Source organism: Aquila chrysaetos, chromosome 2 (assembly GCF_900496995.4).
Source record: "Aquila chrysaetos chrysaetos chromosome 2, bAquChr1.4, whole genome shotgun sequence".
NCBI classification, from domain to species: Eukaryota; Metazoa; Chordata; class Aves; order Accipitriformes; family Accipitridae; genus Aquila; species Aquila chrysaetos.
The window spans coordinates 51,901,960-52,046,138 of record NC_044005.1 but is presented as its reverse complement, the minus strand read 5'-3'; the positions used below and the strand labels follow the sequence as shown (position 1 = coordinate 52,046,138).

General features: G+C 43.8%; 1 protein-coding gene across 1 annotated transcript; it reads left to right on the top strand.

Annotated features, from left to right (window-relative positions):
- Positions 1-79,998: 79,998 nt before the first annotated feature.
- Positions 79,999-143,157, top strand: RSPO3 (R-spondin 3). The gene is made up of 6 exons (XM_030005131.2): positions 79,999-80,194; positions 80,430-80,575; positions 115,797-115,988; positions 117,479-117,625; positions 120,044-120,241; positions 142,109-143,157. The coding sequence occupies exons 1-6, from the start codon at positions 80,118-80,120 to the stop codon at positions 142,300-142,302; spliced, it is 954 nt and encodes a 317-aa protein (XP_029860991.1). The 5' UTR covers positions 79,999-80,117; the 3' UTR covers positions 142,303-143,157.
- The last annotated feature ends 1,022 nt before the right edge of the window (positions 143,158-144,179 follow it).

The following is a 144,179-nucleotide window of genomic DNA, read 5'->3' as shown; positions in this document are numbered from 1 at the left end:
TATATCACTCTGTGTTAGGGTACAGCAGTACAAAGCCACGTTTTTACAGGTTGTTATTCTGTCCCCTGGCTCTCTTTATTTGGGCAACTTTTACCGTGTATGAAGAGACTAAGTCTGCAAATAGGGTATACCCAACAAAAAAAACCCACAAGACAATTATGTATTGGGTAGCGCACGCAACAGATAGCTAGGATGTAAGGAGCTAAGCATTAGCATTAGGTACTAGGCTAAGCATGCTCACCACCCCCAAGAAGACACCCAGGAGGACATTGCTGGCTACGCAGGCATCTGTCAGGTGGAAAGCATCAGCCTTTGCTGCTGCTCCCAGGAGCAGGCTGGTCCTCAGCGTCACTGAGTTGCCATCTTCTGGCTCACTGTCTTCTCCTGTAATATTTTATAACTTTTCTTGTCAGTGATTTTCTCCTTGAATCCTTCGGTTGTCCCAATGATCTTACCTCTGCCTCCAATTTTACCTTTTACTTTGGCTGATTCTAGGCTACGTACTTTCTCACAGCTCTTTCTCATAACTTAACATTTTCTCTAAAGTTTGAGCTAAGGTTGCACAGCTGGGCTGTATCAAAACTAAGCCTGGGATCACAGGCAGCTGAACTCCTAGAAGGAGAATCACGAACTGGGGGAGGAGGGAGGAAAAGTCCTGTTTTGATGGGATTGTACCATTCAACTTTCCAAGGTTTTGAGGGGAACTGTGGTTCTAAGCTGGAGATGACAGTGCTTGCTAAGCTTTGCCAAGCCAAATACCTAGGAGATGGATCTCTGAACTCAAATCAGATAAAATTTTCCAGACACCTACAGTCAGCTATTTATCTTTCTGAAAGTAGAATGAATAGATGTTTGCAAACTGTTACTGTGCCACCAAACCACAAACCCAGAAATCCACGAAGACAATGCTAAAGAATTTTAAATTGTAATAAATATGCAAGTTCTCTTCTGCTTCAGCTGAGGAAGAAGCCAGAACAAGTCAGTAGTTAGATAACTCTGCAGGACCTGAGGAGCTCCGTATTCAGCTCCTGTCTCTTCCCCAGACCTTCCTGTGTAATTTCCAAGCTTGGACACTAAAATGCCTTGAAGATGGTAAATGATCTCAGTAATACCAGTTTATACATATAAGACTCCAAACTAGTTCATAAAAGGTTGTAAAGTCTGGGGGGAGATCCAGAAAGTTTAAATGCTGCTTAAAGTCAAGTCCAGGCACCTGCACTTCTCCAAAGCCTTGCTGTCCACATCAGTGCTGGATGCCTCTGTCTTTCCCTGAAAGCGAGTCACCACTACCAATCTTCCTTTTAAAAAGAAACGGGCAAGGACACCTTTTGCTTATGAGTCTACTGGTTGGAGTACTCACCCATAAAGGGGAAACCTGGAGTCTAGTCTCTCCAGAGCTTTCTACAATTGAACCCATGGAGTTTATATCCCATTTTTAAGGCAGTACTGCCCTATTGCTACAGCTGAGCCACTGTGACGAGTAAGAGTGTAGGAGTCATGGTCCAGAGAGACAAGTCTGGCTGTGTTGCATAGTGGAAAAACCATGCAGCCTGAGCGGCAAACTTGATCCTGGTCACTGTGGTCTGGACTTCTGATGCACTTTTCAGTGGATGATCATTTTCTAAAATACCAGAATAGTCCAGAGAGCAGGGATTTTTATGCAGACTAATGCATAACATGAAACATGAGTGCCACCACCACTAGCCATAATTTAAACAAAAAGAGTGAGACAACCACTTACTACTAAATGAGGTGATTTTGATACCTCAGTTTAAAAGGAAGACTTGGGCTACTAAATTCAGACCCACATGGGCTGAAGATGAGTGCCTAGCCTGCTGAATAGGGGAGATGTCAGTATTTCCAAACGAATGGTGTAGGCATGTCCCCACCCAGTTAGTGGCTGGTTGTGAATCCCAGCTGAAGGTCTAACTCTCCCATTCGCCATGTGAGGAAGTGTCCATCTCCTTTCCAGATATAACCCAAAACATTTGTTAACTATTATTTTTTGAGGATGATATAACTTCAAGAGTTAGCTGTGACTTTATTGTCATAGCATATTGTCTGACTTGCACTCCTTCTCTGCAAGTTACAGCAGGCTCACCAATGGCACTTAAAAGCATGCATTAGAAAGCTATTTAGGAGCCTAACTCTCATTAATTTAAATGGGAGCTGTGCTCCTCAGTGGCCATTAGGTGAGTAGCCACTTCAAGGATCTGGACGAAGAAAGCAAGTTAGGTGTGGTGATGTCATGCCTAAATCCCCTTGTAGAGCTAGCCTTAAATTTATAAAGAGAGCAAGTGGAAAGAATTTAGGTCAGGCTATAGACCAAAGCAGACTTAACAATACAGACACTGATAACATGTGAAGTGATTTCACCTCAGCACTATATTTTTAACATTAGTTAATATGTCAGAATTTTGCGAACCTAATTTTTTTTTATTTTCCTGAACAATAGAGGAATCTTACTGTAGTCCTACATGCCATAGAAGGGCAATAAAGTACATGTAAGGTATGGGTTTTATTCTACCTGCTTGAGTCTCTGCTGAGAATATCCATATTTAAAATATTGCACTACTCTTTATGACTGTTGTTCTACACTTTATGACTGTTACTCTAAATCACAGGCAATTAAAGCAGCCACAAATATTAGTCCAAATATTTCCTTCAGAGCCAGCCTGGGGGTTTCTGCACAGCCCTGTACTCCATAGATGGGGCTGAAGAGCAAGCAATTGTCACTGAAGTAGTCCAAAAAGGCACCTTGCTGTCTTTGCCTCCCTCCAAAAAAAAGAAAATACTAGTCTTTGTGTGAGAATGTTTGTATTTAAATGTTTCCTCCTCTTGTGCACTCTATATTAATCACAAGAGAGGAGAAAGGGAGACAGGCAGATGTAAAAAAAAGCCTGTGAAACTCAGTGGAACAAGTGGGATAATTTCCAATTTCTTTACTAGGTGTTAGATAAGGCCCAAAGGAATCACCAGCTGAGATCCAGTCTGCCTGCAACGAAACTTGAGGTTTCAGGCAGCTACTCAAGCACCACTGCCTGCCCAGTGGAGAGAAAACCTCTCTGAGGGTCTCCAGGGGCAGACCCTGCCTGCCTGCCCCGACACCCAAACTGAGTACCTGGTCTTCTTTTGGGGGAGCTCCAAGATACTGCCTGCTCCCTCATTAGCAGAGTTAGGCAATTCCTTTTCTGCCATCACGTCACTACACACCAAATTAGATGCCAAAGCAAGGTGAGTTGGCTCTCCCCGTGAGTAACTTGCATTAAAATTGCTCTTACCATTATTACAGGGGCTATGTGTCACCACTGTCAGATTGGATTCCCGTGCACAGACCGTGCAGGGACTGACATCAAAATCTTGTGGAGTTATAGATGTGAACTTCTAGCCACCATCATACCAGTGCTGGGTCCAAACTGGCACTTACAGTTTTAATGTAAAAATCTGTAAACAAAACAGCATTAAAGATCTCGTGAGGATAGAAAGGTGAAGGACTAGTGGACATAACTCTCTCAAACAGCTCACCAGATGATGCTGTGACACTTTCCACGCCAATTGCTACATGTCACTTAAACAAAAAGGTGCTCCGGGCTTTCTTACATTTGTACAAGTTCTTACGTTACTCTTACAGACACTGCTTATTTCCTGGCATTTAGTGGGAGAACACCTCCAAAGGAGCAGACGAAGTACATGTTACGGGTAGGATGCTGGCCCTCTCATGAGAAAAAAGGTAGGCTACATCTATACTGGTAAATTAAGTAAGGCCAGTAAGTGTTCACAAGCACTGTAACTGGATTGTCCGTACGCTTAGAAGTGTTAGACTAGGCGCTGGCCCTGTTTTACTGGGACAGCCTAGCACTCCTGCAGACAACACCCATACGTGGTTCAAGGGTTGGCACAAGCTGTCGCAGGGGAAAACCACTGAGTTCACAGAGTTTAAGTCAAATCAGCATTGCGGTGGCTTGTTGTTTATGATAGTAATTAACCACCAATCAGTAAACTACACATTCCTCATCAATATCAGTAATACAACAGATAAATCACAGTGCCAGACATTTCAAAAATGTTGCTAATCACCTACAAACCTCTCAACACCCTTCCAAGCCCAATCCCAAGAAGCTTTAAACTCACGAGAAGGCACAAACACGCACGGGCTCGCCCGTGGGGCATCTCCGGCTCTCCCCCTACCCCTGCTGCTCCCGGCCACCCGCCGATGCCCCCGCAGGTGGGGGGCACGCACCCGGGGTGGGATCCCACCCTGCCTGCCCCGCTCGGAGCCGGCTCTGCCCGAGGCCAGGGTGCTGCCGGCTGTCACGCCGGGGCTTGACTACTGCCGTCTTCACGTCAAGATCTCCGCCCCCCGTTACAAACGGAGACCCCTCTTTCGTATTTCCTTTCAGGTTGATTCCTTCTTTGTTTCAGAAGTTTCTTTGTGATTCCTTGGTTACTGTTTACTCCAGTTTATGGTCATCTTCCTCTTCAACACGATGAGTTTTGGGGCGGTTTTGTGTATTCGATCCACACATGCTGTTTACAGCCACATGCTTATCTTAGCAGGTGGGGTGATCCAGGCCCTTTTCCAAGGGTGGCCTGTGCAAGCACCCCCACAGTGGGCCAAGGATTATTTCAAAGGGACAGTTTGGGATGCAGCCATCCTCCTCTGGAGGGCAAGAGCAGTTAACGGTGTGGACACAGACTCTCACATGTGGGTTGGGCTCAGTGCCAGAGAACTATCCCAAACACCTTTAATTTACCAATACAGACAGAGCCAAGGATGACTCTCATGGGAAATGAGCAAGCAAACTTTTGAGCTACACGCAAGATGCAGAGTCAAGGTCTTGATCCGGGAGATAACTCTCCTCCAACGCTCAGTGGTTTATAGCTGGGATTTTTGTTATCTCCAGCATACCAATAAAAAACGGCCATAAATTTCAGAGCTTAATTCTGAGTTTAGATTCTGATTCTTTGTATGCTCAAATGGGGCACAGAGCCAATGTTTTGGTTCAACACCATCTCTAAAACATTGCATTAGCTTTATGTCACATGAAATAAAAGGTAAACGTCTTTTGATCTTGGTCTGCAGCCAGGTCATTAGAGGTTCCCTCCCCAGCCTCTTGGGCCCGCACAGGGTCTCACTGACTGTGGAGCTGATTGCAAGATCCGGTTGCTTGTTCCAACCTATTAAGTCTCTTTCTAAAGCCTTTCTTAAAGTGATAAGACACAGACATTGAAACTGGGAGGAGCATTTTTTCTCCCTTGATCCGTGTCTATTCCAGTCACTTCTCTGAAATATGACAGAGGACAACTGATCTCAGGGTGGGCAGGGGGGAGCAAGTACTGTCAAATTTCTATAGAACCCTCAGGTTTTTTACTGCCTGTTTCTCAGCATTGAAGACATCACAACAGCAAAGTACGAAACCAGGTCTGAGATGCTGTTATTGTCACTGGCCCTGGCCCCATCAGTTTTTCCTTCCAGGTGCCTCAGGGATTTGTCTCCTTTGCTTACACTTTGCTGTATCATGTGAGTAAGACCTTCTTGAGCTGAGCTGGCACAAGGTGGAGCACAGACTCCTAAAGACTTTATTGTAATCTCTGAATAATCCCAGCAGATTACAGGTTGACCTGGGTAAACAAACACGGGGAATGCCAGCATCTAAGGTGGAAAACACTTCCCTTCCTAAACAAGCTGTGAGGACCAACCTGAAGAAGAATTTGTGGTGCTCAGGGACTACCTTACAATAAATTACAGAGAAAAAAAAAATGAACATATCCAGTCTTTCATTCCTCATTCCTTCACATTCCTTGGTATGAATAAAAGCCACTCAGAGTAGAAGTCAGACTGTTTTCAAGTCCACATTAAAATTAGAAAGCAATTCCCAACATAGCAACTTTGGTGTCAAGTTCTGGAGTGAAGGGAAAGCTGATAAGGCACACTGAGGGGCAAGACAGGACTGGGGGAGCCAAGGACAGGAGGAAGTACCCAGACTAGAGGGGGCAGGCCAGGGAAACTGAAGTTGGGTAGGAGAATGAGTTATGAGATACAGACTTCAAATTTTATTTCTTCCCTGAGGCTTAATCAGAGAAACTTGGGGTATTGGTAGTATATACATGAAAAGATGGTATTCTAGCAGCTGAGATTTTGAGTGGAGATCACATTGGTGGCTGCCTAGCACCTTTCACAAACAGTATCTTTTAGGAAAAAAAAAAAAAGAAGAAGAAAAATCCTATTGTGTGGAGATTAAAGGTCCAATGAGGAGTTAAATGTGGTAGCATCCGTTTGCTGTTTGTGTATGCAACTTGCCAGTAGTTGCAACACGACGTTCTCTGAAAAGTGAAAAAAAAAAAAGAAAAATCCCTGCTATATTTTTTCTCATAATGTGCAGAGCATGATGTCAGCCTGGCAGAGGAATTTAAAAATAAACAATAACACACATTTTCACCAAACAGAAAAAATATCACTTGCAAAGGCAATAAAATAGAGGGTATAATATGTTCTGTCTCTTACTTTCTTCATGACTGAAAAGGAGGTAGGTAAGTGGTAGCAAAGCAGACACTTTCTGCAGGACTGTGTGGTACCTTTATTTCGACCACTCTTTGCACTGGCCGGATCTCTTTTCCCAGCCCTGGAGCCAGGCAGCCCTCATGCAGGTGTTTCCATGAGGATGGGTAAAATGCTACAGAGAGAAGAGCACAGCTGCTTTCCCCCCACTGCCTCAACAGGTTGTACTTCCCCCCAGTGATAGAATACACTACTTTATGTTGTATTTCAACAAACAGCAATTTTTGTTTGTGGGACGGGAAGGACACAGCTGAATTTTTTCAACACATAGAATTACATCTTTTCAAAGCAATCTAGTTGGAAAAAGTTCACGAAGCTGAAGCTTTGAAGAAATCTTGCTCTTTCATTGGTGCCTTGTTTGGAGTAGTATTGGCTTTAATAAATGTTCATGGAAGATAATTTTTTCTTGTAGAGATTTGAAGGAGAAGCTTTGGATCTTAAATACCTAACTTAAATTTAGATGTTCACTTAGCAGATGTCTCCATCTGAATTAGTTATTTACATGCTTTCACAGACTGAGGAAGACACAATGAAATTAAAGTAGTGAACTTCTCTCTACCTGGTGGGGAATGAGGTCTTATCTGGGGAAAATTTCAGAATCTAGTCCTTTTTGTGCATGAACTAGTTTAAGAAAGGACTTGAAATAAATCCAGGTTTCAGATATGTAACCATATATTGAAAATTAACACAGGCATCTCAGTGCCAGCTCACTTTTGAAGAGTGCATATGGATCCTAAGGCAAACATCCTAACATAGAGACCTAATTATGGCAAGTGAATTGCATCCCAGAAACACCTATATTACTCTCTGCCGAAAACCACTTCTGATTATAAAGGGAGCCACTAGTTCACATGAAGACATCTACCTTGTAGGTGTCTAAAGTAGATTAAGTAAATCCCACTCTCTCTCTCTCTCTCTCTCTCCCTCACTAATTGTTTTTCAGTGTTTTAGATACCAGACATCGTTTCGTGCCTGGGCTGAGATGGATTTCATCTGAAAAATTTACTCTGAATCGGGCACTGGAAAGTCTTGAGTGTGATTTTGCACATCAAAGACAAATAGATAAATAAGCCTTTTTGCCCTGAAAGCAGATGTTTTGATACAGCTCACTTTCCAGAAGGTTTGGGTTTCATTCCAATATGAGGAAAATGTCTTCAGAAACCTCCAAAGGAGCGGCCTTCATACTCTGGCAACCCCTTTTGTTCACTGCTTTTCACAAAGCTGGATGCTATTTAATTCTTCTAATCTTTTTTCTTAATGAATTTCATTAATTCCTTAATTCTTGCTGTAAGGATATTTAAGAAGATTTTTACTTCTTTAAATTGAAATCATATATGATTTTCTTATCTTAGACCTTCTAAAGTGGAGAACTACAAGGATCAGAAGATTCCTTCCACAAATCAAGTTTTTTCTTCTTTCTTTGTTTTTTTTTTTCCTCCAGCGTTTCTGCATAAGGCTCCTGAGACATCTGTCTGAGCTGTGGTATGGATCTGAGAAGATGAATGTCAGGCCAAAGCACTGTCTGAAACTAAGTGCCACAGACAGACCATATATAATGTAAGAAAACACTGCGTCATGGAAAGAGGCTGATTCATTTCCCTCCTTCAAGGCAGCTGATCACCAGGCAAGCCATGAATTCCAGATTGTCAACTTCATAACAAAGGAACAGAAGTAAATTGTTAACTCAGAGGAGATCTCGGATGGTTCCAAATTTCACTGCTGCCTTGGCTGGCCGCTCATCACTGCCAAAAGCTAAGTACTCTGAATGCCAGCCATCACCATCAGTAAAAATGTCAGTGTGGTTCATTGTTTCCACCGACGCACAGCTCCTTGGGCTTACAGACCATCCTTTATGGATCACCATTTAATCTCAATGGCTTTTTGCCATGCCAACTGTGCTGAAATACTCCTAGATCTCTGGATAGTTTTGTCTCTCTGTATTTGGACAAGTAATGTTAGAAGAGCTCTGAACAGTGGATGACATGATGGTATAAAAGAAAATAAAACAATATCCCCACATGACTTTCAGGACTGGTGAAAAACAAAACTTTTTATCACTTGCATATTTTCTGTTACATCTGCTTCCTGCAGAGAAAAGCATCAATGCCAATAACAAGTATGTTAATTACTATTTAGGCCATGGCTTCAAGTCTTTAAGTAATGTTGAATAATTCTTTGGTTCAGTCAGGAAATTTGCTAAGGCACATTTCTCCAAACTGCTGCCAAAGGCAATGTCTGTTTTTAATACGTGAAAAATAAACCAGATTTGCACTTTTAAGTGACCACATTTTTACAGCTCCTTTTGGGCTCCTATGCAGCATCTGACTTTATCCCACCTCATGCTTTCTCCTTCCAGCCATCATGCTCAACTTATCTACACTCCAGGGCAACACTGAAGATCACAGTCCTGGGAGCAAATTGGTATACTGGTTTATGCGCTGTGATTTAACGTAGCAGGAGGTAGGAGCAGAGGTGTGGTGGTGGTGGTGGAGCCATTCGCGTTCAATGGCTCTGAGCAAAATCTGAGAAAAGGCTAAAGCATGAAAGGCAAAAACAGAAGGTGGGGAAAAATTTCTCTAACATACAGAAGAAAATACAGAGAACTTCATACTTCCTACTGCAGCTACATGTGTGATTACAATGAGACACCGTCACTTTGGGATTGAACAGACTCATTTCAGTCTGAAGTGAGTTTCACAGCAGAATGATGACATCTAATAAAATTACTTTTCTTTACAATCCTCTACAGTTGTAACCAGTCAGTTAAAATCAATAGATTACACTGATCTCTGCACGTTCTTTGCTCTTCTCTCAATTTTGGTGGCAGTCTTTGGTGCAGTCCGAAGCTATTCGTATCTGCTGCCAGTGCTAGAAAAATGGAGACAAATTTCCCTTTATTTTAAAGTTCAGAATGTCAGAAGAAAAGATAGGTTGCATTGAAATACCCACTTAACATGTAAAATACTGCCTGAGTTTTGCTCAAGCAAGAAAGACCAGAGTGACATGTTTCCTCAGGAGAGAAGAGCTATACTTATCAAAGGCCACAAGCCACTTTTGGTCTGCCTGGACTGTTTTGGTGCTTGCTTTCCTGACAGCTTTTCTGCCTTGAACAGTCATACATGCTGAAATTTGAGAAAAAAAAATCAATTTTTAAGGAACACCTTAACAGCATATACATTCAATTTATAAACAGTCAGGAAATCCCACTTACGTATCCCTTTTAAACTGGTATTTCAGAATTTTTCCCAAATGTGGCCAGTCCTTTCAAGTCTAAACTAGGTACAGGGTGGCTTTGTATTAACAGCTTTTTCAAAATTGTTCTGTTACTCCTGCCAAGGACTCTCTGGAGGTACTAATGGTGAATGCAGGGACAAAAGAACCTAAGAACAGCCATACTGAGTCAACGCCAAAGGTTCATCCAAACCAGCGTCCTGTCACCAAGAGTGATGGTAGAACACAGTGCACCAAGGCTCTAGAAATACTTCCCCAGGGTATTCTCATGGCCTTCTGTAAGTTGTGGCTTAGGGACTTCCTGAGCCAGAAGTGACGTTTTTGCTTTTCATGACACTGAGTCATTGTGGAACTTCTCTTCCATAGCTTTGTCCCTGGCCCCAGGTAAACTGTAACCATCCATAATAGCCTGCATCAAGGAATGCTCACCTGTGCCTCCTGGGAAGGAGCACGCCTTATTATTTTTTTCAAATCTGCCAGTTGGGACCACTGGCACAGAAATGTCATAAACAAGAAGCATAAAACAAAAGAGTGTAATGGCTTAAAATGCCATTGGCAGTTACTGGCCTGTCATAAGTTGTTTCTCCAGGGTAGTTGGGAGTTAGTTTCTTTAGGTCACTTGCTATAGTTGCATCTTCCTGCACATTCAGCCTCTGGAGACTCTAGCAAGACAGCAGTGTACAGATGGTAAATATAAATTCCTCCTGTGAAGCACAATTATCTTGAGAACAACATTTTATCATAAATAGCATTTTATTTCCAAATCTTCAGAGCTCAGAAAATAAAGAAAAGTCAATACTACTATCTTGTTTCTTGTTCTTAACAGACTTTTGATGGTCTCAAGTGAATCCAGAAGGCAGAAAACCCATTTTAACAAGAGCCTTGGCCACCTCAGATCTGAATGTTGCTCGCTGGACATAGTTAATACATTCAGGTTTTACATATTTCCTGATTTGAAAAGTCAAATCTCAATGAAATATAATATTAGTGAAAAAAAATAGTAAAATGCCAGGGAACAGAATTCCCTCAACACAGCTTGACATTCCCACTCGCTCTGATACTTGTGAATTACAAGGGCAGTGTCTATACCTATGGGCTGCCCAATAAAGCAAAAGCACTTGACTGTCATCTCAAAGAAGTAGCTTGAAAGATTATAGGACATCGCCCAGTGCTGAAAGCTGAGGGCACTATGTACAGCTAAGAAAGGACTTGTTTCCTTCAATGCCAAGGCTTATCTCTTGTTGACATCATGACAATATCTTCTGTGGTATGGCCTTCAAGTGTCTTCCTATTCTACTGTGGCCTTCTTACAGTTGCCATTTGCCCACTTCTCCATTTTTATCTCTGCCCTCTGTAGATATAACTTACTAGTGAGAATCTGGTTCAACCAAATATTTTTAAATAACAAAGCTGCATTACTTGTAAATTTGCCAGGTTGGTCCTATTTTGACATAGGATTGTGCTTTCTGCTTCTATACTTTTTACATTAGCATATTTCAAGGCCAAAAAAATTGTAACATGGAAGAGAAAAGAGGGAAGTCTGTCTTGTAAAGACATTTAATACAGAAGGGCTTATTTCACATGAAAAAACACCAATATGCATATGGAAATCTCTCTCCAATCAAGGGTTGTTGCATAGACATACCTGAAGATAAAAGAAAACCCCTTCTATTTATTTGAGATGTTGCCAAGAAGAGCTGCAGGACTGAGGGTTGAGATCAACTGATAAGTTTATGTCCTGGTTTCGGCTGGGATAGAGTCAATTTTCTTTCTAGCAGCTGGTATAGTGGTGTGTTTTGGATTTGGTATGAGAACAATGTTGATAACACACTGACATTTTTAGTTGTTGCTAAGTAGTGCTTATCCTAAGTTAAGGATTTTTCAGTTTCCCATGCTCTGCCAGCGAGGAGGTGCACAAGGAGTTGGGAGGGGACACGGCCGGGACAGCTGACCCCGACTGACCCAAGGGGTATCCCAGACCATAGGACGTCATGATCAGTGTATAAAGCTGGGAGAAGAAGGAGGAAGGAGAGACGTTTGGAGCGATGGCGTTTGTCTTCCCAAACCACCATTACGCGTGCTGGAGCCCTGCTTTCCTGGAGATGGCTGAACACCTGCCTGCCCATGGGAAGTGCTGAACAAATTCCTGGTTTTGCTTTTCTTGCTTGTGCAGCTTTTGCTTTACCTATTAAAGTGTTTTTATCTCAGTCCACGAGTTTTCTCACTTTTACTCTTCTGATTCTCTGCCCCATCTGAGCAGGGGGGAGTAAGCGAGCGGCTGCGTGGGGCTTAGTTGCTGGCTGGGGTTAAACCATGACAGTTTACCACTTCTAAAATGACAGAACAGTGAATTGAGAAAGCAGTACTTTTCAAAATGTTTATTTTAAAAACATTTATTGTTAAAAGTACTATTCACTGGATTCATTTTCAAATGTGATTGCCTGGAGATATGCAGAGCTTGAAAGCCCGCTCAGATGCCTTAATGCTTGATAATGGCAATTAGGCTTTCAATCCTTTACAAATTATATTAATTCAAAATATGCACATACATGATTTAAAGAAAATTAAAACAGACAGGAGCTTTCCCTGAAATAGTGCAACTGAGTTCTACCATAAGAGTTACTATATAGACAAGATCTCATTGTTCATTGTCACATAGACTTGATAATAGGTCTTTTTTATTACTATTATTTGAGACTGACTTTGAAGATTAAATGAATTGATTGATGTTGTCTGCTATTCGTTAGCGTGCACTTATGTTTTGGCCTTCAGCATCTGATTGAAAAAGAACAGATACTTGTATATGTTTCCTATTGTATGTATATAGTACTGAATACTCCAGGTCCAGCAATTTAGTAGCTATTAACATCTATGGGTTCACTCTTTCCATAAAACTGTGAACCCTAGAGACAATAAGGTGTGGCTTTTTCAGGTCCTGAAAGTTTGCATTGTGGAGGAAAAGCTGAGGTGAGGTCCTGTCCTTGAAGAGTAGGTGATCAGATGAAAAAGATGAAAAAAAGATGAAAAAAAGATGAAAGCACTGTCCCAAATGATGTCTCTGCTAGAGAACCCTTGTCTATGTTCATTCACGTTCAATTTTCTTAAACAATTTGTCTTGGGTAACCAAGTCAGCCTTCCTGAAGACTCATATACAATTACATTTCATACTTCTCAAGTATTTGCACTACTTTCCCACACACACAGCTGGGACACCCTAACCTTGCCTTCTTGTACCCCATTCAGTATTTACTTATGCCAATTAACCCTTACTTAGGTCACAAGCAGTTGGTGGACTGGAGCACCCATGCCCCAGGTCTAAAACATTTCGGTGCACTCTGGATTTTTCAGGGCTGGATCTGGAGCGTTTGGAAAATAACCTTTGACAGCTCTAGTGCTTCCAACACAAGGGGTTGAAGTAGCAAGGGCACCCATTGCCTGTGGAGAGGTTATTGTGCTGGAAGGGTGTTTGGGCCTCCAGCTACCTGTTCCACGTGACTGCTGCATGTGGGAGGGGGGATAGGGAAAGTGAGTGAGACCCTGGAGAAAACGCTCTGCCCTTTGGCCAAAAACATCTCCAGCCCCCGCCTGCCCCAATGTGCCAGAGCAAAGGCTGCCGGGTGGTCTCACTCCAGTCTCCCCCAAAAGTAGTTGTTCATATGATATAACCAAAAAAATGCAAGTGTAATGTAACTCAACGTGCCGTCTCTGCCTGGGCATGGAGACTGAATTACCCCCCAGCTCTGCCGAGGGAAAGCCCTCCCATCACTGGCAGACAGCGGGAGAGAGCTTTGCAGGCAGCTGCCCGTGCCTTGTCTAGTCCAGGGACAGCGAGGAGATGCCAAATTCCACTGCTGCCCCGTCCTAGTCTATACATAACAAAAAGTCTTGTTACAATTCCTTGCAGATAAAATAAAAGTTGTTCAAAAGAACTGCGGTCCTGAGCCCAACGTACTCGTTACTGAAGCCATGCACCTTGCAGCACCAGGAACGCACGCAGCCTCTGAGCAGCTCCCCGGCCCATGGTGGTTGCAGCACCCACAAAGTGAGTGGGGAGTTTGCGAGTACTTTCCCTCTGTAATTTAAACACATTTTATTTAAATATGAATGAATTTAAATAGGAGTCTAGCTAAAGTTAGGAACCCACACATACATATATATGGATAGTCTAAACTATGTACTTTCTACTGTTCTTTTTTTTCCTCACTTTTTTCCCCCAGTTGTTCCTACCTGGAAATGGACCAAATTGTGCTCACATCTATATAAGGAGATCAATATATTTAAGTAAGATAAATTCCAAAATGAGATTGACTTTCCCTGCTTAGACTCAAAGGCAGTTTAGAAATCTGGCATGTTGCACGTTGTTATGCCCTAGCCCTGCTTAGCATCAAGCCCAGGGAAAGCCATATTGACTTCATCTAGGGTTATTCCTCTGCTTAAAGCTAAGCAGGGCCTGTGAAGCAAGCTCTGAATCTTTGTGGTTTACTTTCTTTTATAAGGTGGAATCACCATGTAATTATATCATAATTACATGGCAGTAAGCAGAAATTGGGGAAAAAGGTATTGCTGAATAACTGGATGCAATTATGCAACTTCACACAGTTAGTAGAATTTGCTAAGATCGTGTGTCAGTCTAGGCAATTGCTCCTCCCTGGTAACCGTGTAATTTCACTAAACTGAACTCCCAGCTTGGAGGACAGACTGATCATGTATTTATGTTGTAATGATACAGTAATAATTACCACATCCAGCCACTGTATGGAAGGTACTGTGCAATCAGTTCTGAAGATTTACCAGACATGATAATTTGGAGATTGCTCACATCATACTGCTGTTCTGTAACTTAAACCTAGATTCTCTGAGTTTCTCACAGCTTCTAACATCTACTGCGTGTTTGGAAAGAAGGAGGAACTGCTTCCTTCTACATAAGAACATACCCTTTCTTTGCGTTCTGAACCAGAAAAAGGCTATATCCTCCACATGCCATTACAAAATTTCACTGCTTCAGTTGTGTTTTAGTCCAAGATAGCTGAAAGGATGGATACAATGGACAAGATTCCCAAGGTTCATAAAGACATGCAAAAAAATATTACTTTGCCCAGCATGACCAGGCTGATATTCTGGATGGCAGTAGCAGCAGAGATGATGCCAGAAGGCTGGTCCCACTGGAGCTCCCCTTCACAGACCAGCCTGATGGATGCCGCTTTCACCCAGCTTTTCCTGTGGATCTACTTAGATGCCCCCATACCACAAAACCCTCTGGGCAACAGGAGCATTTTGGCACCTTCCAAAGCATTTAGCTTCATTGTGTTTGGCACCTTGCCACACAGGCGAGAACCACGGCCAGAATGCTTTTGCGTTTCTTCTATGACTCCTGTGCCTTAATTTGGCATAAAATCCCATTCAGCCTCCACACTTTTACATAGCCAGCCTGAAATGATGAAGCCTACCTCTGTGACTTATGAGAAGATAAGGAATATAACTTCTCAATTTGGGCAACACTTCCACCAAACTGGGGTCATTGCTGACTTCCAATCAGAGAGGAAAAACTTCCAACCATTTTCAAGGCCTGAGCCATTTTCTCTCTGTGCGCGTAGGAATTGTACCTGTTCAAAACCTTACATTCAAGGCTATCATACAGGTTTTAAAATCGTGTTGTCATTCCCTTTCCTTTTCCTCTGTATTACACAATTGCTGTTGGAATTATTACCACCAATAGAGGAAACCCTCCCAGAAATCCCTGCATTTGCAGGGAAGAGCACTTCCACAGAAGCTTTACATATTTAACACATAAAAGCTAAATTACAGCTTTAGATAATTGTGAATTGTCTCACATTGGGAAAAACTAATATTTTTCCTCCATAAACTATTACTTCCCCCAGAGCTTGTTGGGACCGTGAAAGGTCTGTGAATTGCAAAACCAGGTCAGGTTATTTCGAGGAAAGAGAAGACATCCTATAGTAAGAGCACGAAATGTTAAAGCACTAAGGAGAGAGGTAATCTGGAGAACAGGACGAAAGACACATCAGTCTTAGAGAGGAGGTTTTGCAAGGTGAAATTATGTGTGGGAAAGAGGTAAGAGATTGTGTGGGGAAAAGGATCTAAAAGATTTTAGGCACAGATTTTCGTGGCACACAAGTTTCCAAATTGTTCAATTTCTTTCTTGTCCTCTGGACCTGCCAAATCCAAAGCAAGACAACCATAACCCTGTCCTTTCCTACCATTTTGGCACTGTGGTAGAGGCAGTCCTAGCTACAGGTTGTGAACTGGAAAATCTGGGCTTTCAATGGCCTGGGAGGAAAACTAACCTGAATATCCAAACCAAAATATGGGTGCATAGGAAATCAGGTTTGTGACTGCTTGGTCGTTCGGGCTCAGGGCCACAGCACTCTCACATTCTTCATTTGGGTTCCAGAATTAGAGCTCTCAGCACAGAACTGGAAACCTCCAAGTTTCACTCCCAGCTATGATAATTTTTTTAATTTATTTATTTCATGCCATTAATTTTACTTCTATTTCTCCATACATGAAACCTTGCTTAGATTAATTCCCTACCTCCCAATTATATTTCACTGACATTTTTCACATCAACATCTCCTGTCAGAAATCTTTTTCTTTAACTACATGAGAGGGTTTTTTTGTAAATAGCTGACCTCACACTAATTTTCTATTCAATTTTTCTTTAACACATGACAACATATATTACCCAAAATTTAGGCCTGCATTGTTTTAAGTAGTTACCAAAATATATTTTGTTACTGAGTTTTCAATAAGTAAAAGAAAATTTCTAATGGAACATTTTACCAAAAAAAAAAAAAACCCATTTCAACTCTTATAACAAGAGACCTCCAACATTTCTAGCACATTTTGAAATGTTTCTTCTGCAAACACTATTAATAAGGGTGCAGAGAGATTATATATCTCTAAACATTTTAAAGGTGAAAAAGAATTTTTAGAAGTTGAAACGTAGCAGCTACCCATGACTTTTATGATAAATGTATACCTTTACTTCATGTATAATCATATAAAATAACTTGCAATTGTGTTAACTTGCTGGCATTCCTTTCTTTTAGCAGGACAAATTAGTATGCATTTATTTAACCTGTCATTACATCATACTGTACATCAGTCACTATGCAATTACAAAGGTAATGGTTACCATGTAATACTGACAAAGCCACTGTTTGGCTCTTGTAATTGGTAGTCAGTAAAATGCATTTTCCACATGATGAATGAAGTAGCCAGCAAAGCAGTCAATGCTGCATGAGATTTGCCAGAACAAAGATTAGTTTTAGAGTCCTGTATGAGTTTGAACGTACAATAGCGTATCTGTTTCTTGTTTTTTCAGTTCTGTTACAGAACTCTATAGAGTGAGTTCAGCATGGGAGAGCAGTGAAGGGAAAAGGAGCATTTGGGGCGGGGGGGTAGAAATTCAAAGGATAAAATTTGCCATGTGTAGAGGTCAGTCCAAGACCCACGTCAGTCTTAAATCAAGTTATTTTAATTTAAACCCCTTCCCTTTCTGCAGCAGCTTTGCTATTGGCTGTGGTTCCTTGACAGAGCCAGAGATGCTAGGACCAAAGTGAGCCATTTAGTAGCTGGAGCTGATGCAACATGCAGCCAGGATATCTTCCCGCAGGTACATTTATCCCTGTCCCAGGCAGATGAGGACAGGCTACCCTTAACTACCAGTTAAACTTGGCTGTCTTCCTTCCATCACCGCTTATGAATTTGCCCCTGCAAACAGATAAACCCTCTTGGAATCAGTTCCTTTAAGCATTTGTGAGGGCCATATTCATACCTTTAGCACATACAAGTGGATTCATTGCGGAAATATTGTCATGCTGTAAAATCTATTGAAGAACCAGCTGCAGGGAGGGATTTGGTCTTTTGTCTTGAATTATGTTAACTTAATGAGTAGGAGTTACTGACACTGCAGTGACTTCCATGTTTTGAACAGTAATCTGTGTCAAGTTTTAGAAGTATTTAGGAATCTGATTCCTAATACAAAGTATGCATTGCAAGCCTACATATCTGGCTAAGTCTGCTTTTTTGATTTTCACTTACAATCCGTGGGAGTGAGGCACTTTCTGAAATACCTCTTGCTGCTCTGTGACCTGTATCACTTGGTGTGCCATTCCCAGAGAGGTGCTTGGAGACCTGCTGTGGGGTTCCCCTCAGCTGCCCAACAGAGCAGCTTCACCAGGGGATCAGGATGTTGACGGCTATAAAATAGGTGCACACTGGACTCATGGAAGCTGGCAAGCTAACAAAAGTGCTTTCTGCTCCCGTGCTGCAGTGCTGTAAAAGGCTTCACTCTCACCCCAAAGAGAAAAACGCTGGGAAATGTATTATACAGAGTTGCCCAACAGCGTCAGTCACTTCACACAGAGACACAGCGTAAGCCATGGAGGCTACTTTTCTAATCCTCAGACTTTCCATAGTATAAAACAGATGACCAGTTCTGGTCCTACAAGCACCAAACAGGCGGATCTCAACTTTCCCCTTGCAGCAGGTTAAGCCTCCAGGGGCTCTGTCAAACTGCAACCTGAGCTCTGTCTTTCGGGGCCCTGGCCACCCATAGCATTAGCCCAATTAGGACAAAACTAAGCAGCTAGGAAAAGAGAAACACCTCTCATATCTCCCCCCTCACAGGGCCTGTGGAAGTGCATTTCTTCCAGACAACTTGTGGGTCCCCCTGGAATCTCAAGAGCCAGCTGAGATTAATACACAATAACCACAAATTTGCTCACGAGGGCCTGACTTCGGAGTGACTAGGATTTTACCTGGTGCGTTATTCTTAGACATATAAACTAGATTTTGTATTTGAGCTAAGAGCTATTCTGTCATGTATTCCTCTCAGAATCCTCTTGTCCGGCTTTTCTCTGTGTTCCTAAATCCATCAATGTACAACTGATTTAATTATTGCATAAAACCCAGCAACACTTCTAGCCTCACCTAGTTGAATATTGCGTCTGTGACAGACATCAAAGCTCACGGGTGAAAGACAACTTCTAAGAAACAACTGCTTATAGAAAAAATCTTTTCTCTCAGCTTTTCTGATGATCAATGACTTGGGGAAACGCAGCTATTTGCAGTCACCTCCTGCTTTTACATCTAAAGCTTAATGTACAGAGTTCTGGATTTCTAGGAAAAACTAAATCTCAGGGAAATGACTTGTCTATGCAGCCACTATAAGTTGTGCTTTTAGCTTTTCAAAATATCTGAAGGCAACCGTGGTAAAAAGCAGTATAAAGAAAGTGCAAAAAAGGGATTTTCTAATAAACTGTGTGAGAGCTTCCAAGGTAAAAGGCATATATTTAATTTCATTGGACATCTTAGAAGAAGAGCAGTAAAATAACAGAAAATGTACTATGGAGTAATGTCGCATTAGCAAGGGGATGGCCTGCATATGCTATTTCGGCTCTTATGACTCTAATTTATCTGACTCTAAGAATTCTTTTTAATTGGCCTTTGCTTTCATCTCACACACTTTGCAGAAAAGCAAAGGGTATGAACAGCTCTGGGGAAAGAGGGAGCTTGGCAGATTAAAACTCAATATTTGGATTTTGTCTAGAAATAGTCCATAAGAATAGGGTTTTTGAATACATATTCAGTGGTATTTCAGCATTATGCATTAAGAATCCATACTTAAATATGCACACTGTTTTCTGTGTCTTTTAACACCACCAAACATAAACTGTAAGCTATTGGCAGTACCTCTTCTGAGCTATTTGCCTGAATTATTTCTGCAGTAAATCTCTAGAAATGTCCACTTAAACAGTAAGGGTCATAAATATCTCATGGAAGCCATAAAATACAACAGAATTTTGGAAGTCATAATTTTAATGGATAAAACTGTGCTATAAAAGAAGGGCCTCTGGGACTGAGGCTAAAGTAAAATTTATCTAAGCGAGCTGCGATGCTAATCCATCTGCAAGCGATAAATTATCTTATATCCCAGGTGTGACATATTATCCAAAGGGTGCCTGGTGATTAAGGACACAAAGGTATAGATGTGGCCGAGGTCCAAGAAAGCCCCAAGCAATTAGTGGTGACTGGAAATTGTCAACAATTGCTCTGAATGTTTGATAGTTTCCTCCGCACTCAGGTTTGCCAAGGCACACACTCCCGAGTGTCTGTGGTTGGTTTCCAAAGCGTGCACGGGGTGCAGTGGCAGGGCCCGGCTGGGGACCCATGCAGCTCTGGGCAGGATGCTTACAGTCTTTTCAACAAGGTACTAACACACACCTCCCCGGCTCCCGCTGAAGTCAGAGGGTCAGGCCAACAATTTGGAAAAAACAAAAAGAAAAAAAAAAAAACAACTGGGAATGCTTTTTTTTTTTAAAGTACATAAATAGAAATATTTCTGTTTGGTCAGAAACAGAAAAAAAAAAATTAAAAAAAGTCCTTTCTATTCTAAAGAAAACAAAAGTAATTCTTGGAAATGCTGAATTGCATTGTGGTATCATTATAAACTGCTGCGATTCTGAAAGGTCTTTCAAAGAGGCCAGCACAGTCCCCATAAATTAACGACAATAAAACGTTCAGCCAGCAGGCAGGGTGTGTTGGACTGGATACCCAGATCGGTCCATATCGTTATACAAACCGATTATGTTTCAAACAGTAAAAATGGCGAGCTGTTAACGGCAGCAAGCGTTCTTACATAACTTGGTGTCACTGGAGAAATCGGAGACAAAATCCTGGGATTCCCTCATTCGCAGGGAAGATGAACAGGATCCAGAACAAGGGCTCCCCCAGCGAAACCCTGAGCCCATGCACTGGAGGAGCCGAAGCAGGCTGCCGCTCCGCCAGACGGCCTGGGTGAAAGCTTCCCCTGGTTGATAAAGCACTCATTTCTGGAAGAGGCTGACTGGATTATCAGTGTTATTCGGGGGCTGCGGTAGGATAAGGAGAGCAGAGACCTTTGGGGTTGCACTTGCCGGCCGAGAGCACCCGGCACGACGGAGGATGACGCACTCAGTGGATTAGATGAAGCCTTTCGGGTTTGAAACCTGCCCTCCGCTTCACACCCAAACCCAGGCTGCCGCGTACAGCCAGGTCGCACGACTGCCCTTTGAACCCTCCTTGCGCACCGAGATCAGCACCAGCCCGCTCGTCCCCTCGGTTGAGCTCTGCACGTGTGCATTGGTCCTCACGGAGAGTATTGCAGAGGGGACTGTCTGAAACTGGTCCTCACCACTGGTATTCCCAAATCTCCATCTAACCAGGATCTGTAAGATCTACCATCTGTTTCTGGAACCCATGAGAAGGGGAAAACTTCAAGAGCAGCTCACAGGCAAGACATAAAATATGATATTTTGACCATACAGAGAGATAACACTGCTTCACTATATGACTAGGTTGGGTTAGAAGGAGAGCTGGCTCCCAAACAGAACGGAGAGTGCCAGTTTCAGCCCCGTGACAAGGTATTTTCCACCCTTGCTGGAGGACTCAGGATACCCAGCAGACCCAGGATAACAAAGTCACACTGAAAGCCACACTTAACATTTGGGAGCTCCCCTCGAACTGCCCATGAGCCTGTCGTAGCTCACAGTCTGGCCTCTCCTTGTCTAAATCGTTAGGTGTCTTCAGACCCTGCCTTAGCCACGTACAAGTGTGCTGACAGCCCAGACAATGCCTTAACTACCAACAATTTGGCTGCTGTAATTCATCATACGCTTCTCTACCTTCTCACTTTTTATCTGAAATAAGTTGGACCCTATGTACACAGCAGTATGCTATATCTCCGATTGGAAGGGTTTGGGGCCCTTTATCTGCCTTACTGTAGCTTCCCAAACCCCTGCTAACACCAAGGTTCTCATTTCCATACAATCACATATGAGAGCTGTGCTCCTTCCCCAAGGAAAATGCTACCTATCGCATTGTTCTGCTCTTATATAAACAAAATCACCGTCCATCTAAAGACCTTCTGGTAATTCTCACAAGATGGACTTAACTGGCTGTGCTCTGTCCTCCTGGGCTTTGACATCCTTGCTGCTACCGACTTCCAGTAACTTAATGTGGATTAGTTCATCCCTAGAAAAATTACCAGCATTTGAAAAGATGCCCTCATTAAACACTAATCAATACGAGGCTGTTTCTGCAGTCATTTTCCATTGAACTCTCTCTTTTCCCCCAATTAGTCTCATTCGCTCCTTGCCACAAACTCAGGGGTTTGATTAAAGGCTTCATTATCTTCTGACCTGTCATGGAGACAAAACCACACCGGAAAACTCTTCCCTATCCACTGAGAGTAATCTAGCAGAGGTTGAGCTCCCTCCTGGGTGCCAGGGAGCCTGCTGTATGCCCCGAGGGGCTTAGTCGCATGGAGAATGCCAGATATCCTGCAGCAACACCGAGAGGCTTCGGGGGGGAGAGCAGGGTCCATGGCTACAGCCCTTCTCTGCATTGCAGCGCAATTCGCTCAGTTTCAGTCAGACTTTGCTTTTGCCACTTTGCTGGGTATGAGTGCCTTCTCTCACCTTTAGGCATCGGGGTAAAGAGGACTCTGCTTGGATTACTTTTGATGCATATTTTAAATGATGGCTTTTTTATAAGCCATTAGAAAATCAGCTTCAATGAAAATTAAAAGACCCAGTAATTTCACCTTCCAGCCACCTTACTAGAACTATTTTTAGAAGTGAGATAGGCTGTGGTGGGGAGGAGAAGGGTGGGGGCAGAAGAGGAGGGGGGACTCTGTCCTGTCGGAGACACTGGATTGCCACTTACATCCTGCTGCGGTTCAGTTTATGAAACGCAAAGGGACCCTCTCAGAGGGCTCCATCTGAACCCCATTTATCAGTACCCTTCCAATGCAAATTGTTGTGACCCGACGAAAACAGGTGGGGGTCGGACTGCTGCAGAGGGCTAAGCAATCCTCTGGTGCTGCGAACGATCTGCCCACCACGCAGCGGTGTCCACCGAGCAGGGCACAGGTGAGGCAAGCTGCTGAAGCCCCCATGTGAGAGCTACACGCAGCCGTCATTGCTAATCAGTGCCTTTGACCAGACAGAGAGACCTTTCTCACCTTGCCTCCATTTAGTGTAGCTGTGGATGTTGTTTGTTCACCCTCTGATATGGAGCTACAGGGTTGTTAAAAGAAAACTTCTCAGGCTGGGTATCAGATCCTCGCTGACGGGAGCAAGGAAGATAGGCTATAAGATTGTTAGGGAGGTTTCTTTGGGGTACCTGCATAGCAACCGAGTTGTACTGGATATTTTGGCTTGCATATACCAGGACTTGTACAAAGCATTTGACGCTGTCCTGCATGACATCCTTGTCTCTAAATTAGAGAGATGTGGATTTGATGGATGGACCGTGCAGTGGATAAGGAATTGGCTGGATGGTCATACACAAAGAGCTGCAGTCAAGGGCTCGATGTCCAAGTGGAGACCAGTGACAAGTGGTGTTCCTCAGGGGTCGGTATTGGGACTGGCACTGTTTAACATCTTTGTCGGTGACATGGGCAGTGGGATTGAGTGCACTGTCAGCAAGTTTGCCAACGACACCGAGCTGTGTCAGGCAGTCAACACGCTGGAGGGAAGGGATGCCATCCAGAGGGACCTGGACAGGTGTCCTGGTTTCAGCTGGGATAGAGTTAATTGTCTTCCTAGTAGCTGGTACGGTGCTATGTTTTGAGTTCAGTATGAGAAGAATGTTGATAACACAGATGTTTTCAGTTGTTGCTAAGTCGTGTTTAGACTAAAGTCAAGGATTTTTCAGCTTCTCATGCCCAGCCAGCGAGAAGGCTGGAGGGGCACAAGAAGTTGGCACAGGACACAGCCAGGGCAGCTGACCCAAACTGGCCAACGGAGTATTCCATACCATGGGACATCCCATCTCGTGTATAAACTGGGGGAAGTGGGGGCAGGGGGATTGCCTCTCGGGGACTAACTGGGCATCTATAGGTGGGTGGTGAGCAATTGCACTGTGCGTCATTTGTATATTCCAATCCCTTTATTATTACTGCTGTCATTTTATTAGTGTTATCATTATCATTATTAGTTTCTTCTTTTCTGTTCTATTAAACCGTTCTTATCTCAACCCACAAGTTTTAGTTCTTTTCCCAATTTTCTTCCCCATCCCACTGGGTGGGGGGGAAGTGAGTTAGCGGCTGTGTGGTGCTTAGTTACTGGCTGGGGTTAAACCACGACAACAGGCTTGAGAGGTGGGCCCATGCAAACACCATGAAGTTCAACAAGGCCAAGTGCAAGGTCCTGCACATGGGTCGGGGCAATCCCAAGCACAAATACAGACTGAATGATAAGTGGATTGAGAGCAGCCCCGAGGAGAAGGACTTGGGGGTGTTGGTTGACGAGAAGATCAACATGACCCGGCAATGTGCACTCGCAGCCCAGAAAGCCAACCGTATCCTGGGCTGCATCAAAAGGAGCATGACCAGCAGGTTGAGCGAGGTGATTCTCCCCCTCTGTTCTGCCCTTATAAGACCCCACCTGCAGTACTGCGTTCAGCTCTGGGGCCCCCAACATAAGGAGGACATGGACCTGTTGGAGCGAGTCCAGAGGAGGACCACGAAGATGATCAGAGGGCTGAAGCACGTCTCCTATGAAGACAGGCTGAGAGAGTTGGGGTTGTTCAGCCTGGAGAAGAGAAGACTCCAGGGAGCCCTTATAGCAGCCTGCCAGTACCTAAAGGGGAGCTACAAGAAAGCCAGAGAGGGACTTTTTATCAGGGCATGTAGTGGTAAGACAAAGGGTAACGGTTATGTACTGAAGGAGGGTAGATTTAAATTAGACATAAGGAAGAAGTTCTTCACTGTGAGGGTGGTGAGGCACTGGAACAGGTTGCCCAGAGAAGTTGTGGATGTCCCATCCCTGGAAGTGTTCAAGGCCAGGCTGGATGGGGCTTTGAGCAACCTGGTCTAGTGGAAGGAGATGATCTTTGATGTCCCTTCCAACCCAAACCATTCTATGATTCTATGATTCTATGACTCTGTACCACACAGTTAAAAAAGTTAAACATAATGTTTTATTTCATTTATTTCTCTCCAGAAACTGGAAGGCTATGTGTAGACATGAGTGAATGCATTTTGGCAAATATAATCTATAAATTTAAAATATATCTGCTTTGTAATGCAGCTATGAACTGAAAGACTTGCTTCAGTCAAAATGATGAAGGGAAGATGTAGGCATTTCTAAAGTGTAAATGTTTTGTTTCAGTGACCTTAAGACAAGAGAGTTTAATTTGTCATTTCAGAATACCAATTTTATTTTGATGTTGGGCTACAATTTCAAGTAAGAGATAAGAGTTCAATTGCCTGAAAGCAAAGTGTTTTATTTTGGGTTCCCACAAAATAATTTCTCTAAGTTATTTAGGGGCTGGTTGGCTTTGGCCAGTGATAATAAACCCTTGCTGTCACTCAAGATCTGGGGAACTGGAATTGCCTTCCACAGATCCTGGATCTCCCAGTGACCTGCACAGGGACTTTTCCTGTGTCTCTCCTCCACTTTCTGCTTGCCTGGCTGGGCTGAGAGCTCCCTGGGGACAGGCGCTGTTGTCAGACACCTACTCGTGCAGCTCCTGGCATGCTGGGCTTTCTGTTTACATAGGTGCTGCTGCAGCGGGAGCGCTTTAAAAAATGTCTCCCCTCTCATATAAACGTTATTATAACTGCTGAGTATCGTAGAAAGTCCTACACCTGTCGTCTCCCAAGACTTTGAGAAAGAGAAGGGAACACAAACCAGCTGCAACTGGAAACCACAAAAGGTTTGATCAGAGTTCATCTCTGAGGTAGCAATACCAACCGTGCTATTATAACCAACATTTGAACCTACATTCGTAAACAGAGCTGACATTTGTTCCCAGGAGAGGCTGCTGATATGTCATGCACACGAGCCGTATGGGTGTTTCTTCTGATTCTCACACACTGGTTACAAAAGGCAAGTAGCAAATCCAGACTGATACCACCTCCCTGCTTCTGTCATGTCGATGTAGCAGGTGGCTGGCGCGGTTGGGTACGTAACGTTTGGATGTCTTCAGTCCTCCAGAATTAGCCATGAGGCTTCACTAAAAGACTCCCTGAACCGTAATATAAAAATAAAATGTCAAACATATGCTATACAAATAAGGAAACAAAAGAAAGGCTGTAGTTATAAATGTAATATGAGCTTACTGAGGTCCGGGCTGCCACGGATGTCACTGCTGTACGTTTTAATGTGCTTTGAAATAGAAACCATTAGCATCTCATGTATAACAATGCTAAATATATAGTCATTTACGATCTTACCCCAGAGTCCATTGCATAAATCATTAATGTATTTTTCTACTTTTTGGAGGCAGTGGAAGAAGGAATGGGATGCTCCTGCTCTCTGCCACAATCCCCATCACTACCACAAGCCCCATGAACAGCATGTGATAGAAAGGGACATAAACGGGGCAAAGGAATCCAGTCCAAGCAGCTTTCACTCTTTCACATTTTTTATTTTCACAGCCTGTGACCCTTCTGCTCCACCCAGAGCACAAGCACTGGCAATGGGGTCACTAAGCAGGGTGCAAGCAGTTGAGGGGCCCCTTTCTTCTTGAGACCTCTGCAACTGCCTTTAATATTTCAGCAAGCTGGAAAGCGTGCGATCGCAGGGCTGTGTTTCAGTGTAGACACAGGAGGTTTGATCACTGCGGTCCTCTCTGCTGGTTTTGACAAAAGAGAGGAACGGAACAATCTGTCAAGCAGATCCAAAAATGTCCCAGGTCTGGTCCAAACCCAGAAACTCCCAAATAAGGGTCAGACTTTAAATCTGGTCCAGAACTGTGGACTGTGAAAAATGTGGTGTGGTGGTTGGGAGGAATGTCTGTGCAACCCCTGGTAGGACTCTCCTGAAACCACAAATCCCACTCAAATCCCACCTAGATGATAAGGTCTCCAGACCATGGAGCATGTCTTTTATTTGACTGCAAGAGCCCAGGCAAACTTATTAAAAAGCATGGAAAAAAATAATCAGCTGTAGGCTCTGCCATACCTATTCATTGAAGCTTGAAACTGGACCTTTGTCAGAAAGCTGAGCTAGTGTGTAATATTACATATCCTACATGCTGAAAAACAGTGAAATGTGGAAAATCCAGTGGCTTAGCAAGGGACAGCTGTCACAAGAAAGAGGAAAGATACTGTTCTTCCATGTTTTTCCTGTGCCAGACCTAAGCAACCTTCCTCACAGGGTGGCACAACACGATGAGATCCTTCTGCAAAAACGCACTGAGTTTTCAGATTCAGCTTTTTCCAGAAACTTTTCTCCTTTACTACTTGTGAGGTACTCAACCCTCAGTTCACCACTGCCCTCACCCTTCCCCATGGCTCGTCACCATGCTACCACCAGGCTGTTCTCCACCAAATCTCCTTCCCGCTTCCCAGCAGAATTGCAGACCTCATTTCACGGGCTCCTTTGTCACCTCCTCCAAACACAGCTGCCAATTCCTTTCTCTTCTGCCCTGTCCACCCCTCACACTTGCCCTTCTGGTGCTTTGCCTCTTCTGCTCTGCTCTGAATTTGGATTCCTCCCTTCAGCTGCTGTCTGCAATTCCTGCATCCTCTCCAAAAAGATTTCAGAGAACCCGGATTACTTTATGCTGCCCTCTCCCTAGATCATGTCCCTTGGATACCCGTATCCCGCTATCTGCCTGTCTGTATCCCCTTCCCCACCTCTCATCAGGACAGCCATACCGGGCATGTCGTCTCCTATGTGGGATGTGTCACGGTGCTTTATCCTCCGTGCAGCACTGCCTTGGGCTCCTCCCTGGCTGCAGCTTCCTTCCACCTGCCCTTCTTCCAGGTACCCACTCCCCTCGACCTTCTGGCTCCTGGTTCTCTTCCATCCTCTCCAGCCATCCCATTAAAGACCCAAACAGGTTCCTGGAGGGTCATTTCCTTCTTTGTTTACCTATAGTCCTCTGGCCCTGCTTTAAGTTCCTCACTCACAGAGAATAGCTGGCCCACAAATTCTGCTATGTCTTATCAACCGGGACACAAACTTGGGTGCCTTCTGAGTTGATGATTTCAAAGAGAAATCGCTGTTCAGCTGTAAAATTCTGTGCTGTTTGGTTTGGTATGTGATAGCTAAAGGCTATTTGGTACTAGTCCATTACAACTGACTTTTATTTTGTTTTATGATGATGCAATCAGTGTAGTCATGTAGCCACACAGAGAGAAACGGTACGGCACACAGTGAATTTAACATTCACGCAGGTAAGCAGCGGGCCAGACTGCAATACGTTGCATTAACTGTGCTTGTCTAACAACTCTGATTGAGGCGTAAGTCAAAAATATACTCTGACTCTTCCGAGATAAATTATTTCTGTAATTCATTAAACTGCATGTGCATGTAAGTCTGGAGAAGCAAGAATTTCTGAATTTAAGGACTTAAAGAGAAGACTGCAGGGCAAAAAAGTAAAGTTGTCATGTGTAATGAAGATAAAGTACCTTTGCAATAAATTTAATTATGCAATAAAGTGCCAGGATGGTGTGCAAAGAATATTGCTCAAGGTTCCCAAGGTAGGCTTTCATTCATTTTATCTTGCATTCTTGACCACTAGCAGTCAGACTTCTGAGAGAATAGATTGAAGTATGTATATTACCACCCTTCATTATTCATCTTTTTAAAATGTACCAGAGAAAACGCATGCAAGTCAGTTAATGCAAACTCTTCAGTTTAAGAATGTAGAAGCCAAGAAGAATTCATGTAAAGCTAATTATTTATTTATTTGGTTTCTGCACAACATATTCAAATATAACATCTCAGTTTCTTTAAATAAAAGTATTGGTGGTTTATGTCACTGTTTACGCACTTTTCCACAAACACATTGCCCCACATCTTTGGCACTCTGGTTCAGTAATACAGATGTAGATCTCACAGATACTTTATCTGCATGGCAAATACGGTTGTAAACTCAGCGATAATTCTTCTGTTTCTTGTGTATTCAGTCAGCTGCTATGAATAGAGGACTTGGGGAACGGCCATGCAGCTTTTCAGAAACAAGATCATAACTGAAAGGGATATGATTTTTCCTTATTCGTGTAATTTTTAACCACAAGACAACGATAGGCTTGTATATATTTTTGGGTACAATGACCCACATTTTATGCTGATATATCCTGGCAGAGCCTCACTGACTTCAGCAGAGCTCAAATTAATTTGAACTCCCAGGAAATTCAGCCCACTTTTCCTTAGGAGCATTTGTAAATATTCCCCTGAGAAGGCAAAAGTAGTCTCAGCATTTTCCTTGAACACAGTCCCATGTGCTGCAGCCCCTCCTGTTGCCTGTCATGTTGGTCATTCCAGAAGGTAATCAGGTGGTCTATGGGCATCCCACATTTTGTTCTGCGTTTGGCCTGCAAACTGGTGGTGTTCTGCTGTACAATCTTGTGGCTTGCTATATACGGATTTGGGCTTGGCTTGTACTCACTGTGGTCTAAAGTCATGTAGGAAGGATTAGAACCAAAGTCGCAAGTAAGAAGGTGGTTTAGAGCCCTATGGAGGTTTTTTCATGGAAGGGGGAAAAAAAACCCTCCCACGCAGTCATCTCTAAAGAAGGGATTACCTGTTTTCATTTACCACTGAAACATATCCAAGTATCTCTGAGATGTTTTTGTGGTTAATGCATAGCTGGTATTGTGAGAATTACCGTAAGTTACGGCTGAATCCTCTTCTCAGCAATGCCCATGTAAGGCTGAAATGACTACTTTTTGCTGAAGGAATAGTCCAGTTTTACACCGTCATAACTGAGGGCAGAATCTACCCCAATGGTTGAATGTCCCAATGAAGAGACTAAACATAGTCAAATCAAAGCAGCAAATGAGTACTCCTCAGAGGTGCACTGATTTATATCAGTTAAAACTGTCCTCCACATTAGGGCATTGCTCTGGAAAGCATTTGGGCATGTCCTTATCCTACACCGGCTGAAGGCAGTAAAACAGGTAAAACGCATGCTGAATTTCAAGCTGATGCCCCTGAGATTGTAATGCTGGGAGTGACGACTTTTGATGAGCTTCTACCTGGGCTGTAGAGCAACAGAAATTAGGTAAATGTGTTAGGTCACTGCCTGCCTTTCACCCCTGCAAAGCAAACTCTGGACTGAGCACCGGCGGCCGAAGGGACTGCATGCCAGTGGGAGCCAGCCAAGTCTGCAAGCACGGCAGGATCAGTGGAAGACCCTGAAGGCTGTGGGCAGGGCGGTGGCATGTACCAGTTCTGCCTCACATCTGGAACTGGGAGTGATTTGGTTGGGTTCATAGTACATTCAGCATGGCATGATTCTGCCCCCTTAGAAAGTCTCTGTATGCTCTGTAGACTGCTCCCAAGACCTCATTTTCTGGGCACCTGGGAAAGTGGTTGCTGCAAAAATGTGGCAAAAGCCATGTCCTTTTTGTTTTCGTGTAACACATGGTATTTGGCTGTGTAATATGGAAAACTCTGTGTCACACGGGATATTTGGCAGCTCTTGCACTGGTGTGTGGGAGTTGGGAGCTGTATTAAACTGAACATCCAGGCTCCATGGGCCCATGTTTTGATGCACAGCTGGGACAGGGTTCTCCTGAGCCCATGTAAAAAGGAGTTATTCCTCTGCGCTTTTAGTTTGGTTGTATGCAGTAAATACCCTTCCATTGAGGTATCCTGCTGAGTGGGTTCAGAAAGGAGCTGCATCTAGAACTAACGTCATAGTAGGATTTTGGCAATGTTATGTTCCCTGCAGAGCATGAGGATCATTCAGCTTTCGGTATCCAGCCTCTGAAACTCATTGACAAAGATCTGTGAACCATGGATGTCTGTATAGTTTGGGAGATGTGGCTCTTTACAGAGTCATCAACTGAACTCTTGGATGACTGTGTATCAACAGCTGAAAAAGAATTTGCAGTCAATAATATCATGATTCCTGTCTTCCCCCATCACTAAAAACTGTTAGAGGAAGATATAACCTAGGAGTTATGTCTTCCATAGTGGAAGATAACCCAGGTACTATGGAGGCTGGAGATTGGAGTGAGTGGGTTATACAACTTTCAAAAGTCCATAAAAATAAATAAAGGCTTACCTATACTTTATGTCTGAAAAATAAAATATAATAAATGTCTCCATTCATCTGTGTTAAGCTTTTCCTGTTCCAGATCTCATATACCTCTTTCTCTTCAGCTGACAACGTGCAGAGATTTTTAGACAAATTCAATGGTCTTTTTGCATCCCTGCCTCTTTCCCAAAGGTGGACTTGACCCTTATGTAGATAAGGAGCACAGCACTATACTGCTGTGCAGACATGCTTGCTGTGTAGGCAACATATTTACTTGAGAACGTGCATGCTTTAAATTTCATAATGGGACTGCTAAGGTCAGAGATAAAGCTTGCACACCATGCTGTTTGCAAAACATCTCAGGGTGACTAGAAATGTGCTGGAACAGCCATATTATACCCTACGGAGCCACAAAGTTTTGCTTCTAGAAGTTAGTACTGCTTGGAACAAGAACTTGCACTGACCATTGTGTAGTAAATGACATTTTTTCCAGCACCAACCTCATACTTCGTTTTTCCCTTGACACCTCTGATATTTTCACAGGCCGCGAACTGTTTGTGTATCTCATGTAGAGGACTAGGTTTGTTACAGATGTTAAAATGGCATCATACCGATTAGGAAGTTTTGACACGTGCTCTGAAATCTGCCTTTGAAACATATCACCATACCTTTTTTTTATAATGTGCGCCGTTGCAGCGTACGGCCCTACGTACCAGTTGACGCTCCTGGGACAGCACGGCAGGACGCACAGCGACCGGCCCCAGACGGTCCCTAGTTGGGTACGGTGGCTGTGCTGAAATCCTACCACTTTGCTAGAGCATCCTTTCAAAAACCTTCATGGCCTGACCCAAAGCCTGCTGGGAAGCTTTTCAGGGTTTTGCATCAGGATACCCTGGTCTGATTGTGAATTAAATGTGTTTAGGTGAATGGGCAGTATGGGACCTTTGAGAAAAGGTGAGGTATCACAGAAGAACACCCGTATCTATTAGGCAGTAGGCAGGATCAGTGAACTAACTGAACTTCAAGGACTTACAGTAAAGAGTGATTATTTTCACGTGCATGTTTCAAGGCAAGAAACTGGCTCTGTGTTTCCATACTAGGTTCAAAGAGGAAAAAATATCATATATGAATCCAAACACTGATAAATTAAAGACACCTCTTTTCAAAATTCCCTGTCAGAAAATTGGTAAAATGCTGCCTGTATGTATTTTTGTACATAACAAAGTGCAGTAAGATAAAATGTTGTCTTAGGAACAAAGAGACAGATTCCATGAAATCTCTCTGCAGAATTATATGTATTTTCTTAGAAATCCATGGAATATATCACTTTGGAGTTTTTGTCTTTTTGTCCTTCTTGGCTTTAGCACATACTCACAGGCACTCGGAGATTGTTACCATATTGCTTTTGCACTAGGTTGCATCATGAAAAAAAGGGAAGGTAGAGTTGATGAATCCAGAACATATTTTGTGCAGAAAATTCCTCTCTTCCCCTTCTTGGTGAGGGAGCATGTTGAATTTTTGAGGTTGTTCAAAAGGCTCTAATGGACCTAGTGTGAAGGCAGAAGTAGAGTTTATATATAGCAGCTTAGAGCAGGGAGGGAAAGCAGCGCGTGTGCACTGGAGGGACAAGGACAGAGCTGCCCAGAAACATCGTAAATTAACACAGTGTGATGACATATGAAAAAAGGGGACCTTGTTAACGAACCAAATTGTTATTGCAATGAATGTTTATTTTTAGAGTTACAGGAGGTATGTTTTAGAGGCTATTAGTCAAAAAAAAAAGGGGGGGGGGGGGGGCGGATTTCGTTCAACATCTGACCACATGCTTCTGCCCTGCAATGCAGGGAAACAAGGAGAGCATTGGATTTCACAGATAGCACCACAGACAGCTATTAAGGCCTAATCCAGTGTCACATTTCTGCCCAGTGCTGGCTAACTACCAGCCCAATTTGCTGGCTTCTCTCTCCCTGTGTTTCTTCATTGTTTCAAGCCATGCAGAGACTTATCCTAATAATGGGTCAACCCTCAGCCAAATGTGTTCAATTGAAGGCCACCATGGGAGAATGGCAGGATATTGTCTTTCCAACAGCAAGTGAATTTCAGGCAGCTTAAGGCGGTATCCATTTCACTATAATGCTGGTTTATGTTACAGCCCTTTTCAAACTTCTAATTGCCCTGTACTGCTGACATTTATAGACATCCCCGACTTTAAATGAAAACACAACACTGAGGTCAGGAGGAGGTTCTGGGACAGCAGAGATCCCAGGTGAGGCCAAGGGAGGAAATTACTTCAAAACTTCCAAATGCCAAACATGTTGGGGTGGGGGGAGGAGAAGAGAGAGAAGAATAAAACCCAGAGGTGAGGGAGACCTTACTCACAGCCCCAAAGGTAGGGTTGCTTATAGCGATTTTACTTATCCGCACATTGAAAGCCTGGAGCATAGCTAGTCCTCCCTCTCCTCAGTTTCTCCCCTCTAGGCATAAAAATTTTAAAATATTTATTCACCTGGATGTGTGATTCTATTTTGGCCCGGCTCTTCAGCTGTGTTACATTGGTGGAGCTCCAGCAAAGTCAGTGACTTTATGCCAGCTGGGAACCTGGTCTCACTGGAGTGAGAAAGTGCTCTGCCTATTACAGAGGAGAAAACTCCCAGATTTTCTTTCTTCTGTGCAGGCATCCTCATCTGAGGGAAACCGATTTAGCAGCAGCTGATGGTAGGAGATATCGTTACATAGGCTGGCCATTGCTTTCCAACACACCGCACAACCTGTCAGCCACAACATGAGATGAAATCTGAGTTAACGGGCCAAAGTGAAGAAACAAGACATGTCTTTCATTCACACACAGATCTGTTAGAGTGGTGGACTTTGTCTGCTCACTTCACATTGCCCCTGTGGTGTAAATGGCTCCATTATTCCAGGGGAAAAAATATCTTGCAAGGACAAATGTGAAGGGATGCTACAGTGTTTCTGTGGAGTGTTATTTGTTCCCTTGCATCTACAACTGTTCTCACACATTTCCAGGGGGGATGAAGCCTGGCCTGTGCTCCCCAGCTGCTTGGCACCCCTGGGGCTGAGCTGGGCAGGTCAGGCTGACAGAAGGCAGGGGCTGTACCCAGGAATGCACTTTCTTCATTCAGCCTATTCAAAAGATGCCTATACCTTCAAGGCATCATCCCATCCTACGCAAGGGAAACTTGCATCAATGAGAAATGGTGGGGAAGAAACTCTGCAGAACCATCGCCTCAGGACTCGGTGAGAAAGGCTGCAGCTCCTCCATAGGGCACAGAAGCAGTGCATGATACCAGGAAAGCCCACAGATCTGTGGAGCACACGCAAGGGGAGAAGACATGGCAGCTGGAGGGACGCCTTGGCTCTCTGTCATGAGCGCTACGGCTCCTCATGCAGTCTTAACAGGTCATAATTTTGTTCCTGCTGAAAAATTTCCTACTGCATCAACAGGGGATGATCTCTTCCTGCTACTGAATGGAGAGAAATTCAAGGGGAAAAGGGATAGGGAAGGGACTGGAGAGATGATGACCTTGCTAACATCACTAAGTGATGGTACCCTGGGAATTTATTCTTTCTCTGTCTTTGACTTAACAAACACAGGCAGGCAAGGCGTAAGACTGCAATCCACAGTTAGACTGGGAGGAAAGATTATGCCAGGTTGGATGAGGCTTTGAGCAGCTTGATCTAGTGGAAGATGTCCCTGCCCACGGCAAGGGGGTTGGAACTAGATGATCTTTAAGGTCCCTTCCAACCCAAACCATTCTGTAATTCTATGATGCTATGATTGGAATGTGAAGAATTCCTATGCTGCTTGATCTGCTGTTTGGTGCTGTGCTTTATTTTTTCCTTTGTGTCATTATCACCTTTTGAAAGACAGGATTATAAACTATGAGACTGATGGAGGATACATGATATTGGACTAGAACTTGGATAATAAATCCAGATTACTATTCTAGAACTGGACAAAATCAAGATAATTGTATATCGATTATGTGAAAAAGTTGCTAAATGGCAATGTAGACAGGTGAAAAATGGACAAAATATGGCTTGTGTTTCAAATACATTGTTAAAAATATGTTTAAAACTTTCAAGTACATAATATTTCTTACTTGAAATACAGTCAAGTTTATATATAATTCTATATTTCTGTGATTACAGGTTGATATTACTAATGAATATTTATAATGCTTTTATATAGCAATAAAAAAACCTTCTAAAAATAGTCAACCGTGTGCTGATTTTAAAGTCCTGTGTTTTATCCTGCCCATAGATACACTTTACACCTTTCCTGGCATCTTGCAAATTATCTAGTAGACATGCACCAGCTATTGTGCAAGATACTCAATAGCTGCACGGTGACAGGCTAGAGTACTTCAGGCCAGTTATTTAGGTTGCTAATGATGATAATGATCCAAATGTACCTTGAGTGACTTTCAGTGGAAGACAAGTGACAAAAAGTTTTTGAAAATCTTGTGACAAATGTCTTAATGGGTTTGATTCAGTTGCTCATACAGAGATACTTAGTGTCACTCCAGAGACCTTACAATATCTGAGAGAGTGTGTCTGCCATACAGGACTGGCAGGTATAAAGATATAAATAGGACCTCCAAGAGAATCATACATTTCTGGATCAACAGCTTGAATATCTTTATGATAAGGGCAGGGGTGGGGGGGATACTCTCCTATGTTTAGGAGAACTGGGCCCTGGGTGTCTGACAGTGCTTATAGATCTGACCTCTCCTCATTATAGCAAGTTTAAATTTGAAATTATCAACCCAAAGGACATTTCTGATAAAGAAATGAGGTTTTCATTGTGTGGGAAGAGGTTCACTTACTTTTCTTCCTCATGGAGAAGCATGGGTGCCATATAGCCAGCCAGGGAAATCCAGAGGTGATCCACCTACTTTAGTGGGGAGATGTTAATCTGCCACACTTAAGGAAAGGGCCTGGCAAGATTCCTTTTCCTGGGATTTTTGCAGTTATATAGAATCATAGAATGGAAAATCACTCGACCTGTTGCAGGGATAGACACTCAAATTCCTTTGTCTTGGTGTTTCCCTAGATTTTGAAAATACAGTTCAAGTTTTAAAAAACTTCCTATTAATACAGTGAAGTTTAAGACCTCAGTAAAGTTTAGGACCTTATAAAGCAAACCTGGACCTACAGTAGCTGTTTCTCCCTCTGTTAGTATCTGTCCCTATCTCCAGGCGTCAACAGAAGATACTGAAGTTCCTCTTCATAGAGAGAACAGTGAAGTCCCATGGGACTGGTGTGGTACTTTGCAAGCTGGGACATAGGTGTGGAAGCGAATACTGAGCAGAATGCACAGGACAGTCCTCCTCCTCCTTCACTCCTGCAACTGCTCGCCGTGCTTCTGCTCCTCACTTACAGAATCGAGACTTAAAAACCTCGTCTGTCTTTCAGCATCCCGCTCTTGTGCCAGGGTGAGTCAAGTAACATTCGCGCTGTGTTAAGCTTTCAGTGGCTTTTCTGCTAATATCTCAGAAGGGCCACAGCAATCTTGCCCAGCTTCACTTTCTGCCTGATCCATCCTTGTCCCACACTGCGCAGGAAATTCCAGAGCTGGAGAGAGGAAAGGAGAGGGAAATCTCTTGCAAGTGCATTCATGCAATATCCAGTCTTTGACTTTCTTTTCCAGAGTGGTTACAACCTGAGTCTGTGTTATTAATAGATCCAGTGACTGCAAACAAACTCACCCGTTATTTTATTTCTGTGAGAGCTGATATTTCCGTTAAAAATTCTCCAACTCAAATTTATTGCTGGAGTATAAATTACATTTTCTATTTCCTCTCTCTCTTCTTAATTTCTGCCAAGTGACAATACTGTCTCAGGAGGAAAATTGTCATTCTCCTAATGAGATGTGTCAGTTCCCTTAAGCCCTGGTAAGTTTCTATTTGATGTTTTTTTCCTTTCTGATTCTAGCTGTTCATGAAAAAAAAAGGTCTCTTCAAAACAATGCTTATCATAAAGATATTTATGAATGGGAAACCTATTTCTAATACAGCTTCTTGTTCTTACACTATCATTTCTGAGCAGAAACTCTGACCTATGTTTCCACTGTTTTCAGATTTCAGCTTGTTAAAGGGAGTATTTGGTATGCAGCACAATGTTCAGCCAACATTTCATTACATTTTGGGATCCAATTACTCATGCAGAGGCTTTTTTTTTTTTTTTTTTTAACTTGGTGTAAGTTTCCTTTTTCTGGGGAGGTTTTATTTTAATTCTCTTCAGTCTGCAATCTCCTACAAGTATTTAGTGATATTTTTTAAATCGTGGCAGAGCTACAGAATAAATGTCTTTTTTTTCCTTCCTTTTTTTTTTTTTTTAAACAAATCTGGAAAAGAACCAAATCCAGATGAAATGCATCTCCAAGATTTTTGAGTGAAATCAACATTAAAGGATATCTAATTAGACCTACAGTAATAACATCACCATCCTTGTTATGGGACATATATATATCTAAAGGCTTGTGATCTGCTGAGTTAGGAAGTTAGCAAGCTGGAGGGTCTACCACAATTTCTGAGCACCCAATCAGCTACACCACATATTACACACACCATGGAAATTATAACCTACTCTATAGCTTTTGTGTAATCAATTCGGAATGACCAGATTTGCTCTCAAAACAAGACTTCCAGGATGCAAAAACCACAGATCTGAACAAAACCACAACTCCCTATATGCAAACTATCACATTTTTATACAGTACAGTGAATCTAAAGAATTTAAAACAAGATGGAGAAAATCTGAAATGCCAGCAAACTAGTTGTGCTGTTTGCCTATGACCACAGAAAATGTCTCTGGAAGTCCTATACAGCCTGTAACTTTTTAAAGAACATTTAATGAGTACATAGGAATTGCCATCTATGAATCCAGGCATATAGCCTCCCCAAATCCTAATATAGCATCTCTTCTGCTTGCTGTTGCTTGGCTCCTGAATTCCAACACCATCTTTAAATGATAAACTTTCTTACTCTCTGAAATGTTGATCTGTGCTTGTGAATTTTAAGTAACATCTGTTCTTAAGAATTTCAATTACTTTCCTCGGCATTGATTTAAATTGTTGGGTTGTTTTTTTGTTTTTGTTTTTGTTTTTCATTTTCCCCTTCTACTGCATCCATTTGTCATTTTATGCAACAGTGAGTTTTGATGCTTTTATTAATCTTGGCAAAAGCCAGGAAATTGAATATCATAAATAAGTAAGTCTGGTCAATTTGGAATAGCCCATGACTGCCATGCACTGAAGGAGGCATTATGGACCAGTTCTGTTCAAACAAAGGTACGAGGCAGCATCTTACCTTGTAAAAGTCCCATCTACTTTGCCGTATTTCTGTTGTTTTGTCCTATATGTTGTGAATATGGTGAAGTTAGTGAAGTGAAAAAGAACACTAGAGGATAAATTTATCCCAGCATTGCAGAGTCTGCATTCAACCTATATTCCAGACTAAATCTTTTTCTGTTTAATACTCTTTCCTTGCTCAGGTTATAATAGGGAACATGACTTGTTTTCACATCCAACAAAGCATTTTTACTCATTAATTTCTCCATAAATCAACTTCTTTCCTTTCCTTTATTTTTGCTTGAGGGGTCTAGATTCAAAGTCACCAACCTAAAGCTCAACAGACCTGGATCTAACTCCCAGACTCTCAAATAGCCCACTTGTATAGCCTGGGGAAAATCCCTCTGTCTTTATGGACATGGGCAGAAACAGGGGGAGAATGGAGAGTGTTGCCCTTCTCTCTTGCACCACACTGTCTTCCTCCTGCCATTATGTGAGCTGAAGCCCTCTGGCCTCTTTATTTTAAAGATGCAGCCACTGCTGCTGCCTCAGAGGACAGATGGACGTGCCTTTGCAGCACTTGTGTGGTTTGAAAACTGCAAATAAGGTCTAAGTTAGCAGCGCTGAGCAGGCTTTGAGACAAACTAAGAGAGCTCATACGGACGGTCATGTCATCCCAGCAAGGGATGTGGCAATAAGCTCTGGTGGGCTTGTGGTAACAAATGGACAGGACGGTGAACTGATGAGCTACTCTGGCTAGTTAAGTAAAAGTACATCTGCCCATATCCTTGGTTCTTCAAGCATAAATAGGAATTATGACGTTTTCCCCTCTAACACACATTAAGGATAAAAACAATGATGCCTGTGGTGGTTCTATACTACAGGAATAGGGACCATACTCACTTCTGAGCAACTGGCCCCTACATTTTTGAGGCCAAATTGTCAGTATTCTAAATTCAACCAATTCACATCACACTAATAGTACCCTCATTTTCAGGCTGTTTTATGCTGTCATAAATATTAGAACTTCCTTAAGGTCATGAAACCCTATTCATTTGACTATAAATGTCTACAGAGTACATATCAGTCCCTGAGCTGCCCATTCTTGCTTCCCTTTACAGCCATTTGGGAGAAAAAAAAAAAATGTTTACAATGGAATTTTTTTTATGACATACTTTAAAATTGCCCAAATCCCTTCTGCAAGGAGGGGTAAGAGAGTGTAGAGAAGCTAGCTGGCAGTTGTCATTATTTTATTATTCAGATTTACAGAGGCAGCTGGGGTGAGGTTCTTGGAGGGGCAATGCTTTTAAGACAGAAGTAACTGAAGCGCTGATCTGAACAGAGGGGTTGCACAGCCGTGTGGCCACAACTGCCCCATGTAATGCAGGAGCACATATTGCTCTGGCTGATGGCTCAGGGAACTAAAGCTCTCTCCTCTCACCTCTGTGTTAAATCCATGCTTGCAAGTTACGGCTGCTTTAGATCAGAGAAGCAAAAGATAGGGAGCAATAAGTGTCTGATCAGAGAAATAGTCAAGTAACCGAATCAACTTGCAACACAGAGGTGTCTATTTTGACACATAATAGCACAGTATTTATAGATCTTTTCTGGTCTCCAGGAAAATGTTCTGTTTTCTGTTGTGCTCAGTGAAATAGATCTGGATGCTCTGCACCCCTCCTGTTACGACTAAAGTATTTAAACACCTAAACCCTTATCTCCATCATGCTGTGGATCAAAATGACTGAGTGAATGTTCTGAAACTTTAAGCCATTGGTCTGGAGTTATTCCAAAATTATATTTGCAGATAGAGACAATAATGAAATAGATTTACCACTTTTTAGGAAAATTCCATGGGGGAAAGGGGGCAAGATTTCCTTTAGTGTTTGGTCCATACTGGCCAAATAATGGTTAAACCCAAATTATCCCTTCCTCTATCCTGCAGCTATTTAGAGAAATCAACACTTTTCCTGAGTCCTAACAGGAGGTTCTGATGGTTCACTGTTCTCAGACAAAACCGATTGCCCAAGGCTAGGGACCCAATGGTCCTGTCCTTGGAAAAGAGCTGTCAAGAATGAAGAGAATTTGCAGAACACTTTTTTGTTTTACTGAAAGTGTCTCAAATTCATTACATTTTCAAGAAAATAAATGCACACATTACACAGAGAGCATTCTGCCATCAGGAAAATGTTGACCGGATGCATTCACAGTAAAGAACAATGACATAAAGATAAACAAGTCCCTGACAAAGAAAAGTATTTAAACATTTTGAAGTATGTGTTCAGAGCAAAACACATCCATAATCACTTTCTTGAAGTGTATCCAAAATACAAAACTAACCTCCTTATTTTTCTAGAACTGAAGTTGGACAATGTGGTCCTGGTTTTCTTGCCCGTCCTGTTGTATCAACCACATAGCTCAACACAGTACAAAACCCCTGTCAGATGAGAACGGTTGCATTTAATATGCAGTTTCAACCTACAGAAATTACCCAGCCCAGCAAACAGTTTTTGCATGCACATATATGTACAAACTCATCTACTCATATACAGTCTAAATGTATTTGCATTACTTCCTAAGCTGTTGCAAGGCATAAGAAGACAACACAGTCAAGTAGCCCACCATAGCACAACCCCCTATCAAACAGAATGTGACATAATGAAAAACTGCCGTGTAGTTTCACACAGCTTAAGCAATGCATTATTTAGTGGTGAATTTCCTGGGAGGGTTGGGGGGGACCTAAGGGGGTCCTAAAATTCCTCTTGCACCAGCACCCTGAGTGGTATTTCCCAGGGTAGCACTCACGCCGCTGATCAGCTTACTTGCTCCCAGCGTATCTGCACCCAGCACTGTCACGTCTACCCTATGTCCAGACAATTCCTTTTACCATGATATAATGTATGAAGAACACTCTAGTATGATTTTCAGTCTACAAAGGCAAGTACTTTGAGGAGGTGGTCCTCATGTAACCCATAAACTCTGAAGTTTTCCTACAATGGGTAGCATCTACTCGTTGTGGGCAGCGGGGAGCCTGCAGCAGCCACAGCTCAGTTACACCGCATGTAAAGTACCCTTCTATAGGAACATACATGGAAAGGTGTGAAGGCAATACGTGTCACCTTCCCTACCCCTGGAAACAGTTGCACTCTCACTCATCCTCCCTAACTTTAGACATCTGCCTCTCACAGTGATGCTCGCTCTCTCCACTGACAGAAAAAGAAGTTTAGCGAGTCTCTGCCCATAACTTAAGCACCATTGCCAAGGACCTGAAATTAGGTGGGATGATTCCAGGTTTCTGTGATGACCTGCCATGGTCCTTCTCCACTTAAATTTCTAGACGCAGCTTCAGTAATGAGACATTTTAATCATCGAAACTGTCCTTGCCCTGTCCAAGACTACACACTGCGACATACCTATTTGTTCATGACAGTTGCTGCTGCAAATGAGCCTAGCAGGTAGACTTGCATGGCACTTCACAATCATGTACCTCAGCTACATAACCTAAGACTTTTTCCTAGCTTTCACATTGACACAGTAGCTAATTATAAAAGCAAACTGTAAGCCTATCTGTTTGCCCTTGCCTATTGCAAAGTAATGTTTGGTTTGACATGTGACAATAGTATCAAGATGCTTGAACCAAGTTTGATATATAATAAGAGAATGATGTTGAGAGGAAACAATTGCAATAAGTAACCTTCCTTATAAGGAAAAGAATCAGAAAACTATACACTGTCTTAACATTTTAAATGCTCTTTCGCTTTAGCAATAGCTTGTATGTTAGAGGATAAATTTCACTTCGTGTATTAAAATTACAATTATCATTTCACTTTCTTTGATATTTATAGCAAATAAAGAAATATGTAGCTCTCTTTATAGACTTAAAAAACCCCAATAATTTCTTGAGGGCTAAACGTTCAGCCCTGAAAGACCAGGTGAACCTTTTTTTGTATAAAAGAGAAGGAAAAGAAGAAGATAATATACTTATAAACTATGCAAGTAAGGTTTTGGATCCATGATTCCAGAGTTGCCTGGTTACTTCATCTGTGACTTTGATCCAGCCAATGTCTAGGGCTATGCACAATTTTATATATACTCACCTTCATGCAGCCAATGACAAAGAAGATGTAGCTAATGCATAACCAATTGCAGATTCACATCCTAATCAGTATCACAGCACAGCAGAGATCATCCTTTTCACCTTCATACAGCTTTTCAAGTTGTGATAACCTGACTAAAGGTAACATACTTTCTAAGGCACCAGAAAGCAAACAAAAATTAAGCCTTGCTCAGAAAAATGTATTATTTTTTTGTCTGCAGGATTTCTGGAGAAAAGCTGAATCCACCAATTGCAAAATTTTTGAAACCTTTTCCTAGTTTAGCCATTTATTTTTGTATGTGTTATGTTCATTTTTATATCCTAAACCCACAAGTTTTTAAACCGAGCCACTTAGAAGCATGTAGGAGAGTTGAGCTGGCATTCCTATTAACGCTACTCCAATACTGACAAGTTCCTAACATGCAATCTTTTGCTTTTTAAATTCTACTTGGTTGTCAAACCCAGGCATAGATTTGAATAGCATGTCCATATGTAAACTTCCTAAATTCCCATTCAGTTGATGACTTCATATTCTTTTGAAAGTCCTAAGAATTGTGAATAATTATTATTTTACTTGCTCAGCAGTCAAAGGAAATCCCTGTGGTTTCTACTCAGGTCACTGAAACATACAGGAGAAAAAGAAGGGCCACCGTTCAATATTTATGTACCTTTAATATTAGGCGATAGAGGTGGATCTGGTTTGATGAAAAAGTGGTACCAATATCAAGGTGCTGAGTGCCTACTAATTTCTAACAAAGATGCACCATGGCTTAAAAAAAAAATGCAGGAAAGCAGATCTTTTCTTCATTCTCTCCAATTCATAACTGTTCCAGCTATTTATGGCTTGCTCTTTTCACCCAATCTTCTGGAGGCATTTTTGTTCCTCATGACCCTTTAGCACTTTCTCTGGATGCCTCTGCCTGTAAAGAAAGGTCAGATTGGCTTTTGATTTATCAGCTAACTCCCTGATGAGAATGAAAATACTTTCCTTTTGTGGGTGGAGAAGGAGTGCTTGCAATGGCTTCACCTGCCCTGACAGCTCTCTGTGTTTAGTAACTTGTCTGAAACATTTGTATTGGGACGTCAGCCATTTATCTCAATCAGTGTTGAAATTTTTAATAGGAGACTACTGGAAAACAACTTTCTGTTGGAACTGTTCTACCTTTACATAACAAGGAACAAAATACTTAATGTTCATATGGAAAAATCTGGAGCAGAATCAATGATATATTTTGATATTTGACTAACATTATGTATTATTGGGCCTTGTCTAATCACATTTCTAATTTAAATGAAAATCCGGCTCCTCACTGCATCCAGAAGAAAAAAATGCATTCACCTCCACCATGTTGTGTACAAAGACACAATAGCAGGTTCAAGAGACAGTAAAGTCTATTTCTGGATGGCAGATGCTCTGTAGTGTAATCATTATTCATTGGCTGCAGGGATTTTTAGGCAGGCTGCCAAACAGCCCATGTGCCTCTGCTTATTGCCACATTTCTTAAAGGTAGGCTTTTTAATTGGAAAAGGGAGAGATCGTGTGTGATTTGCTATGCAGTTCTTGACAAGTAGTTTTGAAAATTAAATGCTATGCTATTTTTTCACACGCAGGAAACTTTGGAGAATGTGATCTGCCTCTCTGATTATCACACATTAATCTATAAAGCTCCATAGAACACAACTGTTGATAAGAAGAGGGGAAAACTGGGAAATTATTTACTGGGCTGCACTTCAGACCCTTAGATAAGTGCATGCAAGATGTAATGCACATATCCACCATAAAGAGCAAGCAATGTATTCACTAATGCATTCCTTTTCCAATGCAAAGTGCTCTTACCAGGTACTCTTCATCTCTACCTAAACCTGTATCTTTGTCTATACTTTCTACCCCTCCCATATAGCAGTAGATAGAACACAGATCTACAGATGAGTCTAATTCCAGGATTTGATGGGCATGACAAACATATGGTTTGCATCTTCTAGACCCTATCTAAGATTTTACAGATGTCCAGATCACCAGATCCTTAGGTCTTGATCTGCAGATATAGGATGTAGCCCTATAGGGATAAAACTATAGGATTTTGTCTTAGAGAAACTAGAATATGGTGAAAAGATGAATACATTTCTTCGCTGCAAACTTGAAAGGCCCAATTTTCACATTTGAAAGTCTAGAACCCATAAATCCATTTCAAGCTTTTAGCTTATTTAGGTTTGTAAGACTTGATTTCAGCACCTCCAAATGAAAATGTCATCCAGATATATAGTTGTCTTAATAGGTACCTAGTTGGGCTTCCTCTTACTTCATGTGTGTGTCAGCAGTGTAAATGTGTACATCTGAGCTGGTCCTCTAAGCTCTTTCAGTTAGAAGAAGAGGCTCTTGTAAGCCCTGCTCATCTCTTCCTGAAGTAGATTTCTAAAGTAGATCTGTTAATCACACCCTAAAAATGCTTTTTTTTTTTTTTTGACATTGACAATAAAAAGAAGCTAGAGAACTAGCCCCCATGTAGACATCTGCGTTGCAGATATTGCACACACCTTGCCTACTAACCCACAGGGCTAATGAAACACAACCAAGTTTAAAAACTGGAATCGAGAAGGACAACCCATGAGGAAAGAGTAGAAATGCTAACACATTAATACAGCCTGGTTAAGCTGTTACACAAGCTCTTCTTCACATTCTTCAGCATCATAAATACCAAGAAAGAAAAAGAAGTTTTCCTGATGTGCTGGGATTGCCCAGCTTTATCTACATCAGCTGAGTGGCAATAAGACTGAGCTTGCCTGCAGACTGCTGGGACCACCCAATCTCTGAATGTGGGAGGAAGGAGACCAGAGGGTACCAGCATCCCATCTGCATTGTAATGCAGCCATGGGGCCCTGTAGGAGCCACTGCCACCTCCTGTGCTAGCACCCATGCCTAGAAGCCCCTTTTCACCATCCCTCCTGCACTGATCTTGTGTTTCAGCACCTTACAAAGATTTTGTGATACATCTCCAGGGGTCAGGAAGACTGGGCTAAGACGTAGAGCTAGAAATAATGAAGTAGAAATAAGAGCAGACAGAATAAGTATAAGGGAAAAGAAAAAGCTTCCTAAAGCTTCCTAACAGTGAACTCTCAACAGGCATAAAAGAGAAGCAGCTCATTACTTACAGCCATTTTCTTCAGTGTCTTCAAGCCTGACCACCAAAGGCATTATGTGGTGGACACACAGCACACGCACGGATTCCCAGACCTGGTTGTGATCAAAAGGTGTGAGGTCCCTTGACACTTCTGCAAATATCCCTGCAGGTAATCTGCTGCTTTAGCTACTTTAATGACTGCAGATATCTGGCACTTTCCTCCATCTTCCTTAACCGTGGTAGTGCACCTGCTCAACTCTCTTCACAAGATCTCCTGTGAAGCACCATTAGATTACTGCTTTCCACAAAGTTACCAAGATATGAATAGAGATGTCCTGACTCTCATGCTCACTCCCTCTCTGACTTATCTTCCCCTTTTAGGAGAGCTGCCTGACTCAAGATATTAATTTAAATTATATAGACCAAATCTGCTCAGCTTTCAAACGATATTTTATGAGTAGGTGTCATCTTCCTCCCACTTGGAGAACACCATCTTGTTTCCTCTTGCTTTTGCACCCTGATTGTTAAGGTTAGAGTGTACCTTAACAGAGATTTTTTTAGAACATGTAAATTAGGTGTGTAAAGCCTACAAAGGGTGGAGAAGCTCCCTTGCAGGGTATGGTGCTGAACTGGCACAGACAGATTAAAGTCATAGTAGCCAAAGATGAACTCCCTAAGGCTCCTGTGGGTTATTCGGTTGGCAGGGATTTTCATGTGTACATTACAGCAGGAAAGCATCCTACAGGTGAAGTGGAGGGACAGAAGCTCTTTCCCACCCTTCTGGGAGCATGAGGGGATATTGGGGCTGGCAAGGTATAGAAGGGAGAAGGGGGATGGACCCATTGGTCAGGAACATCAGGAGCTCCAAGTTTCTTGCCCTTCTCCTCAGCTCCCCAGCTAAATAAGGGGTCTGAGATGTTTAGGAAGTAAGGAAAAGAATATCTCAGAACAAAAGCATCTGCAAAATGTTCTCAGATGCCAAAGAAGATGTGAGGAAAAAAACAAAAATTTTTTTAAAAGGGGGGGTTGGGTCTGGTCTGAATGATTAAGCAGCTTTTTCCATCTCTAATTTCTATGACTTCATACTTGTGTGTTGAAATCCAGACTCTACTGAAACTGATGATGAAACTCCCACTGAATTCCACGGAGCCAGGCTTTTATCTGTAGTGTCTAAGGAGATTTTTTGCTAATTCTAAAAGTCCTTAGTGCTATTTGAGGAATTTCCAGCTGCCATAAAAGCTATTGTTGTCTTCCTAGTACTGCAAGCACAATTCCATTTGAAAAGAGATCTGTACAAATATAAGTATTTCTGTAAGTATAAGGCTTCCTTTCTGTTTCTCACTGTCTTTAACAGGAGATATTTCCACTGATTGGTCTGAGAGTTAAAAATGAGTTATCTTATGGATGGGTAACTAAACCTTAATGAGATCAAAGATTGGCTCTCCAAGTCTATGTGGTCTCTATGCTGCCTATCAGCTTTTTTTATGCTGCCAGTTCCTCCTACTCACAGCTGACAGCCTGAAGTGAAGGTCCCAGGCTCCACCAGTCTACAGCTACAAAGGGAATAAGGGAGATCTGCAGGGAATTCGGAGGAGCCAGTTTGTTCCACACAGACGTGCCCATTGCAACTGCTATGAAATGTGGAAAACAGGGGAATACTTCAAATGCTCCTTCTCTCTCCCTGCTAGGCTCTCTCCTCAGCACCACTGCGGCACAGGTGTCCGCCTGGGTTTGGTTTCTTTCCCTGGCTGAAAAAACGTCACACCACATCTCGCATGTTCCTGCAATTGTTTCATTTTGGGGAACTAATGAGGGGAATGCAACATATCATTTCCGTTTAGCTGCAGTGGTTTAACTTTTCCTTTTAGGAATGAAATATTCATGAACGTGGTAAGAAGGAGCCAGTGTGAGTGCATCTCTGCGGTTTAGTGCCTCTCCCTTGATGACGGAGAGTGAGAACTTTCTCAGGGGCAGGGTATTCAGTAATGCTCTTGTTTCTTGAATGCTGTCACCCACAGCACGTTCTCTGAAAAGGTTGAGAAGGACCATTACCTCTTCCAGTTGTCGTGAGGGGGAATGGCTAACAACACTGCCTTGCACAGACCTGGTTTGTGTAAGCGTTTTCTCATCTGTGGGTGAGGAAGGCAAAGCAACATCCAGCCCGTGGATCCCAGGATCACTCAAAGCATCAGCCACTTGGGCTTTCTGGGCTTTCTGATTTTCTTAGGACACATACCCTTCTCACAGTGTTTCCCTTTTCACAATGGCGGCAGGCACTGGAGTATTTCCAGCGCATCCTCTGATGCTGGAAATGCTCAAGCTCCCCGGTGTGGAAGGACCCAGCTGTTGCCTGGACCAGCATCAGTCTCAAAAGGGAGGGCAGGCCCATGTTTCTTCATCTGTGCCCAGGTTTCTGCTTCCTCCCATGCCACCTGGGTAACCTTGGACATATGGTCAATCTCAGTTCCGAAAAAGCAGCAAATGCCTGAAGCAAATTAAAAAAAAGTTAGGTGTTCTGAGTCGTCCTAGTTTGTAACTAAAGAGAACAAAAAATATATGCATAATGAGGGTGACAGGTTGCCACAGCACAGCACAGCACCACACGGCTGTGTTTACTGCTGGCTTTATCCAGGAATTGTCATTTAGCTGGTCTCCTTTCCACATCACCTGTATGGCAATGTCACCTACTGTCCTTTCTCACTGTGGCGGCTTGGATAATATCTGCATAATTTCATTCCTACAAAACAGTAGTGGCTCTTGACATTGATTCTTTGCAAGACACTTTTCCAGGTTGTTTCACTTTTAATTCATTGTCTTCCTTGCCTGCCTTGAATGTTCCCATGTGGTTATAATTGCTTTTAGCAAATCCATGCTCCTTAAAAGAAGCATACAAGTCAGTACGCTGGCACAGCCCTCAACAGACAGATTGCTAAGTTGTGTTCAAGTTTGCTGAGGTTTCTTTCTTTACTGGCAAAACTGGAAAAGGATATATGAAAAGAGCAAAGCTAACTTCAGAAAATCCTGGTGACAATTGTTCTGTCCTGCAAATACCAAATTAATCTACCATTTCGTTCATCAGATGCGTGAAATGGCAAGAAAAAATGGATTTAATCAGAACCATGTGCACAGCAATATGAATAACAGATTATATGAATATCATTAATAATCTTTCTATCAAAGGGTTGGGAGCTTTTTTTCTTTAGTTTTCCATTTTATATAGATTACTATTATTGCCTGTTTTTTTCCAACATCAAGGCCTCCTAAAAAGCCTTTAGATAAGGATTGAATTTAGCAACCATAAAGCAAAACAGAGACCTGTTGATGCTGAGGTAGAAGAAACACTGTTGTACAGAAAAGAATCTTGTATGGCAACCAGCCTTCCATCTACATTTCCCAAGATAAATAACTGTAAGACTACAGTTTTTGACACCTCTAAGTTTATTCCTGGGTCCCTCTTCCTTAGATATTTAACATGAGACATATGAATTGATCAAAATGATACATACACACCAACCTTCTACATGTTATAAAATAATTAAACTAAAATGCATTAGATTATCACCATATAAATTAGTAATATGTAATTGTCTCGAATGAATTTATATCAATTTGGATGTGCTGCAAGTCTGGCCAAAGAAGCAAAATTTCCCTGCTCTGGGGAAATTCCTTGGCATCAGCTCTATCCATATTCTAAGAATAAGCAATTAGTTGCTTGAGTTTAAAACAGCAAAGAAAAAATTCATGGAAGCAAATAGCTCTTCCCACAAATGCTTACAGACTGAGTATTCTGAGAGATGAACTTTGAGATGTTAACAGTAAAATAGCATGAGACAGAAGAAATATTTTTGACTGGAAAAATCAGCAAGAAAACAATCAAAATGATCTCCTGCATGCAACAGAAAGCAGAAGTGCCAGGGAAGATTTTGCCATATAACAGACTGCTTTCTAGCAAGAAGGAAGAGCTGAAGAATGATGGTTTATGTAAATAAGTTAAGAAAATAGAGACTAATAAATTAAACTGCAGTAACACAAAGTATAAATAAATCCCATGTTTATATTTGGATGCTGAAAAAAGTACTGACACTTGAATGAAAAAGTAAGAGTATTTTCATTGCTATCAATACCTTAGCAGATTGCCCAGAAAATCGTTCAAACAAGACAGCAAAGCCTGCCTGTGCTTACTGGAATCATATTTGCTGGAGAGGACTAGGGTCACACTAGTAAACAGAATTAAAGCTACTATGGCGGGTTTAGTAGCCAAACAGCAGAGAATACATCGGAAACCTATAGTGTATTTGTCAGCTAGACTGTGGCTTTCTGAATACTTCCAAACTATAGACATGGAAAAAAGCTTCCAGGAAATAAGATCTCACTATACTTCCCCCCCAAAAAACCCAGACAAAATATGGAAAGTTATTTATGAAAGGCTTAGATTTCCTTCTTCTATGTATTAGTGTCTGGACTCCATACTCATGAGAAGCCCCAAATAATGTAAAGCTTACAAGCAAATACGCCATCTTCGTATGTAATGAATTATGATATGGATAAGTTTTGCAAATTTCTGCACGGGAACGTGTGCTGTGATGGAATCAAGGTTCTCTGGGAGAGCACTTGGCTTCCTTTCCTTGAGATTGTCCCTTCCTTGCAATTCCCTGCCTTGTTCACTACAAACTTGTCACATTCTGCAGCAAAGAAGCCGGGAACCCCAATGGATAAAATCTGTGTTCTTACCATATGATTCTGTTTCAATCTCAGCATGTATATGACAGCCTGCTTAACCTCTTGAACTGGTTTAGCAAAATGAGGAGGAAAGGAAAGAGGGAAAATGAAACAATGAAATGAAATGAAATGAAATGAAATGAAATGAAATTAAATTAAATTAAATTAAATTAAATGAAAGAGAAAGGGAAAAACTGGAACTTTACCTAGAACTCCCAGTATCTTCTTTAACAAGTGCCTTATGGAAGAAAGCAGCCACATGTCTGTGAGAATTTTGGGTTTTTCTTTCCTTGTTAAGCAATTTTATGTTTTTTTTAATTAAGTTAACTTCACAGTAGCTTGGTTTATAGTGTGGACCCACCAGCAGCTTCCCCTGGCCTACTTGAAAGCATTGTGAGCTGCAGGGCAGGATGAGAAGGTGTAGTGAGGCAATAGGTGAGGGGAAAGGAAGCAGAGTATGCGTATGCTGGCTTTGCCATCAAAGTTGTTGTCCGTGTAACTGTCCTGAGGAAATACCATATTCTAACTATACATTTCAGAGATCCTTAAAAATTCTCTGAAGAAGCTGTTGTTTGTGTTGTTATTTTCAGTTCCATTCTCTTGAGGATTTCCAGACCTACAAGTAAATCCACACACAACTTTCTGGAATACTTGGAATCACCTGTTCTAAAGTACTCCCATTTTTGCTCTAATGAATAAAGCTGAGAAAAAATTAGTATTTCTGCTTTATAAGACATTACAGAAGCTAATGCTACTAGCTTTAATTTAGAAATGCAACAAATGTATTTTTCCATTTCCTATGAAATGCAGTTTTTTAAAAATGTTGTGATACTTCTTCTGTCAGCATGGCAAAATGTCAGATCAGAAGTGCAACAATTTTTTAAATCTTTACTAAAACCTGGGGTTAGGCGACACATGGCAAACCTCAGTGACATCTGTAATTTGTGTAAACCTAATAAATCAGTTGTGCCATACACGACAAATAGATACTTCATCAGCTTCAGTGAGACTTCCTATAAGACTGGGAGCTACTTCACTGATTAAAGGGAAGATAAATGCTGAGCTCTGTTCTCAGATATATTACCACAAATCCGGAATGATTCCAGTTAAAGTCAATCAAATTACTTTAGCTTTCCAAAGAAGTTGCACTGTGATGCAATTGATATCATCACTCAATTTTCACTCATGCAGAACGTAAAAATACTGTCCACAATCTGCAAGTCTCTTCTGGAAAATATATTCATACAAATCTATACACAATTGGAAAAGATTTTTGAGGCTTGCATTTAATCATTTTGCTCTCCAAATTGTGAAGTTTTCCTGCATTGTATCATGGTCATGCTCTGCATACCAAGAGATATTAGTAATGGCCATTAAAGTATCCTATCATATAAAAAAAAAACAAAATTACAAAACTGTCATGACATTTGACAGGATTAACATTTGCAAGAAGAGAATTACACAAATGCAAGAAGCTGAAAGTGTGATTGCTTTCATTATTTCTTCATATTAACTTCATTGGATATTAATCTTCCCACAGTGTTTCCAACACAGGGACTTATATGGGATAGACTGTCAAAAATGTTTTCTGTCTGCTCTTAATTAGCTTCTGTTGATGGCCATGAATTTAGACATTCGCTTTAATAGCAGACTTTGTCCAACGTTAAGCATGTTTGAAAACTGCTTCTGCAAGTTACTAGTGACTGGGAAAAATGTTTTCCTCAGGCTGAGCCCTTCTTTGGTTAAGTATTGTCTCAAAATAGATCCCACAGTAGGACAAATGTGTTTGTTGCTTAGATATGGTCTGCCAGATTTTCATGTGGAATATTTCAAGCCGAGGAGGGAGAATGACCTGTACCGTGCAAGTTCTTCATGGGCATTTAACACCCACAGTTTGAAACTCTAGCTCTGTTTATTTTCTCAGATAAAAACCAAGTGCGTTGTTTCTGGGTCCTAGGTTTGGACCAGACCTCCCTGCCAGTGAGGCCTGGCAGGAATGACTGAATAAGCAACCGCTTTGGGTCATGCTAAAGTAACCCCGGGTTACTGGCTGGAGAGAGCAGCCAGAACTTGCAGTTGCTCCTGGGCTGGCTGACAACTGAAGCCTGTTGCTGCTAGCCCTTCACCTGACCTTCAGCTTGGCTTTTGGCTACTGGCTTTGTTTTGGTCCCTGAATCCAGATCTTCATCCTAAACACTGACTTGGACCACGTGTGTCCTACTGCTTAAACAGAGGTCGTGTGGCAGGTTTTTCAAGTGCGGAGAGTAAATCTTAAGAGTTTCATGCCTTCACGGAGTGTTTCAGAATATGCCACCCCTGGTGAATTTAATTCAGGTGCTCCCTGGTATCTGGGTTAGCTGAGTGTGGATGTGAAGAGCTACAGCAGAAGGCCATCCTCTCATTACTGCATCCAGATGTGCACACCTCTCGTATGAGGTGCTAGGACTCATAAGGACGTATCCTGTGACTCACAGCGCCGTATGAAGTGGCACTACTCTGAGTTGTTTTCATTATGTGTTAGAAGAGACCCTGTTCCTTTCCAGATGCCTACGCCGACGTGCTCACAGCCCACCAACCCAGCAACACTTCCTTCCTATTTGTTATGCTCCATATTTCTGTCTGGGATTTTTATTCTAACAGATGGCAAGACAAAGACTCTGCGGACCTGTTCTAGCTGTTGACATTAATCCAGCTTTCATTTCGTAGCCCCACAGCAGATTTTGTGACGTGAGGTGTACAGAAGAGCAACCTGGCATCCAAGGAAGGCAGCTTGGCTTTGTTAAGAAGATCACATGGATTACAAGTGGATACAGCAGGTTTTAATAACTACAGCATTTCCTTGTGCTGATTGTCAATACTGGAACAGAGTGGCCGGACTGTACCACCATGCTTTCTGGGTTAGCCTTTAAGAAAGGGCATGAGGGACGTGTTCCAACCCAGATACGGACACACACATCAGAAGCCAGACACACACATCCAGCAAGCCAGAAATGGGTTGTTATTAAACATCTCCCTATAAACTGGCCTTTAAATGGCTGAAGGTTTGTGGTTTACAACAGTTTAATGCTGCCAGTTGCGGGGATTGTAATGAAAGGTGAGCTATTGCTGTGGTATTGGTACTGTTGAAGACTTCTAAAGTTCCTGAAATCCTCAAACAAATAAAATATCGTGGCTTCCATCTAGTTTGTTGAGCTGGACATTGTGAAGGAAGAGACAAGAGATACTGTAGGCTAATAATCTCTTATTAGCCTATAGTGCTAATGTATTTTGAGGCTGAGGTGGCATTGGAAGAGCTGAACTTAGCTAAGGACTAGGACCTTGGTAGGAGACTATCTGCCCATGTTTGTAGACCTCTTTTAAGCTTTGGTGACAGAGTACATTGAAGACTGGGGAAATTTGTGTGTTACAAGAAAATTCTAGAAGTTCATTCTCCAATACACTGCCTTGAAATTCCTACTACAAAAGAAATTGCCCTGCACCACTGTGCAGGCAGGCATTGAAAATTGGGCTAATAGGAACAGGATGCCAAGTCAGGCTGCAGGATTCCTGTTCACTGCAAGCTGCTGTGGGATCTGTGCACTTTGCAAGTGCTTGGGGCTTAAAATGAGCTCAGGTCAGCCAGTAGACTGAAGTTACACACTAGGCTTCCAACCCAGATTTCCTCTGAAAACACAAGTGAGGTAAGAAACCCCATATGGATCAATATACCTATGCTCGTGCGTGCTGAAATTTCACTTGCAGGAATTGCTGCATTTCTATCACTAATGCCTGCATTGTGCTCCATTTGATACCCTAAACCACTTTTTACATACTTGAAAATGTGGTTTCTCTGCTTAGAGTCTGTCCTGAGTCACATCTGCCAGGGACCAAAAGTGAAATAAAGAACATGGAGGTCCTGCCCTCAAGTAAAGCTTTATGTGAAAAACCTCACTTTAGCTGAGGGAATATTTTACACTTGAATAAGTGGTTTGTCAGTACCAGGCCAAAGCTGGACCAGCTAATGGCCCCACAGTAAGACTAAAGAGGGCAGTCTCTGGGTTGCTGTGTGGCCGGCTTTTCTCTGTTGTCCTCTCCAGTCTGGTCTTCCCTCTTATCCTCACAGAGGTCAAAGAATCCCAGTTGGGTTGTAGCTGCTTACTTCCCTACGGCCCCAAAGCTGCTAATGCCTGCTCCAGCTCTTCTTGTCTTTCTGCTCCTAGCTGAGTTTTAGTAGCTGCCATTTTTCAGAATGAAAATGGACTTTCTTCGTGGGGAAATGGTAAGCAATTGGTCCAGTATAGACAGGTTCTTAGCGAGCTACCAGATGAAAACACTGGTCGGGCTTACGGACACCACAAATGTCAGGTGCAACAGATTTGCAGGGACGTACTGGGGCAACTCCAAGTGCAAGACAGTGCAGACAGATTATTAGGAACAGTTCTGAGAAAGTCTTGGATGAAGTTCAAATCACTGAAATGACTAATGAGTTTCAGATTTGGCCAAGAAGCAGCATTAAGCCTTCATTTTCAACAGAAGGGCACCTACCATTAAACAACATGTTCTCTCTGACACATCACTTTTTACCAATTTCACTGTTGCAGCAATTTAATCACTGGTTACTTTTACTACCAAGGCAAACTGTTATGTGAGGTTTGTGTGCAGATAGGGTGATTCATTTCGTATGTCCAAAATATGTTTGCTGCAGGCTGGGTTTGCTGCTAAGTAGATAAACCACATCTGAAGCACTAATGCTCTCATAAACTGGCTTGTGCTTTCTGATCATTTCTTTTAAACACAGCTTCTACTCAGCATCAAAAAACATTAGCACTTTTCAGAGAAACCAGATCCCTCAGCTTTGACACATGATTTAGCACCCTGATCATTACACAACACATGGTTTCAAAGTGTCTGTTGCAATTTTAAACATGTGTGATGCTACTTGAACTACACTGTCTTTTTCACAAACTGCCCTGGGGAGTTTATTGAACATATTTTCAATCAGGTTTCCTGCCACTTTAAGTATAGTTTTCTCAAATAGCAGGGAATGTTGAAGCACTACATGAAACAAAATAATGCAGCATGGACTAAGCAGGTGCAACTTTCATGGCCTCTACGCAGAGGTGTTGTGAATTCACAAGTGTTTTGAGTTATCCAAGTTAGTTTTGATCCGTCTTAGCCCATTTTGGCATTTGGAGAGAGTCTAAAAGCAAGTATAACACAAATGTCATGACTGCTGGAAAGCAACAAGAAGTTGCTTCCTGCCACTTTAATTTCCTCCTTTGGTATCCTGAGCCATTTATGGGAGGCAAACTCCTAACAGAGACAGATCAAGCACTTCCGAGGTAGCACTTGCTTATATCAGTATGGAGTTTTTCATGGTCAAAGGACTGGGTGAGAGAGTTTAGTTTGCAGTGGGATGCCCTCTTTGATCCAGCTCACCACAGGCCCACATAAGTGCTAGTAACAGCACAAGGGAGGGCTGTGGGAGTGAAAGACTGAGCCCACAGGACAGGACGAGACCACCGCTTTCAGCGGCAGATTAGATTTATACCAGATTCAAATGATCCTGGAGGTACGGCATGAGTAATACCCATTGCTCACAGCCACTGAAAAACCAAATCAGCAGAGGCTATGCTTATTGCTGAATCAACTCCTTTCTTACAGCTTCAGAAACACAAAGCTGTCCTGCCTGCCAACAATAGGAAAGAGCAAAACGTGGATCAGAAATTCCAGCCTGCAAGAGGATGAAGGAACTGAAGCTCCCTGCTCTCCCCTGAGCATCCCTGACAGCAGCGCTCCGGCAAGAGGAGGCAGGATATTAGGGCTGATGGGAACAGAGCCACTTTGTTGATGGGCAAGTGCTGGCAAGGATTTCTCCTTGACGGCAAGTTTCTGTGCTGGCTAACTTGCCTGCTCATCCCTCCCAGTGACAGGTTTTGTGGATCCACAGCACGGTGCAACAACTCCCACGCTGCAGGCAGCGGAGGCGACAGCCTCGCGTCCCTGCTTCAGCCGGGGCGGCACTGCCTCCTGGCACTCACCTACCCACGGCAATGGCTCGGCTGGGGCTCTCTGAAGCCAGCTGCATACTTCACAGCTGTGAATTGGGCTTTTCCAGCAAAAAGCTGGGGTCTGTGAAGCCCCTGGATCGTGTCAGCCTTGCTCGCTTCGGCCAGACAAAGGCAATGATGGACCTTCTGCAAAAAACCCTTTTCCTGGGAATGCGTTCAGTTCCCAGCAACTTCAGTAACAAAGTCTGTGCTAAATAAGAGGCAGAATTTAGTCCCACCTATGCTAAATTGAGCAGGTACTGTTTCCAGGGCTAGTCCAAAGTAAATGGGGTACCTGACAAAATATCAGCCCCTTTCACCTTGTGATTGCTCCCTGGTGTGCCCTTGTTTCAGGAGGAGTAGGTTAATAAGGGAAAAGCCCACTGCATTACCTTAACCAGCTGGAAGGGGAATATGGTGCCCTGGGGGCTAGCTCCAGTCGTCCAAGTTTTCCTGCAGATGCTAATACCAACTGGCCGTGAAAAGCCATACCTATTCTGAAATGTAGCTTAGTGAGATGAGCACATCACCATGGCCTGCTTCAAACCCACTGTTCCGGATCTATAGACTGACGAAGAAAAACCTCTCCCCATGAAGAACAGAAGCAAATCTCGCCTCGTGGGTGAAAGGATGTAATGGCATTGTTGTCAGTGGTATTTTACTAGGCTGAGAGTTCTGTGTTGTGAAGGCTCGGCTGGAAGACATACAGTTGCTTTTCTGGAGACTAAAAAGATCTGGTTTAAAATCACACAAGAATCAAAAGTCGCAGAAAGCTGCACGATTAATTAAATCCAAGATTCTCAAGTACAGAAAAGAGAGTTGTTAGTTTGCATATGCAAGTATAATATGAAGGTCTAATCTCAACTGTTTTTACCTTTTCTTAGGCAAGACATGTAGTCCAGGAATCTGCTACTGTGAAACTTTGACAAAAATTGTACTATGAGTCATGACAATAAAGGCTACTGATCAAGATAAGCTCTGGCACTTTTGAAACATGGTTGCCTGACCATTGGAAACACTCCTAGTCACTCTAAAACCTGTTATAAAACTCACACTGTTTTATTCTCTTCTGCTATTTGTCAGTAGGGCACATAACACTATCACCAGTATGCATACAAGTTGACTCGGCATTTTGTTTCTCATGTGGGAGAGCTGTTTCATTGTAGGCAGTCATGGTGATATAAGATGATATGGGGTTCATAAGACAGCGATCAAATCAATGAAATCATCATCTGGTTAAAGCAGAAAGCGAAACATATGTGAAATAAATTTTAAGCCAGTAGAAAGAAAATCCAGTGCTGTCATCACCCCAGTAGTCTATCACCTGTACAGAAACAGTGCACGTATGCTGGGTGTTCTTGCCACCCACCTCCTAAAATCACGTGCATGCTGACCAGTCCTATCATAAAGCAGAATTTATGCATGCTACAGCAACTGCGGGAAGAGTGCAAACCATCCTCATCCAACGTGCTTTCAGACAATGTACAGAGAAAACAATCAAAGGCTTTGGAAGTTTTTGGATTGGATTTGTGAGCCAGCAAGAAGCCTTCGTACATGTGGGAAGTGTTCTTTGATATAAATAGCATTATATCTCTGGAGTCTTCTTCCCACCTTCATAACCACTTCTCTGCTGTTGAGGACTGTTACTGTTCTATGGGGAATCCAACATCTGGGGAGTGGGTTTTCATTATGGGAGAACTACCACGTAATGCAGAAGCAGCTACTTTTATTATGCTTTGGTGTCAGTGTTTTTTCACAAGGGGTGTCACAGGGTGATTGCGAGGCTGGAATTTCCCCAGCTAATGACTGAGTGAGGTGGAGGGCCAGCAGAGTGAGCAGCACTGAGCAGACTAGACCATGGTGTCTGCCTAGAACTGGAGCCAGCTCCTCCTTCTCCGCTCCCTTCCAACCTCCTGCTGTGCCTGGCCATGGGTCCACAATGATAACACAAGATCTGAGCCCTCCCAGATGATCCAGATACAAACGTTTGATCTGGACACAATGTGGGTATGCAAAACCCTTCCTCCAACACATGAACTGGAGCACATTATTTAAAATTTGTTAATTTTGTGCTTCCAAGGTAGAAACCACCAGACTGACAATGCCTGAGTCACATAAACCTAACTGATGGAAAGATAAGCCAGTGCAATCAACTCAGCAAATTGGTGCTAGCAAAATGAGTTTATTCACTAGCAAGGTTGTTCATTTTGCCCCTGCGTGGAATTTGAATAAGCTTTTCAGGGTTTATTAGCCTGGACGACATTGGAAAGTGGCTGAGTGGCCTTGGAAGTAGCATAGCTGACTTACATATTGCGAGGCCTGACTTAATAAATCTTACTAAATTGGAATTAGTGATGCGTGGGTCTGCTCTGGGGTTTCTGCACCCGTGGCATGGCTAATTAATAGCTTAGATAAACCATCCATAGATAAAGACTGACGAGGTCACCCAGTTCAAATCTCTGCTATCTCTACCTTCCTAGTCATCAGTTTCTTGATATTTCCTCTCCCTTCCCCAGTCTGCTGCATTTCTAGTGCAGGCATGTGCAGCATGTGGTGCAATGTCTTTGGCATACTGGAGAAAGAGGTTGAGTGGGAAAAGGCAGCCAGGCAGCACATGCTTCCTCTCCAGCCACACCTCTTTCCTGAGAAAAAGGAAAGGATTACTTCGGTACATGCTGTGTTGGCTCTGTTTACACTCTTCTTCTGGGAGGCGAATCAAACCTACAGGCCGCATTCTGCGTGCAAGCCTCTAGCTGAGCATCCCTGCTCTACATGGTAGAGCAATACTGAAAAGCAAAAGCTTACTAAATAAAGATTTGGGGTTTGCCTAATGAAAGGGAATACCAGAAGAGAAAGGAAACAAATCCCTCTGCATCCTACAGCAAAGATTGTTTAAAGTCCCCCATTGATTTTGCACTGGCAGCAACGAGGGCTGTTTCCTCTACAGCTCTGCTCTGGGAATGGCACCTTCCAGCCAGACCTTATGTCCTTACATCACCCTAGAGCACATTCTCATTGCCACATGGCACCATACAGCACCATGCAAAGAGATGAGCGACAACGCCAGAAGCAAGATAAATGGTGCAGTGCAGCAGTGCACTGAGCAGCTTCTCCCAGCACGGATCATTTGCTCGGGTCCCGTGCCATACCGATGGGGTGACACTGTTTCTGTTCCTGGAGCAACCTCATCCAGTGCCAGCCCAGACATCTGGCACTGAATCTCATCACCCAGAGTTGTGTTAACTGTGAAATTTATGAATGGTAATTATCAGTCCACGTTTCTAATTCCCTTTACTACTTAAGTGTTGACTAAAAACTAGGGAGGGTTAACCACTGGCCCCCATGGAAGGGCTGAAGTGGGACTCGCATCTCTGAACCTGGAGTTCAATGCACACAGTGAAGGTTCTTGTCTGTTAATGTCTCTCATATTTCTTCTTCACCGCTTCTTCCTTCTCCCAGCATATGCTGGCCAGATCTTCTCATATAGGCACAAAGCCACCTGCAAGTGGCACCAACGTCATTTGTTCATGGGGTTCGCAAGGCTGACGGTTTGGTCTGCTTCCACACACAGCAGCACCAGCAACCAATATGGCCACTGAAAACCTCTGCCAGCCTGGTCTATCTCAGCAGCTCCTATTTCTTATCTCTGGGGTTTTAATAGCACACATTCATTTTGCCAAGGCAGATTCTTTTCTCCGCACCACCCACTGAAAATGCGTCTGTGCCCTGTGGGATGCTCAGCACTGTTATACCACAAAACACGTCCCCAGGGGGGTTGGGCAGTTGTAAAGGGCTGAAAGTTGAAGGGATGTACTTACAACATCACCTGTGGGAGAGCCTTACTGGTTTAGTGCCTCTCTGAGGAACGCAGCGACCGCACAAGAAGCCCAGATGAAGCAGCAGTCTTGGAGTGGGCTCTACCACCAAAGCTTGCTTTCCCCTGTTGATGGGAACATGACTCATGCGTCCTTGAACCCGAGGGAAAATAAGCTGTGAAAACCTCTGAGAAATTCGGAAGCGGTGGCAGTGTTTTGCGGCATTGAATGCCAGCGCAGCAAACTCATCTCTGTAAAATGTTCCAACTTTGCAATATTTCAGCTACACGCTACTATAAAGCATCTAATATTAAGCCATACATCACCAGGGGCAGGCTTCTCATTCCTTTGCTGCAAAGGCAAAAGTAGGTAACTTGCATGTGATTTATGGGGAAAACTCTAACTAGATGAGTGCAACACGTACCCTGTGCCAGCGGCAGTAAATCCAAGCCCTTTGTGCTCTCAAGGGAATGTTTCATGCAGTAGCCTGAAAAATATGTGCAATGCCTTTGAAAATCCTGCGGTTGAGGGTTGGTAGAAAATTTCTCACTACCATCCTATGTGGCTACCTGCCTGTGCTAAGAGACTACTGCAACAGCAGAGCAACAACTGCAAAAATTGCCTGGTATCAGACCTTATATCAGACTCCCCAAATCACTTTTGCATATAGTCAGAAGGTTAAAAAGTTTATCTATGTTTATAAAGTCTGTCCTACCAAGGGGAAAAAAAAAAAAAGAGAGATGATTATATTTAGCCTTGAAAAGGACACTTTAAGTGCAGGACCGAAGTATTTAAAAGTGTTTTTCCAGGACTTTGGAAGTGAAATGAATTCTTCTCCAGCAGGGCCCTGAGAATGCGGGACCGATGAGCAGGCGAAGTGGCTGGAGCGGGCAGCGAAATATACTGAGGAAGAGGAGGAATTCAACCGCCTGACATCAGTTGTAAGTGGTTTCCACTTTTTTTTACGGAAATGGGTTCAAAAAGCCGTTCAGCCCTGAATAGGAAAAGGAGGTCATCCCTCCTTATTTATCCCTAAATAATCCCCGCAGAGGAAAACACAGGAGGCGAATGACTTTCCCAAAGTCAGGCTGTGGGAGAGCAGAAGAGCTAAGGGGAAAGCAGCTCCCCACGGTGCGGCGTGGAGCATCCTGACGCAGGACACGTCTCCCTCCCCTCCGGCAGCCGGGCAGGTCGCCCTTGGGATGGGGAGGCAGCCGGGCAGCTGCCTCCCGCCCTTCCCACAGGAACGGTCTGGCTCGGCTGGGTTCCGAGGCTGCTGTTCCAGCAGCGAGGGTTTATTCCTCCCTCTGCTCAGAAGAGACTGTTCCAGGTACAGTCTCCTGGGAAGAAAAAATAGATGCCAGCCTTTAAAGTAATGGCGTTTGCCCCCGCCCGGAGCAATATAACCACCACTGCAGAGGGCAAGGAAAAATTAAACCACTCTTAGAAATCCGGGAGATGGCAGGTGTTAGCCTCTTTAATAGGAGTAATAAAAATAATGACTTCTATTAATATTTGGTATCTGATTTCCAGCGTTGAACAAGAAAAGTGCAATACCTGCCATTTTAAATTACTCTGTCACGTTTTCATTCCTTCCTTTCCCCCTGGGATTTCAAAAATCTTGACAAAATGTGTGTGCACTCTTCAAATATTTCCTGAGGCCAGTGGGGTCTCTATGTTCTTAGGAACAAGTTTTTCACTCTGTGGGTCATTTCTGATGACATTTAGATTTTCTGATTGGTATATATTGGCAGCACAGAGCTAGAAGGTGATGGGGATTTCCCCTTGAAAATCTAATACAGTGTTTTATGTAGTTTAAGGGCAGTGCAAAAGGAATATAGCATTTTACAAAGATTAAGCAGAACACTTCAGTGTTTGCATTTTGATTACGGCCACGGCTCCTAAATTAGAGTGTCATTGTCAAGGTAAGAATGATATTTTATTTAAACTGCTGCTGAACATATGGTGTTATTTATGCCTCAGACATCCACAGCAGAAAGAATTTTCTAAGTCTAATTTATGCTGTTAGCAAGTAGCCAGCAAAAAGATGAGACCTCACTGTTTTTACTAGCTAACGGAGTGCTGTTTTAGATTAAAACAGTTAAGGGATGTATTTTTTTGAAGGGAAAAAAAAAATTCTACACAGATTTGTACAGAAACCATGACTAATGTAAGTGTAGATCTGTATCCTTCCTCTGCTGTCAGCTCTTGCCCGTGACACCATCTCTGGTTCTCCTCAGCTACCCATTGTACATCATATCCCGTGACCTTCCCCTCTATCAGTAGTTTTTGATGAAAGTATTATGTGAACAGGTTGAGATGAGTTACGTGTGACAGGGGATAGACGTGTCTGTATTGATCTGTGCGCGTGCTGAGAATCATTTGCTTTTTTGCTTATATGGAATATGAAGCTGAGCTGAAGTTGAATTTCAAGTCAACTTTACTCCTAAGTATTGGCAAATGGTGTAGGAGGTTTTGTGAGTCGGTGCACTCTGGGGAATTTTTTTATATATTTTTTTTTCAAGAAAAACAGGAAATGAGAGAGTACTTTAGAAAAAGACTTATTTTTTATAAACAATTTAAATATATTTCAGTTCTGAGTCCGCTCTCCTTTCTTCACCTTCCCAGTACCGGAGGAGGACTTGAACCCATGTATTTCACCTTCATGCCCTTCTTAACTCAGCTTTGTAGTTGGCCTTTAGAGCTACAAAAGCTCACTTCATTCAAAGCTTGATCCACCTAATCGCTTCCACCACAAAAATTTATTTTGTTTGAATGTTAGCACTTGCTCATATTAGAGAGCTAGACAGGGATCTGCAATACAACAGACTATGCTAAAGAAAAGCTTGATGCAAAAGCTGTGATATTAATCATTCGAAGGGAGCTGCTAAGGGTATGAACAGGTAGGAACGGACATAAGAATTTTCCTTTTCAGCCAGAACTTCTAAGGTTTATCTGATTTGCATCTTTTTTGTAATTTAGTTATGTAGAAGACTTATATATTTTACACGAACATACTGAAAAAAAAGTTTTGGTTTAGGTTGTGCACCATAGCATTCATTTGCGTTACGCAGCGGCCACCGCCGGCAGCAGGGGCGGGCACTGCGCTGAGGGGTCTCCACAAAACGCCGTCGGGCTGGGCACGAAGAACGGGCAGGAGAGGCAGCGAAACAGCACGCCCCGAGCCGGCCCTGCCGTGACAGGCGCCCGCCAAACCCAGGGGGGCACCGAACAAGCCACGGGCTGGATTCGTGCCCCCAGACCCCCAGATACGGCTCTAACTTCTCGAGCGAGGGCGTCGAGCCCTTCTCCACTTGCAGGCTCAGCGGCGGCCGTCCCCTTCCACCTGCACGGCCCCACGGCAGGCACTGCCGCCTCCGTCCTTGGCCGGCACCGAGAAAAGGCCAGTGGGTACCAGCCAAAATGACCAGCGGGACAGGGTAGCTCAAGGCTTCTAAAGTACGTTTTGTCAAGAGAGCCCGTTCGTAAAAAACGGGCAGAGAGGTTCTGCCTGCTGTTTAAAAGAGAACGCGCGCGTTGCTGCCGCTCCTTTCAGCTAATCTTTGCAAAGCGCTTAAGGTTCGTGTTCAAAGACATTAAGCGCATGTTTACGTCCAATTCAGCAGCGTTATTAAGAATTTTCAACAGGATGCGAGCAAAGTCAATAAATCTGGAAAGCGGCCGCTTGACAAGTCCTACGACTTGCAGTAAGGACATCCAGTAATACCACGAAAAGGGCTGTGATGCTTTCAGGGGCAATGCACAGTAACACCAGGCTGTGTCAGTAGGCAGCGTTACTACTCCAACACCCCACGTGGGCCAGCACGCTGTCTCTTTCTCACAGCATCCAGAGATAAGGACTTTATTTCTCACATTACACTGTTGAATGAAGTGACTTTGGGCTAAACTATCCAGCCCATTTCTTAGCAGGCTCCCAGCTCCATCAGAGGTGGTTTTGCTCAGGTACCAGAACCAAGAGGAGAGGGACCTGACATTCCATCAGCAATGAGAATGAATCCAGACCCCACCTTCCTGCTGCTTTTTTACATTCTTTTTTTTTTTCCTGTTTCTTCCCTTATCCTCGTAATTCTTCCTTGAAGCCTTCTAAAAGAGTCTTTTATTTCTTTAGGAATCATTTGTTCAAAATTCTAATGCACAGGATATGCTTTTTAAGTCATTTATCCTCAAATCCTGTGCATACAGAGCAAGTGTGAGACTCAGATGTGAGCCTGGGCGCGAAGCAGATGTACGCCTGCAGACTTGAGCAGCGGGAGTCTCCAAACTGGTATTTCACACACCGTGGTCCGTGAGAAATGGCCAAATTTCATCACAATCTGCAGCTTTATTTATGCCAAGGCCACTACCATTTAAAATACTTGATTATTTTAAAGATAAATAAAGATATTTTTTGATCTTATTTAGACTGATGTAAACCCCAAATAACTTCACCGAATGAGACATAGATGTCAATCTGGGATAGGTCAGATCTGTCTCTGACAAACCTCCTCAGCTCTAGAGGTGAATAATGGTTTAATTCTGTCATGAGATGACGGTTCCTCTATTTGTTTCCCTTGCTTTGAAGAGCGGGGCTGAATCCCTGGGCTTTGTTCTGACAGCGAAGACCTGATAGTGCTAAAGCCATTTGCAAACAGCCCCTGACTTCCAGCCTACAAAACCCGAGCTATTCCCGTTCTAAACTTCTCCCCGACAGATTCTGCCAATCATGACAAATTGTGTGAAATTTGTGGTGAATTTGTGATGTGGAAAAAAGTCCACTAGGGACTAATTTGACACCATCAGATGCAATTTTCCTTTATTACCCTAAGGCAAGATTTAAACTAGTTTCCAGGGGTGAGAGGTTACTCCATTAACCCAGGGCGCTTGCCCCAGCAGGCTGCTACCTAGACAGTCTGGAGCATCGTTAAGTGGATGTTTTTCTCCCGTTTCCTCTGTCTTTTCCGGGGTTTTCATTTTAGGGTGGCGTTTTTATTCTTAGTCTTCAGATGGACACCTCTTTCCATAGCCGGACTAATCTCTACCAAAGGCTTTTCCACGGCCTCTTTTTGCAGGAGAAAATGAAGGTTTAGGCTCAGCCGTTCCAACAGAGCCGGTTAACCCTCTGCTGTCTGGAGTGGGGAGTGGGGGCTGAGGAGGGCAGGGACCCCAGGTGAGCCTGGGGTAACACAGGAGGGCAGAAATGAGCGGGGGTACGCGGAGCACGGAGCCAGCTCGGGTCCTGCGGGGCAATGCCAGCCATCCCAAACCGGAGCCGCCTCTGCACACACCTACCCCGTGAGTACACGGGCACCCGGGAGGAGACGAGAGCCTTTGCACCGGGCCAGGCTTCAGCTGAGCATCTGCCTCCATGTCACCTCGTGCCTGAAGCCCCCCGTTCCCTGACGTCCTGGGTCAGCACGAGGCTCTCCAAGCCGGCTCCCCGCAGCACCAGCCCAGGCCCAGAAGGGCTTCCCAGTTTGGGGTTCATCCTCAACCAAAGCAGCGACTTTGCTTCTGGATCTCAGCAGGTGCCGGAGGTGGTACAGCCCTATTCTCGTGAAATTGCTCCTGAGTTACAAATCTTTAGCGTGGCGTTTACTCACGTCTTTCTTTAACCTCGGCACAGTTACCCTGCTATCCACATAAACTGCATACCTCTAACAAATAACTGTGCAGGCGTTAATGCTGACCGACACCGGGTGAGACTGCAGAATCATGTCTAATACCCATCTTAGACTCATTCAGGATCCGTGCCACCAAAGTCCACCATAAAAAGTCAATGCCACAAGACTGGCATTTGCAAAAGAGCTCAGATTGCATATGCTTCCCCCCCTTCAGTGTTTTTCCCTTCTTCCTGCAAGTTCAAGAAAGTTGAGTTTAGTTTAGTTTAGTTCCATGTCCTTGTGCTTCTCCCTTTCACACAGGCACTGACTGCCAGGGGACATGTTGCTCATAAAATTTTGCAAAGGACAGGAAAGCTCCTCAGGGTTTTTAGTGAGGAGTCAGAAAAGCAAGGGCAAAAAATTGAGAACTTTCCTCTTTAAGCCTGGGCATGAAACAGGCTCTTCTTAGGATGTAAGTGGTTTAGCTGAACCAGGGACTTCTGGTGCAGCAGAGGCATAACCACCCTGAATCTGCAAATACTGCAGTGTTTGTCTTCTTTGGCAATAATTTGGAAAAGGCACTGCAGAGGCAGGAGCAAGAATCCCCAGGAGGGCAGATGCAACATAATCTGCCCCAGTGCAACATTCTCCATGGTTTTAATAGCTGGCATAAATCCCAAATGGTGAGGTAGTTCTGCCTCTTTTAAAATGCCTTCTTAATTGTCAAGAAGAGCTGTTAAGAGAATTAAAGTGAGCTAGTTTTAAGAAATGAAATAAAAATATTTATGTACGGGCTTGGATGGGGTTGAATTCACCTCTTTAACTAAATTAGGTGAAGCTAAAATGTTGGGGGCTGATGATTATTACAAAATAATCTGGATGCAGACTGGTTATAAATTTAAAGTTGATGAGCTATCCCTAAATAAGTGTATATATATGTGGACATTCTTGTCCTGAGGCAGACGACTGGAAAGACTTTGCAGGCAGGATCACCTGAGAGTACAAATCTGGGCCACAGTACTTCTGATGACAGCATCGCAGTTCTATCATTAACTAGCATCTCATGGGGCTAATGCTCCTCGCTGTCCTTCAGGAACTGCCCAACATCCCCAGTTTTTGCCACATGCCCTCTGCCTTTTTCCCCTTCAAGGCCCTGTGGGACGCAGGCCCCATTGCCATGTAAGAGTGTTTGCAACACACTCGTCCAGGAAGGAGAAGACAGGCTTGGAGGCATCTGCTTTCAAGATCAACAATTGCTTTGGGAGAAAAACTAAAAAAAAAAAGAAACCCAAAAAACCACCAAACAGGAAAAGCCATTTAAACTGAATTACTGGCACTACTATTTTCACCTCTCTACAACCTAGCCGTGACTTAGAGAGCATCCTGAGTTAAGAGTTCATAATTCCAGCTGAACTTAATGGGAGTATTTACACAAGAATTATGTTGCAATAGCTAATAGGCTTGGTTGTGGGCAAGTCTGTTTTGCTGTGTCTGTACTGATTTTGGTCCAAAGAACGTTCCCACTGCTGCAGTTCCACCAACAGGTAGGAATAGTTGTAACACTGTTAATCACTGTTATTTCAACAACCATATTGTCTAATCATGGCCCAGGGCAGACTGCAGTGTTTGCAGTCCATGCTGGTGGCTGCTGCTAGCTTGTCCACACCAGATCTCCCAACATCAGTACTACAACAGAAGTTCTACTGGTGGGCAATTTGTAAGGAAAATGTGATTTTTGTCAGGTCCTCTCTGTCTCCACTTTCTTCATGGACACGATAACGGTAGTGATATTTCTCAAGGTTACTGGGAAGACTAATGAGCAAATGCTTATAAAGTGCTTTGAAGATGAAAAGTGTGAAATATTCTATTTAATTATAAAAGCATAGCTGAGACACAAGTAGCAGCCAACCACCTAATTCAAATAAAAATGTCCTTTTATAAGGTCCTAGTGATGCTGGTTGTTGAATGTGACAGAGGGCAGTCCATCTCTGTACATAAACAATGACACCAGGAGATGCACTTCCTCTTCATGAACTTTGAAAAACCTGATCCATCTCATTTAATAACGAAAAGCAAAATAAGGAAAGGAGAGAAAGAAAGAGAGAGAGAGAGAAGAAAATACGTTCTTTGAGCCAATGTGAGGTGTAGGGCAATGTTTCATATTAACCCTGGCTTCCTCTTCATCCAGCTGATTTCTTTGAAAAACACAGCCATAGTTCATCCACTGTTCCTATGGCCCGTGTTGTTCCTCAGGGAGGCTCAATGTTATGGTTAGAAAGAGCTAAAGGAAAAATACTGCTGAGGAATTTAACTAGGTTTTTCAATCTAGCAGCTTTGCAAGAAAGGGGGATGCAATGATGCTAAAGTCTCTCATGGAAATTGTGGGGATCTTATTAATGCTATCAGGAAAGTTTGGAGAATTTCCTGCCAGGACCAGATAGAAACCATTGGATTGCATTAGGCTGGGTTCAGTTGGATTGGGTTAGGTAGGGTAGGGTAGGGCACCTTCTGAGGATATGGAGAGCTGGAAATCAAACCCCATCCCTCCTGGCTTCAAAGAAGAATACCAAGGTGGCTCTGCTCTGCTGTAACCGGTGATTTCTGATCAATCACCTCCTTTTTCCCAAATCAGCTAGGACTTTTCCAGCAGGGAGGCTGTCACAGAAGAAGGTTGATCCTCCAGCCTGCAGCGAGAGGGATGCCCAGCTGCTGTGCAGAGACCTGGTCACCCATCCCTGGTGCCGGTCAGACAGGCAGTGAGAGCAATCTCAGCAGCGTGCTGCTCTGGAGCTCAAAAGCATTGACGGTGAGCTGCAGATGACGGGCTGGAAAAGCCTGTGTCCGCATGGTGAACACTGTTAGGTAAGATGTCCCATTCGATTGCTTGCTGCAGGGTCCGTGGCAAATGTAATGGCAAAGAGGGACACGAGCACGGGCTTCCCACAGAACAGACAAACGCCCTCATCACCCTAGGAGGCACAGGCATAAGAGAGGAAGGGAGCAGTGCTTTCCAGGGGTTTCTTCAGAATGCCTCAGACCTGTGAGAAACAAAGACAACAAGAATAATTTTGGAAATCAGAAATATCAATGAGCTAGCATTTAATTTCTCATACTCTACCAGTTGACTGACCTTCCCTCTATGTGTTCCTTTGTCTATACACAGCAATGCAGAAGGGAAGTTATTTCGTCTAACTTCAGGCATTTACCTATTTTAGGACACAGTTCAACTCAGCTTTTTTAGACATCTGTCACAAGACAAATAAACCAGTTATAAAATACCTGTGTCTCTCCACTGACTACAAAAGCAGTCTAAATTACAAGTTCATACGCAGATATGTGGTCAGATCAATTCTAACCCCATGACTATTCCCCCCACATCCTTCCCATTTGCCCCAGGAAAAAATAGGGATCCACTCACAGCACAAGGCTCAGCCCAAGCAGGGCTCTGCTTGCAGAGTCGCACCAGGTTGTGTTCATGGATGAGTGAAACCAGGTTGAAATTCAACTGCTAGCTCTGGCCTCCCACTCATTATCTCTGCTGGGTGTTTAGATCTCAGGGAATTTGTGGAGTTTCTGCGTTTCCAGATACCAGATAGTCTTTTCCATGAGGCAGTGGGCGTAATTCCTGCAATGACTGTGGAGGAATCTCTAGAAGGGAACCTCATGAGCATTGCTCGCTCTCTCTCCTCTAACGAAAGAAATTGAATTCATGGTTTTCTGACAAATGCTTGTTTTCTGCTGTTGTCAGAAAGCCGGGAGACATTTAGCAGCTGTAACAGTGGAAGCTAAAGAAAAGCAGAAAAATTCCAGTCTGCTGCTACACTGGATGCGCACACAAAGTGAGGTTAAAAAGCTCTGCTCCAGGAGAGACTGTCACCCAGAATAATTTTTGAAGTGGCACAGCCGTCCCTCCCCTCCCACCTTGATATAGGTTTAATTCTTAAAAACACAGTCCCGTGACCACTGCAAAGCAAGGATAGTTACATGTTCAAACCACAAATCAATGTTAAAATGGACTGACTTTTTAAAATAGAATAGGGCCACAGCCTTCATCCAAGATAATAGTGTGTAAATGATGGGGTGTTAGATCTGATTCAGAGTTACGTTTCTAACATGAAGTTATCATGTAATAGACTTAGCATGTCACCAGATACTGAAGTCATACTAAGCACTGTAGAAAATTATCTTCGGTACAAGCAATACCTCCATTTCTTTGGGATGTGAGACTCTTTCAATTTCTTTTCTGCTTTTGTTTCCTAGGGCTCTGTCTCCTCCAAAACTAAAACTGGTATTTGCTGGTTTCAGGAGCTATTTCTTGTTGTGACAGTGACACACGACTGCAAGTAATGCCTCTTAAGTACTATTAGCACATATCTGATCTGAAAACGTACAAACACATTCAAACAAAAATGCTGTATTAATAGACAGGCCTAAAATAAATAAACAGGAAACAAACAGAACTTTTGAACAGAAGGAACCGCAGTTGAAATACTTTAAAGATAAATAAACTTTTAGATTTGACTCCCTCTAGAGTATTTTTAAGGAAAAGCTCGACACAGGAGACTCCTTTTTTGTTGCAGAAACTCTCTCAGGGCAGTCCCACCACATGTCGTTCTCCCCAAATGCAATAACCCCCCGTGCCCAGCAGCTCTCTCCAGCAGAGCGCTCTGCCTGCGGCCGCCCACAGCCAGGCCCCCGCAGGGCTCCCACCAGCACGTCTCACTGCCGCACTGGGACCAGGACACAAAGGAAGATCTTCTTTAATAAGAGGTGAAAGAGCCGTAACAGTGCGCGCCTACATTTTCCAGAAAGGGGACCAAATTCTGCCTGTCCTTGTCAACGAAAGGCAGTAGGAGAGCTTTCGCTCGGTCTGTAGCGACAGTCAGAACAGGGTGGCCCCAGGTCTGCAGGCAGCTCTCGTACTGCGGGACCTTCCTTCACTGTCACCCTTGGGGCTTCAGACAAACTCGCCACAGTGCTGCAACATCTGCAGATCCCAAAGGTCTATTTTTTTTCAAAAAGGAGGGTCAGTTCCCTATTTCAAAGCAGGCAGTGCCCAGGTAGTTACCGAGGTCTTCACAAGCCTTTCAGTGACGCTCCCTCGGTCCCGCTGTGCACAACACAAGAAGAAACCCCAACGTTCAGCCGTGCTCCGTACCCCCTCGTGCTCCCACCACCGCGCACTCCGGGGGAGCCGCAGAGGGTTACAAGTCGTAGTGAGATATGGAACAGAAGAAAAGGTAGCACAGAAAAAGCAACTGAACTTCCCAGAAAGAGCCCGGTGGAAACAAGACACGGAGTCTTCCAAAGCATTTATATCTATGTTTCTAATGAAAAACAAACAGAACATCAAATACATTCCATAAGTTTCGTATGTAAGAACAAAGAGGGAATAAGGGACATGCACAATTTTTCTTCTCTCTTTGCCAGGCAGTAAGATGGAAAGATACCTGGAGAAAAAAAAAGTGTAAATATACTGTAGCTGCCTGGATTGGAAAAGAGAGACACTGGGTTTCTTACTAATTAGCTCCATCACTTCCCAGCATGTGATGGATTCTCAGTTACTAGTTTTCTAAAGCCACAAAAGAAAGGGGAAAAAAACCCCAAACCTGGCATCTTTTTAGCTGCAGAAACGTGTAGATAAATTCAGTCTGACTACAACACATGTACTGTGCTGCAGTCCCTCCAGGAATAAATTTGGATCACTATGCCATAGACTCCAAAGGGTCAACATGACATATTGCATCATATCCCCCTACACAAAAAAGAATTCACTAACAAACTTCACTTCCAAAAGCGCGCCTTTATTCCCCTTTCACATTATAGTTTCTTATGAAATATTTTAGTGGATGACTTTGGTGCTTTGCCACATTTCTCTCAATCTATTTATAAATGTTTGGTTGGAAAGAAAGTAAACATTACAGGACAAATGCTTTATAAACCTTTGCTATTTTCATATAATACCCGAAATGGAATTGGTTTTGCTTAAAAAAAAATAATCCTTGAGTGCTGTGCAGAATAACAAAAAATCTCCCATGCTTGTTAAAATGCAAAAAAGAAAGAAAAAATCAAAAAGCGTAAACCACATGATTTATATCTCATCTGGGAACACAGAAATGATGTCTTTTATGAGGAAAAAAAAAGAAAGGGCCTGCCAGGTAGACTCCATCCTGCATAGTATGTAGCTGGGAACAGCTTTCAGGGCAGCCAGTGCTGTTTGATTATGTCGAATCGACTAACGTCCCGCCAGAAAAGCGGCAGCAAGGATGAGTGTGTGATTCCACCCCCCCCCGCCCCAATAATGGATTAAACAAATGTTTCACACCTGAAGGCTCAGGGCTGCATTTGGAAAAGCACAACTGGTTTCTCACAGGCAGAAAAGCGCTGGCAACGTGCATGCTGCTGCAGCCGTGGCTGCCAATGCCCCTTCCCACCCCACCAGCCCAGGGACTTGCTGCTTGTTTATTTAAATGACACTGTTGTTTGAAATGATGGGGGCTTCTTATCCTCTTGAGTCATGCATTCTCTGTCTGGGATCCTCTGTTTAGGCACTTTTAGCACCTCATTAATTACTAACTGCAACAAAGTCATGCTGTTTTGCAACTCTATTGCCTTTGTTAAGAAATCTCAATCCTGTGTTAGAATGTGAAAGGGGACTGTTATCTACCATATGCCCTGCTTGACTCCATATTACAAAATTAGCTTTCTAGTTCCTGAAATATATGTACATGTGCTCTTTATATCCATACCCCACGGTTAAACAGCCTGGCTTCCGTTAAAATAGCCTGCCAGTAACAATTGTAGAAGCTACCGTTGCAGATAAAAAAACACTCTTTAACTCCACACGTTATAAATAAGAGTTTTATCCAGGAAGATACAATTTCTTAACAATGATCGTTAAGTCCTGCTGCAAAATGCTACTCTAGATGCCTTTCTATGGGTCTGTGGGTACCAAACCCCTCTCAAACAGTTAACTATTAAAGAGAAGCAGCTAAGAGATTAAGCAGCTGGAGATTTTATTTCACTTTTAGATGGTGGGTTGGTGGCGCAGTATCATGTAAGGAACCGTGAAACTCTTCCCTGCAAAGTCCTGAATGTTATTACTGTATGTAACTCTGCAGGCACATTAAAGCAGGTTGGTACAAGAAGTTTGAGCCAAACAGGGACTTTGATGGCTCTGCAGAAAACTGTGCTCCTAGAATCATCTTCAGCAGCAGCTCAGCCTGGAAGCACCTAATTAAATTCACAATGTCCTTCCTTGTTTGGGGTGAATGCTCCTGGGAGTTCAGCCCCTGCAGAGACCCAGAGCCAGGACTCCTGCGGGAGCAGCTTGTGAGCCAAAGCTGAGCGGAGCAGAGCTAAATTCACTGAGGAGCTAGACCCAGCCGCCACTGGGACCGGACCGCTCTCAGCAAGCAGCGTGCAACAGCTTCTTTATAAAACAGGGACAGAAAAAGAGAAATGGTAATGATCATGCCTTTGCTTAGTAGTTAGGATATATGCAGCCGGGAGATAACCAGTTTCTGCTCATAAATTTCCGCTTAATGTGAAATGTGCAAGCGGTCTCTACAAAAAGAGAGAGAAATCAAGACTTCCTTTCATGTGCCTTAAAAATGGTTCCTTCTTATGGTCTGACACCAAGAATCTGGTCTCCTTTGCTAATGTGGTGGCACAGACACGGCAAGCAGCCAGAGGAGTGAACCCAGCTGAAGAATCCCATAACTGGGAACCTAGGGTGCAGGGTGAGATTGCACCCTGAATCGCACTCACATGGAAGGTACACACGGAGCACAGGTCCACACGCTGGCCAAGTTTTATTGCCATTGGGCTGTTAGACTGAAGGGGACTCTGAAAAGAAAAAAAAAGAGAGAAAGCTGACTCTGTTGAAAGAAAGGATTTGAAATTCTCCCCTGATGGAGGAGGCTGGCTGGATCAGGCACGGACGGATATTCAGCTGGGCAGAAAACTCCAGCTGAGCTGGGTGTTTCCTTATTGCCAGCTCCTGCTGGCTCCCAATTCAGGATGAATGCTGGTCCTGGTAGCAGTTTATTCGGGGAGTTTAGACATCTCACTGTTGAGTGTTGGATGTCACTTGCAAAGTTATATGCCTACAAGGTAAGATTTGTTACTCCTAAATTGAAGACGCCTCCATATTTCATTAAATCTTGGCTTTCCAGCTGTAGCTGTCTGATGCCTGGTTTGTAACTCTTTCAATATAGTAAACGTTGATATTAGCTTAGCAGAAGCTCCACGTCACTAAATCTTTGTCATTCCACTACCAGCCATCAGCCTCATATGAAAAAGAACTAGGTCCAGAATTAAACTGTAGTGTGGTTCTTTCCAGTTATGAACAGTGGTCAGAAATATGCTGGAAGGTACACAAAAATGGTAAGGCTCTGACTGAGGAAAGAACACTTCTCTCTTTGGAGAAGTGCAAGGGCTAAGTTCAGTTCATGATGTCAGTGCAACATACGCATCTGCTTCAAGCTCTCCAGGCAAAGGGTCTGACATCAGCTTGTGCTTAAAAGTTCCTCTCGAGAGTACCATGTCTCTGGTGCGCCAGAGTCAAGCAGAGAACATCCTTCTTCAGGAGTACCATTTTGCAGTTTTTCAGGACCTTCAATTTACACCTTGAAATAAGCAGCAAGAGCATTTGAGTTCAGAAGTGTTTCTTGATTGCTCAGCATTATCTGCCTAATACAGTCATATGTTACTGACGTGTCTCATAGAATAAGTATCGGTGACACATTTACCAATGTTTAGCGAAGGACCATCTCTTGTAACATTTTAAATAGCATAATAGTTGTCTTCACCTGATAAAATTCTAATTAAGTGCCACAAAGCACGGCTAGTGGGACAACTTTTCCTCATGTGCCAACCCTGATGTGGGTGTTTAGGAGGGGCAGTGCCGCTGTTTCACTATATTTATTAACACAGGACCCAAGACCCATTTTGTGTGGCTCAGCCGGATTCCTGGTGCGGAGGGCAGGGTGCCCCGTGCTTGCCCACTCTGTGCCTCGTGTTGTGACGGTGGCTGCCCGGTCCCTCGTCTACAGCTACTACCAGCCCTGTAGCACCTCTTAGGCCTTCAGATCACCGGAGCTGAACTGCTTCAGGATTTCCTGGCAATGGGATGGGGTTGTTGAGGATAGCTGGAAGAGCAGCCCATGGACTCCATCCACACTGTGCACCATCGTCCTTCTTCACCCCCGCCTGTTCCTCTCTAGGCACACTAGACAACATGCCCATCACCCGTGCTGGGAGGTGAGCACACATATTAAGAAACAGGCTGCTTTTCTACTCCCTGCCTTTCCAAAGGACCCTACATCTGTAATTTCACCTTCAGTGGTGAGATGGCTTCAGTGATCCCTTTGAGACACTCCCTGCCCTTACTGTTTCACATGTGAGGCTTTTCATTCCTGTGTCCTCATGGTGAACCAGATCAGGGAACTGAATCTGCTGGAAGGAAACTTTTTTTTTTTTTTTTCCGCCAGGATTTCATTTTTTCAGCCCCATAGTTCCCTAATCCAGTGTACGACTGCTAATGCTTGGACCAGCACAGCCCAGGAAGTGAGAATGGGCAAGTCACTTGGGCAAGTGTGGGATCTACTGAGGCTGACATTACCGCCATAGAAATTCATGGCAAACACTGCCAAAGTGAAAAAACAGCTCCTAACTTAGGTGTTGTGGACTGCCCTCCCAAATACTCAAATCACAGAGAAGTCAATGCCTAGACAAACGGATGTGTCAGAGTCCTGTGAAACCTTGGTTGGTGGTTACTCACGTCCTCCAGCTTTACCCAGTTATAGTTCCACTTTATGGGCTGTCACCACAGGAGAAGTATACTTGGGCAAACTGATGCGCAAATTTAAACCAGTGCTGTTATTCTGGTACTGCTTTCTGGGTAGTTAAAATTAGTCTAGACCAAAAGCATTTTTTTTTTTCAACTTAGCACACATGACAAAAACATTTATGTTAACCACTTCTGTTCTAGGTTGAGTATTTACACCTAAAATAAAAAATGGCAATGCTGAGATTTTTTTCTTGTAGATACAGTTGCTCTAGGCACAGATTCTGCAAACACAGAACAAAAAGTTGGTCTGCATCCCAAAGGTTTTACAATCTGATCGCAAGTCCAAGAGACGACCAACTGATAGACGAATACAGGGAAACAATGACTTAGCAGGATTTGGTCATCCTCGTATTAACTGGTAAAACCTCCTCTGTGCCAAAAAGTTCTCATTTTGAGGCCTTCCTGTTGGACTTTCTTAACTGAACTGCATCTGGAAGGTTTGCGCTGCAGAATTTGCCCATGTGTTTTTCCCACAAATATGCTTTTTTTTTTTTTTCCTACGCACAATAAAACAATGATCCAGCTCTCTTCCAGTGTGATCCAGAAGACCAGATCCAAACCTCTCTCGGATTGATGAAGGGTCAAGCTGACAGCAGCAGGCTTTGGACCTGGCCCAGGCTGAGGGATAGTCCTGACCGACATGCTAATTTAGGGCCTGATCCTGCAGACTTTGATTACACTGGGATTTTATTACAATGACAGAATTGCACAAGTCGGAGATGGGAAAAAGCAATTAGGTCATCTAGTCTATTTGTTGCCAGTCTAGGATTGTTCCTTACCGCACATTTTGTTAATGTTCTGCCATTACGTCTTTTAAATGTCTGAAGCATAAAGACATTATTAAAGATATTGGGACTGGATCTTTAGGAAGCATTTTATTTTTTAAAAAGTACACATAGTCTCATAGTTTCAACTTACTGTGTGTAAAGGATTTCTCCTCACTCCCTTCTTTCGGTTTATTTGGACTATGCAATTATAATCTTCTGTTTGTGGTATTAACAGTTTTTGAGAATGCTCATGATATTACAGAAGGTTAACCTCCTAAATGCATATGGCTAAGAACAAACAGGTTATGTTAGGAAACATAGAGAAATGTAACAACTGTCAGATTGGGAAATATGGAAAAGAATAGTAATACAGACACACACACATACTTACATATATGTGTGTGTGTGTGTGTGTGTGTTGGGTAATTTCTTACATATTCGTGCCTCTCTGCATGCCTTGCCCACTCTGTGCTCGCTTCTTAGTTTGTACAGGAAAAGAAAAATCTGGGGCAAAGACTGTCATGATTTGGGGCCCTGTGCAGTGCCAAGAATATTGTTGGTGTTTAACAAACAGTAGATGTGTTGGATTGTGCAACCTTTACTCAGGATGCCTGCTCCAGTCCTCTAACTCTTCTCCCTTCAGCAGACATTGCTGACCCCGGTCCATGGGGATGCTACCGTGGATACCTCCTCCACCGTGGTCTGACCTACGCCATCTCCACCCGGAGCAGCACCTGAAAAATAAGGATGTCATATTGGACACAGCATGCTTCATTTTCAACTTATGTATCAGAAGTAATGCAAGGCCTTTATTTCTTTACTGTGTTTCCCAAGTTGAAAAGGCAAATCAGTGACCCTTTTGTTCACTTACACAAACTATTTCCAGTCTAGAGAAGAATGACAAAGGGTTAGCATTCAGCTGTCCTGTTCACACGGCTAGTTTTTATGACTAGAGTGCAATTTTAAGCATGCACAACATCAGCTATTAATTGAATATTATTATCTTATTTTGGATATCATCTGAGCATCTTGGGGCCACCTTCTCTTCCCCCAATTTATTAGCTATTCAGAAAACCGAAATTAACATTTTCTAGCTATGGAAAGTTGCACAGAGAAACCGCTGGGCAGGAGTTGCAATAGCGAAACCACCACACACTATTCCTTTTTGACCTAAAGCATTATTTAAAAAAAAAAACCAACCCAAAACAATACCTAGCTGATTTTACAGGCTCCTGCTGCTGGTTTTAACGCAGTCCAGCAAAACAGAGGCCTCCGACATCTTTGACTTTCCGGCAACAACACGGACTATCAGCCACTCTCCCCCTCCCCACCCTCTTTAATAAACCCCAAAACAGAGAGGCGCACAAAACCACCCTGGGAGCCGTTTCTGATTCATCTAGCTTCAGTGGCAAAGAAATACTACGTCCAGCTCCCTCGGCCGTGTACGCCGCCGCCGGCTCGCTCCTCACGTCCCCGGGCCTGGCGAGAGGAGGCTTTTTTTGCGAGCCCGATCCCCCCCGATGAGCCCGATCCCCCCCGATGCCGGCGGTCCACCGGCTGCAGGCCCACGCGCAGCTGTGCAGCCCAGCCCGGCCGGCTGGCTCGGCCTCCCGAGGGCTGATGTCAGCCTGAACTTTGCCACCGATATCTCATCGGGATGAGCGACATAAACAGAGAATTGCACGCCAGAGTTTTGCTCTGGAACAAGCTCCTTCCACACATTTCAGCAATATAAATCTTCTCCTTTTATCGCAGAGCGGCAGTAACTGTTTATGGGTTGGGCTTGTTATTGTTGTTGGGTGTTTTTCCACCCACCCCCCCCAACGGAGCTGGTTTGGGGGGTTAACCTGGGTCTCCGGCATCCTCTCACCCTGCCTCTCTTCAGATCCCATCTTGAGTCAAGGCACGGCTTTTGTTTTCTCCCCGGTCTACGCCTCTGCCCCTCTTCCACCGCAAATAAGCAACCTCTCCCCCCCCGCCGCCGGTCACTCACGCGTACCCTGTCCTGCTGGGCCCCCCGGTCGGCACACACCCTACGAGTCGGTTTTGCCGAAGCTCTTGGGTGACCCGGGGGGTCCCCGGGACCGTCTCCCAACACCTCTGCCCCACGTGTCCCCGCTGTAGAGGGGACACATGGAAGGGAAGAGGCTGGAGAGGCAGCGAGCGGAGTTTCTTAGCCGTGCTTTGTCAGGGCAAGGAGAGGGAGTGCACTCCCCATTTGTTTAATGTTTTCCTTATGTTTCTCGCGGAGCGTTTATTTTTTGACATGCTTTCTCTGCCCACTGGTGCTAATGCTGCTCGAGCGAGCTGGCCGGTTGGCTGCAGGTTGGCTCACACGCGTGTCCCATCCCTTCTCCGCAGCCTTGTTTATTTATGCCACTCGCCCGGCTTGCTCAGAAATTTCCACACATGCACTAGCTCACGAGAAGTCTCAATCACCAACAAAACAAACCAAAACACCGAGGCGAATGCGCTTTCTCCATGTCAGCGTAGCCCCTCGCCTTGCCTGCCGAATGACTTTTATTTTATGCCTCTCTGGCAATCCCACCCCATCCGGCTCAAGTATCCTGGATTAGAAAGACTTTCCCCAGAGTCCTTTTCAAAGGGAGCCTCCCACAGACCTTTAAATCCCCCACATTTTATGGTACAGATATTTAACAGCTCTGAGAGGGGCAGCGGGGGGGAGAGACTGAGGAAAACAGTTACAAATAGAGCGGCTGCTCCTCACACCGCCTGAGGTTCCTGATGCGATCAGCGGCGTTTTATCCGCCTTTCTCTCTCATCCCAGCGATAGCCACCGAGATAAGAAGTGAAGCAAGAAAGGGTTCGGTGAAGTCGCACTTCTTCCCCTGAATCAGCCTCACCCCCCCCTTTCTAGCCTGCGTCCCCCCCCCCCCCCCCAAAAAAAACCCCCAAAAATAGGAAACCCTTGCCGGAGAAAGGAAACGCGATACCCCTCTGTCAAACAGGCCGCTGTGCTTTTGCTGCCGGGGCTCTGGGGGGGTCCCGCCGCTGGCGGGGAGGGGGATGCCGGCACCCCCGGGCGCTGCGGCTCGGCTCGGCCCGGCCCGGCTCAGTTGGGCTCGGCTCTGCCCGGCGCCCCCCCTGCTGCCAGCCGGCCGTGGGGAGGACCCCGGCCCCGACGGGACAAGCGGCTTTGCCCTGCCCCGTCCCGCCGGAGAAGCCACCCCGGAGAATCCCTGTCCCGGGGGGAAAAGCAACAACGGAGAAAATCCCGAGGAGAGGGAGAGGCTGGAGACCCCTCAGCCCCCTCCCATCTTCCCAACTCCATTTTGAGCAGGGCTGGGGGGGGGGGGGGGGCAGATTCAGGCAAGAGGGAGGAAGGGGCTGCGCTCTGCCCCCCTCGGCGGGGAAGGGGCCGAGCACACAGCCCCGTCCCCCCGGCAAGTGGTGGGGGGGCTCCTCCCCACGGAGGGACCGCGTCGCGGGGCGGGGGGGGGGGCAGCGGCAGCGGCAGCTCCACCGGGGCCCCGGGAAGGCGAGCGGAGAACCGCAACCCCCCACCCCGCCGTGCCCGTCCCCGCCGCTGGAGGATGCTCGGGCGCTCGATGCCCCGAGGGGGGCTCGGCCGGGCGCGGAGAGCCTCCCCCCGCCGTGCCGGGGCGCTGGGGCTCGCCTCCTCCCGCCCCGCTCCGCCCCGGGGCCTCTCCCCTCGGGGAGCTCGGGGGCTCCCGGAGAGCCGGAGGGGGTGACGGTGGGGAGGGAGGGGAATGGAGGGGGGGGGGGGGGGGACGGACCCGGCCCACCTGCGCCCGGCGGTGCCCGCAGCGCAGAAGGCGGCTGCTCCGGAGCGGCGGCGGCGGCGGCGGCGGCGGGGCTGGGTCCTCCTCCTCCTCCTGCCCCCCCCCCGGTGCTCCCGCCCTCCGCACACTCCTCTCCCACCGCCATCCATCCATCCGTCCTGTCGGCACCTCGCCCGCCCGGCGCACACACGGGCGCGCAGAGCCGTCCGCACCCCCGGCAACCCCCCCCCCCCCCCCCCCCCGCAACATGCTGCCGGCCACCGGGCCGGCATGGACCCCGGCGGCGGCTGCTCGGCTCCTCTCCGCTCCTGACTCCCCTCTGAGGTTTGCGGCAGGTAGCGGGGCGGACGGTTGGAAAGTGCAATAGGAAAAGCGGAGGGGAAGGGAGAGAGAAAAAAAAAAAAAAAAAAAAAAAAAAGGAAAGGAGGAAAAAAAAAAAAAAAAAAAGGCAAAAGCCATCAAGCCGGCCAAGCCCAGCCTTGGATCTCAGTGCAGGTATTTCTGCTGCTGTGTTCATCCCTTGCCGCCTACCACCCCGGTTTATTTTTTTTTTTTGAAGGAAAGAAAAAAAGAACGAAAAGGAGAAGTCGAACTCTCAAAGGGTTACTATGCAATTGCGACTGATTTCTTGGTTTTTTATCACTTTGAACTTTATGGAATACATTGGCAGCCAGCACGCCTCCAGGGTACGGCGACAGGGAAGAAGTAAGTGCGAAGAGATTTATACTTTGATAACTTCTGCTTCCTCTCGTGGTGCTCTTCACCTGTCCGGGGGGTTCTTGTGCCCCCCGGTGCCTGGGCGAGCGCGCTGGGAAGTAAGTTCCGCGCCCGCGGCGCGGCCGAGCGGCTTTGCAGGCGGTTTCATTGAGTTGGAGGGATGAAGGCGATTTTTCATCTGTTTCTGCTCTTCTCGCTCACCTCACCGGGATGAGCAGAGCTGGCTCCGGGAAGACCTGCGTCTGCTCCTTTATATTTTAATGTCTGCTAAAGGGGAACGTCCTTTCCTAGCTCTTTCCACTTCCTAAAGGGAAAGCGCGATGACACGACAGGTAACTTTTTGCCGCGATGCCCTAAGCGCCTTTCTCCATCCCGGTCACCGGTTAGCAACCTGGGGGAGGGCGGAGAGAGAAGCCCCCACCCCAGGAACCAGCAGTACAGATTATCGCTCTGGGATAAGCCTGGCGCCCGGCGATGCGGGGTGGGGGGCCGGGGGTGTCGCGGCTCTGCCCGGCCCGCTGGTTTCCAGCCTCCCCTCGCCACCGGTCACGTCGGTGGCACAGTCCGGGAAGCCCCTGGGTCATCCATCGGCACTGGCCCCGGGTTTTTTAGGTTTGATTTTTTTTTTTTTTTTTTTTTTTTTTTAAATCCCATGGGATGAAGGGAGTTCGTCCCTTCCGATTTAGCCAGCCCCTGACCGATGCCGCCTGCGTCCCGGGTGGCGGCAGGAGGGAGCCGGGAGGGCCGGGCGGCCAGGGCCAGTACCCGGGGATGGGGGCGGGGGGGGACGAGGCTGGCAGCCCCTCCTTGGGCGCTGCCGTCCGGAGGAGGCGATGGGAGACCAGAGCCAAGGAGACCCCCCCCCCCCCCCCGGCACCGGGGCAGGAAGAAAAGCGAGGCAGCCGCCAGTCCCCCCCCCCGCCCCGGGAAGGCGCTGTCCAGGTCGCGGGGCGCTGCGACCGGCGGGCGGGCTCCGGCTCCTGCGTGGGGCTCCGCCGGGCAGCGCCGAGGACCCGGGTCCGCCGTGACCCCCCCCCCCGTCCCCGGCAGGGCCGCCGGGCAGAGCCGCCGACGGCGGAGGGATGCGGCAGCGGCGGGGGTGGGGGGGCACCGGGACGTGCCCCCGGATCCCGTTTCGGCAGCCCGCCTGCACCGGACCCGTCGCCGTTTCTGGGGAAGGAGGCATATTTTGCGCACCTACCGCGGAGGGGCTGCTCCTGCCTGTCCTCTGTCCCTGACAGCCGCGCAGATACCGAGGGAATGTCATCAAACGCGGCAGCCTGCATTTAATCAGCAAGAAGTAACTGAGTTGCTTCCTCAAGGAGGGGACGGAGGGGGGGGGTGTGCTGTTATTTTAATTTTTTTTTTTTTTTTTTTTGCTCAGCGCTCGCTCCCTTCCCCTGCTTGGCACGGCTAGCCCTTGAAAGCCTCCTTTGTATGGTTTGCCTCCCGCACACAAGGTTCGATTCACCTGAAGTGCCCCTAAAGCGGAGCCGAGGACGGGAGAGACCGGGGCTCCAGCCCTCCCATCCCCACGGCCGCGCAGCGAAGGGAGCACTAAGGGCTAAGTAAAACATGTCAGGGCATCCGATTTATTATCCTTGGCAAGGGAGGGCTCCGCAGCCTCCATCGCTTCCCACCCACTCCTTTAACCCCTGGCAGTCGCGGAGCCCACGAGCTGCGGCTGCCCACCCGGTTCCTCCGCGGGTCGGGGGGCACGGCGGGGGTGAGGCGGGGTGGGAGGGGGGGGGCAGGACACCCACCCACCCACCCATCCATCCCACCCATGGGAAAGGGTCGGGGAGCGGGCCCCCATCCACCCCGTCCTTGCTCCGGCACCTGGTGTGCGCCGCGCCGGGCCAGCGCCGGGACGGCGGCGACCTCTGCTGTCCTGTGCCGCGGCGGGCAGCCCGCGACGGCAGGTGCTCGGCTCGGCTCGGCTCGGCTCGGCTCGGCCCGGCTCGGCTCGGCCCGGCCCGGTGTCGGTGGTGGGCGCGGGGCAGGCGCGGTTTGCCAGCGTGGGGTCCTCGTGCCAGCGCCGTCCCACCGAGGTCTGGCTCGGGCACGTCGTTCAAGCGGCGGAATTGTCGGGAAAACGAGGTGGAAGCGTTGGCGGCGAACAGCGAGCTGGTTGGTACAACGCGGTGGAGGTGCCGAGGACTTGCTCGAAGTTTTTTTGGTTAAAATGCAAGAGTTAAGTTAAATCCACAGCGGAACAAGTGGCTGAAAGATCCCGGCTAGGAAGGGTCAGAAGGGAAATCTGGCTCATCGTTTTGGCAGTGAAGGCGAACAACGGTCGGAACGCCTCACCTGGACACGGTGTGCGTCGTCCGCTGGCCGAGGGCTGGTTGTGAAACGTGCTTTGGTGTTGTACAGCGTGCTTCGGCGGTGGTTGTACAACGTGGTTTGGTGGTGGTTGTACAACATGCTTTGGTGTTTTACAGCGTGGTTGTACAATGTGCTTTCGTGGTGGTTGTATAACGTGTTTTGGTGGTGGTGGTACAACGTGCTTTGGTGTCGTACAACGTGCTTTGGTGTAACTAGTGGAGATTCGGCGCGAGGGAAAAATTAGAGTGTGAGCGTTTATGAAAGTTATTATGAAAGAGGTTACAGTCACCACTTGCACTGATAATTTCCGCTTTAAAAATCTATGATTTGCTATTAGTGAATACTGGAACTCGAAAAAAATGATCGTGTGCGGATAAAGACGACACCTGTCAAATTCATCTACAACATGGAAGACTCTCTGGATTTCTGTTTCTTTCGCCCAGATAGTCTCCTTTAAGCAGAAGTCCTAAGCCCATTGCTAGGGAAGTGTTTTCAAATTTCCATTTAACCTATGCATTTTTAAATACAGTACAAACCACTTGCCGTCAAGCAGTCAGCGAGCCCATGTTACTTCATTTGTTTAATACCCGAGTCCCCCATTCTATGTATTACATTGTCGACTCCCACATTTTAAGGTAAAGGAATAACAAAGCCTGATCTGACTAATTCAGAATGTGCTGGGCCAGACTCTCAGCAGGTATAAATCAAAGTTTCTTTGTTAATTTACCCCGTCAGAAGGACCTGGCCCTGAAGCATTACTTGTTTTGTACCTATTAACAAAGTAATCTTTACTAGGAGAAAAGTCTGGTCTGCAGTCCTTTCACTCCCCAAACTCCTACTGAAGTTTCTAGTTCGAGCATCCTAAATTTCTGTCTCATGATCAGTAGTAAATGCGTAGTTGGCTGTGCAGAGGCAAAACTCCTCTGAAGTCAGCAACGGAGTGCAGGCAGAGGATCGGGACCATAACTAGACATAGCACAAGATCAATAAAAGTTCAAAACCAAACATATCATTAGCAAAGAGATTTGTGATTTTATTCTGATAAGAGCAATTAAGATTAACAAATTAAGTTGCTTGTTCAGGTCCTACAAGAGAGATTAATATGTAGCTGAGTATGGACTAGCATACCAATAAATAAGAAATTCTATGTGTCTGCCAGTGATTACAGTTTGCTTAGGAAAAAAGTTAGATTAAGTCAATAGTTCGAAAATATTTTGGCTCTGCAGGCCACCACCAACCCTCAAAACTTAGTACTGACAGATATGCACCTTTCCCATTGACCTTTTAACTGACGGAAATGAAGTATTATTTGCTGCGGGTCTGTGAATGACCAGCAGAGCATTTGCCGTGACCCTGTTGACTACCAGTGAGCCACGGACTAAATTTGGAAGTCACTAGAGTAAGCAAAGTGATAGAAAATTCTGCATTTGTACCACAACTCCTATGTCTGGGAGTAAAACTATCGGTATGACTTAGTGGAACCGCAATTTGGATGTAGAGCTACCATGATGTATATCATCGGTAGCCCATCAGTATCTGATGTGGGCAATCGCCTCCTGCCTTTCGCTGTAACGGCACTTTTGTGATACCCCGGTGTGCGTGCGGGCGTTCGTTCCTTCAGTCGCTCCTCCGTCGGTTCCTCTGTTGATGTGGGACTGCAGATCTTCCAGCGTCTGCTGCTGGTCACAGTCACGAGGGGAGGGCTCCACTCTGCAAATGCTCTGCCTCTCCCGCTTGGTTTGCATGCAACTACTGCTGAATTCAAAATTAAGCAGACGCGCAACAGTCCGTATGAAAACACAGCTATATAAAATAAAACAAAACAGGAAAGAAATGACAAAACACACACTGGTAAAATTATGTCTTCAGTTTTTTTATACCCTCGTGGAAGGTGTCATTCACATGGAGGTAAAATGTCAACAAGAAAAGAGGAGTTGCTTGTTAGTTAAAATAACACTGCATTTTGGAAGCAATTTTTTTAATAGTTCACCATCAATATATTTCTTACTGATATCTACATGCATGTTTAGAGTTGGCATGGCAGGGATGGTAATGCTACATATTCTATATATAATATAGGTGGTGTTACCAATTTTTTTGCAATAATTTAAAGCAGAAGTTAGCCAAGCAAGCAGCCATCAAGTAAGCTGAATCTGTCCTTGGGTGGGATTAAATTATTCAGTGTTAGTTCTCGTTCAAAGTGTTTGTATGCTGCTGATAATTTTTTTTCTGTGATGTTTTCCTGTTAGCATTGTCAGGGTAAATACTTTGCCGGTGACAAGTGCATCTTTTTTGCAACGAAACTATATTTCTCATTTTCGGATGAGTTCCCGTTTGTTTCGAAATAGACTGGGAAATTCCTATTGCAGTCATTAGAAACAAAAGCAGATGGAGAACTGTTTCATCGTATTTTCATAAACCGCAAACGTATTTTGTTGTAGCCATATCTGAAATAATTAAATACTAGAAAATCACTTCCCATTGCTGAAAGCGTTACTAGTATTATAGGGGTAGCCTGCTTGCGTTGGGTTTTTTTATAACTCTGTGTGCATGTAGATCTGTGCTTGAAGTATACCAGCTGCATGTGGAACGGTACATGTTATTATCCCAAGAGACTACAGGACATTACAGACCAGTTCCCATTTCATACCTGACATCTGAAAGGGTGATAATTTCAAATTTTGTTTCTTTCAGCTGCTGAAGACATTTCTTATACTATATAAAATTCATGTTAAACTGTAAATGCATACATTACCACAACTTCTCAAAGACGTCGATGTAGGATGGTATATCAGCAAATATATAAACACTCCTATTTCTCTTTGTAGGCAGAATAAAACACTGCTTTTATTAATGAGATGGTTTTAGAGCTTGAACCTGCCTCCTTTGCTTTCAGTGGAGAAAGTCCCATGGACTTCACTGGAGCTGGAGAGGGCTCTTTTTCTGCAGGACCTCAGGAAACATTTTGAGTTTGGAAGAATTCCTATGCTAGAGTACTTGCAAAATTGCACGATCCAAATACATACGACTCCTATATAGGAAAAAACAATGCTTTGTACCTTTCAGAACTCTGATATATAGCCTGCCTCGGAGGCGATCTCTTTCTTAGGCATATGGAAAGAACAGCTATTTTACTACTTTGACCTATTGAGACAACTGAAGTCAATAAAGTTAACTCTGAGATTAAGTTCTTCTTTTAAGCTTTATTATTAGTGTATCAAGCCTTTGCAAATCTCCAGTCTGCTGCTTCTTCTTACTGTAAATTTTTCACTGAAGATAATTAAAGTTACGCCTAATAAAATCTGAGCTAGGATTTAAAAATCAGACTTACTCATTATCTCTTGCTTAGCGTGCTCATCTTGCTTTCTGGTTAATAAAGCTAGTGTGCTGGCTTGACCACTGCTGTTTATCGCTAACATTAATAAGCTGTCTATCATTGCATGTTCAATCATTTATAGACAGTCACTACTAGGAAAACTCATCCGTTAAAACTATGGAGATCCTTAAGAAGTTTTTTCCCCAGCAGTAAATTGTCCCTTTCGCTCCTGAAATTAAATTAAAAGTTGCGAAAGCCTGGTGGAGGAGATATAAAAGCTAATAAAAAAATAATAGTTTTGTCTCATTTCTAATTTTGGAGTCTGAACTACTCAAAATGACTTTGCCAATTTTTTACCAAAGTAATTCAGAACAAAGCAATCTTATCTGATGACAAAAGGCAGCTGAAACCATGTACTTTTTTATACAAAAGTCTGTCTGTCTGCTATTACCACAGACAATGCTGCGGATAAAAATATTCAGAGAATAGTTATTCATGCAAAACATGTTATGGCTCTCAAAAAAAAAAAAAGAGAACAGCTATACCTTTTTTATAAATAATTGAATAACTCAGTTTCTGGCGATAGCAAAACGATTACTTATTGGACCCTTTGTCATAATGAAATCTAACAGATTTTATTAATGATTACTTTAACCCTATTTTTGTTGTTAGCAGTGAGCAGTGCGATGAGCAACGCTACTTAAAAAGAAGGAATGCTTGTACTACGGTTATACCATAGCTGACTAATAAACATTTTTGTGTGTGCCGATTTCTAAATTATGAGCTATAGACCATGCATTTTAAAACGTCCATGTTATTTACTCATGCAGTCAAAAATAGCACCCACTGAAGCAAGGGAGCCACAAAACTTATCTCCCTCCAGTGCTGCTAGGGAAGAACTGAGCTATGGGGACCGGAGCTGAGCCAGGAGAGCCGTGAAGGGGAATCTCGCCTCTGGCTGCGGCAACGGCACCCAGCTCCCGCCCGCTCCGAGCAGCGCCCCAGCCTTGCGCCAATACTTCGGCTTCACACAACAGAGTAATTAGGGGGACGAACATAAAGGAACGCATACAGTGATGCTTTTAAATGAAAGTAAAACCCCGAACCACAGGTCTACACCAAGTTCTGGTAGCGCGCTGCTATAAACTTTCTCCTTTCAAGCTTCTTGTTGTGTGTCAGTTTTACGTCCTGACACATTTCATGTTTAAACTTGAAAGGTCCTCGATGGGATTTCAGACGTTTGATATTTCCTGCAGGGTAAAGCAGATTTTGGGGCACTGTAAAATAAAACAGGAGCTCATTGATGGGTGTTGGAATAGCAACGATGTGCGATTCCTGCGGCTTCCTGTAAAGCGCAAGGGCAGACACAGCAAGGCTCACATCCAAGAACAGGACTTAGGTGCCTAAGGTGTGTCTGGGGCAGGATTTAAACACCTGCGTCCCTCACCTTCAAAGCCCTGCTTAATTGCCACCTCACCCTTGACGCACGGGCACTTCTCAGATGTTTTGTCATTTCTAACATGAGACTTCAGCTTCCTGACATCGAGCGTCCACCTGGCACGGGCGGCTTCTCAGCTCAGGTCCCTTCTGCAGAGACTCGGAGATTTTCTCTTAAAGAAACCCTGGGCAAAAAAGGCAATAAATCAATCATAACAAATAATAAAAATAACAATACAAAGTTCTTCTACAGGGAGTGCAGCACTCTGCAGGCGATCGCTTACTGACGCTGGAATACAGTTGCGCACACGCCTGCTCCCATACACCCTCTTCTGTGCTAACTGAAATGGGCGCAAGCAAATGACCCGAGATCACATGCAAATCCAGGGGATAAACGGCCAGTTTATTAGAGCAGATCAACACAGGCTAGAGTCATGCTTGACAGAAGAACTAATTTAACTTAGATTTTTCAACTCCTGGCCGAATATTTTAGCTGTTGAGGTTTTGGATACATTAAGGGCAGCAAGGCGGCTGCTGCCTTCTTGGTGTGTTTCAAAAGAAAAGAGTGAGGTCTCCTTTCTTTTGTTAAAGAATATATTGGCTTGCAGGGCTGGGGAGCAGTGCCAGGGCACCTAAACCCCCTGGACAGCCAGGATTTGAGACAGCTTCTGACCCCAGCATTTCCCTGTGACTAGGCTGAGAATGCCTTGTTCAGCGTGCTGGTTTTTGTCAATCCCTTTTGGGGGCACCCAACTCTTCCCACCTACCGAAAGACAACTCAGATGCCTCTCCGAGGGCTGCCAACTGTACTTTGATGGAGGCGTCAATGGAAGGCATCGCTACACAAAGCAGGGATGTTCAGAATAGCATAAATCCTTTATCAAGCACCAGCTCATCCACCCCACTTCCCTCCAAACAACTCACCGGGTGCGCAGCTTCTCCAGTAATAGTGTTTTGGTGGGAAGCTACAGCAGAGTTAGGGCTTCAGCCCTTTTTCCTCATCTCCCCCACAAAGCAAGGTTCTGTTCCGAGGAGAAGGAAGAGAAGGCTCTCGTGTGAACCAGGAATGTAGGAGCAACCAGCTGGTGGAACAAGATTTCAGTTGCATTTCTCGACTAACATTTACAAACATCCACACGAACCAGAGCTACTAAAACCTGACACTTTAATATGTTTACAAAGTTTATGTATGTTATCAGCACATGTAATACTCCCAACAGGATTTATTACAGGTTTCTTTAGCAACAGCATTTTTTATTCATAACAGCTCAACTGGTCAGAGAGGAAAACAGCCAGTTTCTTCAGAGTGTGCCTCCCACGCACACTTGCCCAGCATTATTGCATTGCTTATTCATGAAGATTACAAACACCAGCGTCGGCAAGTGTTTCATAACTTTGTTTCCTTTTCCTAGAATGTTCATAATTAATTTCACTTTTTTCTATGCCACTGAATAAGGAGTTGCTGGTTTTACTTTACTTTATGTTACACTGCTGAGTGAAGAATTACCCCTCCAAAATAGAACCAAGTGGGACCAAAGGATATTTTTTTAACATGGGAGTCAGAAGATGTTAAGTGTGTGTATTTAGCAAATACACAGGGATGGAGGAAGATTGCAGAAAGTTTTAGTATAACACAGACCTGAAAATAATCAACTAAGATGAGACCTCCTTGTGCTGGGCACGATGGCCACAGATGTCATAAAATGTAATAGACAAGATCTTGAAGGCACAAAAGGTAAATAAATTACAACATTTGGTATTTTGAAAAAAAACCAGCTTCTGTTTTGCAGTCCAAAATGAAGTCACACATCCATCTTTTGTGTTTATGTTTTATGAAGAGTTGAGCAATCAAGAGTTTCAGACTTGAGGGTGTATTAAAAGCAAAAGCAGAATTCTGTACAAGAGTGTAGAATTTATAACTTGTGCTGTGTCCTGGACAAGCATTTTTAAGCCCAAGGCCCTGCCTGTAGGAATGAAGGTGCTCTTTAAGCTACCCATCGAGGGGAAGCTTCAGTGGTGTAAGAATTTATCAGTAGGATTCAGTTGTGAGTGAATGTCAGCAAGAGGACCTCCACATGGCTGCTTAGGTCATACATAATTTCTAAAGAAAAAACCAAAGTTGTTTTGAGAAACAGGTAAACCTAAAAAAAAGTTCCTCTGGACAGATTGTGGGCAAAAATATTTCCCTTTCTCTGTTGGCATAATTTATTTCTGCTAACAACTTGCAGTATGATTTGAGAATGCTTATTCTCTTCCATGACTGGATATCATGTTCTTTCATCTGAGTAATTCACCGAGATACTAATCACGCTTTAAACCCCCAGCTTCTTTCAAATGCTTGTCTTAGAACAAGTAAGCTGTTAGCTGACTAACTCTGAGTTCAGTGTATTTCAGGAAATAATATAAGAAGTGGTGACATATATTATGGTTGTGTGGTCTCTTAGAGGTCAAAGTGGGTGCAATCACTCCATGGACGTGAAAATTAAGCAGGAGGTTTCACATAGGCTTTCTTTTACAATTTATCTACGTATTGTGGCTGGATATTCTGATGAACGCAAGTCTTTCCAAGCTTTATGGAGGTTAGAAGCACTGGGTGGGGAGTCACCAGAGTTGGAGGGTCTTATTCTTATTTGCCAGAATCTGGCTGGCCACAAAGGAAACTGTAAACTCTACCCTTTCGAGATGAGGACAGGCTGCTATTCACCTCTCTCTGAAATCACATCATTTCCCAGCTACCCAGTGAGCAGAGAAGTTCATTTCTTCGTCAGTATAAATCACACCTGAGTCCAGATAAAATAGATTAATCAAAAGAGTAGTCTTGTATTTCCACGCTTCATTGATTATGTAAAAAAGGAGGATTCTAACCATATCTACCACTAAAAGACCACCAAGCTTTATGAAAGTCAATCCATAATTCTTTCTGAAGCCTTGCATAATTTGTTGAAAAATAGGTTATTCATCTATGGAACTCGCTGGTCGAGCCTTCCACCCTGGTTCCATGACCTACTGTGGTTACTGCTGCGTGCACCAAAAAGGGCCTGTGTTTTCCATCTGGAAGTATGCAGAGACCTTGGGCACGTCTTGTCTAAAAGAGATGAGCCACAGAAATTGCAGTACTGCATATAAGAGAGCTTATTCAAGAGAAGAATCTTCCATCTCATACTCCCTGACTCCTACATAAGCTTCCTCTGGCTTATGTACTTCATCCCCTGGAACCCCTAAGCCTACAGCTGTAGTCCTAGAGTTGGAAAAACTCCTTTACACAGTCTGTGCCCGTGATCTGCTAAAAAGACCTTTTTGACCATCAGCATATATAATGCTTGACAAAGGTGTCAGAAAACTGTAAACCTACAAAAAAGTGCAGGGTGGTGTTTAAAACCATTCACAAAATATTGACAAAATTCATAATTTTAGTGGAAAACATACTAATATTTTATAAAATATAAAAATATAAATAACGGGCATATAAATAAAAAATAAAACCAATATAAATGCTTATACATTTAGTCATCTCTCCCTTCTCCGCTACACATTCATATCTATATCTGTACATACACATTCACATACATACACACAAATTCACACAGACACAAGCAAGAATTAAAGGTCTTGTTGTGTTCTTAAAGTATTTTCACTTCAAAATTGTCTTAGAATATAGGTAAAAAGGATACTGATAGCCCCAGACAGAAGAAGTTTTGTTTCAAGCCACACAAAGCCTTTTGGTTTGTCTGAAAACTCCATGTCTTCCCCCACTGTTCTTATGGTCTGTTTGGTCACAGAAAACAAAATCATTAGTTTTATATAAGCTAAAGCAAACACTAAATTAAAAAAAAAAAAATTGCACGGGAAGCTTGGTAGGGGACCCTCTTCTCTTTCTGTTGAGCCTGGCATGCTTAAAACTATACCAGAAAGTTATATGGACCCTTCCCTTTTCGGTTGTGTACAGGCAAAACCTTTCTGGCTTTTCACTATGACGTGTATCACTCGGCTGGAAATTTTACTCAGCCACTGAGGAGGAAAATGATGTTCCTTAGGCTGGGCTCTGGGCAGGGGAAATCGGTGATGCTAGAGAAGAAGAGTCTTTCCTTGCCCCCGTGACCACCCAGCAGCACTACTGCTGACCTTCCTGGGGGGACGTCCGTGCATACGGGTGCGTGCGTGTACCTCCAGCTGTGCGTGTGCTGAGGAAACGGCAAGGAGAGTTAATATTCCCCTCTTTTATCAGCGAACAGAAACATCATGATCATAAGGCACATGCCGGACTAACACGAGGCTTTCCATTAGAGCCTCTGCATTGTTTTTAATGGGAGTTGGTTTAGGCAGAAGAAACATCGCATAAAGGTTAAGGGATTGATTCTGCTTCTCGTTACAACTCGTGTCAGGAAGCAAATAACTCACAGAGCTCTGCCAGCATAAAATTTGCATGTGCTCAGAATCCAGCCTAAATGTTTATCCAGGCTATTAAAAAACCACGACAGTTGGTGGGGGATTTTTGTTCTTGCTTACCAAGAAAAGGAGCAACAATGCAATCTGCACTTCTCTTTGCGAGGTGCTGGTAAAGGGTGTGAGGGTATTCCAGCGTCTTTTGTCAGAGAACAGCTGCAATTTGCCACTTAAAAGTGGGGGAGGGATGCTTTTACTGCTTTCCCTGTGCTGTACTTATTCACCCTGTCCAGCACTGTGTACTCGTGAGCTTTCTCCTACTTTCGCTATCCGCTCAGTTACAGTTGTCAAGCTTCCCTCTTCCCTCTCTTCCTACAGGTATTGGACTCGGGCACTATTTCTCAAAGTAGTGACTGAAGTAATTCGCAGAGTGAGAACATACACCAAACCAGACTAGTTAAATCAGTGAGCACAGGGGTAGACACAAAATGCTGCATTTTCTGAAGCAGCAAGTGGTAAAGGAACCCTAGACCAGCTCCATTAGGCTGCCTGATTTAATACAGGCGTGGTCCAACTCCTCCTAACTAGCCATAAGATGCCTGGATCCAACCCAAGCCTGCTGGAAACAAGAACTAGCAGGTGAATGTAGTGAACCAGAGCAGACACACCAGAATTCACATGTGACAATGTTAGGTAGTGTATATGATAATATGCCCTTTGTCAAATGAATTTTTAAAATATTTTTTTCTTATCTTATTCCTGTTCTTCCTTAGTGTGACCCCAAAGGAACACTCCTTTAGTGTTCCCTCTCCCTCACTCCCCTATTTGTATATATAAGCAAGTTTCCTCCTTGGCATACTTCTCCCTTTTGATGCCAAGCCACAAGTTACTGCAACTTACGGTTCTGAGCCCAGGGTTTTGAGGAGAAATGGTGGAAAGAGAATGGACACCCTTGAGCTGTGGTGTGATGACTTGATGATAGCGGTGGGTTTGCTGGTGAGAGAAAAGAAGCAGTGAACAGCTTCTTTGATTTACAAAGACAGCTTGTAAAAACAAACTATGAATCTCTGCATATACAAAAAGATGTGAATCCTTGGAGCCTTTGTCAGATGTGGCCTGGTAGAAGTAAGGAAGGAACTGGAGAAGTTTGCATACTGTAATAGAGTACATAGCCCTGAGGTCTATCAAATACAAGAATATGAAGGGTGGAGTTTGGAAAGTGGTGAACTATTCTGAATGTTTCAGTTGACATCAAACATGGCTATGGCTGTTTGACCAAGCACAGATACCAAAATATTCACCCAGTTTGTCTACTGCTCTCCAAGGAGCAGCGCAGGACCCTTCAGGGACTGGCGGAAAAAGTTCACTGTTTGCAAAAATATTGGGGGGAAGGAAAGTCCCCTCTGTAATGCTTTGCATTTTCCCACAACTTTGTCAGGGAGTGCCACGATACATGGCAGGGCAACTGGCCTCCATTTAGTACAACTTATGAAATCCTCCTCCTCAGCTGCGGAGCGATGCGGTGTCGCAGAAGAGATGGGCAGCGGAGTTCATCAGCCGAACTGCAACGCACAGCACTGCTTGCTGCACTCTATAAGCAATTCCCAGCTTTCGTAACGCCTGACGGTCCTAACTTTCCCTATGCCAAGCCCTTTCTCCGACACATTTAATTCCTCAAAGCTCCGCACATCTCTATTCTCTCTTGTGACAGCAGTTGAATAATGTCTACAAATGGAAATATCTACTCCTCCTCTTGGCTTGCTGTGAAGCCATAACCCCCTCCCCCAATATATTCAGTCTAAGTGGATTTACAGAGTTAGTCTGACAGTTTCTGAAATAGAAAACCGCTGGTTAACAGCAGAGCCCAAGCACTGCTCTCTCTATAGGCAGGCCAGTGCTTCTTGCGTCTCTTTAAGATGGACTCCCTCCGATGACATGGGGACGGAGGAGATACCACACCCCGTCCAGCTGTCGGCCTCTTGCTGAGACAGCTATCACGACTGCCAGTTCTTCTTGAAGGTTTTACAATGCATACAGTTTCAAACAAACATCAGATGAAAGTAATTTTGAGTCTAAACTGAGCACGGCCAGGTTTGCATTGGTGATTTATTGGTGAAAGTCATCAGCTCCTATTACCTATTTCTTGAGCCATCCAGTTCTTTGGCTCCCAGCCATTTCTAGGGCCTGATTCTGTTCCTATTGAACTTAACAGGAGGTTTTGTCACTGATTTCAATAGGAGGCCTTTGACTTTCCAACTTTCTGTCTATAGAGGCTTGAAGTGCTTCCAGGTTTCCATCATAGTCTGCGGTTCCCCTCTTTAAGTCAATTGGACATTAACGGATTGCCCAGGCCCACACCTTTGGATAGAGGAAAGCTCTAGATCTGATTCAGCTCTCACTCACACACCAGCTTTATACCTCAGTGGAGTTCCTCCTGATTTATACTGGCAGGAGAGCGAGGTCCAGCGTTACTTATGCCTGGGTCACTGCCAGCAGAACGTGGAGAGAATTCAAGTCACTTGTTATCCCCTTCCCTGCACCTCTCAATCACAGCATATACGTACGTATATATATGTGGCTATATTAGAATCATCTGGACTCTTTTAAGTTATTCACCATTGCAACTGACTTCAAATTCAAGTTTTAAAGTTGAAATAACAAAGAAGGAAAAAAGAGCCAGAAGGGAGCCAGCTGCAAGGGTACTCACAATTTTCATCAGTCTACGGGACACTCCTAATAACATATTTTACTACTTTGTAGTGAACTTTCTTTGCTTCTGCCATAAATATATTCCCTATGCTGTAAATGAATAGCTTGCAAGCTCAGTAAAGTTAATATAGAAGAATAAATCTTAACTACCTAATGTCAGGTCAGAAATATAAATCTTATCTAATATGCCGGGTCAGGAGGAAAGAATACTTTTAGCTGAAAATAGCAAATACTTTCCAGTGCAGAGCAGGAACTTATTTTTCTCTTTAAAAAAATATGCTGCCCCTAATAAGATGAGTTGAACAGTCTCCTTTTAGAATCTCCAAAAGAAAAATAAACACATGGAGCAGAGTTAATTTATAAAATGCTCCAAAGTTTATCTTGGCAGAACAGTTTTAGGCAGTGAGATTTCTCTCCCTCTCGCGCATGCATTCACACACATACACATGCACACACACACACATCTCTCAAAATTATGACAGGCCCTTACAATAGCAAATACTACAGAAAACTTCTATATCTGGATAAATTCACAGATCCTTATTCAGGCAAAGCTCTCAGCTTCAAATCAATGGAAATTTTTCCAAAGCGAGACAACAATCCCTGAAGCCTTTTTGTGTAAGTACAGACCTGCTGCGTCACAGTGGGAGACAGCAAGCCAGACAAGCGCCTCCTGTCCCAGGTCCCCCTCCCATGGGCCGGCCGGCACCTCTGCCAGCTGTAAAGCAGCGATGCAGCCGCCGTCCCCTCCTCCTGCCGGCCCGGGGCCCCACGGGTTGGGCACAGCTGGATAGCCTGGTGGGGGATCTGCCAGCCAGCTGCTGCTGGCACGCGGTTTCCTCCCAGGAGCCACAGGCTCCCACCGCTGCCCATCCTCTTGTTCCTCCTCCACACCTCCTTCACGCACATCTTGCACATCAGAGCCAAGGCAACTTCAGAGGCTGTGGAGATGAAGCCCACCAAAGGCTTGCTTTCAGCCTCACGGGCTTAGATTTTTTTTTTTTTTATAGTCCGTATGCCTGCAGTCAGCCTGTGCCGGGGAGCTACAACGACAGGGGAATACTGCAGTCTCCAGATCTAACAGCCAAGAGACTGCCCAAGTGCAGGGCGCAATGCAACCAACAGCAAACAGCACCGTGCCCTACGCTGGCACCCCCAAACACTTGGGAGCTCCTCCACCTCTTGCAGCAGCCGCTGCCCTTTCAGACAGTTTATTTACTTCAGGGTCTGCAAAGCAAACAGTCACTTCCCTCAAGATAAGCAAGAATAGAGGCAGTTTCATGTGGCTGAAGCACAACTCGAGGCTGGTGCGTGCACAATTCTCTGGACTATCCTTGCTCAGTGCCACCAAGTTACAGAATGCAGAACCTGACTTACTAAAACCCCACAGAAGAAGAAGAAGGCAACAGGGAGGGGGGGTAATAGGTCTATAGCATGAAGGAACGAAGGAACAGGAGCGGAGAGGAGAGGAGAGGAGAGGAGAGGACGAGAGAGAAGGGAGACTGAGGATGCAGGCGAACGGAGAGGAGAGAGGAGGAGGAGAGCAAGGAAAGGGAAAGGAAATGCGGAAGGGGAAAGGAGAGAAAGGATCGAAGGAAAGGAAAGGAATGAGATAGGGAGGGAAGGCAGATAGGAGGACGGGAGGAGAGGAGAGGAGGAAGGAGAGGAGAGGGAAGGGAAGGAGAGGAAAGGAGAGGAGAGGAGAGGAGAGGGATATTCCGCCTAGTCTCTTGAGGGGAGAGGTAGGCGTCCACTGAGAGGACAGGAAGTATGCCCTTCTACGGCCCTCTTCCCTTCCCCTTCCCTTACCTTTACATTCCCTTCTCTTCTCTTCTCTTCTCTTCTCTTCTCTTCTCTTCCCTTTCCTTTCCTTTCCTTTCCGGCTGCTGGGAAGTTGCCAGTAATTTCCAGCATTTGGTCTGACAACTGTTCTACTGCAAATATTTAGAAGAATCCATTAGAGATTAAACAAAGTGTAAGTAACTGCTCCAAAGTGATAGCTCTTATTAATGTTTGCAGCAATAGGCACTTTACAAATGCGTATGAAAGTTCTACCCCTAGGCTGCTTGTAAGAAAGGGCAAGATAGAAGGCAGCAGCCAGAACACAGTGTAATTCGAGTGTCAGTGTGTTATCATTATAAATAATCAGTGCAGAGACACCATTCTGTAATGTGTGCACCATGCTTGCAAATCTTCTAGACAGCAATGGGTAGAGTGCGCTATCCTGACCAATGCATTTTAAACGATCTGTATCAGGCTGCAAAAGTACTCAGAGTCCCGGTTTGGACATCTTTGCCTTTTTCTGGTCTGCCCCAAAAATATAAAAAAAAAACCAGACCAAAACCCCAAGGCCCCCTCCCACCCCAAAATGTATCAAGAATCGTCATGTGTTATAGGTGAAAATACAAGCACTGCTCTGGTGGAATTTGTAACTTTTATTGTATTCTAAAATTATCCTGACTATACAGTGTCTTAAATGTTCACTGTGCAGTGTGATATTAGTAGCAGAGAAGGGATGAACGCTAACAATGTTCTGGGGCTGACGATGAGATACTTAAGAAGTAATGCTGACAGAAGTCACCTTCCAGTGGACCCAATTCTGAGGATAAAAAAAGGCCATATTTACAACAAACTGAGATGAATGAAGATGTATAAATGCATCTACACGCTAGCCAATTTCTTTGCTGAAAAATACGTGATATTCTAGGAACACAGTGAACAGCAGGTATATGCCTATGCATGTGCATACCATAGCAGAACTTCCTATCCCAACAAAGGTTGGTGATACTGATTTTTTTGCATTTTAATTACATTATTTATTGTCAGTTTGGAGTAAGTAGAGTGTGCTGGTTCCAATACAGAAGGGGTAAAAAATGGATCACAAGACTTGGCTCCAGTGTCCACCTTGCACTGGTTAGGTCCTGCAAGCAAAAAAGCCTGGGGCTTATCCAGGACACTCGTGATGCTTTCCTGGGGTGGTAATATTCGGTACCCAGAAATAATGCACGTACGGCAGACCTCTTAGCATCATATCTAATTTTTGAAGCTGGCAGCCTCCTTCTCCTTTCCTGTCCCGCTACCTTAAAGAAAATGTCTGGATAGTCTCAAGGAGTTATCTGTGTTCATCCTTTCATTTCAGTTTCATCGCCACATCTGACTTCTCAAATTTAGAGTCACCGTTTTCTGTATGTGAGTTCAGATCTTTACTGAAGAAACAAATAAAAGCAAGCTGGGCAACTGGGAGAGTTGGGTATGAGCTGGTGAGCAGGAACATGCTGACTTGTTGGGTACTCCCATCACTCATCCTGGTGGCTCATGGAGTTGCTGGCTTCAGTGTCACAGCAGGGAAGAAGGATGAAACTTGTTGAGGTAAAGTTTGGTGCTGCGGGTTTCCCGGAGAAAGAAAAGGGGAAGATACAATGCTTGTGATCACCTGAAGCAGGCCTCAGCAACTTAAACAGAAAGGGAGGTGGCAAAAGAAGTTATTAACAGCCTCCTCACTAGTTCAGATCTTGGGCTGGTGTCAAGAGTGAAGAAGGTAGTATCTGCTCCAGCTTCCCCTCTGCATGGTCAACTGGTACCCAGCACAAATGAAGTAACATGTTGTTAGTACCAGTTCCCGAGCACCAGACAGACTCAAAGTGTAGGCAGTGGTGTGCCTGACTCCAGTAGGTGCCGTGCATTTTTCGAAGTGCTGCTGAGGGAGGGCCAGCTCTGACGTTTGGCTGAAGTCAGTAGCCATCTGCCAGTGAACGACTGCTACGGGCTGGGTCTGGCCTTGCACCACACGACATTTGTGTCCAAAAGCAGGAGACAGAAAGCTGTGAAGTCTTCTTTAGACCTTGGTCTTTCTGCACTTGTTTATAGGCTGCCAGGTGCTGCCACTTTTCCACCTCTAGAGCCGGCAGCCAGCAGGAGGAGAGGGTGAGGAGCTGTCCTGAGCTTCTGACAGCGGCAAGGATGATGAATGTCGGGTAGGATGCAAGGCAATTATCTTCTTCTGTACTTCCATGCTTGCATATACGGGAGCTTCAGGAAGTCAGGCAGAAGAGATGCTCATGCTCTAGAAAAGCTGCAGAGAGGCAGACTAGATGGGCTCTTCAAGGAAGAGGAGAAATTAGTAGAGTGTTTCTAAGCTAGTGGGCTTGGATACCTGAGAGCAACTGGAGTTGTTCTGCACAAAACTCCCCTAAGCGACTGTATTCACCTTAAAATAATAATAAGCAGTAGCGAGAATGCACCTTTCAAAACCTGTACAAAGATCAGTTCATTTCTCATATTAATCCTCTTGACAGATTTGCAAGAGGGCATTGTCATAATTTTTCAAAAAGTGAAAAGGAGGCGGATGAGTTATCTTCTAAGACCAGCCAAGAGCAGTGATCTCATTTTAAGACACACAGATCACTTACTTGCAGATGTTGCTGAATTCCAGGTGGTCAGACCTCTTACATACCTCAAGGAACAAATCGTCCACTGGATAATTTGGCAGGGCTCTGTTGATTTTTTACAGAGCAGTGACATTTGATCCAAAAAAATAATTTGACGATCTCCCTTGACTGCAAGCATTGAAAGAATAAACACCAACAAGTGAGCTAGTCATCGGACTAGCATGGCAACTCCCAGCCCATCCCATCCTTAGGCAGAGGCTTAAGATAGTTCAGATGGACTGAGCCTTGGAAGCGTCTGTTTGCCTCCAATGACTACAAAGTCTGGTGTCCCCAAGCCCAGAGGATCTCCCCCTCTCTGTCCATAGAAGACTTAAACCCAACAAGACCCATGTTGAGGCTTGAGGAGCCTGGACATCTGCATCAATCGTGGATGTCCAAACCTTCAGTGCATACAGCCGGGGGAGATGGTCCTTAAGTGCAGGCACCTTAATTTTTAAAATTAGATAAAAATCTTTCAGAGGTGCTAAAATGTAGTTGAAAGGGAAGTGAACCTCCAGAGCTCTTAATTCCTACTCTGGAGCCATGCCTGAATGTTCAAGTGCAGCAGACATTTTAATTATACATCATTTCAGGGGGATTGCTGGGACATCATTTCCCCTCAAGTTTGTGATGCTGTGAGGCGTTTCCACTTACCTTACAATGCAACAACCACGATGAAAACAATTGTTTCTCAAAATTTCCTATTCTATTGCCGTATGGTCAGTTACAGCATAGGCACATGCAATTTGAGTGTGAAACTGCTGATTGAGAATAGAAGCACTTTACAGCCACTTAGCCCAGATGTGAATGCATACACCGGGATCAGCAGGAGTGGGGATCCAGCCCTACACTTCCAGAGCAGGAGCCACAGTGCAATGGGGATGAAAGAAGAGTATAAAAAGAGAGGTTATAATAATAAAGGTAATTTTTCTTCTTTTGCTCACAGCCATGCTGGCTGAGGGAATATACTGGTTAAGATAATGGTGCCTCCAAGTTCCATATAAGACAGCACCTTAAAAATCTCCTCCCAGATGCTGGCTTGAAAAAACGAAGTGGAATGTATGCTGTAGTTAGGAAAGACAGGAACAGTGAATAACTTGTTATTCCTTCTGCTTTTTGAAAGAGGAGAAGTATTCCATTATTCCGCTCCATTTTTACATGAAACAACATTCCATCTTTATATCCTCTTTAAAATACTAATTTATTAGTGCTTTCTTAATTTCCTCTGCTATAAGGAATAAACAAACTGAGGAAGAGTCCATATTGCTGAAGAATTTTAGATACATATTTAGGTTTTAAAAAATGAAAAGGTACTGTTAACTTTCTTTTGTTTTGCCAGTAATTTCATATGAATGTTAAACTGCGTTAGACAAGTGGCTAAGACACAGGAAGAGAAAATTATGTGAAATCAAAAGGATACTTTCTTGAGATTTTCCCCTTCTCTATTCTGCACAAATATATCGTGGTAAAATCAACAAGTCTCCTACCATCTGTTTGCTTACACTGATGCCTCATCCAGCAGATATGCTACATTGAAACCTCATGAGACATAAAAATCCAATTTTGTTCATAAGGCAACAATGTGGAGTTTGTTTTAAGGAAACTGAAGTTTATTTTATTTCTGAAAACTCCTGTGAAGCAAGTAGTTCTCAAATCACAAAGAAAATATTGGATCATCACCCTATATTAAAAATATGGCAATTTTATTTGCTTTTATCCACAATTATTTAATTCTCTTTTTTTATGTCATCGGACTCAGATTGATGACCATAATACAACTCACTGCGAGTAAGAAAATGATGGTATTGTTGATGCTATCTTAAGGCAAAATGCTAACAAACGGCTGGCTCGCCAGCACACTCAGCCCCTAGCCAGGGGTGCAGCGGCAAGGGATGTCTGAAGGTGCCTAGCAAAAACTGTAGGACCCACTCAATGGTTGCTTTCTCAGGCACAATAATTTATGGTTAAACTACAGCATGCTTTTAGAAAGATGTCTGACCTCTTATTTGAAGGATACATGGGACTGAGATTCTACTGCCTCCCCGAGACTGTTGCAATGATGTAACTACCAAGGCTTTCTGAAATTTATCTTGGATGATGCAGTTGAGACTCACTGATGCCCATTTCCAACCATTGATCATTGTATTTTTACTTCCAGTAGCAGATAGCTTTACAGCATCCGTTATTTTAGGGGGGACGCTTAATTACAGACTGACTTTTTTTTCAGAAAAAGAGGTGCTGTTGTAGAGTGCACCTCAGGCAAGGCTGGTTTTGGAGAAAACACTCCACAAAGCTAGATGCAGTTTTTACTATGTTTTTTTTATCTCTAAGAACAGGCATGACCGAGGCTTTAATGTACCTGATCTCTGCCCTGTTCCATGCCAGTGTAACTCTTCTAGTGTTAAAATTCCACGGAGCTGTTCTTTGCTTATGAAGTCATAACAGAAGCATTGGAGCAGGGTCTACCACAGTGCTGTTCCTGCGCTGTGACCGAGCAACCGTGCTCCTGATGGAACTGAAGACCGTGAAGACCATGAAGACATCCCAGTGCCACCTGCCCTCATGGCTGTGCCCCACCTGCCACCAGCAGCTCTCAGGCATTACGTAGCGTCAAGGCACTTCAAAGCCTGGGTATCTTCAGGGGAAGAAAACAGCAGTGAGATGATGTGCTGACCCTTCTGAATCCCTAGTACTGAACTATTGTTTCAGCACGGGCATTGGGATGGCTACGCCTCCTCCTTGCAATATAAAGCAGAATAAGGCTGATAGCAATCATCCTGAGTTTGCTGGTAAGAGACACAATTTCAGAGCTAGAGGTTCCCCAAATGTCTCAGTTCAGACTGGTTATGGCAGCTATCAAACAAGTGGCGCATTCCCTTTCTTCTCCAAACATGTGTTGTTAAAAAGCTGCTGCAGTCACCTAAGAGAAAGGTAATATGACCCCTAAAGCATTTCCTTACGTCATGGAGCTGCATCTTGCTTGATTGCTATGAAGTGCCTTGAGGACCACAAGGTGAAAGGTCCTACAGAACTGCACGTGTATTTGGAGTTTTACTATTACTGCTGCTGTTGCTATTTGATTATATTGTGTTCTTGGGGTTTTTTAAGGATGGTTGAAATCACAATACGGTTTGCAATAATTATATTTATTCACCTTTTCATATGTCCATGAAAAACTCTGCAATCATTTTCCCGGATCATTTGGCTTCCTTTTCACTTGGCTTCCCTTTGAACACCTCTTTCTAATTTTCTGTGAGAACACCTTTGTTGTACTGGCTTTTTTCCATATGGAGTGTTACATATGCTGTTGGTATGGAAAGTATTACACAGTAAACAGCAGATTTAAGCTGAAAAAGATACTTTAGAGATTAATGAATGGACTTTGAGTCTCTCCTTTTGTAGGACACCAGTTTGATTCTTAATGAAATCAAAGCAACATGTTCTCCTTCCTATCAGGATATAGTTCAGTAGCCCCTTATAAAATTATTTAATAATCTCAGAGTTGAAAATCTTCATATTAAAAAAGCAATGAAATTATCATCTGTGTTGGGTCGACTGCTGAGACACAAAGAAACAGGTAACTCCAAACTAATGGAATTGCTAACTCCAGGCATGGTAGGAATCTTACTCCCAAATATAATGGCAGTGATTTAAAATGCATGAACATTAATTTTAAAAAGTTAATAAATTAAAGTAGTACCAAAAGCCTTTCATAAGCGTTTTGAATTCACATAGCTATGCTTTTCTCTGCAGAATGAGGGAAGAGAATTTATTTTTTTAATCTTTTAAAAAAGGAGAAAAGAATAATGGCTGTGCTCTGTGGAACACCATGAAAACATAAGTCATTTTGTTGAAAATATTTGATATTTTATTTTCTCTACTACAAAATAACCTAAAAATATTGAAAAGTTAAAAAATGAAAAATAGTTTAAACTTTGAATTAGTTAACGGCTGAGAAGCTGAAGGCGTTATTTTCAAAGGTAGTATGTTAAGAGTTAGGCTTTTGCCTACTTCAGGAAGATATGTGTCTGCTCCAAGCACAAGAGCCTCTATTCAAGAATGTGTCCTTAATTTTAATCAGGTATTTAAGTCTAATTGAAGTCAAGGGGTCTGTAACACATGTGTGAAGGTAACCATATGCTGATGTACTTTTTCGAATGGGGAGAAATTTAAGCATGGGCTTACACAGTAATTGTTCGGGGGTTTTTTCAATTGGGTCTGGGTATGCAGAAAGTAGCATAAAAGGGATCAACAAACATTAAAGCTTGTTAACTTGGTGCTCAGGATAGAGGAGAAAAGGGGCCTTTTATTTCCCTGAAATTTCTGACCTTTTTTGTTATTTTTCTTCTCCCTGTTGCTCTTTGCTCACCAACCACAGCTCTCGTTTGCTGTGGACAATTCCCAAAGGGAACATTCCTCGCTGGAGTAACTTACCCAGTTCTTTTCCTTAATTTACAGCAAGTACAGCACCCCTTGCAGAATGCATAGCAGACCCTTTGGCCGCAAGCCAGTGCTAATAGCATGTTTTCCAATAATCTAATCTCTTCAGTCACAGAGCAGAAATCAGAAAGTTAAAAGAACTGGCTTCTCAACTTGTCTCAGTCCGCCTTTGAAATCTGTGCATGGAAAGGTTGTGCGAGTGACTACAATAAATTGTTACCACACTTGCACCCATGACTCAGTAGTTGTGTTCATAACAGTCTGATGTATATGAGAGAATCCCATATAAAGCAAGGTTTAATGCGGTGCCAGGAACAGAATTGCACATGAAGTCTTGCATGTGCAAAGAAGCCAGGAATTTCGGCCAAAGCTGAGGACATACTGTAAACATCCATGAATTAAACACCTCAACACTCCTAAGAGATAGGTATCATTTCTCCTTTGCAGATGAAGAAATTGAAGCCCAAAGATGACAAGGCCAAAACTTCTAAGTTTGGCTCTAGAAGCAAAGCAGCAATCCTTTGATTGGATTCCCAAATAAATAGCTGCATTTTCAGACCTCTGACCATCTTGCATCTTCCACAGGCACTCTGAAAATCAGATTATGTACATAGGAATGAAGCAGGAGATTCGTTGTCTCACTGGAGGCCCTGGGTTTGAAAATGTGGATGCTAATACTGTTAACTTTCCAACACTAGAAGGGGACCATAAGCAGGCAACTTCACCAACCTTCAAATCCAAGAACGCCTCGCTTTCTCCAAAAGCACGTAACCCAGTGGTGCTGTTAGGGGGGGGGTTCACATATAGGGAAAGACAAAGTAACTAGATGTTGAGAGTTCACCTATTGCTTTTATTTTCTTCCACACCGTTTGTTTCTTTTTTATCTGTACTGGACTGTGTATATGTTTGCTTTGGGGGTGAGGAACCAATGTCATTGCAATCGTTTTTCCTCATTTCTAACATTATGCAGACCTCTGGTGGTCTACAGATTGCAGCTTGATAACCGGGTCCATCACCCTACCCCAGGACAGCATTCCCTATATGTACAATTTTGCTTGCTGTCACCAGGGGCATGTCCTTGTGGGGAACTGCTACCTCTCTGTGACAGCAAATTGCTTGGCTTGCTTCATGCAACTCTATGAGGTCAAGGATTCAGTTATGAAGGATGTTTGCATGCTAGGGCACAGTTCAACCTTTCCTTTCACTTATTCCATTTTGGCATCTGCTTGTGTCATTTTTTATCACAATTTTTGCTGCAGCAGCCCGGCATTTGGAGTGGTGTTGTTGCGGTCATCTCATATCCGAGCCCTGTCTCATGGCAGCCCAACGTGGTGCCGCAAGCCACTAGCCACCAGTCAAGCTGCCAAATATTCCTCATATTGGATGCTTTAAAAATAACTGCTGTGATTTCATGTTTTTCTAATATCTAGGGGATGTTTGGTTTTCACCGAAGCCTAACTAATTGTTAGTAAAGCTTATTGGTTCTATTTGCAGTAACGGCTTCTATTTCTATCATTTATTCTGCATCAGCTTAATTTCATTATTTTACAGAGTGACAAAACAGAACTGAACAGTCCTCTTCCTCATTATTGTAGTTATTAGAAAAATGTTCTTCAACGGAGCACTGTTGCAAAGTGCCAAGGATACTTTGCAAGCTGGCTAAGGCATCCGACACCCGACAAAGCAGCTCTCTCAGGCCACGAAACAGCAAATGGATCATTTTGTTGTGCAGCAGATTGGGTAGGAAGAGGAGTCTCACAAATTGTACTTGCACACGCAGTGTAAGGTTAAACATGTGCCCTCAGGATGCTGCTGTGATCCAGCCTAAATTATGTGACTCCTACTATTGTTATTGGTGAAATACCTTAGCAAAAGTATATTTTTAAGACCACTCGTTCAGCTGTGAATAAAAAGTGTCAGATATCACTTTGGATGTGCAACAGTAAAATTAAGTAATATATCAGACAAATAAAAATCAGTCATCCCTAAAAGTTATAGTTTATAGATTAACCATGAATCTTTCCAAATGTTTTTGTCTTCAGGTTAGGTTAAACCGGTTTTAAAGACACATAAGGCGCTTTTTTTCATATTTTTTTTTGCTGTTGTAGAAAAACATTAAAGTGGATTCAAAACCTTTGGCTTTACAGTTCTTACTATAAAATGTTTAATAACACTCATAACATTAACTTTAAATTTTCTAGCTATTTAATTCTTGGGTTTATACACAATTATGTAACTTTGTTTGTTTGTTTTTCTTTACCTAGTATTGTCAATAGGTGGCCTCAGTTTGTTTATTTCTTTACTTGAGAATTTCCTTTTTCTTTTAAATTGAAGTTCTAGAAATTTTTTGTAAAAAAGCTTTGACATAATTTTGTCAATTATTTTTTTTCAAATAACTGAAACCAAGTATTCCCAACAAAGTGAAACAGATTATCTTTTAACCTTTTGTGGAATATTTCATAAATTTTTGCATTTTATGGCAATTTTGCATGCATCCCACTTTTGAAGATCCTTACGAAATAGCATTCCCGTCATGCCCCTATAGGTGTGGTCCTTATGGGCAGAAATCAGAGCACAGCAAAACAGTCATAGGGACCTTTAATCAATTAACCTGATTTCCCGGTGGCTGCACATCCTCTCCAGGGCATCCTCAAGAGGCTGGAGCAGCCTGGCAGCTTTCAGCCTTAGATTGCAAGGGAGGTGGTGGCCATGGGGCTCCTCTTGGTGGGAAGAGTGTGGGTGAAAGCGGGTAAGAGGGGACCCGCCTTCATCCAGCGCTGGCCCAGCATCCGCGGCGGGTGTCTTCTGCGCCGGAGGTGGCAGCAAGGGGACAACGGGGCGGTTTGGCCTCTGCCTGGACCTCTTCGTGCCACTAATGCACACCACAGGATTGCTGCAGGCAAACTAGGTTTAGAGGGAAAGCCGCGATCGACTGGCTTACTGACTGCTGAGGTCATAACGGCGCTGCCTGCCATTTACCTGCGCGGCTGCATGGAGCTCGGCCCGTCTGCGCAACCACTGGCTACAACAGTCACTAACAACCCCGCGCAGTCTGCAACTTCTGCTTTCAAATACAGCCTGTGCATAAGCTTTCGATTAATATAACTATCTGGAAAGTTTGATGCGTCAGCGTTATACTGTTAATTGGTTTGGGGATGAAGAACATACTTTTACAGATGTTACATTAAAAAAAAAACCAACCCCAAGCAGTTTTAATTCATTTTAATTCATTTTCTTTTGCAATCAGCTGAGCTGATTGGTGCACAAATCCTCGGAGAAGTGGTGGTACCCCACCACATGAAAAATTAGCTGTATCCCTGCTTAAGTACCAAATGGACGATAGCCTTGATTTCATCAACAGCACCCCAACAATTCAGCTCAAATACTTCCTAGCACGGTTTTAGCTTGACTGTAAACTGCCTGCTGTGTATCACTGCAGTGATGTTAGATGTATTACGGTTTTGGGGAAGTGAATGATGCTTGGTGCGAGCGCTAAATTTCTTTCATGTGGGTCAGCATGTGAGGCAGCGAAGCCGGTTGGGAGGGGAAGGCTCAGACTTCAAAGGGAGGGCAGCGCACAGAAGGGGTGATGAAACAAGCCCTAACTACATGCCATTCATAGTTACTTCACAAGAAGAGCCAGGCACGCGGAGCTGTTGAATTGAGTCAGTTCCTCAAGAATCAGATGCCTACTTAAATCTTGCTTGTCCTATTACTTAACTCCAATCAAAACAGGCCATCCAATCACACTGCCCTCTAAAAATCAGATAACTGTACTCCAAACCATGGACTACCCTAGCGTCGATTAACAAATAAGTGAAATCCTCACCCCCGTCTCTTCGCAGGAGTTTTGCCATTGGCTTTGGTGGGCCAGGACTTCTGTCAGTGAGTCCAAGCTGACTGGTGATGAAGCCTCTTGTCTGTTTTCCACCAGAGTTGAACTCAATTTCATATCATACTGCTCACGCTTTGCTCTCAAAAAACTTTGACTTCTTTTTTTCAGACTGGCATGGGTGCCAGTGGCATGAGGGAAAGGTGAAAATAGTTGGGTCATCATTTGCTGAGAGTTGATGGCATATTCATCACTGCACAGCACTACCACAGAGAAGCAGTCACTAGGGCTAGTATTTTAATCATTAATTTAAACCTGGAATTTTGGACAGTATTTTGTGTCACTGACAGATGCATGGTCCAGTCAGCCTGGAGAATTTACCCTTTTTCCTTTATGAAAACTTGAGATCAGAGTTTCTCCTTGTTACAAATAGTAGAAAATAATTTTTAGAGACCTTCCAGCACTGTGATACTCCTTAGTATCTATACTCTGAGTTCAAATCTTGAACACTTGCATTTAAAGAGACAGGTTGTGCTTCAATGTTTGCAGGCATCAGTCCGGAACAGTTCCACTGCAAACAACATACTTTGGGGCTTTTAGTTAGCTTCAGTATGGTATGAATTTAATCATTACACAGAAAAAATTATTTCATTCAGTACAAACTTTTGATCAGTTCCATTTAGGAAAATATACAAAATTGAGAGGATATTAAATAATTGACCAAAGGCACGTCTGAACAATGCCAAGGCAGTGGGCTGGCTTGCTGTCTGGCTTATTAATTTTTTAACGCTGTAAACATGGTAGTAGAAAATCATAGCTTCAACATGGGATTACAGGCTTTTGCTGTCTAAACCCTTCTCCCTAGTCCCCAGCATGGAAAGTAAAATCTGTTACATCCTGCTGTTCTTTCTGTGGTTTCTGAAACAAAACTTTGAGAGAAAAACTCTAGTCTCAAAAGACCCTGTGGGAAACAAGAAACTTGCAAATGCTACTGTAGTTGTGTAATGTTGACAGTATGAGCTGAGTGATCCTTATACAGCTTGGAAGTACACGAGCATCTGTGTAATACGCAACAATAAAAGTCTCCAGTACGTTAAAGGAACAAAACAGGAGAAGAAAATGGGGGCGAGGCGGGGGGGAGCAGGCTCTGATGCCACCAGGACAACCTGAGCACCAATGAGCTTTGTTAGAAATACATAAACGACAGATGGAACGCTAGCATCAAGCAGAAAATCAAGCAGAAAGACTGCATACTTCAAAGAATGAGCATGTGCAATATACAGCTGTGCTTTTTTACTTGATGAAAGTATGCGTCTCTTGTCGGGAAAAGACTGGGGAGTCATGGGAGTCACAGTGATGTTGACAACTTTGTTTTTAGAGTTCTGTGTGCATATGAACAGAGTAAAATCAACTGGGGATCTTCATGATGGCATCTTGCAGGATTAGAGTATTAAAATAATCTAAACATATGTGCATCAAATATATCCTCTTTCCAAAACTCAAGCCTCCTTTTCTCATCTCAGCACAGATGCTTTATTTGCAAGTAGCTGAGTCTGACAAGTGTCATTACACGTTGACTATACAACTATTAGGTTGCTACTCTTTATAGATCCCATACTTTTGCTTCTCGAACAGATCTTCCTATCTAGACAATAAGGAGGAGATAATGTAATTCAGCTTTCCATTTTTAGAGAAGATTCACAATGTATAGTCTTGATGGCTGGGTATTTGGAAACAAATACAGCTGACTCTAAAAGTAAGATCTGTAGTTGCTTATAGGATTTAGAACTTGATGTGAGAACGTATTGCATGACCTGGTCCTACCTTTACCATCACTACCAGAGTGCTTAAGGCAATTTTCCTCAGGGATCCTCTTTGGTTCCTATACTGGTTAAACTTCCTGGATCCCTGAATTTTGGTGGTGCTTCGTAGTACGTGGGAAAAAAAAGTCAATTTCCCTTCTCTCTCCATGAAAAGAATTTTTCAGTTTATTTACAAAACTCTCTGGAATGAGAAGGAGCCATTTGTGGTTGCTGTGGCTGATTTCTGTTGTGCTGAAGATGCTAGGAGACTGCATAAAAATCTGCACCCCTGGTGAGATTTTTCAGCCTGTTGATGCTCTTTCTAACCAAATTCAGGGGAAATGTGTTCTGGCAGCCAGTATACTTAATTTCCAGGATCACTTTGCCAGACATGTGTTTAATAATGATGAGGCATTCCCCAGTGAGATCTTGGCCATTTGGGCTGAGGGCCTCCTTGCTCGTAGACACCACTACAAAACGGTTACGGATACTCCCTGAGACTGGGACAGTCCCATACTTGTGTTTCTGTTGCTCTTTAGAACTGTTGACACTTGGTGAACAAAATAGGTTGGTTTCTTTTCCCTCAGATGGGAAGTGCCTCTTGAGGAGGAAGATATTTTGTTAAGCCAGGTAGATGTTTGAGGAAACTTTTTTCCAGTCCTTATGGGATCTTTTTCCTTCAAAACATAGGAGGACACTTGAGGATCTTCTTTGTTATGTGTTTTGTACCATAGAAGGCAGTAATCCTCTGAAGTAAAATTGAAGTCAGGCAAATCTCTGGAGGAGTTGCCATCCTCTTAGAAAGAAACCTTTAAGTATTTGTGAAGCACAAATCACAAAAAGAAACAGAAGACGTAAAGCCTTTAACAGTTGACTTTTAGACTGGTTTTTCCTCTTCGCTGCTTTTGCAGCTGCCTCTCCTTTCAAGGCTGCCTCAGACTCCTGTAGATCCAGGGGAGGCTGGCCAGAGAGTCCACATTCCTCAGCTATCACTACTGGTTCTGTTGCATCCCAGAAAACTTATGGCCAATCCAATGTAGCGATTGCCACGTCTGGGTCTATCTTCCCCGCAGAGCCCAGCTGCTGCCCCATCCCGACACATCAAGTCCCTTCCCTCCCTGTGGGTGATTTAAGGCCAAGCGCCTGCAAGATTGAGCTCAGGTTTCGCCTTGGCCCAGGCTGGCAATCTATTTAGCAGTGATAATACAAACTTATCAAACCCATGCGTACATGCTCTCCCCGTGCTGTCCCACCACGCGTGGGCTTTCTCCTTGCTCCGCACTGCATGTTGCCTACACGTTGGTTCAGTGTTCTTGCCCCACCATTGTCTGTTCCGCTTCTAACGCATTTCCACACAGAGAAACGCTGTCCAAGAAAGAGTCTGAGGAAAGACACTGTGGTTTGCAAACTGAATTCCTTAATGACTTTCTCATTAGAAGAGCTCACTGCCAAATGCTGTTTGTGTTTGCCTAAAGGACGGTCTGCATGATTAAGAGTAGCTCTGCTTTACATGAAGTATTGTTTTCAGGCCACTGCCACAGGCAGCTACTTCGCACTAGGCGAGAGACAAAGAAATGAACACCAGTGAATGCACGGAGCGATCAAGCGATGAGAAAAACCGCGATACCCCATCCCAAATTCCCCCCCAGCACAAGGGCTGGTGCCCGTGTGGATGCCGCATGGTGGGTAAAGCCGAGGCAGGTCCTGGGTCTCGCAGCGAGGGGCAGCCCAACTGGGGAGGCCAAATTCCAGAGCAGTTCTGCTGTGAAAATATTTCCTGTGAGAACGCACAAGCCCGAGAAACCAGGAGTAGCAGCAGCTCTCTAACAGGCATGGATTTCATTTGTCTAGCACATCCATTTCAAGAGCAAGCCTCTAAATGGACATCTGGTCATTGAAGATTGGTGATGAGACAGTGCACCTCAGCTGCGGCAAACGGGCAAAGAATGTTCTTCTACCCTGAGCTTTTCCTCTGGCTGTCAGAACACATGCCCACCTGGATTCCTCCTGCATTTTATTATTTTCGTTTTTTGATCCCATAAATTTTAATCTCTATATAAAGTAAAGCTGATTGATAGAAAAATTTCATTGCAATGGTTTTAGAATTTATTTGCTGCATGCCATCAAAATTTCCTATCGTCTCATCATTGAAAGTTCAGACTCAAATTCAGCTCCTTGTCCCTAACTTTCTATTTTTAACAGAGAGACCACAACTCATTGTTTCCAGAGCAGGGCTTTGGAAAATATTCTGAGAAAGGAAAATCCCCAGTGATTTCATTTGCTAATGAGGCTTAAAACTAATATCTGGACAAACAGCTTGCACAAAAAAAGGCCTCCAAGCCAAAAAGGGCTTAAAACCAGGCAGGGGAAGAGAATAGTTCAAGATTAACTTAGTGTCTTCTCCGATCTCCAGTATTTAGGTTATATAAAAGGAAAAATGGAGGGATGGATTCTGGACCTAAAGCCAGTCACGCGCCTGCACACACATACTTTGTACCTGATGAGTCAGCAGGCCTGGCTGACGCTCGTGTAAGAGATGGGGAAGAACTTGTCTGTGGGTCTCTGTGCTCCCACCACTTGCTTTTGACCATTGCTGTGTTGTATTTTCCATCCTTGAGAGTCTAGGATTTCGCTGTGCTCAAAGTGTGTTTGAATACAAGAGGGCAGACTGCTTGATGGCTAGTAGGGCCATCTCTAATGGCAGACACTGCTCCTAACAGCCCATGCATAGAATACTTTCTCCTCATTGAAGTCAGTTCTGAGGGTTGTGGAGAATTTTTTGTATTTCATTTTATTTGTCTTTATAACGGAGCAGGTTGCACCAAAGACCAAGTGCTTACAAGAAAGAGCATTTCTTGGACTTATTTGCAATGCTAAAGCCCAGACCTCCTGGTTCTGCAGCCAGTGCCTAACCCATGAGGCCACAGGGCCTGCCCCTCTGCCCAGAGACTGGACGTCTTTTTGTCCCTCTTACCACATCTAAAACTTGGGGCTAACAGGAGTGGTCTGCGCTCTCCTAGTGCTTTTTCACCTGTAGACTTCAAAGAGTTTCTTAAAGTGGATATACATTACTTACCCATTTCTACTGTTGACCCAAGTTTAGAAATTTGAAGCAATGCTTACGCAGGGTGTACCGTGGCCAGATTTCACCAGATGGGGTTTATGTTCCCAGCTTGTTGCGGCACATCAGTTAAAACTCTGAGCTCACAGTGTCTGATATGGGAGAAAAAAAAGAGGTAAAACTTCTGGTTGCTTCCTCATGGTTATGGCGTGCAGTTGCTGAAGTGCTTGAGATCTGCAGGCACTAACACCTTGCTGCAATGAGAGAGGAATAGTAAGGGCCAGTTCTGTACCCAGCAGTGATAAGTTCCCTCTCTGTGGCAGAGAGATGTTTCAGAGCCTGAGTTTGCCCCATTTCCTTCTGGAATCCCTTCTACCCGCCTTGGCCTCTGCAGGAAGGGAGGGACCGGCCCCTGCGTGGCAGGGATCAGACAAGTGCCTGGATCTGAGCCGGAGAGGGAGGAGGCCTAGAGGTAACGAGAATGAGATCTTCAGCTGGAGTTTGGAGATGCCTTATTTCAAACATGCTATCTCGTTTTCTAGACACAAATATTTTTCCTCCACCATTTATTTTCTCCCAGGTTCAATGACAAAGCCCAGTGCTGTGCTCTCAAGAAGCACCGATTTCTGGAGCACTCGGCTGTCCCTGCTTTGCTTCTTGCCTGAGCCAGAATAAGGGTCTACCGAGCATTCAGAACAAGCACAATGAGAGACAGTTTCATTACACAGATACAGGGCTCAAAGAAATGCCAAGCCCAATAGGGGACAATTAAAAAAGGATCCTTGTAATAGCTTTTAAGAGAAAAAATGTCTTTCTTCATTTAAAATGTCAATTCTGACTTTTCAGTAAGACTTTTGCTCTATGCATTTCCAAGAACAGGAGCTTGTTTTGCTTCACACGTTGAGTTATAACATGGCATTAAATCAGCCTTCAAATGGAGCTTGACTTACATATTTCAACTTATTCCTTGCTCCATAATACTGACAATATGATTCTCCTTTCGGAACTACAGGCTTTCTTTTTTTGCCGAGTTATTTGTATGAAATGTATCTGGGATGCATGAAAGGAGGCAGAAATTATGAAAATGGCTAGGAGTACACTTTATTTTATACTTAATACTTCTGGAGTTAAAAGGGAGATGGAAATTGGCCATGTAATGGATCTTAGCTATAGACAATTATCATCTTTCGGTAATGAAGTATTGCCTGTCTCAAGGGCTCGCACACACAGCTTGACCTCAGAGCAGTTGCACATAATGTTTTCTCTGTCAAGAGAATCTATTCATAATGACGTGTCACAGGTGCTCACACATAATATGTTTCCCGTCAAAAGCGATCATCCATATTTTATATAGCAGCTTTGATGACAATTATTTTGTACTTCAGCTGCTTTTTCTTCCTTCTGTCAGACTTAATGAAGTAAAGTCATGGATAGTTTTAAAATAATGTCAGCTTCTTAGATCACATTACTGCATCTGCCTTTGAAAGCAGCTTCATACAAGAGCCACAAGACAGTGGAAAGACAGACAAGGACATTTTAATTCACTTAACTTTAAAAAGAAAGCCAATTTTTCAGGCTTTTAATTTCAAAGTCAATATACTATGTATCTTTGGAATCTTCTCAGAAAAAAGTATGTTATACTTATTGAGCACTCAGCATTTTGAGGTTCTAGTGAAAGCAAGTCTGATAACTGAATTGGGGCTGCAGCTTCTCAATACGCAGAATGCCATTTATTCTCATAGTAGTGCTGTGTCTTGGTAGTAAAACCACTTTCCTCCAGGTTGTTCTACAAAGCGAGTGCCGCTGGGGGCACAGAGAATTGGGTTCTTATATTCTCATTGAAATTGTTTGTCCGCAGCAGGGCCAAAGTTTGCTCTTCTCCTGTGTGGTCAGCCCTGCTGAGAGAAACAACCCTCATTCCTCATTCTATTAATGAAAGAGCAAAAGTGAACTTGAACTCCCTTTGAGGTTTCTCAGATTGTGGGACTGGTCATCAAAACCTCGGAGCATAGAGGAGTGCTTTTCCCATTCACGGGCCATGTCTTTTCTGCCAAAACTGTAAGTGAGCAAAGTACAGAGGTATTCCTGAACTTCCCTGCCACCAGGCAAACTCCCCTCAGCTAGCAGAGAGTGGTGGCTTTCAACCTGTAAGCCATGGAGTCATATGGGCTACTGGTCTGCCTCCAAGGGATCTACAGAAAGGAGCTCAAAAAAGCAAGTTCACTGTGTATGCAAGCTATTTAGCAGTGTCTGCAGACAAAAATAGAATCAAAACACTAAAATAGGCAATCAAAGTATGGCACGTGTGTATTTATAAAATTATCACTGGCCTAAGGAGAAGGCAGAGCAGGAAGCCACTAGTATTTACAAATACGATTTACAAATGTGAACAAGGACTGGATTTCTCTTACAGATCACATATAACCAGACATCTCAGGCTGAGAGATGAAAGCTTACACTCAGAAAAATGCCTGGGTCTTTCACACAAGAGAAGGCCAAAAAACAGGGGACACATTATTTGATGCTTAATTATTTTTCAGATCCAACTCCTATTTAAGAATGCAACTGAGAAGGAAGTAAAAGTAGGTAACAACTCCTAAAGTACAGGAAGAGGCAAAACATCATTCTCCGCTACTGAGAAGTAATACACTGATTAATGTCTGCTACTGAAAAGATAGTCTGCAATAGCATCCTCTTTTCTGCTACCTCCAAGCCCCTAAAGAAGAACTGAATAGTCTTAGGCAGTGAGTGTAATAAGTTTTCCCTTCCTTGTCTGAAGAATTAGAACAATTCAATAGAAAGGCAAATATAATCCTACCTACGCTCCATGCTGGGTCTGGAGCAGGGTAAATGCCACAGTTAAGTCTGAACATCAGGTTGTAATTGTTAGAGATTAAAAACATGCCAGGGAGAACATTCCAGGGAAAGAAGGAGGGTGAGAAGGATGGCTCTCCTCTGTCTTTTTATTAAGGCAAATTAGCATCAGATCTTACCAGGGCATAGTCCTGCACAGCAGAACTCAATCAAATGGCATTTAGTCAATGAAGGAAATTATATACTAGGTTGATTTTTAATGATCCAGCTAGGAAAAGCAAAGATAAGTGAACATGTATTTATCTGCTGAGCCAAGTGCATACAAGGCAGAAAACCACTGAAAATAACTAGAAGAAAAATAACTGTTCTCTAGGATGCTGCTGCTCCATAAAATCTATTTCAACTATAATTTGCTGTTAGCTATTTCTGCAAGATGTGAGCACATCAGCTGAGCTTCTCATTTTTATGCAGATGAAATAATCGCTGAAATGAAATGTCAGGTCATAAGAGACACAAGAAAAAATGAAGCAATCTTTAAGAGATGTCAGAGAGGTGGATGGTCCACCCTTCCAAGTACAGAGGAGCCATTATTTCATGGTCTTGTCTAATATCTTGTTCTCTCACTGTTTTTGTTCTTTTTTTTAATGCTTGTCTTCTCAGTGCATCCTAATGTGAGCCAGGGTTGCCAAGGAGGGTGTGCTACATGTTCTGACTACAACGGATGCCTGTCATGTAAGCCCAGGCTCTTTTTTGTTCTGGAGAGGATTGGCATGAAACAGATTGGAGTATGTCTTTCCTCGTGTCCAAGCGGATACTATGGGACACGGTATCCCGACATTAATAAGTGTGCAAGTAAGTGCTGGGGAAAGGGGAAGCGCATGGATTTGTTTGTTCTCTCTTGAATGCTGTGTTCCCTTAGGAGTCAAGCCAACAGCGAAGCAGATGGACAGGCCATGTCTTTCTTTGCTCAGTTCTTTTATAGTAGCGCAGTAAATATTAGCCCGAGCAAGAAGTTAAGGCGAAAGATCACGAAACGGCCTAAAGCTCAGGGATCCCAGCTCTGCATGAATGACTGCCGAGGACCCAGGCGGTGGTCTCCTCCTCTGCACCCCCACGTGAAAGGCAAGCGCCGGTGGGCACCAGGCACTGCCCTCCAGCAGCAAGAGGGAGCGGCAGCAGCTCCGAAGAGCGGCGGCCGAGGGACGCTGAATCTCGGTGCCTGGAACCGTTTAACCCGCTGCCCTTACCCTCCTCACCCCTGCGACAACGAGAGAAGAGGGCAGGTGGCATTCTTTGGAGATGGGGTTTGCCCTGGTCTCTTGATGGCTTGTCTCACCCTCAGTGTAGCCCTCTCAATGCCTGTAGCAGCTGGCCAGGTTTCAGCCTGATTTGGGGGAAGTTACTGATTCCTGTTGCCTCCAGGCTGGGAGACAGAGAACCCGACTCTATTCTTTACCGCTCAGGCCACATTTTGACCCCACTATGTATTTTGAACCATAAATGAACTGGAAAAGATCACAATGTCCTCCCCACTCCTCTTGTTGTTGTTGAATTCACTGTTTTTAATCCCGCAGGTGATATAAAAACATAAGAGCGACGGCCAAGCAACTCTCCCAGTTTCTACCTGGTAATAAAAGTTATTTAATGAACGGACCCCAGAGTAAAGTCTTACAGAGTAACTTGACACTGTAAAGTATTTGCTCACTTTTTAGCAGTGTGTGGCCTTGCATATCAGACATGGTCTGTGCCATACACAAGTTTTTATGTATTTCATTTAAAAATATCTGAGAACTGGGAAATATAGCACTAATGCCAATTTGGGTAGTATGTAGAGAATTCATGAAATACTACAGGACCTCTGATTGAACATCAGGGAGTCATTTAAAAAAAAGAAAAAGATCTTGATGCAAAACAGTCTTAAGCAGATTCTAAATTCTGGCATATTTTTATTTCTCCTGGATGAACGGAGATAGATAGTGTGGAACTGGCCCAGTACCTGTGCCCTTTGGGGTTAATTAGTACCTATGCTGTGTCAGTGTAGGGCAGAAGCAGTATATTGTTATTCTGATGTGCTGTGCTCTGTCTTCTGTTTGCATAGGTCTGCAAGAAGACAAGCAGTGTGAGGCCATTCAGCGTCAGGCCATCCCTATTAAATCCTCACTCATGCCAAGGTCACTTGTGGCTGGCCTTACTGTGTGTACAGGCCACGAAGATCTAAATATAATTTGCTTCCTTTGAAGATTGTTTAACATTGCTAGAATTGTGTGATTCTGGTATATGTGAAAGAGCCCATGGCGTTTTTTGGCAAAGAGCGACAACATTGTTTACTGTTTGCATTTCAGAATGTAAAGCTGACTGTGATACCTGCTTCACCAGAAACTTCTGCACAAAGTGTAAAAGTGGGTTTTACTTATACAGTGGAAAGTGCCTTGAAAAGTGCCCTGATGGGCTGGAAGCCAACAATCACACGATGGAGTGCACTAGCATCGGTAAGTCCGGTCCCCCTGTGTCCTGCCCGGTTCTCTCACAGGGGATGGGGGATCTAAGGAGAGCATGAGTTGCAAGATCGGTTACACCATGAGGGAAGTGCAACTTAACATGGAAATGTTCTGCATCACAAAATGTATTCCCCAGCACAACAAAGTCAAGGTATTTCCCAAGTCTGCCTTTTCATAAGAGGCACAGGCTCGGTTGTGCCCCACAAGCACAGCCTTGATGCTAAGGGCAATTCTGCCTGGGGAAATACGGCCTGTTTGGTCTGCCCTGAGGTAGAATGACATCCATCTCTTACCTGCTCTGTTACGGTGTTATGCAGCACAGCTAACATCAAAGGTTCAAAAATCCTGAGCCAGACCCTACATGTAGTTGAAAGATTAAAATACTAACTGCTTTGCTTTAGCTCCCTTGTACTACCTGAGCCTTCAAAGCATGTGTGTGTCAACATTTTGAACCTTACCTTCACAAAGGTGAAGGCTAGAAACTAAAACACCAAGGAAAAAAAAAAAAAACAAGCCCCCCCAAACCCCCAAACTCCCAAATGGTATATGTGCTTAATCACCTGACTCCAGAAACTGAGGATTAAAATAAAACACCAAAGAGCGTGGCACTGTCACTGAAGGAATGAGATTGGCAACACTGGTCCTGTGACTCACTGGCTGCAGAGAAGAGACCTGCTTTTGTGTCTCTCCAGCCTCTGACTCATAAGCTCCAATTATTCAAGCTGGGGCAATTTTGGAGGTCACCACACCTAACTGTCTGCTCCATCCCTCTGCCACCCCTCCAGCTGAAAGCAGAACGAGTGACATATTTGCCTCTGGGCTGCTGCAGTTGACATCCCCTGCCATGGGCACGCCGAAGCTGCGGCAAGGTTCAGCTTATTTTAGTCTGCCGGCTGTGAATTGTGGTGGCTGAGGGCTGTGAACTGCGGTGGAAGCCGTAACCTCTTCAGCCACCAGCAACCAGGGAGCACTTAGGCACAGTCTGGCCATGATGGAAATCTCCTCCCCCACAGTATCATGCACATAGCTCTCCTTGGCATCACGTATTTTGGAGGGGAAGTAACACAGGAATAAAAATAGTGTACAGTAGTTTGGCATTTTCCTTCTCAAATGTATATTAGTTCAGGTGGTAGTGATGGTTTTTATGGTTTTATTTTCAGGCAAAGACTTTCATCTTTGAAAGAAATTCAAGGGATCATTTTTGTTTCTTGATGGCTGTTTCCAAGTGCTGTAGACTTAGCTGCTTTAACAATGAGTCAGTCTCAACTAGGAAAAGCCATTTAAAGCTACGGAGGAAAAACAGAACCTTTTTGTGCACGTGAAGGCCAATTATTTTAACAGGAGGGCTCCAGTGTAATATGAAAAACAAAACGACCCACATGACAATTCACTGGAGGAAGGCTCAGAGATTGCCTGAGATCAGTTATATTTTTAGGTTTTGAAAAATTTGGAAGTAAATTCTGGAGCTGGAAAAATGTTGACTTACAAATTCCTCCTTATAGAAGGGCTGGAAGTCTTTCCTCCTTCAGCGGTGGTTTATAGTCTTAAGCACACATGTGAAAATAAAGTAAATATAAATGTTTACTATTTTTTATCAAGAGAAGGATACTGAGGAGATGGCACCAAAGAAGGATAGTTATTAAGAGCACGTTGTCAAGCTTCCAAGGTTACTCCCATTTTTGTCTACACTCTTTGGACAGGTGTCCAGCTGCACACCTTTTGAGTTCCCAATAGTACAGGATGCGCATTCAGATCACTGTGGTTTAGAAACTGTAACCTGCACTTTTCTGAAAAGCTTGCACCCCCCTGCCCCGCCAACCCAAATTCTCCTCTGCTTTGCCTGCTTACAGCTTGTATATGCTACAGATGATGGCTCTTTCACTATTTAAGCTGAAAACTAAGCAGCAGATCACCGAAGATACTTGATTGTTAATGTAATGCCTTTTGATATCAGTTGGTCCTTTTTCACTCTATTGATTTCCAAATTCAATACCTTTGAGACCAGCTGCAGCAGCTTGACCCAATGACTTCACTCTCCTTTCACATAGGGATGACCAAAGTTTAATTCCACTGAAGCTACAAGGATTTATACCTCCAGAAAACCAAAGCAACCTCAGAACAAGCCCCAGTAACTGATTCCATTGAGACCAATTGTGTTGTTGTTGCCCCATTTCAGGAACGGAATTATGAAACAGCGAGTACAAAATAGTAACTGACATAATTATTTGACATTTTTTGTGCAGTATATCCTCAGCAGTCCAATTTCTGTCAATTCACTGCTGCAAATCCTGATTAATTGCATTAATTTTTGCCACCTTTTGGCTGATGCAGAATGAAATTAATGTACCATATGCATTGTGTATACAAAAAGATATTGGCCAGGCTCAGCTTGTCCTATGTTTGTTGCAGTGCACTGTGAAGCTAGTGAGTGGAGTCCATGGAGCCCTTGCACAAAGAAAGGAAAAACATGTGGTTTCAAAAGAGGAAATGAAGTAAGGGTCAGAGAGATCGTACAGCATCCGTCAGCAAGGGGCAATCCTTGCCCAGCTACAAGCGAGAGCAGAAAATGTATTGTACAGAGAAAGAGATGTCAGAAGGAAGGAAAAGGTACCATGTTATCATCATCATAATATGAGATTGGTATTGTGCTTGTTTAATAACTTGCATCTGAATTCCCAGGCCTCGATTGCAGGCTTCACCAAAGCTCCCATTGATGTGGTGTTCTTTGGGCTGGAGACAACTGTGCCCTTGCCTGGAGTAAATAAAGTCCTAACGCTGCTCAAAAAATGTGCTTTGTGTGATCTAGAGAGGACAGGGTGGGCTGGATGGGAAGGCACATTCTCTCTCAGTTCTGCTGAAAGAGCTGCCAAGATGAGCGGTTGCATGTGGAGATCAGAACAAAAAGATCCATCGTAAAACATGTCATGATGGGAGTTGTTTGTTGGGTATCAGGCAGCCAAGTTTCATGGTTCAACCATGGGATTCCTCCAAACCGATTCCTATTTCATGCTTCCCTACAGGTAAGACCATAATTCTTGCAATTGCAGCACTGTGACCTCTCTCCCACCCTGAACTCTTTCTGCTAGCTCTGGCTGAACAACGTGGCCTGATCCTGCCATCTGCATCTGGCTCATGGAGTCCCAGTGTGGGAGAAAGGCCACAACACTGCGTGGCAGCCAAGGGAAACTCCACTTGGTTTCACCGAATAAGCAAGAGTGCCAGCAGAACCACCCCTCCATGCGAGCCAGCTTGTTGGACTTATTCCCCATCACAGCACCTAGTGAATGACATCCCACATGTTAAGAATGCGAGATGCTTAAGAAGTCTGTGAAATAATAATTTATACCAATTCCACCCAGTAAAGATTGTTGTTCCATTGTTCCCTTTTCTGCCCGTCTTGCAGCAGGGAAGTTACATCCTCTGCCCCCGGTGCAGTTACTCTGGTTGGCACAGGAGTGTGGATGGAATATTTCCTTTTCCCCATCCCTCCCATTTTCCCCATCCTTCCCATTTCCCCATCCCTTCTATTTCCCCCTTCCCTCCCAACTCAAAAGCAAGGTTTCACCCCTTTTGAGGATGAGTGGAACACGTGGAGCAGCTGCCCCCCTGTGTAAACCATCTGTGAGCCAGCATAAGCTGCTGGTACCAAGTAGTAACCTACTGTTTCCTTGTTAAATAATCGCTAGGGTTGCTGCAGATTACTTATAGAAACATTAAAGGGGTTTGGAGCTTGTAATCCTTTTTGAAGGTTGGCTGGTTCCCATGAGAAAGGAAATAACATTAGAAGGAGGATCTTATGAACCAGATAGCTGCAGGTGCCTCCCCCTCACCCAAGAACTGGTTAGATCTACTGATTTATGGGAACCTATGGGGTAGATGTCACCTCCTCCTCCTTGTGTCAGGCAATCCCTTCAAGAGGTAGAGAGGTGTATCTGCCTCAGGGGAGCAGCCAAGGCAAGCTATTTCCAGATTCCTTTATCTACGCCCAAAATGTCCATGCTTGCTTCTGCTCCTGCACAGTGCCACAACTTGAAGCACAGCCTCTCATTAGCCCACTGTAACTTGGGGAAGAGTCCTTGGGTTTGTTTTGTACCAAAGCTTATTTTGCCAGAGCTGAAAATATAGGGCTGAACTGCAGTTTTGGAACTGTGAAACTATTTTTTTTTGAGGTGATAATGATGTTGTGTTTTTGCTTATGGCAATTTGGCAATCTCTTCAGATTGGACAAGACATTTCTCTTTGAGAAATGCCTGCCATTCCTTTGTAGTAAGTACTTTAGAAGAAACTACTCACGTATTTTACTGTCAATTCTTCTTTTATGAGATCTGAGCCAAACCATACTTGAAAAATACTGCACACCACAAGAATTCGTTCACAATCATGAATCTTTTTCTTCCTTTTTTTTTTTCTGCAATGTGCATAAAGGTGGTTTTTTTCTTCCTTTTGAGCAAGTCACAGATTATATTCTAGCCTGTTTTACACTCAGTAGACAATTCCTTCAAAACCAATGCAGGCAGATGGAACCTATGTTCGAACTCTGCCTGTGCCCTTGGGATTTGTATGTCTATGTCTGTGAGCCATTTTTTTTTTTAGTGTTCTGAAATCTGCCACTATATACTCCTCAGTATCCCCAAAAGTCTGTCCCATTCACTTTCATACACCTTCCCAGGGAAATGGATTTAAAAGTTTTTAAAAAATAATTCTTAATAAAACTGAGGAAATTAACACATAAAACATTTGGTTAAAATAGCTTTAAGGGATGGCTTATGGTGACAAGCCAGGGAACTGGGAAATAAGCTAAAAGTTTTCCTTCTGTTCCTACTGGAATGGGGAGATGAAGCTTTCCCACTTAATCTCCAGGCAACTTATCTTCCCTGCTGCCACTGTCCCTTATTAAACAGAGAGAAACTTCTGTTCCCGTTTGAACAACAGAATAATTGCATGAGAAACTAAGCCAGGCTCTGTTCTTATGGCTAGCTACATCCAGTCAGTGAGTGCAGAAGGAGGTAACAACAAAAAACACTTTGGGAAAGGGAAGGGAAAGTGAATAAGTTTGTATTTACTGTTAAGAAATATTGAAAATGCTCTTCTGTATTGTATGACTCCCCACTGCCTCTCAGGCACTGCCTTGGAGTTTAGCTTTCACGGCACTGGCATTTGAAGTCTAGCAGCAGACCCAGCAGTTACCAACAGTGCTCCTAATCTTTTCTCCATGGCCATGGAGAGAGAGTTAGCTTGGTCAGCCTCTGCTGATTCCATGTTGAATAGATGTCTGTGGCCGAGGGAGTTAGGGCAAAGACCACATGATGACGGGGTACGCTCGTCACAGATGCCTCAACAACTTTGCTCAAGAAGTTGAGGTCAGAGACAGGATGTTAGTCAGTTAAGTCGCTGCTATCGCACGGAAGCAAGGACATGTTTCTGGAACGGCTACATAAAACAAGATAAAATGGATGAAAAGGGCTGGGAGGTTTTTTTTGTTTCCATCTGCTGGTGTGTCATTAGAGCTGTGAGATCTATTACAACTTTTTTTTCCCTCACTGGCTATAAAATGAAGTTTTACTGAGAGAAGGTGTTAATATTTTCAGGATGAATGCAAACAAATGGGAATAATGAGGATACAAATAGCCCAACTAATCTAAAATGTTCTTTTTACTCATTTTAGCACTAAATTAGTTGATCCCAGTGTGTTCTGAGGTGGTAATTTCCATGTGTTTTACATACAGGCTCCTTTTATAGGTTCAGTCCCATCCAAACCTCACATAATTGGGTCATAATTCTCCTCTTTTAGTCCTGTGATGGTGAATTCTTTTTAGTATGCATGGCTATATGATTTTAAGTTCCAGTTTCTTCTTCTTCCTTTCCTTCCCTCACACTTTTTGTCTTGCTCCCCCAGTGCAGGGCACTGTTACTTTTATCTTCCCACACTTAACATCTTGTTAGCTCCTACCTTTCACTGACAGACATATGTTGAGAGTCACTTGTTTCCTGTAGCCATGTCCATTAATGGCAAATGGCAAATAGATGTACTGGAAAAGCATAACTTGCAGAGCTCTTCAAACACTGCGCATTATCCATCAATATTATTTCTCTGCCTTAATAAATGTGCTCTGGCTAAACACAAGTCGCTTTGGACTGCTATCTGCAAATCGGTGAGATGATTGACTTTTACTGGCCAAAAGACAAATATCAGAATTGCATACAAAAGCATTTGTGGGGAAGGAATTGCATGTTTTCATGCATGAGTAATTCTGCCAAGAAGAGAACATTCACCATATGACTTTCTGTTGAGACCCAACTAAACCCCCCAGAGAGCAGAGAGTTTTAAGTGCTTTCAGAGAACATGTTCTGCTCAGTTTGAAGAGACTAAAAAAGCTCACCAAAAGACGAAGTGCGTAGTTATGAACAAGGAAGGCATCTTAGAAAGCTGGGTATTATGCATGCCAATAGATTGGCTACATTGGTTACACAGCTGTATTGTTGTAAACAAATAAATAATACATTTCAGTTGTTGCTTGTTCATATATTGATTCATTTGCATGTTAGTGGCATTTAGATGTTCAAAGGAGAGAACTAATGTTAACTGCATCCAGTTCCGTGCAAACACAGACCAAAGAAAGTTCCTGTTCCTGACAGGCAAAAATTCAAGCATTAGACATGAAGACAACGGTGGGATGAATGTAGAACAGCATATTTCTTTTTCACTGTGGAGTGTAGGAATTGTCACCTTGTAGAGTCTGAAAGCAAATGTCTTATGAAAGGAAGAGGGGCAATTGTAGTCAAAATTCACAAGACTGCAAGCTCCTGGAGGCAAGGTAGCTTGTCAGTTAATGGTTTGTGCTGTAAGGAGAATTCAGACATTATGCTGTGATTTCTTTTTAGTGTACAAGAATAAGAGAGAAAGCAGTGTCTTTTTGATGAGGAGCTGAATTCCAGATGCAGACTGGTGAACAGAAGGGAACCGCAGGAACGGGATTTGTTGTTGAGCAGTTTTAATGAGGAAGTGTATATATCTGGGGGAAATAAAGTAAAAGAAATGCTTCTATCCTGCACTGCATACATGTGAATATAAAAAAACAGGTTTGATTTGAATAGCTGAGAGAACTGAGACTCAGGTCATCTCTGCTGTTTCTTTGAACTAGTTCCTCCCCCCTTTATTGCTATATGTCTGCATAATGCTTCAAACATATTAATTAGATCATGGCTGAAAATGTCTTCAGTTGGCTATGGTGTGAGGAAGGAATCCTATCAGGTATCCATCAGATTTCCAAAACCACCACTCAGCTAAAAATCCCAAGCCATTAATCAAGAATTTACTTTAGCTGAACACAATGTAACTTAATACTAACAAACTTAAAATATTAGGCAATAAACTAATTTCACTTACTTAACTTAATCTCATTGAGTTACCCACTCTAATGCACATGCTCTGATGCCATATGGATCCATGTAACAACGGAGCACAGAGGGCTCTGGAGTCTGAACTAAGCTGTCCCTTTAGTCTTTCTCACAAAGAAAAGTTTCTGCAATTGACCTCCAGTTGAGGTGCACTAATTTCATTAACAGTCAGCTAAGCTGTCCCAGGCAAAACAGAGAAAGAAAAAGAAGAAATCCCCTACTAAATTAAAAGATGTGTAAGTTGCATTACATTTTAAAAGGTACACGGGAGTACAGTAGCGAAGGAAACCATTTGAAATCAGTGGGAGTTTCAACACTTCTTTGTATAGGTTTTGAATCATGGCACAGAAAATCAGGGTTTCATGATCTTCACAACCCACAGAAATTCCTATGTAGCCACTTAAGACTTGCATAGGTATGTGCCACATCAATGTGTTTATTCATGTGGTAATACCTATTTTTCCCCCAAAACTCTGGACTGCCAGGCCTCTGGAACAGTTCCTTGTGCATTTTGTTGAGCTCTGTTGTCACACTGGACAATCTGAATTTGACATGGATGTGATTTTCATGGAGAGGGGTCTGCCATCTGAGAATTCAGACAAGGAGTGACAAACTGGGACTCCACTGAGCCTCCATAGGCTTGGCAAGAGCATGACGGGATTCACTGCACATAAGCTAGACAGCTAAAAATTAGTTGTTTTTGTCAAAGCAAGGTCGTGTTAATGGAGGGGTTAAAACTGCACCTGGGGAGGGGGATGCATGACACTGTAAGATGGATTCTAAGAAGGGGAAAATAATTTGCCTCCTGAAAGTGCCTGTTTCTTTCCAATGACTGTTAAGGACAGCCTAGTATGAGTGACCTGGACTTTTACCCGCTAACTTTTAAATTAAAGGGCACATTTTCTCCATCTGCACGGTAATGACTTTGCAACACTGCAAAATCTAAACCAAGGTTCACCCAGGCTGACTCTGTAAGCAAGATAGCATGTTTCAGGGGATCCACGAGTCAGTAAAACAAAAAGTAGAGTTGAAGAATACTCATTCCCAATACCAATTTCATTTAGTGTTGGCAAAATCAAGGTTAGAGCAGTGTTTTATTGTGTTTGTTAGTAAGCATCTAGTAATGGCTGTACACCTGCTTATTCAAAGGTGAATTACCCTTTACAGAACAAGCTATGAATAGTCTGTCCCTACACACTCCACACACCAAAGATAAAAGTCTCTTCCTAGGGCAATGGAGGCCCACACAGTCCGATAATTCCTGAGTATATTATTTTTAAACAAATTGTTCTGATTTAAAAAAAAAAAAAAAAAAAGGAATTGGGGGAAAATCTGGGTATTTTTGGTACTGAGTATTTTTACTTAATCACATTTAAGTCCTAAGCATTGTTACGTGGGAAAGTAAGATATTCCAATCACAGTTCATCCCAAAAGTCACATCCTCTCCCGCACGTATAGCTCAGTGGCATTTAAAACAAGAGGGCTAGAGCATGTGAGCCGGGGAGACATCACAGTGCACAGTTCGCTCGTATAACTGTGAGAGATGGGGTGTCCTGTGTGAAGGTCACAAGTGTGGTTACGGTTAATGACCTTACTCCGTGGCAGGTCACAGGACTTCTGAAGCCTCAAAATGAACACAAAGCTAATTACTGCATCCCCGTGTTTACATACTGCATACGCCAATGGGTCATAACTCTGGCCTTTGTGAGCCCGAGTTACTATAATTGAGGAATCTGTCTTGTGAAGAGTTTGGTTGTTTATTTTCTGTTTGTTGCTGCCAAGAGGACCTCTCATTTCCTTTCCTTGCAGGGGTTTTGACTCTTTAACTTTAACACATTTCCAGCCCCCAAGAGTAAGGCTGTTGAGACTGGGAATCCACTAGTTGGAACATGAATTGAAATGGCGTCCCAGGAATACCTTGAGCGAGGCAGGGCACGGACAGCACAGGGACAGGGGCATGATCTAGAAAAGAGATCTGGGTGAGAAGCATTAAGAGGGGAAAAATAGGACTGATATGAGTCGGAGCGATTTGTGGATCCAAAATAGCTAACAGTAGAGGATGTACTGGCTGTACAATTCAAGCCATTTTTAAACTTTAATCATAGCATTTTCAAAATTTAATCACAGGCAGTTTTGAGAGTCTTATTAGGTTGCTACCTGCAAACTGAGACCTTAAAATCTGAACTAATTAATAGTAATATTGCATTTTGCTAAAAGTACATTTGTTTGTGTTAGTGTGAACATTAAATTCTCATCATACCTCCCAGTTCTGACAGACACGTATCAACCACGCAGGCAGGTAATACATACACGCTGTGTGTCTCTGCACGCGTGGTACTATACACGTATGCACACACTGTGTGCATGTGTACCATGCCAAGGTTGTATTCTCTGAATAATATGCACCTCAAATGAACAGCCAGGCTGAAAATGGCTGTGGCTATACGCCAACCTGTCAGACCCTCAGGTATCAAAATTTGGTTTTAGCCCTGCAGGGTGCTGGGCTGACGCTGTCTCTGTGCTCCTCAGATGTTCTCCTCTCCTGCTGCCAGCTCCTCTCTTGCCGCCTTCCATCTCCTCCCTGTCCTGGGGGGCCTGGGAGCGGAGGGGAGGTTGCTCAGCTGCCCTGAGGTCCTCTGGAGCATGCTATAAAAAATGTGCTGGACACGCTGCTGGTAAACAGCATCAACCTCGTATTAACAGGAACGGTGTCAAAGCTGAGAAAGAAGCATGTGGTCAATTGCTCTCATAAGGGAAGTGAATCAGAAAAAAAATGATTGCATTCTTCTATTAAAATGTGAAGGCTGTGAGAGCTGTTCTCCTCAGATCACTAAACCAAATAAGGGATAGAAATCAGCTCTTGTTCTCATTCTGATCTTCCCTTCTGATGTCTCCTTGTGCTCCAGAATTGGCTGGCTGACTATCTTTTAGATAACCGAGCTCTGTAGGAAAAACAGGAGGGAATACAAACCTCTCACAAACCCCTCTTACTTCCCCTTCCAAAGTGCCTATCAGGTATTCATCCAGCACCAAATTCCCAGCACCTGCCTAAAATCTTCCCTCTTGAATAAACGTGTTTGGGATTCAGAGGAGCAGCTCCAGCTTTAGAAGGCAAGATCCGCATCTATGTCTATGCTGCTGAAGAAAAGCAGGCAAAGCTCCGTTCCTTGGCCAAGGCCAAGGGCCACCTTCTGGCTTGCATCCGAATTAGCCGGGGCTATCCCCTCCATCACGGATTTGACTGGGGAAGAGGGACAGCTCTTGCAGGGTCAGAGTCCTAAAACAAACTACCAGTTATGCTGTGCAGTCAAGCAGGAGTCTGCCTGGTCTCTGGCCTTCTTCCCTGGTACAGCTGTACTTGACTTATCCATGGCACCTTCACCTTCAGCGACTTCACATTGTCGAGTTTCAAGGAGAGGCAAATAGGAAACCGTGGCCACTCTCCCCTCCCGGCGCAAAAGAGCAGAGTATCGTTCTCTCTTACACCACATCACTTCCTTGCTCTGCCTGCACATCCTCACGTACCCGTCTTTCTCTCCACACCGGTCTTTCTATCACTTCTCGCAGCTGATGCTTCCGAAGTCCTTGCCCTAACTTCTAGTGCTTTAAGGACCTCTTTCTGAGGGAGGGACACCTTTATCACAGCTGGAAAAGGAAATGAGCCTCTTCTAGGCTGTGTGCCACAGCAAGGTATCTTGACAACTTCTTTCTCTTGACTCTCCAGAAGACCATGGCAAGTTGTTTTCTCACCTTTGGGCAATACTGCCACAAAGTAAAGGTGAAGGAAAGCAGCTGCTGACAGCAGGGCTCACCCGGCCCTTGCCACCTGGAGATCTAAACCCCTCAATGTTTTGGCCCGTGTGTCCTGGAAAGAAGAACAAATGCAAGAGAGAAGTTTGCTGGCACATCTATCAAATTTACTCCAAGAATGCAAAATATTTGGGGTATGTGAGCTACAGAGTAAATCAGGCAGTGGATGTTTCAAGTCTAATGGTGACACATGCAGCACTGTTTAATCAGCTAAATCCTGGTCTGTGGAACACTTCCATGTATAGCAATGCTGTTATAACACTGCCAGCCGTGGACAGCAATGGCACTCAGACATTATTGTGTTACAGCTGCCCTTCTTTTAAAGGGCCTGATCCAAGACCCACTGAAATCCCACTGACTTCAGAGTACTTTGGACCTAGCCGTAACGAAGGGATTTTTCAGCATTCCTTTGTAACAAAGTGAAAACAAAGGAGCGCTTTTGGGCTGCTGTTTCTCCTCATCTTTCTGGATATTTGCCTGTTCTTCCCCACCCAGGCAGCTATGTTTGCTTTTCCCCACCCAGGTCTCTGCATCTCCAGCCTCGTCGTCTCTTCTCAGCTTGCTCTCCCTGCCAGCTCTGACACCTGATGTAGCCTTTGGTCTGCTTAGGCTGCCACCTCCCAGCTCTCTTCCAACCTCCTAACATTGAAAAAGAAAACACTCGCTGCCATAACTTTCCTTTGTAAAGGTCCAAAGGAGCTTCAGAACATTCCCAATGAGATGATAACATCCACTGTTATTATCAGGGATTGTAAAGATCAGGAGAGAGGTTGTGGGAATCTCTGTCATGGAAGATTTTTAAGGAGGTTAGACAAACATCCATCAGAGACAGTCTAAGTATAGTAGTGCAGCTTCATAGCCTAGTAAGGGACTATATAACGCTTTGATAAGCGTTTCTAAAATTGCTACAAAATTTCTACAAAATTTTTTCTTGCCTATTGCCTTCTGTAAGACTTCCACAGAGAGAGCGAGCGTGCTGCACAAATCAGAGCACAAATCCAAGTATCTCTTTCCATTGACATCAGTATAAGGCCTCCTGCTGTCTCTACCAAGCTCAGACTTTTATTTGGGCCTGAGTCAAAGAACTGAAATCAACTTCCTTTTTGTCCAGTTTAGTCATTTGCATTGCTGAGATATCTGTTCATGTTCCTCTTTGCATTCGGCAGCTTTGAATCATTGTTATAGGAAGAGTATAGGGCTGGATTTTCTTACAGAAAATTTCAGTGAACTTTTGTTACACTAATTCACCAGAGAAGTAAGCTAGCACCTCTCTGCCAATGAAGCTATGAATATTTTAAGAGCAGATGAAGATGTGGCCCATGAGGAGTATATTCCTGTATGCTTAGGCCTGAAAAAAAATGAGCTAATTTTAAGGACTGATGCAAACAAATATTATTTTTCAGTAATATTTGTTGAAGCAATTTTGCAGTAGCAAGAAATTAAAGGGGAGAAAACCCCCCACAACATTTATCATTTAAAGATGCAGTGGCCACACAGAATTCAGGAAAAGCATTTCCTAAATTTTCTTTTTTTAGTTCCTTGAAATCCAAAATAGTAGCAAAAGAATTAACCAGCACTCCATGAGTGAAGCATATACAGGTGATAGTATGCTAGAATTTAACAATTAACTGCAGGGATTTTTCTACTGTTTTTTTGGTTTACAAGCAAAATGACCCAGTAATGAAATTTCTCAAATCTAATCTAATCCTCCCCAATATCTACGGCAAACAGTAGCCCCAGTATAAAGATTTACAGCTACAGTTATGTCTCTGCTTTGTTCCTAAGCATGTATTTACTTCTGCCCATTTGCTTTCTGAAATTCTCTCTCTCATTTGTCATCTGAAGAACTCCATTTAAAAGGAAAACAGGCTTCGGACATGAAACACAGCTACATTCCTGAAACATGAGATGAACAACCTTTAATTCATGCAACCTTTCATTTACAGTAATGTTTAATGGATGGGCCAGTTTCATTATGGACAATGCCTCTCCCTGTCATTAGTCTGCAGAAAGGTCTAAAACTCTTAAGCATTTAAAGGAACGCTGTTTCAGGCTCTGTATTCCCTCCTTCCCTCCCTCCCCTGCTCCCCATCACCCCTTCTGACGGCCCTTGTTCTAATGCGTAATCTAAACGCTGTACTCTGCAAATTGCACTTCTTGTTGGCTTCGAGCTTCGAAGGACCCTTCTGAACACTTTTTATACAAACCCTAACAAGGTCAAAGGTGGAAAAATCTCAGCTGGTGGACTTGGATCCCATGAGCTAGTGACCATTTATAATTAATATTAATGAATGGCAGACGACAGATGTTTATTGCTTAAGTAGAAATGTGCATTGCTAAACCAGAAGGATTTAGTTTAAATCCAGAAGAAGTGACTTTATTTCTTGTACGGATGTGGGTGGTGGGAGGGAACGCCAGTGGGTGATCCAGCCCCTGCTACATTTAAGCATGAGCAAGGAAACGATACTCTGTAAAGAAGGATCCTGAGCTCTGTATTTGATTGAAGCATGATGTTTGGTCCTTCAAAACATTAACTGAAGTAAGGAGGACTCTCTGTCCACTTCAGTGGCTCTGATTTGCAGGAGTAGTGGGTTTTATCCACAGATCCCAAAGCACTTACCAAAATTAAGGAACTCTTATCTGCATTTTACAGTTGCGGAACCTAAAGAAGTCACATGAAGACTGTATGATAAAGAAAAAAAAAAGGTTCGTCACTGTGACAAAGGATCACATTCCCAGCCACAGCATATTTTATGTTGCTGGATTTTTTTCCCCAGTAGTCTTAAATTAAACTAAATCTATGATGGATAAATCTCTTAAGTGTGATTACAGTGGAAGATGCAATATGGAGATGGAAGAGTCTCTGGGAATCCCTCTGAATGCTACAGGCTTAAGGTTGATGGAATCTCTGTTTTCTAACTGAAAGCAACTCACTCTTTCAGAGCACATAAATTAACTTCCCTGACATAGAGACATCTTGAGTAACACTTTCAAAAGGACAAGAACAATTTTAAGTAACTTCTTAGAGTTTCTGGTTGAGGTTGGAGTCAGGGTCTATTTGGTCTGGATTCTTTGGACAAAGCATCCTGCTCCTTTTAGTATCTTACTACAGTACGTGTGCACCAACTGTGTTGTTTTCTTGCCCCTGAGATTTCTACACTTCTGTATGACAGTCTATAAAGTGTTTCTGAGCATGCCATTCCAGACGCTTGCAAAATATTATTGGTTTTAGTGGCTACAAGGTTGGTCTCAGATGTTCTGAAAGAGTGCCTAAGGAGTTGCTAGCAAAAGCAGGTGGCTCTCAGATCTGTAGAAATAGTGAGTAGTTTCTCCTTTTGACTAAGGTAAAAGTTCTTGGAGTGGGCAGGAAAGTGATTAGTTACTCAGTTTTGAAGAGAAGCGTGAACCTATTAGTTGACTATACAGTGGGCTGCTTCATCTGGAGGTAGGAAGCAGCTGGAAAGAGACACTGCTGGTCCCCACAGTCCCAGTTTTCAGAGGCTAGAGAAAGTCCTGACTTCTTGCAATACATCGTAGCACAGAAAATATCACTCGCTGAACTTTTGCTTCGGGTTCCCTAGAACCTTTTTGCAGCCCTACAATTCGGCTTCTGTAACCAGCCCTGCCATATGGGCTGTGCACACCCCACAGGCACACCTGGAAGTGTAAAGCCTAGGATCATCACCAATTTACCAGCACTGCTGGAGCACTCTTACAACACCAGCCAAGCACCAAGCAGAAAAATAAAACATGCCTACAGCAAGTTCTGCTGAACTGCCATTGTATACTGCTGGTGGGAACCATGCTAGACAGGACGCAGGGCAGATCTCCCAGTGGGGTGGCTAAGGGGTTACAGACTTTCCTTAGCACTTGATGGCCCTCTGTCATGAGAGGCTGCATCTCCTCTAACCTTTGGGCCATGCGACCCGTTTATATCCGATCTGAATGGCGTGGTGGTCAGTTTATAAAGTATACTAATTGAAGTGAGCTGCAGTGATGCACTGTCACATGGCATACTCATTTTTCACATTCCAATTCAAGCTACTCATAAAGCCGGGTGCTTTGCACACTTCAGTGTGCAAAGCCTGTGTTACTACAAACAGCTCTAAATGCACAGTTCGTTCCCAGAGGGATTTAAAAAGAATAAACTTATCACATTCTTGGGAAAAAAAAAAAGAGGAAGACAAGACAGACTGGATAAAATTTACATGGACAATTTCTATCTGTGATTCATTTTAAATTGAAAACTTACGGGCAGTGTTAAAACATTTGCATTCAAGCTTTTTTCATGCATGTCCTTCATGACCCCTACTTAGAAATCTTTTTTTAATATTTTATAGGGCTGAATTTTCCAAAGGAATGGAAAATACCAGATTACCAAAGTCATCACATTTCCCAGAAACTTGCTGATTTCAATGAAGCCCCAGTGGAGAGTAGGCAGGTTTTGAAACAACTTTGCCTTTGTGTTACGCTTCTGTCTAGTATCCTGCCAGCTTGTCCATTGGGTTGGCCTTTGGCAACGCACCTGGCAGGCTGACAAGGACTCGAAAGCCTGAAAACCTGACATCCCTTTGACAGCATCCTGGTCACCTGAGTTCCCCGAGCTTCCTAGGGCTAAGCTCTGAATCACTTTGGCATAAAAATTTCCCAAGCCTTTTTCAAAGGCAGCCCAAGAGTCTTGGTGATCCCAATTCCCTTCTCTACAAGTTGCTCTCTACCTGGTGAACTGCCAGGTATCCTCTCAGTAGGTGAGAAAAACTCTTCAGAAACATATGGAGATGGCCAAATTGAAATGTCATGTCACCCTTTTTGAAAGGGGACCTTTGGAGTCCCTGATCTGTATGAAATTTAGAAACCTGACCTGTCATTTTAATCAGCATGAAAATGTATTTGGAAATATTGGCACTACCTAGAGAGGGAAGGATCAATGCTTTGGCCAGCTGAAATAGTACACACACACTGGAGACACAGAACAGAAAGAAACAGTCATTTTTCAACACCTTGTTTTGAAAAGTATCCTTGAAAGCAAGTTCTCCCTTCATTTACACCAGAGACCAACCTTGGTGACCTCTGAGTGTTTGAGCAAGTACAACGGAGGGCAGAATCGGGCTTCTGGCGAATTTAAGTAATAGCACCCTGGCTCTGGGCTGATGGTTTTGCTGAGTGGATCCATCAGGGACTGCCATCCCCCTGCTACAGCCGACCGGCTGATCCATCCATCAGGCTGGCCTGGGTTACCTGTGGGATGCGCAGGGGCTCCCGTCTACCTGTCAGCACAGGTGTCACCCCAGGCGGGAATGCAAACAAACCATGCTTAGGGCGGAGGGGACAAGTGAACCGTGCAGAGCAGGGCCAGAGGCGCATCCTGTTGACTCCTCGTCTTCCTTTACCTTCCTGGCACATCAGGAAACTTAAGGAGATGTAAGGAGGGGGCTCCAGAGGGAACATATAGCTGCACCTACCCCAGCAAATGAAACAGTGGAAGACGCCCGGGTTCCCTGGCCCTGGTGTCTAGTACCGGGGCAGGAACTGCTGGCCTGGCCCAAGTGTTGGAGTCGGCACTCGCAAATCCCCTCCAGGATCGGTACTAAGTCATCGGTATAGCCCAGATCCAAGCCATGGTCACTTAGGGAAAAAGGCATTCTTATGGATGCATCCAAACATTGGGGTCGTATCAGCATCTTCTGAACTGGCAGGTTACATTAATGCGATCGGTTTAAGTAAAGCCAAGGAAAACGTCTTTTCTTGTTTATCCCACCCTTCAGAGCACTCCAAGTACAAATTTGAGTACTAAAGAAACAAGTTTCTTTGGGTGTTTTCTCCTTTTTACCATTGTACTAGAAAGAGTTCAAATGTCTGCTGAGGCACTAGCATCTGTCTCTTATCATGTATAACTTTTCTTGATTATTTCTAGAGAGGCAGACTAAACATGCGGGTCTGACATAATGCAGCATCACATTTTTATTTCTGGTTTGCTCAAAAGCCTGCACCAGCTGAACTAAGTCTCTAAAAAGGACTATATTTATGACCTCAATCCGGGCTAACGGGAGGGCTTGGATTATTGATGCCTAAAAGGAAAACAAGCTATTATAGATTTCTGCCAATATCCTGACGCTCCAACAACAGGGTAAGGGGTTTTGGTGTAACAGTTGCTACTGTCACCAATCTTTATATTGGTATCTGATTCCATTAGTCTTAAAAGAGGCTTATAAGGTGGATTTAGACACTCATCTACCTTTTTGCCGCTCTTAGGAGAGCTGTCAAAATCAAATCCCATTCAGAAGCCACCATTAAAAATCTCAAAGCGAGCTCGGCAAGAAAATGTCACTTTCCTAAATACCAGCGTGGTGTATATCACTTCCCATCCTAAGCAATGTGGAGTGGTTTTCTGCTCTGCTAAATAGCCACTGCTTTCCTGTCTTTGGAAGCTGTGTTCAGGGTTTATAAGCTGTGGGTTCTTGTAAGATGAAAACTGTTATGTAATTATAAAATTGCTGTTGTTAGCACAACATTAGTCCTGATTAAAACAAGGCTGCTAACAAATTCCCTTAGTCCCAACAGACAAGTGCAAAGAAAATAAATCCCCACAGGCTCTGGTTTGAAGAGACAGCAGTAAATGTCTCCGCAAACAGCAAACAGAACTCATTATAGAAATCCTCCTCCTCTGGCTGCTTCTTTGACCGGAGGATATTCTTGTATTTTCAGGAACTGGCAATGTCTTTTCTGTGGCACAGGAAAGGCAGATCCAACCCATTTCTATTGCAAAGAGGTCATCACAAGACAGTTAAGCCAGGGTCTTTCCATAAGCCTTGCTTATGAGCTCAGGAGCGTAGCAGTGTCATTTCCCAAGCAGCCCAAAGCAGGAATGATCCCTTCCTACCTCCCATACACCTAACGGGATACTACTTGCTCTTTATCTGCTACAGCAGCAAAGCCTGACATCTCCTGTCTCAACATAGCTGATCTGCTCAGCCTCCTCTCTCTCCTCACTGCCTGCTTTATGCAAATGGCGGTTGCACAGGCCTGATCTCTTCTTGTATTTAGACACAACTTTCTCGTTCCCCCTAACGTGCCTGCCTCAGCCTTGTCCTCTTCTTGCAAGGACAGGCTAGCACACACAACATACATAAGAACATTTTTCAAGTGAATGCAATCTAGTAGTCCAGATCCTATTTTCAGAGGCAAATGAAGCTCAAGGATCCTAAATCTCGTAGCAAGACTTCTGTAGGTTTCAGGCTCCTAGAGTCTACATCTAGAGAAGTATTTCCATTTTCAATAGGAGATAGGGCACATAAGTACGAGTTAGTCACTCAGTCCCCTAATGCAGTTGCTCAGCCGTAAGTGTCGGTATCATTTGAGGTATCTTGGGTTATCTAAGATCACTATACAGGACTGTGGATATGACACAGGCCTTAAGACCTGTATCCATCTGGACTGGTATGTGGCAGCCAGGTAGGCTGTCCTCAGGCATCACAACGGCAGGAGAACCTAGGTTTGGCCAAATTAATTGCTCCTTGAATGCCTTTGGACTTTAGGGCCTTTAAAATTTTTACCCATATTCACTTCAGCAGTTGGTGCATCTTCAAGAGTAAGTAAGGCCAGGAAACGCACTGAGCCGTGTAGCACCTAGGTAATTCTGAAGTTGTTGACCCTCGCCACTCTGGTCACCTGAAAATCTAGTGATTATAAAATAGCGCAACTCTAACTAGGAAAACAATGATTGCTGATAAGAAAGGTATGCTGTTTAAACTTCAAAAGAGGAACCAGATGAATCAGCCGCTAATGGCTTGTGAATGAAAGGAGAAGGTCCTTTGCATCACTGGGCAGTTGGGGGTTTGGAGGATTGTTATCTTGGCAAGCAGTGTGAGTACATGCTACAGCCCGTGTTCCAGAAAAAAAATGTGTCATTCTTCTGGAAAATGAGTGATCTACTCATTTGCATAATATAACATGACTGTATTGTAGACGGTGCTGTAGTAAGTGGGTTTAGAGCCTGGGGCACGCTCCTCTTACCGGTCTCTTCACTCAGTACTTGTCATACTGCTGTTGTCCAGGTCCCATCATGAGGAAAGGGTGACAGACTGAGTAGAAAAAGTCTCTGAGAAGGGAGTAGATAGGTGGGAAGGAGGGCGACACAGGGTGGTGGCACTTAGCCCCCAAGTTTTGTCCCCGTACCTCATGGGTTTTGGAGGTATTGGGGCACTGGTACTGGAGCACCAGTGCTAACAGTGCTCCAGGAGCTAGGAAAGCGCTGAGAGGTCAGCCGAGGCTGTGAGGGGTGTCAAAGAACACTGTGGCACGTTACAGCTGTGGCTTGTGGTCTTTTATTATAGCTCTTCAGCTTACTACAGTGTAGTGGGGAGGATTTTGTGGTCCGTGGTGACATGCACAGTAGAAGCGCCAGGACCCTCCCAGATAGGGGCCAATTACGTCGGTGGCTGCAAACCCGCCAGGCGCTATTCAGTGACTCCTCGTGCCCCTTCTGCTCTCCCAGGGTAAATTTCTCTGTGGGAGTGATCTCTCCAAAAGAAATACGATCATCCCAAATGGTTGACACCAGATTCTCATCCCTCTGGGGTTTTTCCATGAGACCTACCCTGTGACAGCTCCCCCACCAAAGTGAAGCAGTTTGCAGAGTCAGGTTTTATGCCTTCCTACAGTGGTTTGGGGTTTTAGTGCCCACAGAAGGGACAAGTGAATAAATACACTGCTCTGAGTTCCCTGTAGTAATTACAGCTGCATATAATAGGGTGGGACTAAGTGACAATGCCTAAAGTAGATGAAATCTGGAACCTGCAGTAGTTAATCCATGTCAGCTGTGATTTTTTCAGTAAGTAACTCTCTCTCACATGGTACCCTTAAGTATCAAGTTCTCCCAAGTCGCCACCAACCCTTCCTGCCTTTACTCCATAAAATACAGCTACAGGTCTAGTGGAAACACCACATCTGATGCGATAATGCAAAGACTTCTCTGAAATACTCTGGCTTGCATACTTAAAGATGTATTCAGCCACAGATGCATAAATACTGACGCAGGGATTTCTTCGACCAGGGGCTATAAATTAGATTAACAAGAACTCAGCATGTTTAAGCTGATTTGACATGTAATTATACTGTTCTCCGAATTAATTTCACGTCTGCATTTAATTTGAACTACTGCACTTCTCGAAATTATAGCACGTCTGTAGACTTTCTTCAATATATAAAGTCGCTATTATTAGAAGTAGTGAAGTATCCCTTATCCACAAGAAAATTCACTGGACAGTGCCTACAGACTAATTCTTCCAGAACAGTTGGCTGTGCAGTTTCGGTTCTGGAATAGAAGCTATTTTAATGCCAAATAATTACTTCACAGAACTATTAGAATCTCATGAATCCACATCTTCATGAGCAAAACATTCTCTTGGAAAATGTTTGACTATCTCCTATTTAAAAAGACTTACCCTCTGTTTTCTTTTTTTTTAATTTTGAAAGGTTTTATTGAATCCGTTAAGAGGACATAAACGTTAGTAGCGTTAGTCACCACTGTAAGAGAATTCTATAACCCATCAGGAAACAATATTCCCATGTTGTGGCACAACACGCTGCCTTTTTTTATATCCTCTTCCTGGCATACAAAAAAAAAGTTTATCGCGTACGCGCTATAAAGCGCAGAGAGAAGACACAACACCAGGCGAAGCGCGGAGGACGGGAATTGGACAGGAAACGCTCCTTGCTAACTCCTGAAAAAACAGCTCCACGCTAGAGAGGAGGAAACCTCCACGCATGCGGAGCCGTTTGCTTCCCCCCGCGGCTCGCAGGAGCCGGCCCCCGAGGGCAGAGGGGCCGCCGGCCTCAACCCCCCCCCCAAAAAAAAACCCCTCCGCCCGCCGGGCTCCCCCCGCCGGCTCCCGCGCACGCCCGCGCCTGCCGCGGCACTGCGGCGCCCCCTAGCGGGCGGCCCCGGCCCCGGCGCTCGCTTCCCGGGGCGGGGCTGGGGGGGGGAGGAGACCGGCCTGTGAATGCGGTACAGCCGCGTGAAAAAACAGCGAGAGAGAGAGAGATGCATGAAAAGTTACATGTTCAAACGCAGAGGGGTTTTCTAACAACAACATTCTTCACAAGGGAAACGGAAATTTCAGGAGAACGTTTTCTCCTAACTTACATCGTCGCGTCATTTACTTCTTCGGTGAGCTTCAGTCTGAATGCTGTCCTTGCCTCTTCTTCAAATGCAAAGTAGTTCAGAGGTGAAGTTGTAAACGTAATGGCCCATGTCATTTTTGCACTTTGCATTTCACAGATAGCCAAATGCCCAAATTTCCAATGAATTTCCACAACTTCTGGTGTCCAGCTCAATGTGCTGTTATGAAGTGGGCTTCAGCAAGTAGTAAGAAGAAGAAAAAACATTCAGGAACAAAACTCTGGGAAGAAGAGTGCAGGGATATGAACAGGGGGAGAGATGCATGTAAGAATTTGGCTCCAGCTACCCCCAGATGCTAGCAGATAATTGCTGGTAGAATCTTCCCTTGGGTCTAAACTGAACCAAGGACTGACTGGAAGTAGCATTATATTGTCATATAAAAACCACCACCAATATAGTGGTGAAAGGAGCTAAGCAAACAGCCTGGACAAAGATGACCCTTCTATGCTGTATGGCATTACCAGAACAGCACAGGTCTAGAGGGCAGTTCCTTTCACAAATGGCAACAGCATGCAGATGATGGCATTAAACCATGTATAAAATTGCACAGAAGACTCCAAACTAGTTATCCTCAGAGCAGAAGAGAATTAGGATGGAGTTTTAAGTTCTTTCCAGAGATCAGTTTTGCCTGTCCCTTATAATGACACCAGTCTGATTAAAACAGAAACAGCAAAGCCATGCCTAGATAAGTCTCTAGCTAGACAGAGATAGTGTATTCTTAGTATCTTCGCAGACATACATATAAATGCATACATCTTGATCCATGACTGGAAGGGAAACCATTAAATGTCATTCCAACTTACTTAAAGAATTGTGGCTAGAAAGTCACAGCTGAAGGATTTTGGCTAATCATCAAGTGAACAATGTCAAACACTGAATGTCTGGACAGTTTCCATTCAAATAACATTTAATCTTGGGCCAACTCTATTTACAAACCACGGGAACGAAATTCCATACTGTCATTTACCCATTAGTACAGAGACAGCATTACAGTGGGGTAAGATGCAGGCTCGCTTCTGCATGGAGCTCTCCCAGTTCTCCCAGTGGTGGTAGCTCTTGCTGAGCCTCGCAAGCCCATGCTGCCGGTCTCCTCTGGGCATCTTAGATGGTATTGCCAAATTCAGAGAGAGATTCTGCAGGTATGTGGGCATATATTGGGGTAGTCTCTGACTGGTTACCTAAAATTTGAGGTGCCGTTTAACATTTAAAACTTTACTGCATGTTTCAGAAACAACAGATGAGAAAGGCAGATGTTTGCCCCTACTTGACTTAACACTTGTATCTAAAACTTCCCTTGCTCTGCGATCTCAGACTGTGATGGTAAGGAATGGAGAAGCTGTAAAATAAGCCCATAGAGCTACACAACAAGAAGAGGATACAGCATATCCTTACATTTTAGTCTTACTCCTTGCTTTCTGCCTTCTCTTCACCTCCTCTGAATCTCTCTTCCTTTATCTGACCTACTCCTCCTTGGATGGTCATCAGTTCTCAGAACAAAGCCGCTGCCCCTGCACCTGCTCCCCCACTGTGACCTACTCCCACAGAGCCCATCGAGGCACCAAAAACTCCCAGCTCTGGTTTTGAGTCTGGAATGGACACAATTCATTGCATTCAGCACCCTCAACAGCAAGAGCTATTGCCAGGTTTGTGTAACTCCCCCAACATTAGTGTAGGAAACCCTGGATTATCTCTGTTGCTATTTAAAAGCAAGAAGTATTTTTGCTGTAACAAAGAGGGATAGATTATTTTTGTTAGTATCATTACCAGGATAGCATAAAACAGAGTTTGGGCAGATGCTTTTGAATACTTGTCCAGAAATTTCTCCACGTAAGGAGGCATACAGGTCAGTATGACATTGTATGATGAAAATCTCAAGTGAGGTTGCTTTTGAAGACTTCACTGGGATTCATCTAACCACAGGTGAATTTCAGCTGCATAGCTCAGTAGATGAACCAGTTCCACAGAGAACAAATCTAATCTGTTTTAGGCTTGTGCGTACATACAAGTTTATTGCAATGGCATACCTACATTGGTTTGTAAAGCTAATAGAAGGAGTAGAACCATAGAATCACAGAATGGTTTGGGTTGGAAGGGACCTTTGAAGATCATCTAGTACCAACCGTCCTGCCATGGGCAGGGACACCTTCCACCAGACCAGGTTGCTCAAAGCCCCATCCAACCTGCCCTTGAACACTTCCAGGGATGGGACATCCACAACTTCTCTGGGCAACCTGTTCCAGTGTCAAACCACACTCAGCGTAAAGAATTTCTTCCTTATGTCCAAGAATAAATGCACTATCTGGTATCATCTTCACAGCCAATACACAAAGTTTTAATGTTCCTAAGGGGACAGGAAGCTTTATTGGAGAGGTCTGTAGCAGTAACAAAATCCTCAACATTTTACCTTTCTAAGTATTTAAAGCAATAAAGTACTTGAATACCTAATTTTGTAATGATGGTCTAAAGCTTGACTTGAGCCTTGGAACACCACTTTTTATTCCGAAGAGGGTCACATACCTGTGCTGGAGCTGAGACTTTGTCATGGGATTCATGTTGCAATACCAAGAATCTCCTGGGATGTGGCTGTGGTGGGGGTTAAGGGAGGGGAGAGGGATTTTTAAAAGATGTAGATGCTGAGCATTGGCAATGAAGGGGAGTAACATGATGGCTAATTTCCTCTCACCATATGCTCTGGGTCCCAGCCCAATTTAGACCAGTCAGTAGTTAATGCTACCTGGCTTCAGTCATAGATGTCCCCCAACCAATTGTGTTTTGGTGGAGCACATGGAGCTGTGACCCTGTCTGTGGGAGACAGGCTATGAGTGTGTGAGATATTTGTACCAGCTCTAAAGCACCGGGACTCCCCAGGGAGCTCTTGGCTCTTTGCTCAGAGTCAGACTGCTAGTCCAGCAGCCAAATTTAGTAGTTTGATGAAGAGTTGGACATTTGTAAACACTAGTACTGGTGTCCAGCTTCTAATGGAAGTGCTAATCCAGGGCCGGTTTTACAGGCTATGGCAAAGCGAGGGAGTCAGAAATTGCAATAGGCTGAGCAAATCTTCTAATGTGCCATCATTTTTATTGCAGGGAAAAAAAATAGGGAGGAGAAGAGAAAAAAGTCCAACAAAGACGAAAGCAAGGAGACAAGACAGGAAAGCAAAGGGCGAGCAGCCCGAAGACAAAACCGAGAACAGAGGGAAAACAGCAACAAAACACAGCTGAAGAAAAGAAAAGCCCCAAATAAAGAACAGAACCTGGCACCCATCGACACTGCACATTAACAGCCCTCCATGATTGTTTAAGTCTTATGATGCTGCTATCTCTACCAGATCGCCCTGACAGGTGCTCCAACCGTTCAGGCCGCAAATGGACAATGCTACCAGTTATTATTAAACTTTAAACAACATTCCAAATACTTCCTATATTCTCCAAGCAACCATAGTTTATTAAAGAGATTGACATGAGCCAAGAAAAAAAAATCTAAAAATGGGATACTTTAAAACTGTTATATTATATGCTTCCATGCATCTGTAAAAGGCAATTAAGAAATTTTGTATATATTAATAATAGGGTATAAAATATAGCAATATAATAATGAATGACATTCAGATGAACAATGTTCTTTTTCTTTGTAAAATATTTTTCAAGCTATTGTTTAAGTATGAGGCAAGAGATATGTCTAAATCAAAGAGGCAAATCGTATCCCTTCATATATTGTACATAAATTTTAAGAGAAGGAGGAAAACGTTTCTGAAGAGCCAGTAGGAACCCAAGGTTTTATAACCTTTGGTGGACCAGGACAGGATTGCCCTGTGGTTCCCTGGTCCACACTCCAGACGCAGGTGAGAAACACCAGGGGAAAGCCAGCAGGGCTTCACAACCTGAGGGAAAAGAAGCAGAAGCATCTGCAGCTTTGAAGACTGAATCCCTGAGGCAGAAGGTGACAGAGCTGAGCTTAAATAGCACTCTTACCTGTGGGACAACATGATGTTTTCTGGTCTAAACAGTGGTACCGTGTGTGCTGTTTTATGCTTTTTATACCTATGTGTAACTTAAATCTACATTTCAAATCTTCTGGTGAATGACAAATCGTATTTGTAGGAGACAATGTTGAGTTAATAAAACCCAGAAAAATAGATCATGTAAGCATGTGTTTTTCACAGTGATGGTGTCACCTTTTCTACTGGGGGCGGGAATCATTTCATAGCTTCACAGACAGAAGAGGACACAACTTACACCCACAATGTGCATCTAGTGGAAGAGTATCCACAACAATAAATCTACTGAAGGACAGAAATTACAAACTTCTGTCCAATTTTACTTAAATTCTTGTTCTAGTTCTTCTCTCTGACACAGCAGAGGTGGAAATCTCCACTGCTCAGAGGACAAACCAAACCCATTGGCACCATTCTGACTATATTAGTGGCTAGAGTGACCCACAAGTCAGGCTATGCTATACACTGACTCATTGCTCAGAAATGGATTTACCCTTTACAGAAATACACTGAGGAACCAACATGCTTCACAGCATATGTTTTATTGCCATGCTTTCCTCAAGGGTGGTTGGCCTAGGGATAACAGCCTGCCCAGTGTGGTGTGTGGACTAGAAAACGTGGCAGGCGAGCCTTCCCAGCCAGTTCCCATCCCTATTCACTATTTCTGTTTTTCAAAGTGAGTTTGACCTTAAAAAAGGCTCTGCCCAACACTGAAGCCTGTCTGTCAGGCTGAGGAAGCCTGAGCGACAGGCTTCAGTGACTTTTGCAGGAATATCCTAATCATCCAGACAGCGATGCAGGATAGTTTCCTACATTTTGCTTTGTAAGAGCTTTATCTCTTAATGATACTTGTATAGATACAGTAGTCTAATAACATGGGTGTTTAAGGCTCCCACAGCTTGCCTCCAACTTTCAGGAGAATTAGTCAAAACTTTCTGTAACCAGTCCCTGATTATAGACATATAGTATATTTTTGCTGGTGAGAAGAGCTAAACGCTAAGGGCTAAATTTTACGGAGATGAGCATCATACGCATGTATGTCTGAATGGGTGAGAGAGAAAAGCAGGGTGTACTGAATGCCTGCAAGAGGCACCTAACAGAGGGAAACTGGAGTGGGGGTGGCTATCTGTGGTCTCCCAGCTCCATCACATAACTTGCGTACA

Excerpts from the sequence above, each read along its gene's own strand:
- RSPO3 (XM_030005131.2), top strand. The coding sequence starts at position 80,118 with ATGCTGCCGGCCACCGGGCCGGCATGGACCCCGGCGGCGGCTGCTCGG. Across the intron at positions 117,626-120,043 it reads GATGGAGTGCACTAGCATCG|TGCACTGTGAAGCTAGTGAG; the intron begins GTAAGTCCGGTC and ends TGTTTGTTGCAG. Across the intron at positions 120,242-142,108 it reads ATGTCAGAAGGAAGGAAAAG|GGAAAAAAAATAGGGAGGAG; the intron begins GTACCATGTTAT and ends TTTTTATTGCAG.